At 37.9% G+C, this 130,248-nt stretch overlaps 1 protein-coding gene across 1 annotated transcript; it reads left to right on the top strand.

Moving 5' to 3' along the window:
• Window positions 1-9,733: 9,733 nt before the first annotated feature.
• On the top strand, window positions 9,734-121,726 carry cpne4a (copine IVa). Its single transcript, XM_022662075.2, has 16 exons — window positions 9,734-9,928; window positions 33,023-33,214; window positions 59,253-59,432; window positions 63,159-63,230; window positions 67,097-67,171; window positions 73,701-73,784; window positions 75,367-75,456; window positions 86,468-86,566; window positions 95,937-96,023; window positions 98,526-98,585; window positions 99,910-100,043; window positions 106,823-106,877; window positions 107,699-107,750; window positions 116,228-116,361; window positions 117,572-117,808; window positions 121,135-121,726. Exons 2-16 carry the CDS (start codon window positions 33,044-33,046, stop codon window positions 121,264-121,266), a joined length of 1,662 nt encoding a protein of 553 aa, XP_022517796.1. The 5' UTR covers window positions 9,734-9,928; window positions 33,023-33,043; the 3' UTR covers window positions 121,267-121,726.
• Window positions 121,727-130,248: the final 8,522 nt, after the last annotated feature.

The following is a 130,248-nucleotide window of genomic DNA, read 5'->3' as shown; positions in this document are numbered from 1 at the left end:
CTCGCATTTCTCGGCTTTAGCATAGAGATTGTTCTCCAATAGCCTTTGAAGAACCGAACGAACGTGCTGAACATGCGATTCAAGATCGGGGGAATAAATCAAAATGTCATCTATAAAAAGAGTGACGTGTTTCCCAATCATGTCCCTAAATATGTCATTCATAAATGACTGAAATACTGCGGGGATGTTAGCGAGACCATAGCTCATAACCAAATACTCGTAGTGGCCATTGGTGGTAGTGAACGCTGTTTTCCACTCGTCCCCCTCCCTAATGCGGATCAAATTATACGCACTACGCAGATCGAGCTTGGTAAAGTAAGAAGCCTTACGTAGTTGCTCGAGAGCACAAGGAATGAGGGGCAAAGGGTAAGCAAACTTCTTAGTTATGGCATTCAAACCTCTATAATCAATACAGGGTTTCAGTCCCCCGTCCTTTTTCTTTACAAAGAAAAACCCCGAACCGACAGGGGACTTTGACGGCCGAATGAAACCCTGAGCTAACGCTTCGGTAACATAATCGTTCATAGCCTTTTCCTCATCGAGAGTGAGGGGGTAGACTCTAGCTTTGGGTAGGGTGGCACCCTCCACTAGGTCAATAGCACAATCATAAGAGCGATGCGGAGGTAATTTAGTAGTGTTATCCTTGCTAAACACCTCTAAAAAATCTGAATATTCAGCGAGAATAACAACGGGATCAGAAACTTCAGGACTTTCTACAGAAGTGGACTGAATGATAAGACTATCCAAGGCTAAACAATGTTCATTACAGTGAGAAGACCAAACCGTGATATCCCCATCGCGCCAGGAGACAGTGGGATCGTGGGTTTTCAGCCATGGCATGCCCAGGATAACAGGATGCTCGGTGCAGGGAAGCACGAAAAGTGGAAGTTCCTCAAAATGAAGAGCGCTGGCTTGCAGGGTGATGGGTAGTGTCTGTAGAGTAACTGGTTTGGAGCGAACCGTCTTCCCATCCACAGCATGGATGGATAAGGGACGCAGAAGTTCTCGGGTGGGTACGTTATGCTCCTTAACCAGGTCCAGACTGATGAAGTTCCCTTCCGACCCGGAATCTACAAGCGCTGAGACAGAGAGCATACCATCAGGCAAGACAATATTTACTGGTAATGAGAAACATTTAGAACGAAGAATTGTGTTTTGCTTACGTACCACGTTAGCGCGTGGAGAGAACTCCACGCGCTGTCCCAGGGCTGGAGCTTTCACAGGTCGGGTCAGGAGACCACACTCAGCCTTGAAATGCCCGGCCTCCCCACAATAAAGGCATAAACGAAGCCGGATCCGGCGCTGTCGCTCCTCTGGAGTTAGCTGGGTTTTCTGGATGTCCATGGGCTCTGGGGCAGACAGCTCAGCTTTCTCTGGTGTGGGGGCGCGGGGCAGAGTCACAGGAGTGTGTTGAGCGCGAGGGCTGGTCTTGGGGCGGCGCGAGAGAAGTTGATCCAACCGGATAGATAGTGAGATGAGCTGGTCCAAAGTTAGCGAATCATCTCTGCAGGCTAACTCCCTCTGTATATCTGGGTTGAGTCCGCATCTGAATACGTTTATCAAAGCAGCGTTATTCCAACCACTACCAGCTGCGAGAGTGCGGAACTCCAAAGCGTAGGAAGCCACCGGCTTCTGACCTTGCTTCAGAGCTAGCAAAAGTTCTCCATTAGACTGTCCATAACGCGAATGATCAAAAACTGAGCGAAAAGTGGCCAAAAAGTCAGTGTAACTAGCCCCAGAAACTTCCTCCCAAATAGCTGTTGCCCACTCTAGTGCCTTACCAGAAAGCCGGGAGATAATAAAACCGATCTTAGCATTATCGGTTGTGGGCAGTGAATTACTGAAAAACACGGAGCATTGCAAAAGGAAACCGCTGCATTTTTCCGGATCCCCATCAAAAATCTCCGGTTTAGACACAGAAAAACCAGGCACAGAGGATTTAGAGTTGGGCATACTGGGGTTAGCTAAAGGGCTAGGGCTAGGCTCAGTTAAGCCTCTGAGGTGAGCTAGCAGCTCAGAAAGTTGTTGCTGCTGCGTGGTTTGCTGGCGGGCTAGCTCTGAAACAGCTTGGGTCACACCAGCGAGCGTTTGCTGGTGCTGACCGAGTAGCCTCCCCTGGTTGGCTAAACCAGATTTAATAGCCTCAGTATCCGCTATCTGATCTTGTACGGCCCCGTATTCTGTCATGATGAGCACAGAATTGCAGACATGTGCAGATACAGATAAAAATATATTAAGTTTATTATAAAAATAAACAGATGTAATCGTAGTCGATACAGAAAAATGGGTGATCACCAGTAAACAGAGCAATGAAGACAAAACCATACCATAAACGAGAGACAGTCCAGAGTTCATACACGAGAGATCCAATGTCAGAGGTAATCCAAGAGGCAGTAGTGAAAACACAGTTTAGGTAATACACAAGCAATCCAGTATCAGAGGCAAAGGCAATAATCGGCGTCGAGAAAACAAAAGCAAGGTCCTACACAAGATAAACTGAGACAAGAGATATAGAACGCTTTGTAATGAGGAGAACCTACAATACGTGGCGTGGGTGTTTGTGTGGAGTGCACCTTTATAGTGCCAGTAATCAGTATTCGGGACTTCCTGCAGGAAGCAGGTGAGGTGTCACGTGATCAGGTGAGTGCGTGATGTCAGCGGGTGGTGCATTCTGGGTTGTGTAGTTGTTGACCTGAGAACCTCCGTTAGAGCTTGGTGTGGAAGGGACAGAGGAGCTAACAGTACCAGATGTGACAACTAAAAAGGTCTCATATGAATGCAATTTTAAAATTTTAAATAAATGTTATTGCTTGTCATAATTGGAATGTCACCCTTACAAAAAAATTATGTTTTCTCTTTCATGCAGTTTTCAAAAGCTCTTACTCATCATTACCCCAAACTTTCCAAATTATCAGGAGGATGGCTTCTGCACAAGGCTCTTGGTAATGTAGACTTTAAACAGGTTAGAAGGTCAGGGGTTTCTTATTACTTTTTATTTCCAATCTTTTAATTATTCTTAATTGCTCCTCATAGGTGGATCTGGACAAAGAAAACTTACAGTCGTCCCCCCAGAAGCTGAGGGATATAATACTCAGTATTTAAGATCTGTGAGTGGAGGGGGTAAAACACTTTGTACATAGTTCCACTCCAGGAGGAACTAGACACATTGCCTCTTCCTGTTGATGCACATGAATTCCAGAAGATGCCAAAGGCAACTTGCCAAGCCTGCGGGTTGTCTATGCCTTTGCAAATTTTGGCTGTTCATGTTAAATCATGTTGCATTGGCAGGTCATCTACAGAGTACGACTCTCTCTACGATGATTGTTGTGTAAGAGCAATGCCTTTGTTCAATAAATAATATTTTTTTTGTTAATTATTTTAGACACAATGTTATTGTTTTGACAAATATTTACTTGTATTGTCTGTTCCTTTTAGTCTTCCCCTGATGTGTCTATTGTTGGGGAGTTCTCCTCTGTGAACTCTGTGGAAACCACTGGTACAAGTACATCCAGAAAGGTAAGAATAAATTCAGTAATGCTATTAATACTCTACTTACCACTGTGATCTATTTTTAATTATTTTTCTTTACTGTATGTTCATTTTAGCCTTCCTGTGATATGTCTGAATTATCTGGAGTGAACTCTTCTGTGGCAGCCAATAGTAACAGTACATCTGTGTCTAAGGTAATGGCATTTATGCAATTCCTACAATTGGTCTTACTTAATAGATATTACACTCATTCTATTTTAAGTAGTACATTTCTTGTTTTTCACTGGAGGTAATATTGATATCTTCTATTCAGGGCTCATGTCCAGTGTGCCTCATGATTTTCCCATTGGATTATTTGGAAGTCCATGCTAGCTTGTGTGGTGAAAGGTGACAAATTAAAAATGTTTGTTTAATGTATAAATCTTTAAAAAAGAAAATCCCTTTAAGTATTTTTTTATGTTTATATATTTGTAAAGAACTATCCAGTTCTTAATGTCTAAGTATAGCAATATTTGTTTGCCTCTGGTCCTGGAGGATCAGAATCATTACAGTTTGGTGGTTTACTAATTCTGGAAATTAAAAGCATGTGTTAAATCAGGTATGTTGCCAAACTGTGATTACACAGGCCTTTCAGGGTTCTAGTTGATGATTTAATAATTCTACAAATGTATAAAACAACAGGGTGGAGGACACAAATTTCAGTTCTTAAGATACAAATTTTTTATAATATATTTTCTACACAACACAGGGATGTGATAATTTAAATAAAGCTAAGCAGTGGTTATCTATTATGTACGTAACAGGGTGGAGGACACACATCTTATCACTGAAGGGGAATCACAGTGTAACAGTGAAAGTGAGAGGTATATTTGTAATTTCTTAATCTGTACTACATAACATGATTATTTTTTTATGATTGGTAGATTGGTATGGTATTTGTGTGTGTGTGTGTGTGTGTGTGTGTGTGTGTGTGTGTGTTAGTCTTGAAGGGGTTCTCCAGGCCATTACAGCTGCAGTGTCCACAACAGATGGCTACTCATTTGACATCACAGTGTCCCGGCATAATATGTTGGAGAGAGTCCTTTCTCAATGGCAAAGACAAAAAAAGTCAAATCCAGCGAAACAACTGAAAGTTGTCTTTTTAGGTGAGGCTGGGATAGACACAGGGGCGCTCCGCAAAGAGCTTCTGTCAGGTGAGCAAAGGTTACATAGATGATTTAATGAATGTGTAATCATGTGTAATTATTCTCTGTATTCTTTGGTTGAAGGAATGATGGAAGGCATTGAAAAGCGCTTTTTCGAGGGTGACAGACATGGCAAGAGGCCGAAGTATTCAATCTCCGATTTAGACCACTTTAAGTATGTGTTGTACACTCATGCATACTGTATTATCATTGCTGTAAAAATGTATGTCCATCTTTAAAATTAGCAGTTGCCTTTTACATTGGGTGTCATGGTAAATGGGCCAATAAAATGCTCCATAATTGTTTGAAACCCAATTAAATTAATTACATTAACATTAATTTTTTCTTTTTTCAATTATAGTTTTGGAGACACATTTTTTATTTTATATATTCTACACAGCACTAGGATGTCATTGTTTAAATGTTCCTGGTCTTCTTCTTCTTTTTTTATAGGACTATAGGAGAAATAATGGCTGTCAGCCTGGCGCAAAGTGGACCGGCTCCAAATGTTTTAGCGGTTTGGTGCTACAAGTTTCTGTGCAGTGGATCTTTGAAATTTGAAGACCTGGACAAAACTGCTCTGGGAGATGACCCACATATTGAGCTTATTTCCAAGGTAAGACCATCAGAGTGATTTTCTACAGACGATATGTATTTCGTTTTTAACCATTTTTGAATCATCTTTATTTTATTTTTAGTAGGGGAAAAAATAGATTTAAATCGAAAATCGGATAAAAAAAATGGAAGATTCAGTAGCAGTCTTGCAAAGCAATCCGTGTATTTTATTTATAATTGTCAATTTAAAGTCAGTATTTGAATTTAAAGTAACTGATTGACTATTTACCCCCCCCCCCCCCCCACACACACACAGACATTTTACACTACATCATTTTTTGTTGCATAGTTTCTGAATACTTGTTAAGGTTTTACATTTATTGCTTCTTTCAGGAAATATCTAGATTTCATTACTTTAGTGATTTTTGTGTTTTGCTTCAAAACAGTGCTGTTTTTCTCCATGAAGCAACCCTGAAGCTGTTCCCAATACTGCAGCAGGTAAGGAATGGTTTGCAGCTGTATGGGCTTTCTGATCTAATGGCCAAATACCCTGATATCTGCCAGCCACTTTTCACCCCTGGGGTAGAAATGATTGTAAGTCCATGTTTTTTTTTATTCTAAATTGACACATTTTACTCATTGAACCACTAAATGTTGGTACTGCCTGGTACCAACAGATGTGTTCAAATATTGTTTTTACTATTGGTTAACTCTTAACTTATATATTAATATAAGGTGTATATATAATTATATATATATATATATATATATATATATATTATATATATATATTATATATAATATAAGGTGTATATATAATTATATATATATATATTATATATATTATATATAATATAAGGTATATTCAGGAAATGTCATGTAGAAAAACAAGTCTCTACATTTTTTGTTTTACTAATTCATCTGATTTATTGTGTCAGGCTGATGCAGACTTTGTCATGTCAGTTTGCCGGGCAGAGTTCAGCGAGGAGGGGTCAAATAAGGAACACCTGGAGGTGACCTTAATGAACCACCTGCAAGATTTACTTCAGGAACTGGAGCAAAGTCATTATTCTTTTTTAACCTGTATTTTGTAGGGGGAAATTAACCCTATTGTGTTCAGTTCATTAATTGGTCAACTAAGACAATGAATTGTGTTAATTAATTATCAGAGGTGGTAAAAAACACAGTCTTGTTTGAATCCCATGGGTCATAGGGTTGCATGAGGTCAGGGATCTCCCGTGTTTGTCACAAATATTAAGAAACACAAAAATAACACACAATTATTGACAGGATATTCATAACAAGGTAAATAAGGCATTAAATAAGTATAATGAAGAAGTATGTGGATAATAGGAACATGGATTCACCTCAGAATAGCAATAAGGTTTACTAAGTGTGTGTTTGTGTAGTGTGTGTGTGGTGTGTAGAGTGTGTGTGTGTGTGTAGAGTGTGTGTGTAGTGTGTGTGGTGTGTAGTGTGTGTGTATTTAGGCTCAGTTGTGTTTAAATGCCCAGTGTAATTAAGGACTGCAAGTCTGCTGAGGCCTGTAACGATTATTACGATACTGATTTATCGTACGATTTAGAGATAAAACAACATCATTTCTGCTCATCTCGATTCTGACCGTTCGCTGTTTTCCTAAAAAAAAACATAAACTCAATTTTATCCAAATCACATTTAATTTCCAGTGTAAACATCAACTTTTTACAAAATAAAATATCCGCCAACAGAGCTTGTGATGGTTTATATTCTTTTATTATCTCAGAGGATCCCATTTGTAAAGTGTCTTTTATTTTCTATCCACAGTTTTAAATCTTATCTTGTCAGAATAAGTTGGAATAATGATTTATTCTTTGGATAATTTGACTTACTATGCCAAAAATAGTAAACATATAGTGAACTTCCTAGAAATAACCAGCTTTCTAGACATAACAAACTTTCTAGAAATAACAAAATTTCTAGACATGACAAACATTCAAGAAATAACGAACTTCCTAGAAATAACAAACTTTCTAGAAATAAACTTTATAAACATAATGAACTTTCTAGACATACAAACTTTCTAGGAATAACTCCCTTTATAGAGGTAACGAACTTCCTAGAAATAACAAACTTCCTAGAGAACTTCCTAGAAATTCTCATGTACCTTTTTTTAAATAATGTATTTTTGTGAAATTGAATTTGTGTATGTTCTCAAAAGATATTTTTAAAATAATACATTTAAATTTTTACTTAATTTATCCAAACAGTGAACATTTCGATTTTTGTTAAAATCACTTTTTTTTTACTTTTTTTTTTTACAAAAGTAGACAATTATTTTATAGACTTTTTATTTATTAAAATAATGACTATTTAAAAAAAAAAAAGATGGATTTCGAATGGATTTTATTTTATTTAAATAAAAATATAAGTAATTACTTATTTTCTTTGGATTATAACCTAAATTGTTAAAATTGTTTTTTAAGTGTTTTTTTGGTAAAACATTAAAGTTGTTTGACAATTTCACCCATGATATTTTGTAAAAATGTTCACCATTTTATTGAAATAATTTCTGTTTTGTTCCCTAAACAGTAGCAGCCACTCTGTTTGAGGGGCGAGACTCAGTAATAAGGATTGCTGGTTGAGGCGGTAGACCATGGACTATGATCCCCGTTAAAAGATCAAGGCGCTAGACAGAGAGATCCCTTCTTTCTTCTTTATTGAAGGTTGTTGGTCACTTTACAAAGTGTTTGTGTATGATGTATGATGTTGGTGTATGTATGGTGTATGAGTGTGTGGGTGTGATGTATGTATGGCGTGTGTGTGTGATGTGTGTTTATGTCTGAAACATAAAGGAAATGTAATACAATGTATTAGACTACTGATATTATAATATTGTTCAACAATAACACATTAATAAATAAACTGTAATGTAGCATAATACAGTGACAGAGGTGTAATGTTAGTCATTATACAATTGCCAATATAATATTAGCAGATACTTAACAGCATAATGTTATGAGAATAAACAACGAATATTTACAAATTCAAACAGGTCAAAGTAAGCTAGTCACACTCATAACAATAAACTGTGTAACAATATTAACACTACAAACAGTACATTCATCATTATTAAGCCATCAAGCATTCAAACTTAGCTGCAATGCTAACAAGAGACAGGGCTAAACTACTTAGCTGCAGGCTTCTTAGCTAACTCAACAACAACATATATTGTAATTAAAACTAACACAAACTGCAATATTAATCAAAATATCCATAACTAAGAAGGTGGAAATTACTCACATTTCTTCAAGAACGCACACACGATATGAGAAACACGCAAAGAAAGTCCCAGCAGCTTCAGTCAGTTCACTGGCTGCTCTATTGCTCATCAGTGTGACTGGGCATGCCCTGGACATGTCCTGACTGCATGTCTTGACTGCAGTACCGCTGTTTCACCAGTAGATGGCATTCCACAATTGGGCTTTCTCACACACTCCTTTTTCCCTTTGTTTGCATTGAAATATATACAATGTAGATGTATGAAATGCACTGAATCCTTAGTGAATATTTAATTTTAAACAAAAGTTATTGTTTCTAAACCGGATTTTATAATAGGTTTTATCCAAATTAATATTTAAATTAATTTAAAGAAGTTCTACAGATTCTACAGTTTCATTTACAGTAATGTTAGATCGAAGAATTCGAGTGTTGCAGAAATATTAAATAAATATACTGAGTTCAGCATCTCCCCATTCAATTATTTTCTAATGAAATTTCTAATTGAAATTTATTAATTACGTTTTATTGTCTTATTTTTAGCTTGTCTTTTATTATTTTAGTGTTTGTTTTATGTTTTATAATTATCTATGAACAGCACTTTGCTTTAGCTGTTGTTTTAAATCCGTTAAAGATTTAAATCTGTTAAAGTTTTAAATTTGTTAAAGTTTATGGTTAATAAACTGGAATATGTTTATGTTTTAAATACATTAAAGTTTTAAAACCGTTAAAGTAAAAAAAAAAAAACGTTAAAGTGTATGGTTAATAAACTGTTTTAATAAAATGTTTTAAGTCCATTAACGTTTAAAATCCATTAAAGTTTTAAATTCGTTAAAGTTAAAAAACGGTTAAAGTTTATGGTGAATAAACTTGAATATGTTAATGTTTTAAATCCGTTAAAGTTTAAAAACCGTTAAAGTTTATGGTTAATTAACTTTAATATGTTAATGTTTTAAATCCATTAACGTTTTAAATCCATTAACGTTTTAAATTCGTTAAAGTTAAAAAACGGTTAAAGTTTATGGTGGATTAACTTGAATATGTTAATGTTTTAAATCCGTTAGTTTATTTTTTATAAAGGTGATAAAATGTGATAAAAGTTTAAAGGTATAAATAAAGTGTTTTTCTGGAGTTTTGATTGGCTGCTAGAGGTCGCTGCTCCCTCAGTAAAGGCTCGCGCGCTCTCTCTCCCAGCGCGGCACTGGGAAAGTGAAGAGCGAACCAGTGGAACCAGCAGTAAAAGCCTCTCCAGCGCGCAGGGGGACGGGCACGCGGCGGGAGCGCGCGCAGATGATCGCACGCGCTGATTCCGTGCGCCACGGTCCGGCTGAGAGGAGGATGGAGAGGCGCTCCGCGGAGGCAGCGCGCGCCTGATACCTGCACACACCTTCAGCATCATCAGCATCAGCTGCCGGGATTAACTCTGCTTCTACTGGCGCGCGGTGAGTCTCACCTGTTCACCTGTTTCACCTGCTGAACCTCCACAGAAGATCCACAGGTTCCTTCAGTTCCTTTAATATCATCTTCATCAGTTTCTAAAATTCATACTGGATCATCTCCTGAAACAGAGACTTCACTTCTTAACTCAGCTACTCTTTAATAGTTCAGTCCACCTTAAATAAAACCTCTGCATCACCTGCTGTAAGAGTTTTACAGATACTGTATAAAAGAGATACAGCAGAGATACAATACTTTACTTAAGAGTATTAGCACTGATGCAATACAGTATTTAAGAGTATTAGTACTGATGCTGTAATTTAGAGACAGATACTATATTTATAAGAAAGTATTAGCACTGAAACCATGCTGTATTTAAGAGTACTAGTACTGATACTGTAATTTAGAGACAGATACTGTATTAAGAGTGAGTATTGGCACTGATACAATACTGTATTTCAAAGTATTGACACTTCTACTGTATTTGAAATTAGTTTTAGCTAAATTCTGTAATTTAGAGACAGATAATCTATTTAAGAGTGAGTATTGGCACTTAAACAATACTGTATTTAAAAATGAGTATCAGCACCAATACTGTAATGTAGAGACAGATACTGTATGTAATAGAGGGCGTTAGTACTGATACAGTATTGTATTTAAAAGTATTGGCACTTATACTGTATTTAAACATTAGTTTTAGCTGAATTCTGTAATTTTCTAAACTTAAGTTCTAAAATTTAATAAACTGTATTTATAAGAGAGTATTAGTACTGATACCATACTGTATTTAAGAGTATTAGCACCGATACTGTAATTTAGAGACAGATACTGTATTAAAGAGAGAGTATTAGCATTAATACAATCTTGTATTTAAGAGTAAATATTACTACAGATACTGTATCTACTGTATACAAGTTGTACAGAGTTGTACAGATACAGCAGAGATACGATACTTTACTTAGTTTCTCACTGATACAACACTGTATTTAAGAGTATTAGTACTAATACTGTATTTAAAAATGAGTATTAGTACTGATACTGTATTTAATAGTGAGTATTAGCACTGATACTGTAATTCAGACACAGATACTGATACTGTATTTAAAAATGAGTATCAGCACCAATACAATACTGTAGTTTCTAGAGTATTAGTACAGATACTTATTCTGCATTTAACAGTGAGTATTAGTACTGATACTGTATTCAAGAGCAAGTATTAATACTGGTACTGATACTGTATTTAGAAGTATAAATACTAATACTGTATTTGAGTGTGTATCAGCACTGATACAATACTGTATTTAAGAGTCAGTATCGTAGCGGATACTGTACTAAATTTAACACTGAGTATTGGTTGTTTTTATACAGTGTGTTTTTCTGATTGTGATTTCCGGGGCTGCAATTCTTTGTAGAAATCTGAACACTAATTAAGAACATTGCTGTGAGCAGAGTTTGATTGTATTCAGATTATTTTAGGCAGTTATTGTAGAGATGATGCTGAATGGGTCTAATAAGCAGGTCTATTAATGTCCTGATGGGGGAGATGTAGGATGTTAGGAGCATTTAGAGCAGTCATCACTCATCACTCACGATTCTTCACTCCTGATTGGGTGATTTCTCAGTTCATTTTCATGAATTTAAATAGCACTTTAATTATTACTTATTTCATTATTTGTTTAATTTTCTATGTTGTAATTGTTTAATTAGAATTGAATACTTGAACATTTGGCATCCCTGTAATCTGAAGACACTTCTCTACAAAGTAAGTTTTTTTTTTACTGGATTTAACCTAATTTATTCAAAAGTTTGGGCACCCCTGGGCACATTATTTTATACAGTAACAGTTAGAGATATATTGTAGTGTCAGTATCAGTATATAGGGCAGTGTTTCCCTGTGTTTTCACTAAAGTATCCAGATTTAGATCTGTGTGTGTCTCTAACCCCCACTTTACTCCAGAGAGGACTCGTTAATTATCTGATTATTGGGTGTTAAAGCTGAGAAAACACCAAAACACACAGAGCAGGGATTCTCCAACTACCAGGACCAGAGGTGCAGTTTCTGATGAGCTTCACTGTGCTGTGGGAGACAGGGCTGGCTGATAATAGCATAAAATTAATCTGGATATTCTTTAAGTTACAAATCCTATTTTTAGTTATTTTTATTTTAAAACAGACAGCACGATTTAAAGTGATCGAGTCAAGTCGAACAAGGTAGAGTAGATTTGAGTCGGGCAGAGTGCAGTTGGGCAGAGCAGAGTAAAGTCAGGTAGAGTAGAGTCGGGTAGAGTGGAGTAGAGTTGGGTAGAGAAGAGTACAGTTGGGTAGAGCAGATCAGAGTCAGGGTAGAGCAGAGTAGAGTCGGGCAGAGTACAGTCGAGTAGAGTTGGGCAGAGTACAGTAGATTCGAGTTGAGTCGGGCAGAGTACAGTCGAGTAGAGTTGGGCAGAGTACAGTAGATTCGAGTTGAGTCGGGCAGAGTACAGTTGAGTAGAGTTGGGAAGAGTACAGTAGATTCGAGTTGAGTCGGGCAGAGTACAGTTGAGTAGAGTTGGGGAGAGTACAGTAGATTCGAGTTGAGTCGGGCAGAGTACAGTTGAGTAGAGTTGGGAAGAGTACAGTAGATTCGAGTTGAGTCGGGCAGAGTACAGTTGAGTAGAGTTGGGGAGAGTACAGTAGATTCGAGTTGAGTCGGGCAGAGTACAGTTGAGTAGAGTTGGGAAGAGTATAGTAGATTCGAGTTGAGTCGGGCAGAGTACAGTTGAGTAGAGTTGGGGAGAGTACAGTAGATTCGAGTTGAGTCGGGCAGAGTACAGTTGAGTAGAGTTGGGGAGAGTACAGTAGATTCGAGTTGAGTCGGGCAGAGTACAGTTGAGTAGAGTTGGGAAGAGTACAGTAGATTCGAGTTGAGTCAGGCACAGTACAGTTGAGTAGAGTTGGGGAGAGTACAGTAGATTCGAGTTGAGTCAGGCACAGTACAGTTGAGTAGAGTTGGGGAGAGTACAGTAGATTCGAGTTGAGTCGGGCAGAGTACAGTTGAGTAGAGTTGGGAAGAGTACAGTAGATTCGAGTTGAGTCGGGCAGAGTACAGTTGAGTAGAGTTGGGGAGAGTACAGTAGATTCGAGTTGAGTCGGTAGAGTTGAGCAGAGTACAGTAGATTCGAGTTGAGTCGGGCAGAGTACAGTTGAGTAGAGTTGGGGAGAGTACAGTAGATTCGAGTTGAGTTGGGCGGAGTACAGTTGAGTAGAGTTGGGGAGAGTACAGTAGATTCGAGTTGAGTCGGGCAGAGTACAGTTGAGTAGAGTTGGGAAGAGTACAGTAGATTCGAGTTGAGTCAGGCACAGTACAGTTGAGTAGAGTCAGATAGAGCAGCATCGAGTAGAACAGAGAAGAGTCAAGTAGAGTTTGGCAGAGTCAAGTCGAGTTAGGTAGGGTAGAGTAGAGTCAAGTCAGGCAGAGCAAAGTAGATTCGAGTGGAGTTGAGTCGATACCATGGACCCAGATTTGCAGTAGTGAGGCAGTAGGTCAGGCTTCATTCAGCTTCAGGGTTTAACATAATTAACCCAATTCACGTTGAACGCACCCAAATTCTGTACAATCAAATTAACCTCATTTTTCTCTAAACTGAAGAGTTTAAAACATCCTGTTCTATATATGAATTTTAAAGGAAAACATCATGCAAAAAACTCACTTTTTCTGTGCTTTTGTGCATCGTTTGCTTCTATGAGCCGATCGTAAGCTCCTCCCTTATTGTGACATCACAACCTCTCCCTCACCCATCAACCCATCAAACCAGAGCTCCGCCCACTAGATCAATTGAAGAAGCATTTCTATTTCGGTCATTTGGGTCTGCTGTTTGAGAAGCTCAGACAGCACACAGCAGGATTAGCCAGGATTAGACTTTTTCTGAGGGAGGGATCTATAGCTACTGACCGTGGCGAATGCATAGATCAGGGAGATGTAAGAACTTTTGGTACCACTCTAAAACAAGACTACCTTTATAAAGGATTTATAACGGGTTTGTAAATAGGTTGTAAATACCTTTAAAAACATTGATAGGAAGTTAAAACACACCAATCAAAAAAGCAACAGTGGCAAGTTAGTCATATAATTTATGGTAAATAGTTAAACATACTTATAAATATATTAATATTGCAGGTTTTATATTAATTAACTGCTTATTAGTGGGTTTTTAAGTATTTGCAACCTAATTAATAACCATTAATAAACTCCTTTATAACCCATTCATAACCCCTTTATAAAGGTAGTCTTATTTTAAAGTGTTACCAAACTTTTTAATAATGAGTTTTGAGCTTCTGTCGCAGTTGAGCATGAATTAGCTTGTTCGTGTTTTGCCGTTTAGCACAAGCTAATTTGGAGAAGCATTGCTGTGAGGATTTGATTGCACTCCCAAACTCGTTCCATTCAAAGGTATTATATGGAGCGCCATTATTCCAGTTCCACTGCTCTACAACTCAGTACTTTTTTGGGGGGGGGGTTATACTATTATATCACTACTCTAGGGGTCCAAAAACATTTGTATCTTTAGTGTTCTTTGTTTTTTTTAATACCACAGAAGAAGAAATGCTATAATGCTAATGCTTGGAGCGCTAATACGAAGCTTTTGTTATTGTAATCCTCGGCTCCCCTGAGCTTTGATAGACTGCTGTAAAACAGAGTGGTTCTGCCATTTATACAATATACTTATTTAAATCTCTGCTAATTATCCAGTTGTGAAGGAGATAAGCTAGCTTCTTCAGAAGGTGCTCACGGCCCTCGTGCAAATGAGCCGATCACGCCGCGCAGAGTAAATTGCTCGCTTTCGGAGATAAATGGGAAAAAGGCTAATGAGATGGGCTGACTTTCAAGCTGCCATATAAAAAAAAGAAAAAAATCTGCGTAATCTCTTTTTTTTTTTCTCGACAGGCTCCTCCAGGATGCGTTCTGATCCGCATTGTGTTCTGAGATGCTCTGCTAGCGCTGCGTCTCTTTAGCGTGACGCTTTAAGCAAGATAAATTACCCCATTTCTCATTTTCAGAGCATAATAATAAAATATTGCACCACAGACTAATGGCAGAATTATTGCAACGCCAACATTTAATCACATTAGCAGGTAAATTGAGTTGATATAGAGTTAAATGCTCATATATATATATATGATTTATTGCATCATTTTAGCATGTTGTAGCATGATGGCGCTAGCCAGCACTATTCTGGATCACTTTACTCATCTCAAATACCTGCATAATTTAAACGATTCAAGGATGGGTTCTGCTAGCGCTGTTTATCTTTATAGCATAATGGTTTTAAGAAGATAAATCTCCTCAATTTTCAGTTTGATAGTGTAATAATAAAATATTACCCCATTGACAAATTGCAGAACTTTTGCAACAACAGCATGTCTTCATATTAATAGGTCAATTAAGGCAATATAGAGTAAAATCTTTGGTTTCTATGGCAAATAACACTAATTGAATTCATGCTAGCATGATAGCATGTTAGCAGAAAGGTCAGGAGGAATTCTGGATCATTCCTCTTCACTAAACTGTTTCAGTTCAGCTACAATATTATGGGATATCTGGTGTGAAGTATTTATTTATTTTCTTCTGTTGAAGTCGTTCGGTTGTTGATTTTCTTCTGTGTTTTGGGTCGTTGTTCTGTTGCATCATCCATCCTCTGTTGAGCTTCAGTTGGTGGACAGATGATCTTAAGTTTTTCTGCAAAATGTCTTGGTTAATTTGGGAATTCATTTTTCCATTGATGACGGCAAAATCCATCCAGATCCTGAGGCAGCAAAGCAAAGCAGCTCTGAGTCATAATGCCCCCTCCACCATGTTTCACAGTTGGGATGAGGTTTTGATGATGGTGTGCTGTGCCTTTTTTCCTTCCAAACAACTCAATTTTGGTTTCATCTGTCCACAGTATATTTAGCCAGTACTACTGCGGAACATCCAGGTGCTCTTCTTTTTTTTTGCAAACTTCAAACGTGCAGCAATGTTTTTGGTTTTTGGACTGCAGTGGCTTCCTCCGTGGTGTCCTCCCATGAACTCCATTCTTATTTAATGTTTTTCTTATTGAAGATTTGTCAACAAAAATGTTAACATGTGTCAGAGATTTCTGTATTCAGTCTGCAGCTGACACTCTTTGAGGATTCTTCCTCACCTCATTGATTCTTCATTCTGTGCTGTGCTCTTACAGTCACCTTTACAGGACTTTACCATGCCTAGAGAGAGTAGCTCCAGTAACAGTGCTGAACTTTCTCCATTTGTAGAGCGCCTGTCTTGTAGATCGCGGAAACATGAACATCAAGGCTTTTAGAGATACTTTTTCTGTAACCCTTTCCAGCTTCATGCAACAAGTCAGCAATTCTTGAACGTAGGTCTCCTGAGAGGCATTTGCTCGGGATTCACATCAAGCGATGCTTCTTATGAACATCCAATCACATCCTGCCTTCAATCAACTCTTAGAAAAGTCATTAGCCGAGGGGTTCACATACTTTTTACCCCCCTCACTGTGAATGTTAACATGTTGTGTTTAATAAAATCATGCAAACATATAATTGTTTGTGTGGTTTTAGTTTAAGCAGACTGTGTTTGTCTATTGTTGTGACTTAGATAAAGAGATCAAAACACATTTAATGACCAATTTATGCAGAAATCCAAGTATAATCCCCAAGAGTTCATGTATTTTTCCTGCAACTGTACATTGTAAATTTAATTGCTCATCTCTACTAATAGTTGTGATAAATTATAATTAATTACCTGGCTGATTTAAGTGCGTACCTGTTCGTAGGTAATTTAACCAGTTGTGCATCATGTTGTGAGAGGTTCTGCTGGAGCTGTGTCTCTTTAGCGTGATGTTTCAGGAAGATAAATGACCTCGTTGTAATAATAAAATACGACGCCGCGGGTTAATAAAGAGCGGCGTGTTCTGGTGCTGCTGCAGGTAATAATGTAGAATATTGGGAAAGTTCTCCTGGTTGTGTAGCGCCGTCCTGTAATGGCCCTCCATCGCCATCTCTAAAAATAATCACCGGCGAGAGCGCCGGCCTCGGACCCGCAGAAATGATTAAAGACGTGGAGGAGCGTCGGAGGAGCGGGGTCATCTCCAGCCCACTGACTCATTCATCATCCCTCACCGCTCTTTAGCATCCAGGCTATTAGCTAATACTCACCAAGGCCAGGAACCGAGAACGTCCAAGATAAACCCTTCATTAAACAGTAGATCAGACTATAAAATCATCCATCAGCCGCACTGGATTCAAGTAAACTCTTCAGCCTATTTCATTTCCAGCTCAAATTTACCTCAGTTTGTTTGCAATTGCAGAAATTTTCCATGGCTGAACAGTTCTGAGCTCCAAGAGTGACCCTTCCACCAAGTTTTCCCCCACATTACTCCAAAATGCTACAGTAATTTCACTTAAAACCAATACCATTAATAGTATGGAAGGGTTTAATTAAGGATTTAATGGTGTCATTTGATAACAGTTTGATTTGCCGGTTTTATTGGACTCCAAATTTTGGTTTATACTAAATCGAAGAGAACATTTTCTTAGGTTTGCCGTCCGATTACTCCAAATTGCTACAGTAAAATCACTTGAAACTAATACCTTTAATAGAATGGAAAGTGTTCTTCACGGATTAACAGTTTGATTTGCTGGTTTTATTGGACTCCAAATTCAGGTTTATGTACAGCCGAATAGACATTTTTCTTAGGTTTGGCATTCGATTACTCTAAATCGGCACAGTAATATCACTTGATACTTGTATTGTTAATAGGACTGCACGTTTTCTTCAAGAATTTAGTAGTTTCATTAGATAACAGCTTGATTTGCAGCTTTTATAGGTCTCCAAAATCAGGTTTATGCAAAACCAAATAGACATTTCTACTAAGTTTGACCTCCGATTACTCCAAACTACTTCAGTAAAATCACTTTATACTTTTATCATTAATAGTAGGTAAAGTGTTCTTCAAAAATGTAATGGTGTCATTTGATAAAATTTTGATTTGTTGATTTTATTGGACTCCAAAATCTGATTTATGCATAGCCAAATAGGCATTTTTCTTAGGTTTGGCGTCCCATTACTCCAAATATCTACAGTAAAATAACTTGATATTTATATCATTAATAATGTGGGAAGTGCTCTTTGTGGATTGAATGAAGCAGTTAGATAAAAGTGAGATTTGTTGGTTTTATAGGACTCTCTATAGGACAATATCTGGTGTATGCAAAACCGAATAGACATTTTTCCATGGTTTGATGTGATTTTTATGAATCTAGTTATGCGAATAGATCACCCTTTGAGTTTCATATTTTATAGAACTCCAAAATCTGATTTATGCAAAACAGAATAGACATTTTTCTTAGTTTTGGCATCCCATTACTTCTAATTGCTACAGTAAAATCACTTGATACTTGTATTTTAATAGGATTGAAAGTGTTCTGCAAGATTTTAAAAGTTTCATTTGATAACTGTTTGATTTGTTGGTTTTATAGGACTCCAAAATCTGGTTTATACAAAACTGAATGGATATTTTTCTTAGTTTTGACTTCCTATTACTCCAAATTTCTACAGTAAAATCACTTGATATTTATATCATTAATAGTATGGAAAGTGTTATTTGTGGATTTAATGATGCTGTTTGATAACAGTTTGATTTGGTGGTTTTATTGGATTTCAAAATCTGGTTTATGGAAAACCAAATAGACATTTTTTTCCTAAGTTTGACTTCTGAATACCCCAGATTGCTACAGTAAAATCACTTGATATTTAGGACATTCATAGTATGGGAAGCAATCTTTGTAGATTTGATGAAGCCATTAGATAAAAGTGAGATTTGTCTTTTTTGTGTTTTATAGGACTCCAAAATCTGGTTTATATTTAACCGAATAGACATTTTTCTTAGGTTTGGCGTCCCATTACTCCACATTGGTACAGTAATATCAGTTGAAACATAGGATTTGAATACATTCAAATTCTATTTTTATGAATCTAGTGATGCGAATAGATCACCCTTTGAGTTTCATGTTTTATAGGACACCAAAATCTGATTTATGTATAGCTGAATAGACATTTTTCTTAGGTTTGGCATCCATTTACTACAAATTGCTACAGTAAAATCACTTGATACTTGTATCGTTAATAGGATTGAAAGTTTTCTTCAAGAATTTAAAAGTTTAATTTGATAACAGTTTCATTTGCTGGTTTTATAGGACTCCAAAATCTGGTTTATGCTAAACCGAATAGACATTTTTCTTAGGTTTGGCATCCAGTTACTCCAAATTGGTACAGTAATATCACTTGATATTTATATCGTTCATAGTATGGGAAGCATTCTTTGTAGATTTGATGATGCCATTAGATAAAAGTGAGATTTGCCTGTTTTGTAGAACTCCAAAATCTGGTTTATGTAAAACTGAATAGGCATTTTTCCTATGTTTGCCTTTCGATTACTCCAAATTTTTACAGTAAGAAAATGTGATACTACTCTTGATAAAACTCTGTTTTTTGGATATTCCTTCCTTACCTGAATGTGTAAATTCTTTTGTTTCTATTTATATATAATTATTAATTTACAGTTACAGTAGATATAGAATTACAGTAACCTATTGTACCCTAACTGTGGTGTAACACTCCTGCACATCGCCATGGTCTGGGGTCAAATTTAGACACAACACCTTTTCTTTTTCTTCTTCTATTGTTTAATATTGTTGGGTAATGATAGCCTGACTTAACTTCCACTAATCAGTCGGAAAGTAAAACAAAAACACCTAAAAAAGTGTTTTACGCTTCAGAAAAACCATGTACCAGTACCATGGTTCAGTAGATCAAACAGAAATGGTCGATAGAAATGCCTCTGAACTGGAGTACAGATAAATTAGGGCCACCACTTGTTATCACCCATAAACCCCCCGGTTTCCTCTCGGCTGAGTGCTGTTCTCTGGGGGTGTTTTGTGTGTCAGTGTGAGTCTCGCTGAGAGGAACTCCACCATGGCCTTATCTGATCTCCTCACGGCGTCATTAGCGTCTCCCTCAGGATCTCCCGGCCTCCATTCACCCACTGTTACACCAAACACTCCTCCTGCTGCCTGAACATCACCGAGCTGTTAACTGATTTATTACAGCGATTCACAATATCAGAGTAAAATCAGTAGTTTAGAGTTTTATTTGGGAAACTGTTGGAGGCTCTGTGCTGGATATAAGATGAGATTGGATATAATGGTTGGGTTTGGAGGTTCTACAAGGTTCCATATGGTTCCTTTTTTACTTTAGAAATACATAGAAATTCAAAGCAAAATAAAAAAGAAAACAGATAGGGCCTAAGGGAAACCAAAAGGAAATAGTGTGATAGAGAAAGAAAGGAGGGGAAGAAGGAAATGAGGTTAGTAGTAGTTAGTGTGTTAGAGGTGTTAGGAGAGTAAGTGCTCTTTGAAGAGCTCTGTCTTCAGGAGTTTATTAAAGATAGTGAGAGATTCTCCTGATCTGGTAGTAGAAGGTAGTTAGTTAGAGGTGTTAGGAGAGTAAGTGCTCTTTGAAGAGCTCAGTCTTCAGAAGGTTCTTAAAGGTAGGTCCTGCTTTGGCTGACCGAAAAGGGCATGGACAACTCATCCAGGAGATCCCAAAAGAACCCATTTAAAGACCATTTTCACACAGTCTCTTTCTTTTTATTGAATCATTAACAATGATCAATCTGAACAATCTTAATTGAGGTGAGTGATCCTGCCGTTCTTTTAAACTCTTTAGTTGTTCTGGATTCTTTTTTATGGACCTCTTGGATGAGTTGTTCATGCCCTTTTGGAGTAATTTTGGTTCACCAGTGTTCCATGTTTTTTCTCCATTAGTGAATAATAATAGTGAATCACTGTGGATCTCTGGAGTCTCAAAGCTTTAGAAACTTTATAACCTTTTCCAGGCTGATAGATGACAAATAAATCCTTTTCTCATCTGTTTTTGAGTTTCTTCATATCAGGGGTTATTATGTGCTGCTTTTTGAGATCTTTTATCTGCTTCATGTTGTCAGACAGGTTCTATTATTTACATGATTTCTTGATTATACAGGTCTGACAGTAATCAGTTAATTTATGCTTTTTTCCCCCTTTAATAAAGGAAATCCTCATTTAAAAAGTGTTTTTTGTTGTATTTACTCATGTTCTATTTATCTGATACTTTCGCTTTTTGACAGCAGTGGAAGATCTGTCTGTATTTTATGTTCGTCTGTCAGTCCTGATACTGTCAGTCTGCCCATTCAGAGCAATTGTTTGCTTAAAGACTTAAAAATTTCCCACCATTCTCAGCCTGAATCCATGAACTACAAAGACTCGGCTGAACACGGGACTCTGCAGCGTTCAGCTTCGCCCACCTTCTGATTGCTCATTTCCCACACCTGTTTGTATCAGTATATATAGTCCTCTGTTTTCTCTGTTCTCTGCCGAGTATTATCTAGTTTACTAGCTCTGTCCTTGCTTTCTTGTCTTTTTGTTTTCGACCCTTTCCTGCTCTTAGTTTACTCTCTTGTCTAGCCCTCTAGTTCTGCTGTTGATCTTTAATTACCGACCTTGCTCTCCTCTCTGACTGCTCTCTTATTTTATAATCAGCACTTGTCTCACCTTGTCCTGACCCTGCTGACATCATCAGGTTTTTCTTTACTCAGTTGAGTTCAGACCTGTAATACGAGTCCTGCTGCCTGTGGAATGTTATCCAAAAGCAGTGTGTAAGACTGGTGGAGGAGAACATGATGCCTAAATGCATGAAAACCAGGTTTATTCCACCAAATATTGATTTCTGAACTCTGCATCTTTTTTGTTATTTCATTTTCTAACTTCAAAAAGGGTTAATTTGACCCAAAACATAACGGGAGGCTTAATCAGGTCAATTTGTCTGATATTAGAGTTAATCATTTGAAAATGTAAGTATATTTTTTACGGCACTGTAGATGATTTAGCTTTGTAACTGCAGTAGGAGATTATCTGAAGTTTATTTTTGGCAGGTTTTATTTCTTTACTCAGTTGAGTTCAGACCTGTAATACGAGTCCTGCTGCCTGTGGAAAGTTATCCAAAAGCAGTGAGTAAGACTGGTGGAGTGGTGGAGGAGAACATGATGCCACAATGCATTAAAACTGTGATTAAAAACCAGGATTATTCCACCAAATATTGATTTCTGAACTTTGCATCTTTTTTGTTAATTCAGCCATTTCTCATTTTCAAACTTTAAAACGGGTCAATTTGACCCGAAACATAACCGGAGGCTTAATCAGGTCAATTTGTCTGATATTAAAGTTAATAATTTGAAAATGTAAGCATATTTTTTTCGCTGATTTAGCTTTATTACCGCAGTAAAAGATTGTTTGTAGTTTATTTTCGTCAGGTTTTATTACTTTATTTAGTTGAGTTCAGACCTGTAATACGAGTCCTGCTGCCTGTGGAAAGTTATCCAAAAGCAGTGTGTAAGACTGGTGGAGGAGAACATGATGCCAAGATGCATGAAAAAAACTGCGATTAAAAACCAGGTTTATTCCACCAAATATTGATTTCTGAACTGATTTCAGCCAATTCTTATTTTTGAAGTTGTTTATTGGTTAATCTGAACAATGTAAGTATATATTTTTTCACGGCACTGTATCTGATTTAGCTTTGTACCCTCAGTGGGAGATTGTCTGAAGTTGATATTGGTCAGGTGTTATTTCTTTGCTCAGTTGAGTTCAGTCCTGTAATACGAGTCCTGCTCTCTGTGGAGACGGGATCGGCGGGTGCAGACGTCTCGCTGGGCTCGCCGGGTCGTCTCCGCAGGTGTTTTTTCGGGGGATCGGAGGAGAGTTCTGTTATTCTGGGCTCTGTATCTGCGAGTGACTGACACCCGTGACATTTCCCGGCTCCTCTCAGACAGGCTGTAATCAGGCCGGCTGAGCCGTAAATGACTCACACGGTGTAATTGACTGGTTTACCAGGAAAGTGGCGGCTGTTGAACGTTACCTGTGCGGGTTTAGGCTCTCCATCACTTCATCTCCATGGCTTCACCTGGTTGGTGGGATTGGGGGGATTTGTCTGCAGAGCGTCATGGTGATGGATTTGCTGATGGGCGTTCTCTCGCCGGGCTGAAGGTTGATGGCGTAGCTGCAGATTAGAGGGATCAGCAGTGAGTTAAACTCCGTCTGGAGAGCCTCCGGCGCTCGTGACTCTGAAACAGGGCAGATAACGCCGGCTCTATGGGTTCAAAACCAGAAATTGAAGTATTGACTCTTGTTAACGCTTCAGAAATCCTCTGATCTCCAATTTCTCCAAGAAAAGTCTGAAGAATCTCTTCCTCTACATCATCTTCATGACAGTGGAGTGTAAAATATCAACATTTCACTTAATAAATGTATTTATAAAACCTCTAAAACTCTAAAAGCTGGCATCACTAAATCACTAAATGACTAAATTTTAAAAGAAGAATTAAAAAAAACTATTCAGAATAAAAGGATATATGCAGGCAGGCTGAAATGTAACAAAACAAAGACATAAATAACTGGAGTAATAAAATATAAACACAATTAAAGAAATGAAGGACTAAAAATAACACCACAATAATGTAAAAAAAAAAAAGTACATGTAATTTTTGTAAGTAATTTTTTTACTTTATTTTTCAGACCCTTTTATTTTGTAAATGCTGGGCTTTATTGAAAATGAGGGTTACCCTCAATGTACCCTCAAGGTTACCCAGTGGAAATAAAGGTTGATTGATTGATTGATTGATTGATTGATTGATTGATTACACAGCTCTGGAAAAACAAAAACAAAAACAAAAAACAAGAAAACAATTAAAAATGATGAGTTTCTTTGATTTTAGCAAATTGAAAACCTCTAAAAAAAATAAAAGCTCAGCTCACTGGAGTCACTAAATCATTTTAAACTTTTAAAAACTAACCACCTTCAGACAACAGCCTGTACCTGTTTTTATTAATTTATTTAATTAATTTCATCATTTTATTTATTTTATTACTGGTTTTACTTTTGGCCTTTTACATTTTTATTTTATTCTTGATTTGGTAAATACTCAAGTGGAGATTAAGATTGCTTGATTTATTATACAGCTCTGAAAAATAAGATTCCACTTAAAAATGATGAGTTTCTTTGATTTTACCAAATTAAAAACCTCTGGAATATAATCAAGAGGAAGATGGATGATCACAAACCATCAAACCACCAAACTGAACTGCTTGAATTTTTGCACCAGGAGTAAAGCAGCATAAAGTTATCCAAAAGCAGTGTGTAAGACTGGTGGAGGAGAACATGATGCCACAGCGTCTCAGTTGGGTTCAGGAGGTCAGGACTCTCCAGAAGGAGTATTAATTTATTTTCTTCTGTTGAAGTCGTTCGGTTGTTGATTTACTTCTATTGTATGTTTTGGGTCGTTGTCCTGTTGCATCATCCATCCTCTGTTGAGCTTCAGTTGGAGGACAGATGGTTTTAAGCTTTCCTGCAAAATGTCTTGGTAAACTTGGGAATTCATGAATTCATTTTTCCATTGATGACGACAATCCGTCCAGACCCTGAGTCAGCAAATCAAAGCAGCCCCAAACCATGATGCCCCCTCCACCATGTTTCACAGTTGGGATGAGGTTTTGATGATGGTGTGCTGTGCCTTTTTTCTCTCTACGAATAGCGTTGTGTGTTTTTTTTCCAAACAACTCAATTTTAGTTTTATTTGTCCACAGTATATTTAGTCTGTACTGCTGTGGAACATCCAGGTGCACTTCCTCCGTGGTGTCCTCCCATGAATTCTATTCTTGTTTAATATTTCTCTTATTGTAGATTCTTTAACAAAAATGTTAAAAGCATGTGTCAGAGATTTCTGTATTCAGTGTTCAGCTGACACTCTTTGAGGATTCTTCCTCACCTCATTGATTCTTCATTCTGCGCTGTGCTCTTACAGTCACCTTTACAGGACTTTACCACGCCTAGGGAGAGCAGCTCCAGTAACAGTGCTGAACTTTCTCCATTTGTGTGTAATTTGTATATAATGGATAGTGGTTAATGCATGCAGTGCTGCTCTGTCTATCAGTTACGTTTTTTATCTCCATGCTGAGAGGTTTAGTCGTGCTGTTCTTCAGATGTGGTGAATCCAGAATCTCCAACACTTCAGCTTCTACTGCAGCTCCTCCACCAGGAACCTCCACCCGCCTGCTGGAGCTGGAGAAGCTTCTGTTCAGCATGTTGGTTCTGATAAAGCTCTGACAGCTAATTACTGCACAAAACACAGCGCCGGGCTGAACGTGAGTGTGTGTGTAGTGTGTGTGTAAAGTGTGTGTGTGTAATGTGTGTGTGTGCAAAGTGTGTGTGTGTGTAAAGTGTGTGTGTGTGTATAATGTGTGTGTGTGTGTGTCCTGGCGTGCGGTTGTTGTTCAGAGGCTTTAGCTGGTTTTCCTCCCCTCGCTCTGACAGGTGGGTGGCAGGGAGTGTGTGAAGTGTCAGTGCGACGAGAATTTAACACACACACACACACAGACACACACACACTACACACACACACACACTACACACACACACACAATCAATCCTGCCACGACTCCCCACCTCGCTGGGATTCCTCTCTCCGGAGGATTCCTCTCTGAGACGCTGTCAGTTCCGTTTTGCTCGTCTTCGCCTCGGGCAGCGCTCGGCTCTACCGCCACCATGTTTAATACAATTCAGTCGTGCAACAAAACCACCAATTAGAAGCTGCGTACATAAAGCCAGGCGGACACTGTGCGATTTTAGCCCGATTTTAAGCCCGATCTGGTCGGATGCGACTGAATTTCATGATCGGGCCGAATTTTAGCTTGATCGTGCGTCGTTTGTCGTGCAGTGTGAGAGGGGAAGCGATGTCCGATTAATTGCCCATAGGAGCTGCGAATGAGCAGTCGGACGCGACCAGGGATTTCTGACATGCCAGAAATTTTGGTCGCTTGTCTCACAGTGTGAGCTGTTTTGCGGGCCGATTTCTTAACGTCACGACCTGTTTTCCCAAAAATCTGCACAGTAACTATAAATAATTATTAGTCATATTTATTTCTGTCAGTTATAAGGATTTATATTTATGTTCGGTACACAGACTTATAGCTTAATATAGCAGACACAGGCATTCTGCTGTTTAAGAATTTCAACAGATGCTTATTCTCAGTCAATAGCTGGAGTTTTTGAAAAGAAAAATTAAAAGAGAAAATATCTTTGACAAACATAAATTTATTTTATTTCACTTTGCTATTATATCTGAAAAATAAAGCACATTGTCAGCCTCTGGTGCTGCCCGTCAATTATATAAAACTTAAAACATGCACAGAAATATAAAGCTATATTTTATAATTCGTTTCTTTTCGCCAGGGCAAATTTATTAAAATTATAAATATGTTAATTTATTAATTAAAATCTCGTCCAGTGCTCCAGAATATTAGCCACGCAAAGCCAGCTTAGCGCAGCGCGTGGCATTGCGCGCGGCATTGCCCGCATAATAACCTCTGTCTTCTAAAATAAACGTTTTAATAAATAAGGTCGGAGAAGTGTAGTAAAATTAGTGCTATTAAACTTACTAAAGCTAATAAATGTACTGATAATTAATCAAGATAAATCAGACAAAATGCGCTGCGCCTCTCTCTCGCTCTCTTTCGCAGCGCGGAGCTGAATTCAGCGCGAGGCTACAGGAACTCAGTTCAGTTGAATAAAAATAAGTAAGGGCCTGTAAGTACAAGCAAAGGACCTGTAAGTAAATATAGTCAAATATAAAGAATAGTTTGAGGTTTTGGTGAGCTGTTTTCATGATTTGAAACTGAAACTAACTGAAACTTTGATTATTCTGCAGAAAGCCTGGGTTATTTTAAACGAATTTTTAATGAGTTTATATTTTATATTTTTTATTTATTCATTTAAATTATTTTTCTTCTTTTATTAATCAAATCATTAAATATATATCTTCATAAGATATAATTTTTTTCCCTTTTATGTCAATTTTTATGATCTTTTTTTAAAAGGTCCTATTTATCCTTTTTTACGTATATATTTTATTCGTCTATAATAAATGTCAGTTTTTATTCCTATTTTTTATATATATTATTAATCCCTTTTAAACTGTTAATGCTCAGCGGCACTGTAAATGAGGGTCCCTATCCAGTGTGAATAACCGATTGCTTGTTTAATATTCAGTGTTGCAAAACCAGTTTTTACATAAACAATAAACAGAATAAAAAATAAAATTATTTTATTTTATTTAAGCTGCTGGTGTTTCTTTCGCAGCCTGACGGGCAGTCATTTTTCTATGCGCTCTCCTTCTGTAAAACGGACAACCCGTAGAGTCCACGTCGCCTCAGCCACCTGCGAGTCCATGTACGTCTCTTCCGTGGACTTTCAGCGCACAACAGGGCACAAATAAGCAAAGCTAAGCGCTTTCTTTTGCAAGGCGACATGTTGTGTTGAAGCGAGAGTTTGTACGCAAAGAAAGCTCCGCCTACGGGCTGCGTTTAGACGTGCAGTGTAAGCTCCCCCGTCGCAGCAGGTCAGTCGGACCGTACAGTGTGTGCAGATGAATCGCAGGCGTTGTTCATACACGACAAACGATTCAAACGTGCTGTTTGAGCTCTCCAGAACGCATCCGATTAAAAAAATCGCACAGTGTCCGCCTGGCTTAAGGGAACACATAAGGAATCGTTGAGTAACTTAGTTGTAGTAAAAAAAGTGTTAAAAGTGTTAAACAAACCAAAATACTCTTATTCTGTGCAACAAAAGGACTGTTGCTCTTGCTTCTCCTTTCCTGGGGAGGTGCTGATGAGTGCCAGTTTCAACATTTTACATTTTTTATGGGTTTTTTTTGCAGAAACTGCACTTTAGGATACTTTCAAAGTTCCTGAAATTCTTCTTTTTCGAATTACTCTTCAAGTAATTTTCTTCTTTTTGTTTTAAATTTTTATTTCGAATTCGGACAATTTAGACAATTTGGACAATTGTCCCACCAATTCAGCTGCTACTCAGTTGTATATCCCCCTATCACTAGTGATGCCCCCCCATGAGGGTCAAGAAGACCAGCAAACGCCTCCTCCGATACATGTGAAGTCAGACTCTGCCTCTTTTTAAACCTTTTTGGCCGAATAACATCACAGCGCTAACACCACATACACTACATATTCATACTGGATTATACACTACTGCACATACGATACATGATTGTATATAATTGTATTGTTTGTGCAGTAGTGTAAAATCCAGTATGAATTGTGAGTGTATGTAGTTGTATTATATGTGCAGTAGTGTATAATCCAGTATGAATCGTGAGTGTATGTAGTTGTATTATATGTGCAGTAGTGTATAATCCAGTATGAATCGTGAGTGTATGTAGTTGTATTATATGTGGAGTAGTGTATAATCCAGTATGAATCGTGAGTGTGTGTAGTTGTATAGTATGTGCAGTAGTGTATAATCCAGTATGAATCGTGAGTGTATGTAGTTGTATTATATGTGCAGTAGTGTATAATCCAGTATGAATTGTGAGTGTATGTAGTTGTATAGTATGTGCAGTAGTGTAAAATCCAGTATGAATCGTGAGTGTATGTAGTTGTATTATATGTGCAGTAGTGTATAATCCAGTATGAATCGTGAGTGTATATAGTTGTATCGTATGTGCAGTAGTGTATAATCCAGTATGAATCGTGAGTATGTGTCGTTGTATAGTATGTGCAGTAGTAGTGTATAATCCAGTATGAATCGTGAGTGTATGTAGTTGTATCGTATGTACAGTAGTGTATAATCCAGTATGAATCGTGAGTGTATGTAGTTGTATCGTATGTACAGTAGTGTATAATCCAGTATGAATCGTGAGTGTATATAGTTGTATCGTATGTGCAGTAGTGTATAATCCAGTATGAATCGTGAGTATGTGTCGTTGTATAGTATGTGCAGTAGTAGTGTATAATCCAGTATGAATCGTGAGTGTATGTAGTTGTATTATATGTGCAGTAGTGTATAATCCAGTATGAATCGTGAGTGTATGTAGTTGTATTATATGTGCAGTAGTGTAAAATCCAGTATGAATCGTGAGTGTATGTAGTTGTATTATATGTGCAGTAGTGTATAATCCAGTATGAATCGTGAGTGTATGTAGTTGTATCGTATGTACAGTAGTGTATAATCCAGTATGAATCGTGAGTGTATGTAGTTGTATTATATGTGCAGTAGTGTATAATCCAGTATGAATCGTGAGTGTATGTAGTTGTATTGTATGTGCAGTAGTGTATAATCCAGTATGAATCGTGAGTGTATGTAGTTGTATTGTATGTGCAGTAGTGTATAATCCAGTATGAATCGTGAGTGTATGTAGTTGTATTATATGTGCAGTAGTGTATAATCCAGTATGAATCGTGAGTGTATATAGTTGTATCGTATGTACAGTAGTGTATAATCCAGTATGAATCGTGAGTGTATGTAGCTGTATTATATGTGCAGTAGTAGTGTATAAACCAGTATGAATCGTGAGTGTGTGTAGTTGTATTATATGTGCAGTAGTGTATAATCCAGTATGAATCGTGAGTGTGTGTAGTTGTATAGTATGTGCAGTAGTGTATAATCCAGTATGAATCGTGAGTGTATGTAGTTGTATTATATGTGCAGTAGTGTATAATCCAGTATGAATCGTGAGTGTATATAGTTGTATCGTATGTTCAGTAGTGTATAATCCAGTATGAATCGTGAGTGTGTGTAGTTGTATAGTATGTGCAGTAGTAGTGTATAATCCAGTATGAATCGTTAGTGTATGTAGTTGTATCGTATGTGCAGTAGTAGTGTAAAATCCAGTATGAATCGTGAGTGTGTGTAGTTGTATAGTATGTGCAGTAGTAGTGTATAATCCAGTATGAATCGTGAGTGTGTGTAGTTGTATAGTATGTGCAGTAGTAGTGTATAATCCAGTATGAATCGTGAGTGTGTGTGGTTGTATAGTTTGTGCAGAAGTGTATAATCCAGTATGAATCGTGAGTGTGTGTAGTTGTATAGTATGTGCAGTAGTAGTGTATAATCCAGTATGAATCGTGAGTGTGTGTAGTTGTATAGTATGTGCAGTAGTAGTGTATAATCCAGTATGAATCGTGAGTGTGTGTGGTTGTATAGTTTGTGCAGAAGTGTATAATCCAGTATGAATCGTGAGTGTGTGTAGTTGTATCGTATGTGCAGTAGTAGTGTATAATCCAGTATGAATCGTGTTGCTGTAGGAACAGCTGGCGAGGGGAAGCGGACGTGTTATCAGTTCTCGGATCTCGGCGGGTGTTTTTATGTGTGAATAGAGAAATATTTTCCCTGCCAGCTTCCCTTCTATTCCTCACTTTACACACACACACACACACACACACACACACACACACACACACTACACACACACACTACACACACACACCTCTAAATATATCGGTGAGAGCGTACAGTATGCCTGAAAGAAAAATAAATAAACAAACAGACTAACAGACCCAACTCCCCGAGCGTCTGTCTACTGAAACATACTGTACCACACACACTACACACACATACACACACACACACACACACACACACACACACACACACTTTACACTACACACACACACTATATTACACTAGAAAGAGAGTGTGTGTGTGTGAATGACACTGGAGATAAAATAAACCTTGCGTCTCAATTTTTTCTGTTTTTTTTTTTGTTTTTTCCGTCAATAATGTGAATCTGGCAGTTGATCTACCAGGGCTGGACCAATAGAATTGCTCCAACAGTTAACTTACAATAAAATACACTGCTCAAAAAAAAAAAAAAAAAACACTAGAATAACACATCCTAGATCTCAATGAATAAAATATTCCAGTTGAAAATCTTTATTTATTACATAGTGGAACGCGTTGCGAACAAAATAACATTAAAAGGATCAGTGTGAATCAAAATTACTATCGCATGGAGGTCTGGATTTGGAATCATACTCAAAATCAAACTGGAAAATCAAATGAAAAAAAAAACAGACTGATCCAACTTCAGTGGAAATTCCTCAAGACAAGTTAAAATGAGGCTCAGTACGTACCTGTATGACCTCCCTACAACACCTGGGCATGCTCCTGATGAGGCGGCGGATGTTCTCCTGAGGAATATCTTTTTTTTGCTGGGTTCTTGCCCTCCTACGGCCTCCTCCATGTCTCCTGGTGTACTGGCCTCTCTCCTGGTATCTGCTTCAGCCGCTGGACACTGGGCTGACAGACATCCTGGACGAGCTGCACTACCTGTAGACTCCACCTTATTCTACCTCTATAGTGAGAACCACTCTATTTTTCAGGGGTTGTCTGGCTAATTGCCTCTAATTTCTACCTGTTGTCTTTGAGCAGTGCATTTTTTCATTGAGTTCTATTGAAATTTAGCTAAGTTTAAGAAGGTATTTCCTCCTTCCTGATGGTTTAGGAGCAATCCCATTTAACCCCTTGGCTCTACTACTTACCCCTACCCCTTTTTTTCGAGTGTAACTCTGTTACAAGTGACGTATATTTGAGCATTGCAAGGGTTATTCACCATTATCTTGTATATATATATATATATATATATATATATATATATATATATATATATATATATATATATATATATATATATATATACATATATATTCCACACAGAATGGCCTCTGGACCACAGGGCCATTCTTAAACACATCTGTTTTTCAATCATAGGCTCGAAGGTTTTAACATTGGTGGTCCAAATTGGTGGTCCAAAGTAATATGTTAATAAGGTACAATAGTAATATGGTACAGCTCTATTAAACATTCCCAGAATGAAGCACAAAAAGACTGGTGAAGCAGCTTTCTGTTTTTATGCCCCAAAAATATAGAATTTTTTACCAATTAATATTCGTCAGGCATCGAGTGTCACTAGCTTCAAAAGGCAGCTTTTTACTAGTTCTGATCCGCTTATACTTAATGATTATTAAGTATAAAATTATTTTATTTATTGATCTTTTTTTTATTTGTATTCAAATGCTTGTGCTTTTCTTATCCTTATTTTATACTTTTTGTTTAAATCTATTTTATTTTATATTTTATTTTAATGAAAATTCCTCATTTCCTACTATTTTATGAATTCTTTTGCTTTTTTTAATTGTTTTATTTGTTTTATATTACTTTTACATTTTGCTGATTTATTTAACTTTATTGTGAAGCATTTTGAGCTGCATTTTTATGCATGAAAGGTGTTATATAAAAAAGAATTATTATTATTATTATTATTATTATTATTATTATTATTATTATTATTATTACAAACTGTTGCTTGGCAATGCCGAAAAGCTCTATTTTTGTTTCATCTGACCACAGAACATTTTCATCAGAAGCATTGTGTTTTTACAAGATACTCTTTGGCAAAGATCAGCCGTTCCTTTTTGTCTTTTCTTCAGCAATGGTTTCTTCCTTGGCCTTCGCCCACTTTGACTTAATTGCATTTTTTATTTTCCTTTCTTTGTTTCTCTCATTTTCTTTTTTTCTTTTTACAATTACTTGACTTTTTTCTCTTTTTTTCCCCTTACTACACTTCTCTCACCTTTCCCACCCCTTTTTTTCAGTTTTTTCTTTTCTACACCTCTTTTTTTTCTTATTATGTCTTTCTTCTTTCTCTCTACATTACTTCCTCCCCCCCCCCCCCCCTTTCTTCTCATTGGCTAAAATGAGAAGCGTTTTTTGGATACTTCCAGGTAGCTGCACCGTTAAAATAGCAATCCAACAAAGTCAGAGCTCACCTGACACTTAAAGAGAATGATGAGCAAGAGACACACTGATTGGTTTATTTCACATCACGCCCAAAATGAACCACACCCATGATTAATTATGAGGATTAGTACATGACTTTTGCTCTTTTTGAGCCAAGCAAGGTGTACTTTTCCTGTCGTTATGATAGCAATCTATAGCAAGATATGGATCACTAAGAAAACACCTTACAAAATCCAAATATCTTGGGTTCAGACTGTCAGTAATTAAATATCTGAAGGTTATAGAGCATCATAAGCCACATATACATGTGGCTTAAATATGGTATGATCTATTAGCGCTAATTAAGTGCTAATTACAGATTTGCAGAGGCTAATCGATGCTTTCTCCATCTGTTTCTCAGCGTTTTTTAGGTGAGGAGAAGATGAGCGATATCTACGAGTCGGCCGCCACCTCGCTGGGGCTCTTCAGCAGCCCCTGCCTGACCAAGGTGGAACTGCGGGTCACCTGTAAGGGTATTTCAGACCGGGACGCCCTGTCCAAACCCGACCCCTGCGTGATTATCAAGATGCAGTCGCACGGGCAGTGGCTGGAGGTGAGTGCGTTTTTTCTTTTTCAATAGCTAGTGTGCTAATGCTAAGCTAACGCTAAGCTAACCTGTATCAGCTCATATCTGTGAAGATGCAGCAACTGATCCCAGGCCTGAGAAGAAGTTGTTATCTACATTACCGCCGTATGAGTTTCTCTCTGCTGTCGGATTCAGGGTCATTTGATTGGTCCGCAGACAGATCTGCTCTCTGCTCTGATTGGTCAGCCTGGTTTTAAAGCATTTTACACATAGGGGCATAGGGGAATCAGATCACACCTGTAACCCTTTACATACCTGCCAGGTTTTACAGCAATCAGAGTTACAGCAGTTTGTTACAGTAAATGCAGTAGCTTAGGTGTAAATTGGGACTTGTTTGGGAGTATTTCATAAGTAATTTGGCTGTAGTTTAGGAGTAGTTTGGGAATAATTTGACATTAGTTTGGGAGTTTCGAAGTAATTTAGAAGTAGTTTGAGAGTAATTTTAGAGCAGTTTGGAAGTAATTTAGGAGTAATTTACGAGTAGTCTGGGAATAACAATTTGACATTAGTTTGGGAGTATTTTAGCAGTGATTTGGGACTAATTTAAGAATAGTTTGAGAGTAATTTAGGAGTAGTTTGGAAGTAATGTGGGAGTAGTTTGAGAATAGTTTCAGAGTGATTTGGCGGAAATTTAGGGGTAGTTTTAAGGTAGTTTCGGGGAGTTTAGGAGTTTCTTGGCTGAGTATAAAGCAGTAGAACTGCAGCAGGACAGAGTTGAGATGTTGGAGGAGTAGTTTAGGAGTAGTTTCTCAGAGTTGAGGTGTTGGAGGAGTAGTTTAGGAATAGTTTCTTAGAGTTGAGATGTTGGAGGGGAAGTTTGGGAGTTTAAGAGTAATTTCTCAGAGTTGAGATGTTGGAGGGGAAGTTTAGGAGTAATTTCTTAGAGTTGAGCTGTTGGAGGAGTAGTTTGGGAGTAGTTTCTCAGAGTTGAGCTGTTGGAGGAGTAGTTTAGGAGTAATTTCTTAGAGTTAAGATGTTGGAGGGGAAGTTTGGGAGTTTAGGAGTAATTTCTCAGAGTTGAGTTGTTGGAGGAGTAATTTGGGAGTAATTTCTCAGAGTTGAGGTGTTGGAGGAGTAGTTTAGGAGTAGTTTCTCAGAGTTGAGGTGTTGGAGGAGTAGTTTAGGAGTAGTTTCTTAGAGTTGAGATGTTGGAGGGGAAGTTTGGGAGTTTAGGAGTAATTTCTCAGAGTTGAGATGTTGGAGGAGTAGTTTGGGAGTAATTTCTCAGAGTTGAGCTGTTGGATGAGTAGTTTAGGAGTAGTTTCTCAGAGTTGAGATGTTGGAGGGGAAGTTTAGGAGTTTAGGAGTAATTTCTCAGAGTTGAGTTGTTGGAGGAGTAATTTGGGAGTAATTTCTCAGAGTTGAGGTGTTGGAGGAGTAGTTTAGGAGTAGTTTCTCAGAGTTGAGGTGTTGGAGGAGTAGTTTAGGAGTAGTTTCTTAGAGTTGAGATGTTGGAGGGGAAGTTTGGGAGTTTAGGAGTAATTTCTCAGAGTTGAGCTGTTGGAGGAGTAATTTGGGAGTAATTTCTCAGAGTTGAGGTGTTGGAGGAGTAGTTTAGGAGTAGTTTCTCAGAGTTGAGGTGTTGGAGGAGTAATTTAGGAGTAGTTTCTTAGAGTTGAGATGTTGGAGGGGAAGTTTGGGAGTTTAGGAGTAATTTCTCAGAGTTGAGTTGTTGGAGGAGTAATTTGGGAGTAATTTCTCAGAGTTGAGGTGTTGGAGGAGTAGTTTAGGAGTAGTTTCTCAGAGTTGAGGTGTTGGAGGAGTAGTTTAGGAGTAGTTTCTTAGAGTTGAGATGTTGCAGGGGAAGTTTGGGAGTTTAGGAGTAATTTCTCAGAGTTGAGATGTTGGAGGAGTAGTTTGGGAGTAATTTCTCAGAGTTGAGCTGTTGGAGGAGTAGTTTAGGAGTAATTTCTCAGAGTTGAGATGTTGGAGGGGAAGTTTAGGAGTAATTTCTTAGAGTTGAGCTGTTGGAGGAGTAGTTTGGGAGTAATTTCTCAGAGTTGAGATGTTGGAGGAGTAATTTCTTAGAGTTGAGCTGTTGGAGGAGTAGTTTGGGAGTAATTTCTCAGAGTTGAGCTGTTGGAGGAGTAGTTTGGGAGTAATTTCTCAGAGTTGAGCTGTTGGAGGAGTAGTTTGGGAGTAATTTCTCAGAGTTGAGGTGTTGGAGGAGTAATTTGGGAGTAATTTCTCAGAGTTGAGCTGTTGGAGGAGTAGTTTGGGAGTAATTTCTCAGAGTTGAGATGTTGGAGGAGTAGTTTAGGAGTAGTTTCTCAGAGTTGAGCTGTTGGATGAGTAGTTTAGGAGTAATTTCTCAGAGTTGAGATGTTGGAGTCGAAGTTTAGGAGTTTAGGAGTAATTTCTCAGAGTTGAGATGTTGGAGGAGTAATTTGGGAGTAATTTCTCAGAGTTGAGGTGTTGGAGGAGTAGTTTAGGAGTAGTTTCTCAGAGTTGAGATGTTGGAGGAGTAGTTTAGGAGTAGTTTAGGAGTAATTTCTCAGAGTTGAGTTGTTGGAGGAGTAGTTTAGGAGTAATTTCTCAGAGTTGAGGTGTTGGAGGAGTAGTTTAGGAGTAGTTTCTCAGAGTTGAGATGTTGGAGGAGTAGTTTAGGAGTAGTTTAGGAGTAATTTCTCAGAGTTGAGCTGTTGAGCTGTTGGAGGACTGCTGTGTTTGAAATGTCATGTAATGGATCTATTTATGATCTAATGATGGAATCTAATCAGCTTTGATCATAATTATCCATGAAGCTCCTCCCTCCTGCTGAGAGCTGTAGAGACTCAGCTCAGAGGGAATAATTACAATCAGGATTAATAACTTTCCCCCAACTTTCTGTTTTCCTGCAGGGTGTTTACCTCCTGCTCCAGCTCCTCTCACTAATAATACATCTGCTGCCAGAAAATATATAAATATATCATTAATTAAAGCTCCCTTCAATAGAGATTAGAGTTACAGTATATTTCCAGATGCATTGTGTTTATTGTAGTGTTATATTTCTATGTTTCACATTAGGTAATTGTTCTTTATGTAGTCTACTGTTCCGTGTTGCTCCATGTTGGTTCCGGAGGAATGTAATTTGATTGCACTGTGTAAATTGAAAAAGAGTAAATAAATAATAATAAAAAGACTAAATAAGTAGTTACGCAGTAGTTACGGAGTAATTTAGGAGTGTTTTAGGAGTACTATAAAAGTAATTTAAGAGAAACTATTTGACAGTAGTTTATACTAGTAATTTATGAGTAGGTTGGAAATAGTTTATAAGTGATTTGGCAGACGTTTAGGAGTAATTTAGTAGTAGTTTAGGAGTAATTTAGTAGTAGTTCAGGTGTAGTTCAGTAATTTAAGAGTGATTTGGCAGTAGTTTAGGAGTAGTTTAGTAGTTATTTAGGAGTAATTTAAGAGTGATTTGGCACTCGTTTAGAAGTAGCTCAGTAGTTATTTAGAAGTAGTTTTGAGAGTAGTTTAAAGGTGATTGGGCAGTAGTTTGGGAGAAGTTTAGTAGTAATTTGGGAGTAGTTTGGGAGAAGTTTAAGAGTTATTTACTAGTAGTTTGGGAGTAATTTGGTAGTAGGTCAGGAGTAGCTTAGTAGTTATTTAGGAGTACTTTGAGAGCAGTTTAGGAGTAGCTTAGTAGTTATTTAGGAGTAGTTTGGGAGTAGTTTAATAGTAATTTAAAAGTAGTTTGGCAGTAGTTTAGAAGTAATTTTTAGCAGTTTAGGAGTAATTTGGCAGTGGTTTAGGAGTAGTTTTGCAGTAGTATAAGAGTAGTTTAGGAGTAATTTGATAGTAGTTTTTAAGTAGTTTAAGAGTAGTTTAGGACTAGTGTAAGAGTGATTTGCCAGTGGTTGTGGAAATAATTTGTTGGTAGTGAGTAGTCTGGCAGTAGTTTTGGAGTAATTTAGGTGTAGTTTAAGAGTGGTTCGGTAGTAATAATAGTAGATGAGCAGTGCTGCTTGTATAATTACAGCATTACGTTTCAGTAAAGCTCAAAAATCAAAGCGAATCTAATTGGGAACTTGTGTATCGGATATTAGAGCTGCTGCTGTATAATCATTATATAAGACACTATTCTAAAACAATAATATTTGAACAATATATAAATATATATATAGTACATATATCTATGATTTATGTGCCAAACAGTGTTTTTTAACCAGCAGACTGACTCTCAGCTCTGGAGCTGTCTGGTCCTGTAGTTTTAACACGTCCTGCTGGTATAAAATATATATTTTCGGTCAGATTCTGCAGTAACAAATAAATAATCTGGTGATTCAGCACTGTCCGAGGATGATGATCCACACAAACAGTGCAGAGCTCTGGATTCTCCGACTATTTCAGTAATAACAGGCTTTTTCTTGTAAAAACTTCAGTAATAACTCTTAATAAACTTAAAAATAGTAAAAAGAAACAAGAAATTTCTCATTCAGACAGGTTATCTATACTTTACACCCATACACTTTAACTTCACTTAAAAATACGCTTTGAGAGGGGGTGCTTTTCCTGGTGGGGGTGCTGAATTCGGCACAACACCAGAATGAAAACAAGCTGAAAAGTAAAAAGGAGGTTATTTTTACAATGTAAGGAGTAGAAAGTTCAGATAATTGTGTGGAAATGTAAAAATAATTACTCGCTGCCGAGAGAGGGTGCTTTTCATGGTGGGGGTGCTGAATTCGGCACAACACCGACTTCTCATCGTTCAATAAAACCCCTATCCAGATAAATCTCTCCAACCAGATAGACTGAATCTGATTGTGATTGGATGTAGAGAAGTATAAACATATACCATTCCGACTCCCTATTGGTTTATACTGTGATCCATCACACCTGCACACGCCCCGCCCCCACTCCAAACATAGCAGATGTATGTAGTTTAGTATAAAGATGATCCGTGCAGAGACTCAAGAGAACTCATATATATAAATATATATGTATATATTTACTTTATTCTACTAAAATACATTCATTTACAATGGGGCATATATGCAGCTGAAACACTAGGGAACAGCCTAGTGCACAATCCCAAATTATATTATCAACATTAACATTTTAATATTTTATCATTATAGTCATTATAGCTTTTAGTAAAATGTGTTTTGGGGGTGTGGTAGAGCACTATAGGACTCTGGGGGCGTGGCCTAAGCTTTTGTTCTTAATGGCTTCATTTTTTCTCCTTACATTACTTTTACTTTTATACTTTAAGTAGTTTTGAAACCAGTTCTTTTTTAATCACTTTTACTTAAAAGAGTAAAAAGCTTGAGTTGATTCTTCAACTTTTACATAAATATTTTATTAAACCCTAGTATCTATCCTTCTAATGAATAGAGATACTTTTAATATCATTGTTTTGCATTACTAAAATTAAAATTTCTAAAAGAATAAAGCCGGTCTTGAGAACAGGAGTAGTTTGGGAGTAGTTAAGGAGGAGTTTAGGAGTAGTTTGGGAGTAGTTTAGTCGTAATTTAGGCGTGTTTTGTTAGCCTAGTGTGAAGCTCTGCTAATGCTGGGCGTGTTTAGGGGAAATAAAGCCGGCCTTGAGAACAGGAGTAATTTAGTAGTAGTTTTGGAGTAGTTTAGTAGAAATATAGGAGTAATTTAGGAGTAGTTTAGTAGTAATTTAGGCTTGTTTTGTTAGCCTAGTGTGAAGCTCTGCTGATGCTGGGCATGTTTAGGGGGAATAAAGCCGGCCTTGAGTACAGGAGTAGTTTATCAGTAATTCAGTAGTAGTTTGGCAGTAGTTTAGGAGTAGTTTAGTAGTAATTTAGGAGTAGTTTAGTAGTAATTTAGTAGTAATTTAGAAGTAGTTTGACAGTAGTTTAGGCGTAGTTTAGGAGTAGTTTATTGGTAATTTAGTAGTAATTTAGGAGTAGTTTAGTAGTAATTTAGTAGTAATTTAGAAGTAGTTTGGCAGTAGTTTAGGAGTAGTTTAGGAGTAGTTTAGGAGTAGTTTAGTAGTAATTTAGATGTGTTTTGTTAGCCTAGCGTGAAGCTCTGCTGATGCTGGGCGTGTTTAGGGGGAATAAAGCCGGCCTTGAGTACAGGAGTAGTTTATCAGTAATTCAGTAGTAGTTTGGCAGTAGTTTAGTAGTAATTTAGTAGTAATTTAGGAGTAGTTTGACAGTAGTTTAGGCGTAGTTTAGGAGTAGTTTATTGGTAATTTAGTAGTAATTTAGGAGTAGTTTAGTAGTAATTTAGTAGTAATTTAGAAGTAGTTTGGCAGTAGTTTAGGAGTAGTTTAGTAGTAATTTAGTAGTAGTTTGGCAGTAGTTAAGGAGTAGTTTAGTAGTAATTTAGACGTGTTTTGTTAGCCTAGTGTGAAGCTCTGCTGATACTGGGTGTGTTCAGGGGGAATAACACCGGCCTTGAGTACAGGAGTAGTTTATCAGTAATTCAGTAGTAGTTTGGCAGTAGTTTAGGAGTAGTTTAGGAGTAGTTTAGTAGAAATTTAGGCTTGTTTTGTTAGCCTAGCATGAAGCTCTGCTGATGCTGGGCGTGTTTAGGGGGAATAACACCGGCCTTGAGAACAGCAGTAGTTTAGTAGTAATTTAGTAGTAATTTAGTAGTAATTTAGGAGTAGTTTAGAAGTAATTTAGGCTTGTTTTGTTAGCCTAGCATGAAGCTCTGCTGATGCTGGGCGTGTTTAGGGGGAATAAAGCCAGTCTTGAGAACAGGAGTAGTTTGGGAGTAGTTAAGGAGTAATTTAGTAGTAATTTAGTAGTAATTTAGGAGTAGTTAGTATTAGTTTAGGAGTAGTTAAGGAGTAGTTAAGGAGTAGTTTAGTAGTAATTTAGTAGTAATTTAGGAGTAGTTTAGAAGTAATTTAGGCGTGTTTTGTTAGCCTAGCGTGAAGCTCTGCTGATGCTGGGCGTGTTTAGGGGGAATAAAGCCGGTCTTGAGAACAGGAGTAGTTTGTGAGTAGTTAAGGAGGAGTTTAGGAGTAGTTTAGGAGTAGTTTAGTAGTAATTTAGGCGTGTTTTGTTAGCCTAGCGTGAAGCTCTGCTGATGCTGGGTGTGTTTAGAGGGAATAAAGCCGGTCTTGAGAACAGGAGTAGTTAAGGAGTAGTTAAGGAGTAATTTAGGAGTAATTTAGGAGTAGTTAGTATTAGTTTAGGAGTAGTGTAGGAGTAGTTAAGGAGTAGTTTAGTAGTAATTTAGTAGTAATTTAGGAGTAGTTTAGAAGTAATTTAGGCGTGTTTTGTTAGCCTAGCGTGAAGCTCTGCTGATGCTGGGCGTGTTTAGGGGGAATAAAGCCGGTCTTGAGAACAGGAGTAGTTTGTGAGTAGTTAAGGAGGAGTTTAGGAGTAGTTTAGGAGTAGTTTAGTAGTAATTTAGGCGTGTTTTGTTAGCCTAGCGTGAAGCTCTGCTGATGCTGGGCGTGTTTAGGGGGAATAAAGCCGGTCTTGAGAACAGGAGTAGTTAAGGAGTAGTTAAGGAGTAGTTAAGGAGTAATTTAGGAGTAATTTAGGAGTAGTTAGTATTAGTTTAGGAGTAGTGTAGGAGTAGTTAAGGAGTAGTTTAGTAGTAATTTAGTAGTAATTTAGGAGTAATTTAGGAGTAGTTTAGAAGTAATTTAGGCGTGTTTTGTTAGCCTAGCGTGAAGCTCTGCTGATGCTGGGTGTGTTTAGGGGGAATAAAGCCGGTTTTGAGAACAGGAGTAGTTTGTGAGTAGTTAAGGAGGAGTTTAGGAGTAGTTTAGGAGTAGTTTAGTAGTAATTTAGGCGTGTTTTGTTAGCCTAGCGTGAAGCTCTGCTGATGCTGGGCGTGTTTAGAGGGAATAAAGCCGGCCTTGAGAACGAGAACAGCAGTAGTTTGTGAGTAGTTAAGGAGGAGTTTAGGAGTAGTTTAGGAGTAGTTTAGTAGTAATTTAGGCGTGTTTTGTTAGCCTAGCGTGAAGCTCTGCTGATGCTGGGCGTGTTTAGAGGGAATAAAGCCGGCCTTGAGAACAGCAGTAGTTTGTGAGTAGTTAAGGAGGAGTTTAGGAGTAGTTTAGGAGTAGTTTAGTAGTAATTTAGGCGTGTTTTGTTAGCCTAGCGTGAAGCTCTGCTGATACTGGGCGTGTTTAGGGGGAATAAAGCCGGCCTTGAGAACAGGGTCCGTGTCTAATTCTCCGAATCTTTAATGGAACCCATTTCCATACGACGTCCTCGCGGAGGTCTGGAAGGAGTTGCTGTTTCTGCTAAAAGAAGCTGCTTAATGAGAACGTGTGAGTGTTCTGGTTCCCCTGAGATCCTGAGATTCTGTTGAGCTTACTCTTTACAGAGAGCTGTACTGCATCATCATCAGTCTTTTCTTCCTCCTGCTTCACTTTACTCATCATTTACAGCATTCATTTACAGAGGAAATGCTAACAATGCTAACGCAGCTGATTAGCATGGGCTAACCTTCATGCATTACCCATTACTGGTTCCCTATAGTTATGTCTGCCTATAAGTGTTGCCATTATGTTCACGAGGTTGCTGGTTTGAATCCCGGTCATGCAGCTTACCATCAGCTGCCGGAGCCCTGAGATAGCACAATTTCCTCCGAGCGTTAGCGCTGTGATTTTAGTGGACAGGCTAAAATGTAAAGCAAGAATATTAAGAGATAAATAAATAAAATGATAAAAGTAAAACAACCGAAAACAATAAATTATTAATAAATATTGCTTTCATAAGATAAGTTATCCTGAAATAAACTGCTGATTATTTTGTAGCACAATATTGTGTAGAAATGCATCAGTGCATATCTGTATTTATGTATATTTTGTATATTGTGAGTGTAGGTATGCATATATATATATATATATATATATATATATATATATATATATATATATATATATATATATATATATATACAAATGCTTGTATGTAAATATATATGTAGGTGTATGTATGTATATAATTATCCAAAATCAGAGTTGGTGTTTGGTTTAGTGTTGGACGTAGGGAGTGTTGGGTTGGTGTTTGGGTGTAGGAAGTGTAGGGTTGGTGTTTGGGTGTAGAGAGTGTTGGGTTGGTGTTTGGGTTTAGAGAGTGTTGGGTTGATGTTTGGGTTTAGAGAGTGTTGGGTTGGTGTTTAGTTTAGTGTTGGGCATAGGAAGTGTTGGGTTGGTGTTTGGGTTTAGAGAGTCTTGGGATGGTGTTTGGGTGTAGAGAGTGTTGGGTTGGTGTTTAGTTTAGTGTTGGGCATAGGAAGTGTTGGGTTGATGTTTGGGTTTAGAGAGTGTTGGGTTGGTGTTTGGGTGTAGAGAATGTTGAGTTGGTGTTTGGGTGTAGAGAATGTTGGGTTGGTGTTTGGGTGTAGAGAGTGTTGGGTTGGTGTTTGGGTGTAGGCAGTGTTGGGTTGGTGTTTGGGTGTAGAGAGTGTTGGGTTGGTGTTTGGGTTTAGAGAGTGTTGGGTTGATGTTTGGGTTTAGAGAGTGTTTGGTTGGTGTTTAGTTTAGTGTTGGGCATAGGAAGTGTTGGGTTGGTGTTTGGGTTTAGAGAGTCTTGGGATGGTGTTTGGGTGTAGAGAGTGTTGGGTTGGTGTTTAGTTTAGTGTTGGGCATAGGAAGTGTTGGGTTGATGTTTGGGTTTAGAGAGTGTTGGGTTGGTGTTTGGGTGTAGAGAATGTTGAGTTGGTGTTTGGGTGTAGAGAATGTTGGGTTGGTGTTTGGGTGTAGAGAGTGTTGGGTTGGTGTTTGGGTGTAGGCATTGTTGGGTTGGTGTTTGGGTGTAGAGAGTGTTGGGTTGGTGTTTGGGTTTAGAGAGTGTTGGGTTGGTGTTTGGGTGTAGAGAGTGTTGTGTTGGTGTTTGGGTGTAGAGAATGTTGAGTTGGTGTTTGGGTGTAGGCAGTGTTGGGTTGGTTTTTGGGTGTAGAGAGTGTTGGGTTGGTGTTTGGGTGTAGAGAGTGTTGGGTTGGTGTTTGGGTGTAGAGAATGTTGGGTTGGTGTTTGGGATTAGAGAGTGTTGGGTTGATGTTCTGGTGTAGAGAATGTTGGGTTGGTGTTTGGGTGTAGAGAGTGTTGGGTTGGTGTTTGGGTGTAGAGAGTGTTGTGTTGGTGTTTGGGTGTAGAGAATGTTGAGTTGGTGTTTGGGTGTAGGCAGTGTTGGGTTGGTGTTTGGGTGTAGAGAGTGTTGGGTTGGTGTTTGGGTTTAGAGAGTGTTGGGTTGGTGTTTGGGTGTAGAGAGTGTTGGGTTGGTGTTTGGGTGTAGAGAATGTTGGGTTGGTGTTTGGGATTAGAGAGTGTTGGGTTGGTGTTTGGGTGTAGAGAGTGTTGGGTTGGTGTTTGGGTGTAGAGAATGTTGGGTTGGTGTTTGGGATTAGAGAGTGTTGGGTTGGTGTTTGGGTGTAGAGAGTGTTGGGTTGGTGTTTGGGTTTAGAGAGTGTTGGGTTGGTGTTTGGGTGTAGAGAGTGTTGGGTTGGTGTTTTGGTGTAGAGAATGTTGGGTTGGTGTTTGGGATTAGAGAGTGTTGGGTTGGTGTTTGGGTGTAGAGAATGTTGGGTTGGTGTTTGGGTGTAGAGAGTGTTGGGTTGGTGTTTGGGTGTAGAGAATGTTGGGTTGGTGTTTGGGATTAGAGAGTGTTGGGTTGGTGTTTGGGTGTAGAGAATGTTGGGTTGGTGTTTGGGTGTATAGAGTGTTGGGTTGGTGTTTGGGTGTAGGAAGTGTTGGGTTGGTGTTTGGGTGTAGAGAGTGTTGGGTTGGTGTTTGGGTGTAGAGAATGTTGAGTTGGTGTTTGGGTGTAGGCAGTGTTGGGTTGGTTTTTGGGTGTAGAGAATGTTGAGTTGGTGTTTGGGTGTAGAGAGTGTTGTGTTGGTGTTTGGGTGTAGAGAATGTTGAGTTGGTGTTTGGGTGTAGGCAGTGTTGGGTTGGTGTTTGGGTGTAGAGAGTGTTGAGTTGGTGTTTGGGTGTAGAGAATGTTGGGTTGGTGTTTGGGTGTAGAGAGTGTTGGGTTGGTGTTTGGGTGTAGAGAGTGTTGGGTTGGTGTTTGGGTGTAGGAAGTGTTGGGTTGGTGTTTGGGTGTAGGAAGTGTTGGGCTGTATAACAGGATCAGTGATGTTGTTGGAGCAGTTGAATCGGTGACGGGAGCTCAGCTGTCACTCAGACAGCACATCGCCGCGGCGACCAGCCTCTCTTTGATCTGTTGCCGGGGAGCCGGGTCGTCTGGCTGAGCAGAGCTGCAGGTGATGTTCTGGTTCTGATTTCATGCTGAGATTTTTATGTAAATCAGAAGTAAAGTTCTGCAGACGTTCTCCGGGTCCACAGCTTTATAAACCTGGACCTGCAGAACCGACGTCCTGCATAATTCATCTTCTGCTCAGGGTCTTACAGGGTTTTCACACCTGAACTTTTTAGTCTGGTTTAACTGGAATCTGATTCATTACATTAAAGGTGTAAAGACAGTAATTACACTGAGCCAGACCAGACTAGACCAAAAAAAAAACAGACCAAATTAGACCAGACCAAATTAGACCAGACCATATCAGACTAGGTCATACCAAATTAGACCAGACCAGACCAAATTAGACCAAACCCAACCAAACAAGACCAATCCAGACCCAGTCAGACCAGATCAAACTAGACCACACCAAATGAGATCAGACCAGATTAGACCAGACCAGACCAAATCAAACTAGACCAGACCAAATCAGACTAGATCACACCAAATGAGACCAGACCAAATTAGACCAGACCAAACCATATCAGACTAGATCACACCAAATGAGACCAGACCAGACCAAATGAGACCAGACCAGACCAAATTAGACCAGACCAAATTAGACCAGACCAAACCATATCAGACTAGATCACACACAGACAAGATCACACTAGACCAGTCCAGACCAAATCAAACTATATCAGACTAGATCACACCAAATGAGACAAGACCAGATTAGACCAGACCAGACCATATCAGACTAGATCCACCAAATGAGACAAGACCAGATTAGACCAGACCAGATTAGACCAGACCAGACCATATCAGACTAGATCACACCAAATGAGACAAAACGAGATTAGACCAGACCAGATTAGACCAGACCAGGCCATATCAGACTAGATCACACCATTCAACTCAATTCATCTCCCAACCCAACCCAACTCAATCCAATCCATATTCCAACTCAATCCATCTCCCAACCCAACTCAACTCAACCCAACCCAACTCAATCCAATCCATCTTCCAACTCAATCCATCTCCCAACTCAACTCAACCAAACCCAACTCAATCCAATCCATCTTCCAACCCAATCCATCTCCCAACCCAACTCAACTCAACCCAACCCAACTCAATCCAATCCATCTTCCAACTCAATCCATCTCCCAACCCAACTCAACTCAACCCAACCCAACTCAATCCAATCCATCTTCCAAACCAATCCATCTCCCAACCCAACTCAACTCAACCCAACCCAACTCAATCCAATCCATCTTCCAACCCAACCCAACTCAACCCAACTCAATCCAATCCATCTCCCAACCCAACTCAACTCAACCCAACCCAACTCAATCCAATCCATCTTCCAACTCAATCCATCTCCCAAACCAACTCAACCAAACCCAACTCAATCCAATCCATCTCCCAACCCAACTCAACTCAACCCAACCCAACTCAATCCAATCCATCTTCCAACTCAATCCATCTCCCAACTCAACTCAACCAAACCCAACTCAATCCAATCCATCTTCCAACCCAATCCATCTCCCAACCCAACTCAACTCAACCCAACCCAACTCAATCCAATCCATCTTCCAACCCAACCCAACTCAACCCAACCCAACTCAACTCAACCCAACCCAACTCAATCCAATCCATCTTCCAACTCAATCCATCTCCCAACCCAACTCAACTCAACCCAACCCAACTCAATATAATCCATCTTCCAAACCAATCCATCTCCCAACCCAACTCAACTCAACCCAACCCAACTCAATCCAATCCATCTTCCAAACCAACCCAACCCAACTCAATCCAATCCATCTTCCAACTCAATCCATCTCCCAACCCAACTCAACTCAACCCAACCCAACCCAACCCAACCCAACTCAATCCAATCCATCTCCCAAACCAATCCATCTCCCAACCCAACTCAACTCAACCCAACCCAACTCAATCCAATCCATCTTCCAACTCAATCCATCTCCCAAACCAACTCAACCAAACCCAACTCAATCCAATCCATCTCCCAACCCAACTCAACTCAACCCAACCCAACTCAATCCAATCCATCTTCCAACTCAATCCATCTCCCAAACCAACTCAACCAAACCCAACTCAATCCAATCCATCTTCCAACTCAATCCATCTCCCAAACCAACACCACCCAACCCAACTCCCAACCGAATCCATCTCCCAACCCAACTCAACTCAACCCAACCTAACTCAATCCAATCCATCTCCCAACCCAACCCATCTCTCAACCCAACCCAACCAAATTTAAAAACTGAAGTAAACTTTTTAACTTTAAAATGTAAGCCTAGTTTTAAATATGAAGTGAACCTTGAGTCAAATTTGAAATTGAAACTTTTGGCAAATATTAAGACTGAAGTTTGGGGAAACTTAAAAAATGATTTACAGTTTTAACATGTACAATTTTAAATGTAGTTAAACTTTATTCAAATTTTAAAATGAGAGGAATACGTTAATTCTGTACTGTGGTTGAGCTGTTAGAACATTCAGATAGAGATCTCTCTGACTCTATCTCCGGTTGGGTTCAGTCCAAACCAGTTGAGTTCAGTTCAGGCTTGAAAATCGTTAGTTTAATAAATAGAGACAGAATTAAATCTGAATTAAATCAGAATTAAATCTGAGATAGTGTAAACAGAGTGATGACGTCTGCAGTCTGACATCACTGATCTGAGGAAACCGGGATTAAAACATTTACAGTCTAGAGAGATTTTACTGAGAGTGAGGGATGATTAAAAAATTATCACTCTCTCTCTCTCTCTCTCTCTCTCTCTCTCTCTCTCAGTTGGTAACTCATCAGTATGGACTCTGCACCGGCGGATGCTTTATTCATGCATTCTAACGCATTTCTTCTGCAGTTCTGACATTTCCTCTCAGCTTTTAGTGTTTAAACTAAAGCTGTGACATTTTGAAAATGATATTGATTATTTGACGTGATTAGAAGTGATGTTAGTTGTTGGGTGGGATGTTTGACGTGAAGATGTTGTTTCTTCCTCGCTTGTTCGGCGCTTCGTCCAGCGGTTTTGCCTGTAGTAATCCGTCCCGTCACTTTTGTCCTTGGTCTGATTTTTTGAAAGCTTTCTCTGATCATTATTTATTTACTGGTCTCAGAGCAGCAGGAGGTTCAGCAGGAGTTTAGCTTCTTCTCCACCCACAGATACTGAAACTGACTCCAGACCAGCAGGATTCACCTCCAATCAGAGCTGTAGCTCCTTTATTACATCACTGGAGCTGAAACACACACACACACACATATATATATATATATATATATATATATATATATATATATATATGATTTTTTTTTGTTATTATGAAAACTATATATATATATATATTTTAAAGCACAGATGGGATTTGGAGTCACTCAACAATGCATAAAAATTACTTCAAGCATTTTAATAATTATATTTCATGTTAAAGTTTATAGTTAGAGAGTGGGGTAACAGGTCATAAATGCTATGTTTTCAGTGTTCTAAGTAGTTTTTATTAATGGTTTTTAATGACATATCTTACTTTTGCAGTTAGGTCAATGTACAAGAGACTAATAATAATAATAAAATGTATTTTAAAGTTATTTTGTGTGCACAATTATAAATGTAATTTCCAGAGTTTTGCAGAAATATGGGGTTCGTTATAATATTGTTGTGTAAAAATCTAATGTACAACAGTTCTGGAGGTTGTTAAGCATTTGCTGTGTGTGTGTGTGTGTGTGTGTGTAGGTGTGTGTGTGTTTGTTTGTTTTCCTGTGGTTTTGTTAAAAAAAAGGTGTGATGATAGAGGATAAGATCAGAAGCTGGGCGTCTGAGCTGAGTGATGAAACGTTATGTAACACAGAGACGCTCATTATCTGCTGCTTTGTTCTGGAGCTGAATCTCCATCAGTGAAGCTTCAGCCCACCTGCCCGTCAAAACAGCGCCGCTCCAGCCAATCAGATCCAGCCCCAGACTCCGCCCCTTTCCCTCCGCAGCCGTCTTTATCCCATCATTCATCCCTGATCAGTTTATCATCAGTTAATCATCAGTTAATCATCAGTTAATCATCAGTTTATCATCAGTTTATCATCAGTTAATCATCAGTTTATCATCAGTTTATCATCAGTTTATCATCAGTTTATCATCAGTTAATCATCAGTTAATCATCAGTTTATCATCGGTTTATCATCGGTTAATCATCGGTTAATCATCGGTTAATCATCAGTTTATCATCAGTTAATCATCAGTTTATCATCAGTTAATCAATCATCAGTTAATCATCAGTTTATCATCAGTTTATCATCAGTTAATCATCAGTTTATCATCAGTTAATCATCAGTTAATCATCAGTTTATCATCAGTTTATCATCAGTTTATCATCAGTTAATCATCAGTTTATCATCAGTTTATCATCAGTTTATCATCAGTTAATCATCAGTTTATCATCAGTTTATCATCAGTTTATCATCAGTTAATCATCAGTTTATCATCAGTTTATCATCAGTTTATCATCAGTTAATCATCAGTTTATCATCAGTTTATCATCAGTTAATCATCAGTTTATCATCAGTTTATCATCAGTTAATCATCAGTTTATCATCAGTTAATCATCAGTTTATCATCAGTTAATCATCAGTTTATCATCAGTTAATCATCAGTTAATCATCAGTTTATCATCAGTTTATCATCAGTTTATCATCAGTTAATCATCAGTTTATCATCAGTTAATCATCAGTTTATCATCAGTTAATCATCAGTTAATCATCAGTTTATCATCAGTTAATCATCAGTTTATCATCAGTTTATCATCAGTTTATCATCAGTTAATCATCAGTTTATCATCAGTTAATCATCAGTTAATCATCAGTTAATCATCAGTTTATCATCAGTTTATCATCAGTTAATCATCAGTTAATCATCAGTTAATCATCCTCATCCAGCAGGAGCGTGAGCTGCAGGCCGGCGGCGCTCTGCAGATGGAGCTGCTCTTTGTGTCTCCGGCTCCTGTTAGACGGGACAGACATTTCTATCTGACAGATGCTGGAGAAGATCTCTGACCCCCATTCCAGCAACTCAAACAGAAATAAAAACAGAAACTGACCAAAAACTAACTAAAAAATAGAAGAAACATGCAAAAATAATAAAGTGGCAAATTAGTAAAAACAATATCTAGGTGTTTTTAAGAAAAAGTTAAGTAGGTGTTTCTAATAAAGTGGCCAGTGTTAAAGGTTGCACATTGGTGTGTAAACCTTGATCTACAGTGAGAGAAACAGAAAGGACGGGCGAGAGACACAGAGAGAGAAACAGAGAGACACAGAGAGAGAGAGAGATACAGTGAGAATCAAAGGGAGATAGAGATACACAGTGAGAAACAGAAAGAAACAGGGGAAGAGTGAGAGACACTGAGCGAAACAGAGAGAGGGAGAGAGAGAGACACTTAGAAAGACAGAGAAACAGAGGGAGAGAGACACAGAGACACAGAGGAAGAGAGAAAGAGACACAGAGAGAAACAGAGGGAGAGAGACAGTGAGAGACAGAGAGAAACAGAGGGAGAGAAAGAGACACAGAGAGAAACAGAGGGAGAGAGAGACAATGAGAGAAACAGAGGAAGAGGGAGAGAGGCCCTGAGAGAAACAGAGGGAGAGAAAGAGACACATAGAGAGAAACAGAGGGAGAGAGACAGTGAGAGAAACAGAGGAAGAGGGAGAGAGGCCCTGAGAGAAACAGAGGGAGAGAAAGAGACACAGAGAGAAACAGAGGGAGAGAGACAGTGAGAGAAACAGAGGAAGAGGGAGAGAGGCCCTGAGAGAAACAGAGGGAGAGAAAGAGACACAGAGAGAAACAGAGGAAGAGGGAGAGAGGCCCTGAGAGAAACAGATGGAGAGAAAGAGACACATAGAGAGAAACAGAGGGAGAGAGACAGTGAGAGAAACAGAGGAAGAGGGAGAGAGGCCCTGAGAGAAACAGAGGGAGAGAAAGAGACACAGAGAGAAACAGAGGGAGAGAGACAGTGAGAGAAACAGAGGAAGAGGGAGAGAGGCCCTGAGAGAAACAGAGGGAGAGAAAGAGACACAGAGAGAAACAGAGGGAGAGAAAGAGACACAGAGAGAAACAGAGGGAGAGAGACACTGAGAGACATAGAGAAACAGAGGGAGAGAGACACAGAGACAGAGAGAAACAGAGGGAGAGAAAGAGACACATAGAGAGAAACAGAGGGAGATAAACAGTGAGAAACAGGGAGAGAGAGAGAGAGAGAGAGAGAGAGAGAGAGAGAGAGAGACAGAGAAACAGAGGGAGAGAGAGACAGAGAGACACCAAGAGAAACAGAGGGAGAAAGAGGGAGAGAGAGACACTGAGAGAAACAGAGGGAGAGAGAGATACAGTGGGAGAGGAAGAGAGAGAAAAAGAGAGACATAGAGGGAGAGAGTCACAGAGAGAAACAGAGGGAGAGAGAGACACAGAGAAACAGATGGAGAGAGAGACACAGAGGGAGATGAAGAGAGAGAAACAGAGAGACATAGAGGGAGAGAGAGACACAGAGGGAGAGAGAGTCACAGATAGAAACAGAGAGAGAGAGAGAGAGATACAGTAGGAGAGGAAGAGAGAGAGAAACAGAGACAGAGGGAGAGAGAGTCACAGAGAGAAACAGATGGAGGGAATGAGAAAGAAAGAGAGACAGAGAGAGTCACTGAGAGAAATAGAGAGAAAGACAGAGTGTCTCTCTGTCCCTCTGTCTCTCTCTCTTTCTCTTTGTTTCTATATGTGACTCTCTATCCCTCTGTCTCTCTGTTTCTCTCTCTTCTTCTCTCTCTCTCTCTGTTTCTCAATGTGTCTCTTAGTGTCTGTCTGTCTCTCTGTTTCTCTCTCTTCCTCTCCCACTGTATCTCTCTCTCTCTCTCTCTGTTTCTCTCTGTGTCTCTTAGTGTCTGTCTGTCTCTCTGTTTCTCTCTCTTCCTCTCCCACTGTATCTCTCTCTCTCTCTCTCTCTCTCTCTCTCTCTCTCGCTGTTTCTCTCTGTGTCTCTTAGTGTCTCTCTGTCTCTTTCACAGAGGGAGAGAGGCTTTGATGTTGTTTTCTCTGGTAGCTTCAGGTCATTGTTCTGGAAGTCAGAGGTCAGAGGTCACACTCGAGACCTGCAGGATTCTCTCAGATCTGTTCTCAGATCAGCGCTAGTTGTTAGTTCTGACTGAATCAGACTCAGATCAGCAGTGAAGCAGCAGAGTGGATATCTGGACCTCTGATATCTGGACTCCAGGCTGCGTCTCCGGAGGCTCCTGCTCCACATTTCTGCAGAGTCTAAAAATACCGGCGGGTTTCTCAGCCGGAGCTCGCGCTGCACCCGACCGACACACCAGTGTAGCGTCTAACACTTTAACTAGAAAAAAAACACAGACGCTTCGTTTACAGTGAGATTTACTGTCAGCCGGCAGCGCTGGAATACAGGAGGTGTTAAAACCAGAGGATGCTCAAAATAAAACTAATTTTTACCCCGACTCTCCGTTTAAAAATAGCCTCGGAGAAACATGCGGCGTGTTTGTTTATGTTGGAGCTGAAATGAGAAAATGATGCTTAAAGTTCTAGAAAGTTCAAAACCTAAGGAAAAGTTTTTCTCGACTAATTAGATCTGATGTCAAATCCTACATAAATATAGAACTCGTATAGCAGGTATGTAAATGATTACAGGTGTGGTCTGGCCCTATAAAAATAACCCCAGAGACTATTCCTACTTTGGGGTAGTTTACCTCCTGGTGAGAGATCACTGACTTTTTGCACAGTTGACAGACTCTTTTATCTCTTTTACGTTTTTTTTTTTATCCTCTCTGATTTTATTCCTGTCCAGAACGATCATGTGTGTGTTTTTCTCAGACGTCCTCTGAAAAAATTACAGGCTGAATTATCTACTGTTTTTCTCTGAACTGCGTGCTCCTCCAGTAATTTTAGTCCCGTCCAGATCCACATTTCTGAGTTTCGTCTCCTTCCATTTAATAAAATAGATATTTGTCCACTGCCGCACACCGTAATTACACTTTGGGCTCGCGTTTCCATGGAGATCCATGTAAAAAACACCCAAGTGACATTGCGAGTATGTTACCAGTATGTTTCAAAACGTTAAATAATAACATCCAAAGAACATTCAGAAAACTTGACTAATCTGTGTAGATTAACATTCAGCGCTCGTTTAACTTTACATTTTTTTTTTAAGAATTACAGTTTCGTTTACTTAGCTTAGCTCAACTTTACAGGTCTCACAACCCAGCAGTGAGACCTGCTGAATTAGAAATGAAACATGGCGACACCCCTGTTCCTTACTAGTGTGCTTTATAATCTGGTGCACCTTATAGTGCGAAAAAAATATGATAATTGTGATCAACAGTATCAGATAGTGAGTGTGGATAATGAGTGTGATCATGAGTTATTGATGAGTCCGAGGTTCTGAGGCTCGGTGGATTGGCTGTGTTTGAGGAACAGATGGGTTCTGAGGTGATCTGATGATCTGGAATCGTGAGCTGAATGCTAAGTGGATTAAAAAACTCCGGATTTAAATAAAGAAACTCGACCGAGCGCAGAGACGCCCTGCTAATTAACATACCAGAAACATCTGGAACACCTGGACCAACCTGTTACACCTGTACTACACCCTTAACATCAACCTTTCCTCAACTGGGATTTCATTACAGCAGTAGACTTAAAACTAGTGTGAATTCATTTGATCTAATTATGCATTTATAACAATTACATTGTAAACTAAATAAAATTCAGAGCAGTATACCGTATAGCACACACTATCGTCCAATCCCGTTTCACCTCTCGCGCCCTACGCCCTATGGTTAGCTGACTGGTGTACTATATGAGACCATGAGTATTTAACATCTAGGTAACATTAGAGTAGTTAACATTTAACTAACATCACTGAGTGTAGTTAACGTGCCACAATATCTTCTGACCTGTGTATCAAATAAAAATGTAAATACCTGGATGTAAACCACAGTTAGTTCCGACCCTGCAGTGTGATTGGCTGAGAGGTGAGAAGTTTTATGAGTGCCGTTATCAGCCGCGAATGCACTGTAACCGAAGCTCTCCATGTATTACTCCGCCACATACTACAGGTAACCTAACAACGATGCAGCGCTTACAAACCAAATACAAACCAAATGCGACGTCATTAAACACCACTGGGAACTGCTAGCTGGATCTCATAGAGGCACAGTGCAGAAACCCTAAGCCATGTCTCCAATAGGCAGCGCAGACAAAATACAGACTTGGTCCCACAAATTAATAAATAAATAAGCCAAGTGATTAAAAAATACAGATTATTACACACATTATCAGCCACAAATATCAGGTTAAGAGCTGTTATTAAGAAAATAAAAGCTTTAGTGTGTATATTTTCCAGTTAATACAGGGTATTTTAAGCTGAATATAAGGTGGACTAACATTTTCTTTCAGTCAAATGAGCGCCGGACTTTAATCTACACAGATTTTTCTCCTTAAAAACGTTTATTTTGGTGAGTAAGCGAGTAAGCTTAGATTTCCACAATTTTAATATAGTTCAAACAACCTCACGGGCCAGAACGTTTCATGCTTGAGGGCCACATCTGGCCCCCTATTGCCAACCACTGGTCTACATCATAGCATTTTACATATTTAGATTAAAGCTGTGTTGAAAAGCTGCATAATAGTTTGAGTCTGTGTCCTCTATGCTGTGGTTCAACATGTTTTAAAAAGCACTAAAAACAAGTGAAATAACAGATTTTAGAACTGATAAATGATCAGTAAAAGCTTTGCAATTTAAGCCCGAAAAAATGTAATAATATATATCCTCTTGAGACCCAGCGTCCTCATACGAGGACAATACATTTCAGCTTCTCTACACCATTATACTAATTTTTTTTTAAAGTTTGACCCTTTAGCTTCATATGGAGACACCGGCTGTACTATCTAGTGATCACATGGAAACATTATAGTCAAGTGATTGGAAACAAGATGGCGGGAATCCCAGTCAAAAGTTTCTACAGCCAGTCCAGACAGAAACTTAAAGGGACAGGTAAAATAATCTCATACAATTTTATATTTGAAATTATGTTATTTTTACTTTCTGTACAAAGCTAAAATGTAGTTGTAGTTGGGTCTGGCTGATCCCAAATGACAAAGATATATTATTACTATTATTAATATTATTATTTTTTTATTATTTTTTATTTTTTGTTGTAAAAACGACTTCCTATAAGAAGACAAAGTTAAGATTTTAAAGTTGTTAGGTCCTTCTAAATAGATGGAAGAAATTAAAAGTGCACACCGAGCTAAAGTCCGGGTCTCAGGAGGATATATAAAAGTAATATTAGCCAAAGGTATGCCCACACTGAATAAGACTTAAACAGGGTCAAATGCTTTTAAGACATATAGTTGTGTTGCATGATACAAATACATGTTCTAGCTGTTTAACGGAGGAAGCACCTTTAACCTGAAGAATTAGAAGTGAGCTGTTATATCAGAGGAATTCAGAAAATACATATTAGACATGAATTCAATAAAAACGATTAAAAAAAACAATTGAACTACACAGAGCAGACACAAATGGTGGAGTTAATAATAGACAATAAACTTCTTATATTTAATAAGTTGATTATATATTATGCTTCTCCGTAACCCCACAAACATAAATTACAAGTTGGTTGTACTCCGCTAATTATAAGGGGGCCGGTCTAAACCAATACATATGTGTGTGTATATATATATATATATATATATATATGTGTGTATATATATATATACATATATATGTATACATATATATGTATATATTAATATACACACACATATATATATATATATATACACACACATACGTATATATATGTATATATGTAGGTAAGGAAATGATCGCGTAAGGGTAGAATCCTAAACCCCACTGGACATGGCCGGGGCTGAGGCCCACTGGAACAACATTACACGGTCCACTGAACTACAGCAGAGTGTTCAGCATGTACAGGTGTGTGTGTGTGTGTGTAGTGTGTGTGTGTGTGTGTGTGTGTGTGTGTGTAAAATCAGAGCAGGTCTGACCAGAGTCACAAACTTTCCTAACTTTCAATTTAGTTTGATTGCAGCCGTGCTGTTCCATCCTCCAATCAAGAGCTTCCATTTATAACCTTACTGACCTACGAGTGATGTAATACTGCGCACACACACACACACACACACACACACACACACACATACACACACACACACACACACACAGTTAAAGCAGTAGTACCTAAGTGGTATCAGTGTTTTCCATTCATTTTAAAATGTCTAGTTGTGTCTCTAGTATGAATGAATACCATGTGAGCTGTTTGTTTTTTGTGAAAAAAAAAAGGGTTCTGGTGATTCAGTATAACGCTGCTTTAGTCCGGTGGAGTAGTGGGGGGAAACAATAGGATTTCGGCTCTTGCACTGCAACGCAGTAAGACGTATTTAAATAAAGACATTCTTACACTAATAAAAATCTTTGCAATGTCATTTATTACATTACAACATGTGTAATAAAGCTCTGCTAAGTGCAGTTCAGCCACTGACCTAGAGTCTTAGAGTCTCTGTAAAACACCAAATCCACCGGAGATCCTATTTAAACCTATAGTTACTTAAACACAGAGGTGGGTAGTCCAGGTCCAGAAAGTAAAAATGCACCCAGGCAGTTGGAACAAACAAAACCCTGGGGTGGATTTTTACTTTTATCTAGTGTAAACAGAACTGTTCTAAACTGATTTTACACCTATCTATCTCAATTGTACTTGGCTGGTGGTGTTTTTCCTCCATAGACTAATTCTAACCATTTGTTTCTTAGCTCTGAATTACTGGGTAAAGTATATAAACACTGATGTGTTATTCACACAAATAACACAGGAATGAACTGCATGCTGTTCCTAGCGCTGTTAGCTCCTCCTATCTGACGAGACGGCGTCGCTGCCTGGCTTCAGCTCTGTCTGTGGGCGGTCCTGAGCCGAGGTGGGCAGGGCAATGAATATTAATTCATGGGTTGATGTAGACACTGTGCTTTTCCTGATCCTGACGAATGGCTCTGTGCTCTGTTCAGATTGGCCTAGGCCCTGTGTGGGTGTGGTTTGACAGTGTTTAATGGTGTTTGAGATGTTTTAGGGGTTTTGGAATGACTCTGTGCTCTTTTCTGATTGGCCGAAACCCTTTGTGGGTGTGGTTTGATGTTTGATTGTGTCTGAAGTGTTGTAGTTGCTAAAAATGAGCTCTGTGCTCTATTCTGATTGGCCGAGACCCTGTGTGGGTGTGGTTTGACAGTGTTTAATGGTGTTTGAGGTGTTTAAGGTTGTGACGAATGGCTCTGTGCTCTGTTCTGATTGGCTGAGGCTCTGTGTGGGTGTGGTTTGACTATGTTTAATAGGGTTTGGAGTGTTTTAGTTGGTGATGAAGGGCTCTTTTCTTAATTCTGATTGGCCGAAACCCTTTGTGGGTGTGGTTTGATGTTTTATTGTGTCTGAAGTTTTGTAGTTGCTAAAAATGAGCTCTGTGCTCTATTCTGATTGGCTGAGACCCTGTGTGGGTGTGGGTTGACAATGTTTAATGGTGTTTGAGGTGTTTTAGTTGGTGAGGAAAGGCTCTTTTCTTAATTCTGATTGGTCGAAACCCTGTGTGGGTGTAATTTGATTGTTTTTACAGTGTTTTAGGGGTTGAGGAAGGGCTCAGGGCTCTGGGCGGTGGGCTCTAGGCCACGAGTCGAGGCGAGGCGGTAATGAAAAGGGAAGGGAGGTGACGGTAGCCGGTAATCTGCCGGGGAAAGAGCTGAGCTGAGTCTAAGTCTAGACCGCTGAGGGATTACAGATAACACTCCTCGTTCTGCTCCTTCTGTGGGAAAAATAAATCGGCCTCCAGGAGACAGACTTTTTTACAGGAATTTATTCCCATGCTGCTCGGCTGCCTCTAGTGCCTGCTAGGTTTCAATTACAGACTCCAGTGCTTACAGCACACAGACCCCAGGCTCCAGTACAGTCTCTAGCTCTTATGATGTATTTATTCATGCAGTTCTATGTGAAATTCCTGATTTTTCACAGTGTAACAGCAGCACCATAGAGCCCAGTTAGTATTGATTCATATGGACAGAGCTAATGGACCGTAGAAGACATTGATAATAGCTTTATTTTATTGTACAAAAGGGGTTTATAGTGAAATAATAGTATAAAAGTGTCAAAACTGCTCTATAATATTTATATGATCTATACAAACCATAGAGGCTGCTTTATAATGCTCTATAATGTTCATAAAATCCACACGCTCATTCTGACAGACTGTAATACACTACAGGAAGTGCAGGGGGCGCTCTATAATGCTCTATAATGTTCATATGATCCACAGCACGCTCATTCTAACAGACTGTAATACACTACAGGAAGAGTAGGAGGCGCTCTATAATGCTCTATAATGTTCATATGATCCACAACATGCTCATTCTAACAGACTGTAATACACTACAGGAAGTGCAGGGGGCGCTCTATAATGCTCTATAATGTTCATATGATCCACAGCACGCTCATTCTGACAGACTGTAATACACCACAGGAAGCATAGGGGGCGCTCTATAATGCTCTATAATGTTCATATATGATCTACAACACGCTCATTCTGACAGACTGTAATACACTACAGGAAATGTAGAGGGCACTCTATAATGCTCTATAATGTTCATTTGATCCAAAACACACTCATTCTGACAGACTGTAATACACTACAGGAAGAGTGTGGGTTGCTCTATAACGCTCTATAATGTTCATATGATCCAAAACACGCTCATTCTGACAGACTGTAATACACTACAGGAAGTGTAGGGGACGCTCTATAATGCTCTATAATGTTCATATGATCCAAAACACGCTCATTCTGACAGACTGTAATACACTACAGGAAGTGTAGGGGGCACTCTATAATGCTCTATAATGTTCATTTGATCCAAAACACACTCATTCTGACAGACTGTAATACACTACAGGAAGAGTGTGGGTTGCTCTATAACGCTCTATAATATTCATATGATCCAAAACACGCTCATTCTGACAGACTGTAATACACTACAGGAAGCGTAGGGGGCGACTATAATGCTCTATAATGTTCATATGATCCACAGCACGCTCATTCTGACAGACTGTAATACACCACAGGAAGCATAGGGGGCGCTCTATAATGCTCTATAATGTTCATATATGATCTACAACACGCTCATTCTGACAGACTGTAATACACTACAGGAAGTGTAGGGGGCACTCTATAATGCTCTATAATGTTCATATGATCCACAACACGCTCATTCTGACAGACTGTTATACACTACAGGAAGCGCAAAGGGAGCTCTATAATGCTTTATAATGCTCTATAATGTTCATATGATCTGCTGGATGCCTAAATTTTCTTCGGGATAAATTAAGTATCTATCCATCCATCTAAAACTAACTTTTACACAATACAATGGAAAAAACAAAAAACAAACAAATAAATAAATGAACTAAATATAATAGTAATAATAATATAAGAAAGTCAAAATAAAGAAAAAACAATAGTACAAATCTAGTAAAAACATAATAATGAATAAAACAAGGAAGCAAATAAAAAATAAATAAAGAACTAAGAGAAGAACTTAAATAAAAATATAAAATAATCAAATTTAGGAATAAATAGGATTAAGTAAAACAGTTTCAGGCTGTCTGAAGGAGGATATAAGATATTAAAAGTTTAAAATGATTTAGTATAAGACAGTTAGCACTTAGCATCATGCTAATTAGTGGATATAAGCTGCTTTGTTCCTCCTGTTAGTAACTAAAGAAGCCACCATGTCTTATAGAGTTTATATTTAGAGATTTAATCGATTTGTTTGTGTGTGTTTGATTTGAGGTGGACCGGACGGAGGTGATCCGGAGCTGCTGTAATCCCACCTTCTCTAAAGTCTTCACTCTGGATTATTATTTTGAGGAAGTTCAGCGGCTTCGCTACGAGCTCTACGACATGAACAGCAGCCACAACGGCATGAGGGAGGCCGACTGCCTGGGAGCCGTGGAGTGCACACTCGGCCAGGTAAATTCACTCTTACACTCTATTCTAGTTCTAGTTCACTAAATAGTGGTGAAAACACAAGTGAATTCGGACACTAACTCAACATTAGCATTAACCTTTAGAAATTAAACTCATCAGTGTTGTAGTTAGATATCTAACCATGCAGATAAAGAGCGTTTAGTGCTGCTGATGGAAAGGGTACTCATCAGTGTTGTAGTTAGATATCTAACCATGCAGATAAATAGCTTTTAGTGCTGCTGATGGAAAGGGTACTCATCAGTGTTGTAGTTAGATATCTAACCATGCAGATAAAGAGCGTTTAGTGCTGCTGATGGAAAGGGTACTCATCAGTGTTGTAGTTAGATATCTAACCTTGCAGATAAAGAGCTTTTAGTGCTGCTGATGGAAAGGGTACTCGTCAGTGTTGTAGTTAGATATCTAACCTTGCAGATACAGAGCTTTTAGTGCTGCTGATGGAAAGGGTACTCATCAGTGTTGTAGTTAGATATCTAACCATGCAGATACAGAGCTTTTAGTACTGCTGATGGAAAGGGTACTCATCAGTGTTGTAGTTAGATATCTAATCTTGTAGAGACAGAGCTTTTAGTGCTGCTGATGGAAATTCGAATAAGATGTGTTTATATGAGTTTTTATTACTTTCGTAAATTTTATTCTTCCTTATGATTCGGACACTCAGAGAAAAATGGCCGCCGTATTTAATAGTGCCCTAAAAAGTAAATAGGGAGCCGTTTCGATCATATCCTTTATTTATTTTATTGTTGATGGTTATGAAGCTTACAGCCAATAAAAACCCAAATATTAGTGTCTCAGAAAATTTGAATATTATATTATTGGCCAATTAGTACTTTTGTACAGCAGTGTGGGCAGTGTGCCAAGTCCTGCTGGAAAATGAAATCCACATTTCCATAAAAGTTGTCAGTAGCAGAGGGAGGCATGAAGTGCTGTAAGATTTTGACTTTAGACTTGATAATAAAACACAGTGGATCAACACCAGCAGATGACATGTCTCTCCAAACCATCACTGATTGGTGGAAACTTCTCACTAGACCTCGAGCAGTTTGGACTGTGTGTCTCTCCATTCTTTTATGTAGATGCAGATTTTATTTTCCAGCAGGATTTGGCACACTGCCCACACTGTTTAGCAAAAGGACCAATTGGTCTTATATAATATATATATATATAATATTCAAATTTTCTGCAGTGTGGTTCTATGAGCTGTTGATGAATGTGGTCTCACCCTTTACTTTACACTGAAATTCTTTCTAATTTATTGAATGGTTTAATGATATTATGGGCTGTAGAGAGGGCAAGGTCTCTAGATTCAGAGATGAGAACCACTCCATCATCATGGGGTTTAAGTATCGCAAGATTTTGACCAACAACCTCCTTCCCTTAGTAAGAGAATTGAAAATAGGTCATGCATGGGTCTTCCAGCATGACAATGACCCGAAAGATACAGCCACACATAAGATGCATTTAAAAATAGACCTGAACCCAATAGAAAATCTTTGGAGGTTTTAAAACACTGAAACATCAGCCCTGCAACCTGAAAGATCTGGAGAAGAAATTTTATTTTCTCATACGTTTGTTAAAAACTGGATATTTTCTGCTCATCAGAAGATTTCGTTTAACTCTTTTTTTTGTGAGCTTTAGATGCGACTGATCGTGGGTCGTGTAAAGTAACGGTGAAATAATGAGCTGCAGTGATGTGATTGACAGGATCTCAGATCTTTAAAGCAGACGTCTGGAGAGAAGTGTGAATATTAAGCAGATAGGAAGCTGGCGTTCATCACTGGTACGAGTCGAGCGCCAAATCATCCATCTGGCACGACTCTCGCTGAATCTGGTGTTTCTGGAGCGAGCAGATTTCACACCGCTGAGGTGGACGCCCGGGTTTCAGCTCCGAAACTCAACACCACATCGATAAAAAACACTTTATAACACTTTATAACACTTTATTGTTTCATTAAACACGGCAAAACACTGTTCCTAAATCAGCGTGTGAGTTCTGACACTAACTGACTGTCTACATAAAACTAATAATCACAATGCTCTTCAGTACACACTGAAACATTCTACTGTAAAACAGCAATTATAATAATAATACATTTAATTCACATAAACCTTCTTTAGCATAGTGTTTCCCTCAGGCAACAAAACACATTTTTGGCTATATATCGCAAAAATATTGGCTGACAACCTCCTTCCTTCAGTGAAAGAATTGAAGATAGGTCCCAACTGGGCCTTCCAGCATGACAATGACCCAAACAAAGAGCCAGAGTAACTAAAGCCAGGTTCACACTACACCACATTGTGAGTCTTCAGTCGTTGTGAGTCTTCAATCTGGTGTTTCTGGAGCGAGCAGATTTCACACCACAAAACATTTTATAACACTTTATAACACTTTACAGTTTCATTAAACACGGCAAAACACTGTTCCTAAATCAGCGTGCGAGTTCTGACACTTACTGACTGTCTACATAAAACCAGACAAACCCTCATCTTCACACTAATGATCACAATGCTTTTCACTACATACTGCGACTTTATACTGTAAAAAACAGAAATTATAATAATAATACAGTCAATTTACCTTAACCTTCTATGGCATAGTTTCCATAGTATCCATAACCCTAGGAAACAAACTTAAATGTATTTTATTTAGATTTTAATTCTGCCTGTCTGTCTGTCTGTCTGTCTGTTTGACTGTCTATCTATTATTCTGGCTAGCTAGCTATCAACATGTGTAATAATGCCCTGCTAAGTGCAGTCACTGACACTGACCTAGACTAGTCAGACACTGACCTAGACTTTAGAGACGCACTATAGAGGTGGATAGTCCAGATCCAGAAAGGTGGATTTTTACTTTTAAACTAGTGTAAACAGAACTGTTCTAAACTGATTTTACACCTACCTATCTCTATTGTACTTGGCTGGTGGTGTTTTTCCTCCATAGACTAATTCTAACGTCACTGATTGGCTTCAGCTCTGCTTGTGGCGGTCCCGAGCCGAGGTGGGCGGGGCCATGAATACTATTCACGGGTTGATGTAGACACGGTGCTTTTCCTGATCGACTCGTTTTTCTAAATATTTTCTTTTACTAGCTGCTGCAGAACAATGAGGAAGAGGAAGAGTTTCATCATGTGCAGCATCATACTGTTGCTGTCCAATGACTTATCTCCAAAACAGCGACTTTACAGGAGAGAGAAAAAAACATGTAAACTTTCAATGGAAGTCAATGTAAAAAATAAAAAAATTCAGGTAATTTTGAAAAGATTTTTATTGGTCCGTTCATTAAGAAATTTTGGCACAGTGTTCAAATTATGTAGTAAACTAAAGATTGACAAAAATGGAGATAAGTGTTTTTCACTGGACAGCAATTAAATGCAACTAAGAGAGACCTTCTGTATTTCACAAAGAACACGAACCTTTAAGACCTTTAAGATGAAACCCTCCATCACTTGGTATCTTCTGTTTCAGGCCTGAAAAGCAGGAATGGAAGTTTATTAATACAGAGCGGCAGAAGCTCCCGGAGGTTTTGAGAGCGTGTAACTGGAAGTGTTTACTGGTGAAGGAAGACGTTTCTGAGGAGTAATTAGGAGCTGGATTGTATCCAGTAGACTGGTGATTAGACGTGTTCTGGTGCTGCTTCTCCTCTCAGGAGTCGTAGGGTTTTATTTGCAGCTCCGCCGCCGCTGACGCTTCCTCTTATCTGTCTCCTCACAGATCGTCTCCCAGAGAAAACTCTGCAGAGCTCTCCTCAAACAGAGCAACACCGTGGGGAAGTCCACCATCACGGTACTGTACACTGCCTTTACTCTCTCTCTACACGCTCACTACACGCTCAATATAGATCACTACAGTCTCACTATACTCTCACTACACTCTGACTACAGGATTTACTCTATACCCTCCCTTTACTCTCACTCTACATGCTTACTACACACTCACTACAGCTCAATATAGATCACTACACTCTCACTACAGGATTTACTCTATACCCTCCCTTTACTCTCTCTCTACACGCTCACTACACACTCACTACAGATCACTATACTCTCACTACACTCTCACTACAGGATTTACTCTATACCCTCCCTTTACTCTCACTCTACATGCTCACTACACACTCACTACACGCTCAATATAGATCACTATACTCTCACTACAGCTCACTACAGCTCACTAAAGGATTAACTCTATACCCTCCCTTTACTCTCTCTCTACACGCTCACTACACACTCACTACAGATCACTATACTCTCACTATACTCTCACTACACGCTCACTACAGATCACTACACTCACTATACTCTCACTACATACTCACTACAGATCACTACACTCTCACTACACTCTCACTACAGCTCACTACAGCTCACTATACTCTCACTACACTCTCCCTACAGATCACTACAGCTCACTACAGCTCACTATACTCTCACTACAGCTCACTACACTCTCACTACACTCTCACTACAGGATTTACTCTATACCCTCCCTTTACTCTCACTCTACATGCTCACTACACGCTCACTACAGCTCACTACAGCTCACTATACTCTCACTACAGCTCACTACAGCTCACTAAAGGATTAACTCTATACCCTCACTTTACTCTCGCTCTACACGCTCAATACACGCTCACTACACGCTCACTACAGCTCACTATACTCTCACTACAGCTCACTATACTCTCACTAGAGCTCACTACAGGATTAACTCTATACCCTCCCTTTACTCTCGCTCTACACGCTCACTAAACGCTCACTACACTCTCACTACACTCTCACTACAGCTCACTATACTCTCACTACAGCTCACTATACTCTCACTATACTCTCACTATACTCTCACTACAGCTCACTACACTCTCACTACACTCTCACTACACTCTCACTGTACTCTCACTATACGCTCACTATACTCTCACTATACTCTCACTACACTCTCACTACAGCTCACTATACTCTCACTACAGCTCACTATACTCTCACTACACTCTCACTACACTCACTACACGCTCACTACACTCTCACTACAGCTCACTACACTCTCACTACAGATCACAACAGCTCACTACACTCTCATTACAGCTCACTACAGCTCACTACACTCAATACAGATCACAACAGCTCACTACACTCTCCCTACAGCTCACTACAGCTCACTACACTCTCACTACAGAGCACAACAGCTCACTACACTCTCACTACACTCTCACTACAGCTAACTACAACTCACTACACTCTCCCTACAGCTCACTACACTCTCACTACACTCTCCCTACAGCTCACTACACTCTCACTACAGCTCACTACAGCTCACTACACTCTCACTACAGCTCACTACAGGTAACTACAGCTCACTACAGCTCACTACAGCTCACTACAGCTCGCTACACTCTCACTACACGCTCACTACAGCTCACTACAGCTCACTACACTCTCACTACAGCTCACTACAGCTCACTACACTCTCACTACAGATCACAACAGCTCACTATACTCTCACTACAGCTCACTACAGCTAACTACAGCTCACTACACTCTCCCTACAGCTCACTACAGCTCACTACACTCTTACTACACTCTCACTACAGCTCACTACAGCTAACTACAGCTCACTACACTCTCCCTACAGCTCACTACAGCTCACTACAGCTCACTACACTCTCCCTACAGCTCACTACAGCTCACTACACTCTCCCTACAGCTCACTACAGCTCACTACACTCTCACTACAGATCACAACAGCTCACTACACTCTCACTACACTCTCACTACAGCTAACTACAGCTCACTACACTCTCCCTACAGCTCACTACACTCTCACTACACTCTCCCTACAGCTCACTACACTCTCACTACACTCTCACTACAGCTCACTACAGCTCACTACACTCTCACTACAGCTCACTACACTCTCACTACAGCTAACTACAGCTCACTACACTCTCCCTACAGCTCACTACACTCTCACTACACTCTCCCTACAGCTCACTACACTCTCACTACACTCTCACTACAGCTCACTACAGCTCACTACACTCTCACTACAGCTCACTACAGCTCACTACACTCTCACTACACTCTCACTACAGCTCACTACAGCTCACTACACTCTCACTACAGATCACAACAGCTCACTACACTCTCACTACAGCTCACTACAGGTAACTACAGCTCACTACAGCTCACTACAGCTCGCTACACTCTCACTACACTCTCACTACAGCTCACTACAGCTAACTACAGCTCACTACACTCTCCCTACAGCTCACTACAGCTCACTACAGCTCACTACACTCTCCCTACAGCTCACTACAGCTCACTACACTCTCCCTACAGCTCACTACAGCTCACTACACTCTCACTACAGATCACAACAGCTCACTACACTCTCACTACACTCTCACTACAGCTAACTACAGCTCACTACACTCTCCCTACAGCTCACTACACTCTCACTACACTCTCCCTACAGCTCACTACACTCTCACTACACTCTCACTACAGCTCACTACAGCTCACTACACTCTCACTACAGCTCACTACACTCTCACTACAGCTAACTACAGCTCACTACACTCTCCCTACAGCTCACTACACTCTCACTACACTCTCCCTACAGCTCACTACACTCTCACTACACTCTCACTACAGCTCACTACAGCTCACTACACTCTCACTACAGCTCACTACAGCTCACTACACTCTCACTACACTCTCACTACAGCTCACTACAGCTCACTACACTCTCACTACAGATCACAACAGCTCACTACACTCTCACTACAGCTCACTACAGGTAACTACAGCTCACTACAGCTCACTACAGCTCGCTACACTCTCACTACACTCTCACTACAGCTCACTACAGCTCACTACACTCTCACTACAGCTCACTACACTCTCACTACAGATCACAACAGCTCACTATACTCTCACTACAGCTCACTACAGCTAACTACAGCTCACTACACTCTCCCTACAGCTCACTACAGCTCACTACACTCTCACTACACTCTCACTACAGCTAACTACAGCTCACTACACTCTCCCTACAGCTCACTACAGCTCACTACACTCTCCCTACAGCTCACTACACTCTCCCTACACTCTCCCTACACTCTCCCTACAGCTCACTACAGCTCACTACACTCTCACTACACTCTCACTACAGCTCACTACAGCTAACTACAGCTCACTACACTCTCCCTACAGCTCACTACAGCTCACTACACTCTCACTACAGCTCACTACACTCTCCCTACAGCTCACTACAGCTCACTACACTCTGCTTGTAGTGAGCTGCAATAGCAGCTAATGAGGTTCCAAATAAAACAATAAAACAACAATAAATAAAACAATAAATAGATAGAATGCGTTGCAAAATATATATTTTTTGAGAAAAATCGACAAGTGGGACACAATCATGAAGCAGAACAAAATTTGTTGGATGTTTTATACTTTTTTTTAGAAATAAAAAAGTGAAAAGTGGGGTGTGCAATATTCTTCGGCCCCCTTGCGTTAATACTCTCGACACCCCTGTTCCTTACTAGTTTTACATAATGCACCATATAATCTGTTGCACCATATAGTGTGAAAATACGGTATATGATGTAGAACCGTATGATTGATTGATTGGTGGTGTCTCTGCAGATCACGGCTGAGGAACTGACGGGGAACGATGACTACGTGGAGCTCTCCTTCAGTGCCAGGAAACTGGACGATAAGGTGAGTAAAAAAAGAAATGAAAGTGGCACCAGGCAAAAGTTTGGGTACCCCAGGAGATTTGAGCTCTCAGACTTTAATTAACCTGCTGGTCTGTGTTCGGTTCACAGTCGGAGTTAGGAAAGGTCAGGTGATGCTAATTTTAAAGTTTTATTATATAAAACTCTGAACAAAGTACCCAAACCTTCTGTTAGAGTTAAATAAGAGATTGTGAAAGTAAAATATTACTGCAGTAAAAGTCTAAAGTCCTTCCTTTAAACCTTTACTTGAGTAAAAGTACAGAAGTATTTGCCTTAAAATGCACTTAAGTATAGAAAGTAAAAGTACTGTGATTTATTACGGCTAAACAAGCCCTGATTTATTCTGTAAATCAGATTAAAGTACGTAAGTGCTGTTATTCATGAGCCTTTAATTGTAAAATGTTACCAAACAGCTCTCCAACTGTTAAACATGGGGGTGGATGGATCATGTAGTTTAGAGAATGAATGAAAGAGAGAGATAGAAAGAATGAATTATGGAGGTAGAGAATGGAATGGAAAATGGGAGCAGTAAAACATAGAGACGAATAAACAGAAAATGAGAGAGGAAGACTGAGAAAGAGAAAACTAGAAGAGAAAACGAGTGAATGAACGAGGAAAATAGAGAAAGAGAAAGAGAAATAAATTATGAATAAAGAGACAGAAAGAGAAAAAAGGAAGTGAGTAAAAGAGAAAGACAGTAAGTGAGAGAGAGAGACACTATTAGAGAGAGATAAAGAGAGAAAGACAGTAATGAAGAGAGAATAGAGAGACATTAATAGAGAGATAGAGACAGAGGAAGGGGGAAAGTGGAAGTGAGAACAAGAGCGAATAAAAGAGTTAATAAAAGAAGAAACGAAAGAGGGAGAGAGAGAGAGAGAGAAATAATAAAAGATGAATAAAAAGAGAAAGAAAAAGATGGATAGAAAGTAAAAAACTATAATAGAGAGAGAGAGACTAAAATATGAATATAGAAAGAGAAGAAAAGAATAGTGAAAACAGGAATAAACTATGGATGAAGAGACAGAAAGAGAAATAAAAGAGTAAGTGATAGAGAAAGGCAGTGAGAGAGAGAAATAGAGAGACACTTGTAGAGAGAGAGAGAGAAAGACAAAGACCGTAATAGACAGAGAAAGAGTAATAAAGAGAGAAAGGAGAGAGCGAAATAATAAAAAAGATTTTAAAAAAAGAGAAGGGAAAAGAGAAAGAAAGAGAAGAAAAGAATAGTGAATACAAGAGTGAATAAAAGAGGAATAAAGAGAGACAAAGAACTAAAGATGGGTAAGGAAAGAGATGAATAGAGAGAGAAAAACAAAGATTAAAGAAGGTAAAGAATGAAAGTGAGAACGAAAGTGAAAAAAAGAGAAAAAGAAAGAGAGAGAGGAAAAGAATATAAGATGGATAAAGGAAAAGAAGGATAGAAAGTGATTTAGAGAGAAAGACTGTAATAGACAGTAATAGAAATAGAGTAATAGAGAGAGAGAGAGAAGTAGGAACAAGAGTGAATAAAAGAGCAATATAGAGAGAAAGAATAAAAGATTGATAAAGAAACAAAATGAGAGTGAGAAAGAAAGAGTAATAGAGAGAGAGAGAGAGAGAGAGAGAGAGCGCTGTTCCTGAGGGAAACTGCATCAGCTGTATCAGATGGATAATTATGAGAGGATGAAATTAATAAGGAGGATTAATACCAGCATAACAAACACCCCCGAGCAGAGCGAGAGAGAGAGAGAGGGAGAGAGAGAGAGAGAGAGAGAGAGAGAGAGAGAGAGGGTGAGAGAGAGAGAGAGGGAGAGAGAGAGGGAGAGAGAGAGAGAGAGAGAGAGAGAGAGAGGGTGAGAGGGAGAGAGAGTGTGAGAGAGAGAGAGAGAGAGAGAGAGAGAGAGAGAGAGAGAGAGACAGGCTGCTTGACATTTCCTCACTTTCTCTCTTTACTTTTCTTCTCTCGCTCGTCTTAAGCCTCTCGCGTCGTCGTCTCGCTGTCTGAGTAATTAAATCCCTGATTCAATTAAACTGCCTAAACCTGCCTCACCATCCTTCCTCTCTCTCTCTCTCTCTCTATCCTTTTCTCTCTCTATCCTTCTCTTTAAAGCCTTGGCGTACATCCTACGAAACTTTTGCGAGAGTTGCTCAATGCTGAACGCCCTTTCACAAGCGTACAACCTCACTTACTTCTACTTCTACTGAGCGGCGTCTCATTCATGATCCATAGGATTTAATTTGGAGGCTTTCCACAAGGTTTAGTAGTGTGTTTATGAGAATTTCTGTGCATTCTATTGGCTGAGGTCGGGACTCAGCCAATCAAGTTCTTCCACACCAAACTGTGTGTAAATTTGCTTTGTGCAATAGTGTTCAGTCATGTTGGAACAGGAAGGAAAATGCATCCCCAAACTGTTTCCAAAAAAACGAACAGCATGAAATTCGATGAAATTGTCCAAAATCTCTTGATATGCATATGTATAGGCATGTTTATAATGCCTTATGAATGCATTATAATGCCTTATGAGTATGTTTATAGAGTATTATAGAGATGACATTCATAGAAAGTGTTACCATTCCGGTAACACTTTCTATGAATGTCATCTTTATTAGACTCTATAACTACATTCATAATATATTATAATGCATTCCTAAGGCATTATAAACATGGCTATAAATATTTATAAAAATGCATAACCCACTATAGCCATGTTTATTAAGCATTATGACTTGTGATCATAACACATTATAAGCTATGCTTATGATATACATGTTAAAATAGTTTATATCTATCGTTAATAATCCAGTTCTGCAATGAAAAGGTATGTCACTTTACTTAGAGCGCACAAACACCTGTTATAATACATTATAATTGACTATAACTAATATTATATTCAAGACAAGTGTAATTTATGAGTGGTTAAAATATATTTATAGGATTATTGAGGGTGTGTTTATAAGTTGGAAGCTGTTTTAGTCATGATAAAGTCTGCAAGCAGGGACTGAGTTTCTTGGTATTGATGTATAACATGTTATAAACGCAGCTATTAATGCATTATAATCTCAGTTCATGATGCATAGTAAACATGGCTATGATGAATTATAGGGTTTTATAAATATGTATAGCCATGTTCATAATGCCTTATGAATGCATTATAATGCGTTATGAGTATGTTTATAGAGTATTCTAGAGATGACATTCATAGAAAGTGTTACCAAAGTTCCTTTCATTGGAACTAAGGGTCCGAGCCCAACAACCTTGTACCATTATCCCCCCTCAGCCAAACTTTACACTCGCCACAATGCAGACAAGTACCGTTGTCCTGGCAACCGTCAAAACCAGAATCATCCAGTGAATAATTATGCTGAGATCTTTACTTTACTCACTTACTTTCTAGAGGTACGAACATAGAAGAGACGCATATTAAACTAGCGAGTGCTAAGGTGTTGCTAGGTGGTTGCTATGGTGTTGTTGCTGTAGGCAGATGCTAATGGAGCCCTGGAGCCCTCTTCGCTGTCCAATGAAAAACTAGCCATCTAGCTATCTCCATTTTTGTTGTTTTTTAGATTACTACATAATTAAAAAAAAAACAACTGTCTCTTTCATTGTCGCAAAATTTCTTGATGAACGGACCAATAGAAATTCTCGGAAATTACCTGAAATAAAGCGATTTTACATTGACTTCCACTGAAAAACGTTTTTTTCTCTCTCTTGTAAAGTTAGATACTTGTTTTTCATTGGACAGCAGCAATATTTTAGTTGCTAATGTAGTCCTAGGTAGTTTATAAGGTGTTTGTATAATTTAGCTGGTGGTTGCTAAGTTGGTTGCTAAGGTGTTGCTAGGTAGTTGCTATGGTAATGGGTTTTTGCTAAGGTGTTGCTAGGTATTTTACAAAGGTGAGGTTAGGCTATAGTTTAAGGTTGCTTCAGCTTAACTGTTGCTAACAGGTTGGTTGCTAAGGTTTTGCAAGGAAGTTGCATGGGTATCATTAGGTGTTTCGAGGTGACTGCAAAAGTGTTGCACTGGTGTAAGTGTTTGTTGCTATGGTGTTACTTGATTGTAGCCCAACCTCTTTACCCAACTCATCTGTTAAACATGGTGGTGGGAGTGTTCTTAGTTTTTTTTTGTATCATATGTAAAAGCTGGTAAAATTAGCCAGTCCTCATGATTCTTCCACTCTCAGCTTGTCCAGAAATGCATGTGTAAAGCTTGTACTTACTGTCAAATGAAATGACATTTCCTGACTGGACGGTAGTCAGTGTTGGGACGTAACGGATTACATGTAACGGCGTTACGTAATCAGATTACAAATTATGAGTAACTGTAATCCGTTACAGTTACTGCTTCAGTAAGTGGTAATCAGATTACAGTTACTCTGCTAAAATAAATGGATTACATTGCGGTACTTTTCTATTTTTGGTCTTCCAATCCAACACTGACAAAACGCGATCACATTCACATAAATCACGACATCAGAATATTCTATGATTCACAACCTTCGATCAGAATGTTTTCACTGCAGAAGTGCCCTCTAGCGGCCCGTCGGCGGGCCCGTTCTGACTATGTAAAGTAGAATGCTTAAAGGCGTAAAATATTCTAAACACACCGACCAAATAACCGACTCATATTCTTTAGTACTAATTTAACTACCTGCACGCAAATTTACAGCCATCTACATGAAACCAGTCGCCAGAAATCTCCAACTGAAAACAGCCTGTATTTTTACATTGTTTACATGTGAAACACGCCTCCCCAACAAAATAGCCTTATAAAATATTATTAGTATATAAAATAACATCAGATTATATTATAGAAAATTCACTTACTATCACAGCATCCACAGTACAGCACTGACCCACAGATAAAATATCCATAAAGTCCTTTATTCGCCTGCTCACTTCTCCTCACAAACATGCGTTTATTTTCAGCGCAGCTGAAACGTAATATTCTCAGGCTCCTAGCGACCACACAATGTAATATTTTCACGTAAAGTTGTACGTGAATACAAAGCTAAGGATGTCCTCTTCTAGATTCTGTGGTTTTTATTGGTCCACAAACCACTATTCTTCTTGAGTGATCGTCTTTTGAACCAATAATAACGTGAGCGCTGGATCAATCCAATCCAATCAAATGAGGTCATAGCCTTTCTCCAGCGTCACAAAAGTGATTGACACCTATTTCAACCAATAGTCCACCCTTAGACGAAAACATTGGTACGAAATTTGCCCTGATTGGTCTCCTAATGGCTGGGGGTGGGGCATGCCTAACAGCTGTCACCAAAATGCCTCTGGTAAACAAAGGTGCGCCTACAGCGCGCATAGGTGTGATTTTGTTTGTCATTTCATCAAAAAAAAATATTAATATTACTCTGAAATAGACTTACAATTCATTTATTTTATCACAAACAAACAAAAATATTACAAACTGTTGTTGTATAGTGACAGATTTACTTGTGTATCTTGAGAGGTTTTGAACACTTTGGAGACGCCTGGTGGACACCTAATATAATGCAGTGGAAATCTTTAATGCATTGTGATATAAATTACCAATTTTGTCATTTGTTTGTCAAGACCCTACTGAATCAGGAAATGTAGAGAATGATTGACTATTCATCACCAACATCCATACACACATTGTAAACTCTAAATATAACAGGCGCTTTTTTTTTTTTTTTTTTTTACATTTTCTTCTGCATTTGATGTTCTAAATAATGGAAATTAAAGTGTTGAAGTGAATGATTGTTTACTGTTTATGATTACACTGCAATTGACATTTAATAATAAAACATTCAAATTATATTTTGTTTGCATTTGGGAGTTCTTAGAAAAGGAACAGATTGTAAAAATCGTATTGAACCGAATCGTATCGTGACATAATTTGAGGTATCGTACATTATCGTATCGCTGAATAAAATAATCATATCATATCCTAATGAATCTTGTGATTTTCACCCCTAGATAATTCTGGCCTAGAATTATCCCCTACACCCCTAGATAATCCACCTGCAGAAAGTGGCAAACCTGCAAATAGATATCTTACAGTTGTTGTTGCATTGTTTGGTTTTTAATGGTTTTTAATGATTTTATCATCAATTTATAGAAGTGTTTCATAAAATAGTTTGATGAAATGGTTTCATAAGTATTTTTATAGGGTGATTGAAAAGGCTGTTTTATTTGTTTATCTATTTTTTTAACTGGAAAGAAAAATAAAACAATAATATGCAATATGTGGTTGCTACATTCATTCAGGCTTAAAAAAACGACAATATTTAAAGTAATCCAAAGTAATCAGATTACGTTACTCACTTGAAGTAATGTAACTGATTACGTTACAAATTACATTTTGAGTGATGTAATCAGTAATCTGTAAGGGATTACATTTTAAAAGTAACCTTCCCAACACTGACTGTAGTCCACAGTAAACAGATCCAGATAACTCTGATATATTGGAGAGAGAATTGTTGTAGACAGTGCGGATAGTGTGTGATGCTAATGCTAATTCTAATGCTAATGCAGCATGCTGTTTTGTTTCCTGCAGGACTTCTTCAGCAAGTCAGATCCTTTTTTAGAAATCTACAGAGTGAACGACGACGGAACCCAACAACTCGTCTACAGAACCGAGGTGAGAAAAAGAAAAAGTATGTGAACCCTTTAGGATTATACTTGGATTTCTGCATAAATTAGTCATTAAATGTGTTCTGATCTTTAGCTACATCACAACAATAGACAAACACAGTCTGCTTAAACTAAAACCACACAAAAAAATTATATATTTTTTATGGTTTTATTGAACACAACATGTTAACATTCACAGTGAGGGGAGAAAAGTATGTGAACATTTAGACTAATGACTTTTCTAAAAGCTAATTGTAGGCAGGATGTGATGTGATTGGATGTGTTGGTTAAAAAAGCTGTCCTGCCCTATAAAAAGACATAAACACACCAGTTTTGAGTTTTGAGCTGTTCTTAAGAAGCTTGATTGCTTGATATGAATCATGCCTCACACAAAAGATCAAGCTCTCAGAAGACCTACATTCAAGAATTGTTGACTTGAAGCATGGAGCTGGAACGTATGAACGTATCAAAAAGTATCTCTAAAAGTCTTGATGTTCATGTGTCCTCGGTAAGACAGAGCAAAGTTCAGCACTGTTACTGGAGCTACTCTCTCTAGGCCCGGTAAAGTCCTGTAAAGATGACTGCAAGAGCACAGCGCAGAATGATGAATCAATGAGGTGAGGAAGAATCCTAGAGTGTCAGCTGAAGACTGAATACAGAAATCTCTGGCACATGTTAACATTTTTGTTGATAAATCTACAATAAGAGAAACATTAAACAAGAATAGAGTTAATGATGAGAACACCATGGAGTAAACCACTGTGGTCCAAAAAAAAAAAGAGCACCTGGATGTTCCACTACAGCACTACTGGCTAAATATAATGTGGACAGATGAAACCAAAATTAAGTTGTTTGGAAGGAAAAAAGGCACAGCACACCATCATCAAAACCTCATCCCAACTGTGAAACATGGTGGAGGGGGCATCATAGTTTGGGGCTGCTTTGATTTGCTGACTCAGGGTCTGGACGGATTGCTGTCATCAATGGAAAAATGAATTCATGAATTCCCAAGTTTACCAAGACATTTTGCAGGAAAGCTTAAGACCATCTGTCCCCCAACTGAAGCTCAACAGAGGATGGATGATGCAACAGAACAACGACCCAAAACATAGAAGTAAATCAACAACCGAACGACTTCAACAGAAGAAAATAAATAAATCCTCCTTCTGGAGAGTCCTGACCTCCTGAACCCAACTGAGATGCTGCAGCATCATGACCTCAAGAGAGCGATTCACACCAGATATCCCATAATATTATAGCTGAACTGAAACAGTTTAGTGAAGAGGAATGATCCAGAATTCCTCCTGACCGTTCTGCAGGTCTGATCTGCAGCTACAGGAAACGATTGGTCGAGGTTTTTGCTGCTAAAGGAGGATCAACCAGTTATTAAATCCAAACGTTCACATACCTATCCCTCCCCTCACTGTGAATATTAACATGTTGTGTTCAATAAAAACATGCAAATATATATGCAGAAATTCAAGTATAATCCCAACGGGTTCACATACTTTTTCTTGCTATTGTATATATATATATATATATATATTTATATTTCAGGTTCTCACCCAGTCTTTTGCTTCCTCCCTCAGACTGTGATGAATAATCTGAACCCTGTGTGGAAAACCTTCAAAACCTCCCTGAACTGCCTCTGCAGTGGAGACCACGAGAGAATACTGAAGGTGAGGAGATGATGAGAGAGAGAGAGAGAGAGAGAGAGAGAGAGAGAGAGTGCTGGAAAGTGGCGTTTAAGATGAACTCATTCAGAACAGTGGGGGTTTGAGATGATGATGAGATGATTGTGTGCATTTGCACATTAGTGTCCCATCTGTCTTAATAACATTCATATACATATCAATCAATCAATCAATCAATGCAACCTTTAGTTTGGTTGGTTGCTAAGGAGTTGCTGAGTGCTAACTGCTAAGTAAGGTGTTATCGTTAATCGTTGGTTTCTATGGCAGTTGCTTTGGTAATGGGTTTGTTACTATGCAGTTGCAAGAAGTTGCAAGGGTATCGGTGTTTGTTGTTTGGGTGTTTATATGTGACAGCTGCAGAGGTGTTGCACTGGTATAAGTGTTGGTTGCTAAGGTGTTAGTTAGTGGTAGCCTGTTAAACATGGTGGTGGGAGTGTTCTCCATGTTTTTTTTTTCTATCATATTCATGTTAACGCTGGTAAAATTAGTCAGTTCACATGATTGCCTCACTTGCAGCTTGTCCAGAAATGCATGTGTGACAGTGTAGAATAAGCCCATCTGTCTTATTATAATAACATTCATATACATATTAATCAATCAATCTATCAATCAATCAATCAATCAATCAACTTAACCTTTAGTTTCACTCAGGAATACGTTAAGGGAAACACACATTTACAACTCAGGTAAAATAAAATGTATGGCACCAAGTGGTCCAGCCACTATAATCTATAGATCACTGGTTTGAATCCGGATCATGCAGCTTGCCATCAGACACCAGAGCCCTGAGAGGGCACAGTTGGCTCTCTCTTGCTCTCTCTGGGTGGGTACAGTACAGTAGATGGCACTCTCTCTTTCCCCTCATCACTCCTAGGGTGATGTGGATCAGCACAAGGCTGCGTCTGTGAGCTGATGTATCAGAACCGAGTCGCTGCGCTTTCCTCCGAGCGTTAGCGCTGTGATGCTACTCGGCATATTCCATATGCAATTAAATTTTGATCTTTTAATCTAGTAACACATGAATTTAGCTATGTACTGGTTAACCTCAGGCAGCTTTACTTACTTTTTTTCTAATCTGAAGATGATTACAAAACTTATGTGACATTTAAAAAGCATGTTTTAAAAGAAAGTTCACTAATTCCTTTGATTTTCTCTGAAGAAAGTTTTTTTTCCAAGAAATGTTTGACATAATTGATATTTATGGATTTAAAAATAAAAAAATCACTACTTTTACAAGCAGTGGCTGAATTCACATGTAGGAGGCATGTGCTAGTATTCACCCTCCTGGTGTTGGAGGGGCATCACTGGTAATGAGGGGGGATATACAGCTGAGTAGCAGCTGAATGGGACAATCGGACGGATAAATTAGAGAGAAAAAATGGAAAAAATAAATAAAATAAAATAAATAAATTTTAAAATAAAAAAGAAGGATCTTCATAAACAATCCAATTAAAATTAAACAGTAAAAGCATTGGAAAAACAAACAGAATTAAAGGATAAGTGGACAGATTAAAATTTAAAGAAGTCAAATAAAGTGATAAATAGTAAAAATAATAATATAATCAGATAAAAAAATATGATAAGTACTTTTTATCATGTTTTACTACAACAAAAGTACATTTTTTAGGATGTGTTTAAAAGAAGAATGAGACCTGAAGCTCTTCATCACTTGATATCCTCTGTTTGTAGACGTCTTTTAAACGTTAAACTTTAAACGTTGTGAGAAAGAAAGGCAATGTTACACAATTGTAAATGCGCTACTGACTCAACTTTATTCGGAATACGTGTAGCTGCTTCCCGGATTTGTCGCTGTTTGTCAGGGCACGCTGGGTTGCCATATCCCAGGCTTATTAAACCTAAATCCCTCCACCCACCCGCCTCCTCTCCTCCTGAGCCGCTGTCGAATGCGGTTGCCATGGTGACCGGCTCGCTGGAGCCAAGCGGCGGAGTCCCGGAAGGTCCTGAAGGAGCTCAGGACGGAGACGCGAGGTCTTTGCCATGAGACGGCGGCGGTGATTGACGAGAGCCTGGCGGATCTGTAACGGCCTAACTGTTCACTTCCAACAGATCCGGGGGGAGTAGAGGGTCTTTACCTGCTGAAAAAACACGTTTCTCCTTTTTTATATTCAGAGGAGGTACATAAGAGATCATTTTCAACATTGCTGAGCCATTTCAGTAAACAGGGATTGCACTTTGCTATCGTAACGAAGGGAACAGTACATCTTTTGCAACTCGAAACATGCAAAAGGCATGTACTAGTTCTCTTAATTAATTAATCATGGGTGTGGTTAATTTTGGGCGTAATGTGAAATAAACCAAACAGAGTGTCTCTTGCTCATCATTCTCTTTAAGAGTAGATCAGGTGAGCTCTGACTTTGGTGGATTGCTATTGTAACGGTGCAGCTACCTGGATGTGTCCAACAAACTCTTCTCAGCAGAGGAAACTGAGCTGCTGGTTGACGCTGTGAAGGAGCTCCAGCAGCTTATTTACGGGAACAGCAAGATAGCGATGAACGTCTGACTGTTGGCATCTGTCTAGGTTGTATTCAGTCAGTGGAGCTCTTGCATTTTCTGCTACCAAGATAAAGATGCCAGATGCCAGTAACAGGAGTGAGTTCCAGTAACAGGAGTGAGATTAGTAACAGAAATGAGTTCCAGTAACAGAAGTGAGATTAGTAACAGAAATGAGTGTTAGTAACAGGGGTGAATTCCAGTAACAGGAGTGAGATTAGTAACAGAAATAAGTGTTAGTAACAGGAGTGAGTTCCAGTAACAGGAGTGAGATTAGTAACAGAAGTGAGATTAGTAACAGAAATGAGTGTTAGTAACAGGAGTGAGTTCCAGTAACAGGAGTGAGATTAGTAACAGAAATAAGTGTTAGTAACAGGAGTGAGTTCCAGTAACAGGAGTGAGATTAGTAACAGAAGTGAGATTAGTAACAGAAATGAGTGCCAGTAACAGGGGTGAGTTCCAGTAACAGGAGTGAGATTAGTAACAGAAATAAGTGTTAGTAACAGGAGTGAGTTCCAGTAACAGGAGTGAGATTAGTAACAGAAGTGAGATTAGTAACAGAAATAAGTGTTAGTAACAGGAATGAGTTCCAGTAACAGGAGTGAGTTCCAGTAACAGGAGTGAGATTAGTAACAGAAGTGAGATTAGTAACAGAAATGAGTGCCAGTAACAGGAGTGAGATTAGTAACAGGAGTGAGATTAGTAACAGAAGTGAGATTAGTAACAGAAATAAGTGTTAGTAACAGGAATGAGTTCCAGTAACAGGAGTGAGTTCCAGTAACAGGAGTGAGATTAGTAACAGAAGTGAGATTAGTAACAGAAATGAGTGCCAGTAACAGGAGTGAGATTAGTAACAGAAGTGAGATTAGTAACAGAAATGAGTGCCAGTAACAGGAGTGAGATTAGTAACAGAAATAAGTGTTAGTAACAGGAGTGAGTTCCAGTAACAGGAGTGAGATTCGTAACAGAAATTAGAAGTACATTGCAAGATATGAAGAATTATTTGGTTTAAAATCTGTTTCAGGTATGTTGCTCCCTAGATTTTCCCTCCAAAAATGCTCTATAAATATTTCTGAATATGTTCTGAATTAATTTGTCTAATCCTGTTGTGCGATAAGAGTATAAAATGCTTTCCTCTGTAAATTTTGGATATATTTTTATGAGAAAACGAGCTGTACGATCACAAACAAAAGTACTGTTTTTTAAAGAACACTCAGTGAGGGACTCATTCGATGGCCAAACGCTTTTCTCAGATATATAAATGAGATATATTTATATAATATTACAGGCTTCATTCCAGCGCTGGTCACTCAGCACCTCCTCCTCCTCTGTTAGAGCGGCTCTGTGGGAAGGTGGGAGGAAACAGGAAGTGGTTAGAGAGGAGAAGCGGCGCTCCCGCTGAGCGCTGATGACCGAGCCGAGCGGACGCTGAGCGGTTTTCTGGGTCTGATTGCGGCGGGAGTTTTTCTCGCCGTGTTTTTAGCAGGTTTTTATTACGCCTCCCGCTCAGCGCGGCGCTCCACGCCGGCCCGGTGAATTATAGAGCACTTTAAAAAGACCAGAACACGTTTAGAATCTGTTTCACAGTTAAATAGTTATTCACTGTGGGAATCTTGGCAGAGTGTCCGCGGTCTGGGTGACGTTAGCGTTAGCGTCGTGCTAATGAGGAAGCCGGGAGAGGTGTTTGTATTAGAGTTGTTTTGTTCTCGTCGGCTGAGAGTCAATATGAGGAAACACATTTTATACACGACTCAAAAACACAAAACCCAGAGAAACACAGACGATTAATTGCCTCCGTCTCCAGAGGATTATAAAACTGACCCCAGAACAGGAGCTGTGCACTACAGAACCTTTTTATATATATTAACGTGCCACAATGAACGAAAGAGAAAGAGAAAGTGCACTGTAAAAATTAAAAAGTTGGGAAAACTCAAAATTTCCTAAAGTTTTAAGGCCCAATAAAAACTTCAAATATAAGTCTCACTAACTTTACGTAAAAAAAAAAAAACAACAACTTTGAATTGAATAACTTTAAAAAACAAAACTAATTTAACCCGCCTATTATCTTTAAATGTGCAAACATCTTTTACAGTTGCAAGAAAAAATATGTGAATTCTTTGGGATTATACTTGAATTTCTGCATCAATTGGTCATTAGATGTGTTCTGATCTTTTCATCTAAGTCACAACAATAGACAAACACAGTCTGCTTAAACTAAAACCACACAATTTTTTAAAATTTATTTTGTGTTTATTGAATGTTAACATTCATGTATTCATGTATATTTGGATTTAATAACTGGTTGATCCTCCTTTAGCAGCAAAAACCTCAACCAATCGTTTCCTGTAGCTGCAGATCAGACCTGCAGAACGGTCAGGAGGAATTCTGGATCATTCCTCTTCACTAAACTGTTTCAGTTCAGCTATAATATTATGGGATATCTGGTGTGAATCTCTCTCTTGAGGTCATGATGCTGCAGCGTCTCAGTTGGGTTCAGGAGGTCAGGACTCTCCAGAAGGAGTATTAATTTATTTTCTTCTGTTGAAGTCGTTCGGTTGTTGATTTACTTCTATTGTATGTTTTGGGTCGTTGTTCTGTTGCATCATCCATCCTCTGTTGAGCTTCAGTTGGTGGACAGATGATCTTAGGTTTTTCTGCAAAATGTTTTGGTAAATTTGGAAATTCATTTTTCTGTTGATGACGACAATCCGTCCAGACCCTGAGGCAACAAAGCAGCTTCAAACCATGATGCCCCCTCCACCATGTTTCACAGTTGGGATGAGGTTTTGATGATGGTGTGCTGTGCCTTTTTTCTCCACACATAGCATTGTGTGTTTTCCTTCCAAACAACTCAATTTTGTTTCATCTGTCCACATTATATTTAGCCAGTGTTATTGGACAGCAATAGCTTCCTCCGTGGTGTCCTTCCATGAACTCCATTCTTGTTTTATATTTTCCTTATTGTAGATTTATCACCAAAAATGTTAGCATGTGTCAGAGATTTCTGTATTCAGTCTTCAGCTGACACTCTAGGATTCTTCCTCACCTCATTGATTCATCATTCTGCGCTGTGCTCTTACAGTCACCTTTACAGGACTTTACCACGCCTAGAGAGAGTAGCTCCAGTAACAGTGCTGAACTTTCTCCATTTGTAGAGCATGTTGTGTTCAATAAAACCATGCAAACATATAATTTGTTTGTGTGGTTTTAGTTTAAGCAGACTGTGTTTGTCTATTGTTGTGACTTAGATGAAGATCAGAACACATTTAATGATTAATTTTAAACTACAGAAAATGATTATATGATAATGCAAGTTTATATCACATGCTATATTTGTTTGTTGACCACTAATAAAGACATTTAAAAACATAAAAAGATAATAACCTGCTGCTGTACAAACCTTTAATATGATGTCTGCATTACCACTATGTTGTGTGAACTATCAGTATGTTTGTATGAACCATATATTCCTCCACATTTATAATGAGAAATATACTACAGTGTTTCTTGCAGTAATACAGTAATAATTATGTGATTTTACACTGTGAGATACATTATCTAATAAAAAATACGGAAAAAACAATATAGACATTTAGAGCATTTATTTGCAGAAAATGAGAAATGGCTGAAATAACAAAAAAAAAAAAAGATGCAGAGCTTTCAGACCTCAAATAGTTTTAAGAGCTCAGAAATAATCAATATTTGGTGGAATAACCCTGGGTGGTTTTTAATCACAGTTTTCATGCATCTTGGCATCATGTTCTCCTCCACCAGTCTTACACACTGCTTTTGGATAACTTTATGCTGCTTTACTCCTGGTGCAAAAATTCAAGCAGTTCAGTTTGGTGGTTTGATGGTTTGTGATCATCCATCTTCCTCTTGATTATATTCCAGAGATTTTCAATTTGGTAAAATCAAAGAAACTCATCATTTTTAAGTGGTATCTTATTTTTTTTTACATAGCTGTATGTATATCAATCAATCAATCAATCAACCTTTATTTTCACTCAGGAAGAAACATTGAGGGTGACCCTCAATTACAATGTTGCCGAGCCTTTATAACATCAAAGGGATTGAACACATTTAATAATAATTTAGAAATAATAAGAAATAAAATAGTAAAAAATAAATAAGTAAATAAAAAAAAATAAATAAATAAAAGTACACATTTTAAATCAACATTTAATAAAAATATATATGTAAAACAGAAAATTCTAAAATACCATAAAAAAATGTGTAAAATATAAAAGAAGTAAATAGATAATAGTAGAAGTAAAGTAAAACCCACCCAAACCTAAAAACCCTGAGCGAATGTGAATTGGCAAAAATATTTCTTGGTGAAGGAAAAACAGCACCTCTCGCTGCCAAATATGTGGCAACTTGTCACCGCCTGAAGGACAGTGAGTAACTCCCCTTAATAAACAACTATTAATATTATTATACTTGATCATTATAATCACTATAATTTTTTTATTATTACTATTGTTATTATTATTGTTGTTTTTACTATTATCATCATTGTTATTATTATTATTGTGATTTATTATTATTATTATTATTATTATTATTATTATTATTATTTCTTTAATTAATTGATGTTTATGTTTCATCATTGTTTCACTATAGGTTCGGTTTTGATATTTGTGTGCTTTGGCAACATTGTTTTTTTTTAAAGCAGTCATGCTAATAAAGCCAATTGGAATAGAATAGAAAAATAGAGAGAGAGAGAGAGAGAGAGAGGGAGAGGGGGAGAGAGAGAGAGAGAGAGAGAGAGAGAGAGAGAGAGAGAGAGAGTGTTTTAAAAGCACTCAGTGGTAGTTGTGGTGAGGCGGTGTGCCGGGGGGCTGCCGTGGTATAAGTGGTCCTGTGGTTGTTTTATTCATGCGCTGTTTAAAGTAGGAATTTGGGTCAAACTCAGAGGGAGAACCAGGTCATACTGAAGAAATAAAAACACTAAACTCTTTAAAAATACAGAGTAAAGCTGCTACTCACACTGGAGTAGAACCAGAAATATAAAAATGCTAAAAATACTGATGCTATTTAGAGGCATAACCGTCATTAAACGCCTTTAAATCTGAAACGTCCCCTTTTATATCTATTCTTTTTATTGAGTCGTGCAAGAATACGTTCTATTTAATGGATAGAAGAATAAACATACCACTGATATTCCACTCCAGGTTTTCTACAGCTGGTTGATTAAAACTTCTACATGTGTTTGTGGGAAACTGGAGGAGGTCCCATCAGCCCCGTCGCCATCATCATCACAATGTCCACATTAAGCTAAAAAACATATATATTTTTAGTTATATGGCCTCAAATTGAACCCTAAGAACATAAGTGTATTTACTAAATAAAAAACAAAACGAAATACATCCACTTATAAACCTCAGGCTGTCACATAGCTCTCTGTGTCTCTCCCACCTGTGTTCATTTGTAGCTCCGCCCCCTCGTTATCTGTTCCCAGGTGTTTCCTGTTTCCTGTTCCCTCCATGTGTATTTAAGTCCTGTGTTAATAATGTTAAATAAAACTCAAAACAAGATACATGAACAGACAGGATTACTAGAATAAAAAATATATATATATGCTTAGTTGTACTTAAAACATATTGAGAGATGTTTAAGAATGCTGTAAATATATAAAAAGTATATTAATATTACGCTTTCATCAAATGTTTGAAAGTAAACTTTAATCATACTTTTAAAAAAAAGTACAATATAGTGCATTTAAAATAAATCGACTATTATGAAGCACACTTTTAGTTGAATGTAATTTAATATACTTCTAAAATACGTATTTCAAAATATACTTTTGTACCTTTTTTTTTAGCAAAGTGTGTTAAAAAAACAACTGTTACAGTATTTCACTTAAAGCGCAATGTATCATGTAACTTTTTAGAAAGTGAATCAAATTACTATATCTAATTTTAAAAAATAGTAATGTAATAAATCACATATATTAACATTTAAGTCTTAAAACCGAGTTAAAGTTACTTAAATTTATCTGAAATTAAATTTACTTAAAAAAAAAAAAAGCAAATTCAGAAAGTTGTGAAACTTTTTTTAAATAAATTTTCCTCATTGTTTTTTTCAGTGTGTGTAACGGTCTTTAGATGTTTAGTAGATGTTGAGCTGAGTCTGGATGTGTGAAGATCAGAGCGAGGAGGAATTCTCGGGGGCTCAATAAGCCAGTAATTATCTAATGATGATGTTGATTATGTTGATGATTTTGATGAGGATGGTAAATTGGATAATGAACAATGATGGCTGTCTAAACACAGCATAATCTGGATGAATTGATTCACTAATGATATCATTAATTTTCTCTCTGGGATTAATTTTATATGCGATTGATTTTGCTTGTGGGATCTGGTGGTGGTTCAGCGTGAACATCGAGCTTCATAGAGACGTTTCTGCACTGAGTAGATCCTCCTGCAGAAACGTCTAACTTCTATCTAACGAGTATTAATTCATAAATAAATACAGAATAAAATAATTGTATTTTGATTTTACCAAATTAAAAACCTCTGGAATATAATCAAGAGGAAGATGGATGATCACAAGCCATCAAACCACCAAACTGAACTGCTTGAATTTTTGCACCAGGAGTAAAGCAGCATAAAGTTATCCAAAAGCAGTGTGTAAGACTGGTGGAGGAGAACATGATGCCAAGATGCATGAACAAAAAGCTGTGTCTTATTTCAGCCATTTCTCATCAAATTTTCTGCAAATAAATGCTCTAAATGACAATATTTCAATATTTTTATTTGTTATTTGGGAGAAATGTTGTCTGTAGTTTATAGAATAAAACAACAATGTTCATTTTACTCAAACATAAACTGCTTCAGAAACTGAATTTTCCATATTTCCATGCATGAACCTTTATTTGGGGCTGTTTCTGCATTTTTCAAATATCATCACGTTGAGTTTTTAACAAGAGGAAATTTGGCTGCCGTTTATATTAAACCCCTGACATTTTCTTCTTCTGTATTTTCATTTTATCACTCGTTATTTTTCATCACTAAAATTTGGCTTCACTCTTCTCTCTCGCAATCAAAGCCTTTAAAAAACACACACAATGCACTCATCCTCAATGCACTTCCTTTCTCTATCAGTCTTGCTTTCAAACTTTTTTCTTTTCCTTTTTCCCCTGTTATCTCATCTTCCCCCAATTATCCCCTTTTCTCCATCCCCCAGCACCCTCCGCCAAATCCCTGTAACTGTAATCCCCCTTAACTATACTCACAAAAGACAAAAAACAAGAAAAAAACTAGTAACTGTTGTAATGTGTAAATAATCAAATAAATAAACAATAAAGTACTAATAGTCCTCCGAAGAGGGGGGGTGGTGGCGGGCCAAAAAAAAAAAAAGGAATCACACTGTTTAGCCCATTTGGCTTCCTCTTCTCCCCCTCCTCTAAACCCATACATCACCCAGTGCCTTGCTACTAATGTGGCAAAAAGATTAAAGATTACATTTATTGTTATTTAAATTAATATTTTTTGTTACCACTCCACCTAAAGCAACAGGTGCCGATAAATCAAATTGTTGGTCAATAATGTTGGAAAACATATCAAATATTGATTATTTTAGCAACCACCATAGATACCATAGCAATACCATAGCAACCACCACAGACACCATAACAAAACACTTAAGAAACAATTTTGAAACTACATAGCAACCAACACGGATACAATAGCAACACCGTAGCCACCACCTAGCAACCACTAAGCAACACCTGCAAAAGTGTTGGAATTCCACAATTTTAGCCAAAACTTTTTGGACTTGAATTTTAGTATTTAGCCGAAAGTCAGCAGCATAGCAACCACTTTTCATTTTAACTTTTCAGCGTTATTAACGCATCTTTCCAAGACAACTTAAAGTTTGTTCACGAATTTTCCCTTTCTAGTGTGGCTGAGTTTAGTATTAATCTACAATGCTGAACATTTTAAAACATTTTAAAAAGTTTAAGGTGTGTCTACAGTTTTTACTGGTACTGTCCATGTCCACAAACACTAGAAGGAACTCTGGTAGAACACAGTGGTAAAAACTAATGTTTGCACCGGGAGTAAAGCAGCATAAAGTTATCCAAAAGCAGTGTGTAAGACTGGTGGAGGAGGAGAACATGATGCCAAGATGCATAAAAAAAACTGTGATTAAAAACCAACCAGGGTTATTCCTCCAAATATTGATTATTTCTGAACTCTTAAAACTTTATGAATATGAACTTCTTGTTTTCTTTGCATTATTTGAGGTCTGAAAGCTCTGCATCTTTTTTTGTTATTTCATTTCAGCCATTTCTCATTTTCTGTAAATAAATGCTCTAAATGAGAATATTTTTATTTGGAATTTGGGAGAAATGTTGTCTGTAGTTTATAGAATAAAACAACAATGTTAATTTTACTCAAACATAAACCTATAAATAGCAAAATCAGAGAAACTGATTCAGAAACTGAAGTGATCTCTGGTTCTGTTCTGTTCTCAGTGCACTGTGTGGGATTGGGACTCGAATGGGAAGCATGATTTTATAGGCGAGTTTGAAGCTACCTTCAAAGAGATGCGAGGAGCGATCGACGGAAAACAGGTAAGAGACTCACCTGCACCTATAAACTCATTAAAACTGACAGCCAATCAGGTGTATTAAAGCATTTTGTAGCAGTTTTGACAAAAGAACGAAGGTATGGTTCCATTATCGGAACATCAGAGGATCAATTCTTAGTGATGCCACAGCCAACCGTCAGTGACCGGAGTTTCAGAGATCATCTCCAGCCCAGTGTGGGAGATGTACGCCTGGCATGGGGATCTGATGTAACAGAATTAGCATTCAAAATTAGCAATTAGTAATTAGTCGTGTTGGAAGACCTTGTTAGCATCCATCCTGCTAGCACTCGTAGCATTGTGTGATGGGGAATTTTAGATAGTTACGATGATTATATTTTCCCTCAGAAGTACCTCAGAGTTCCTTTTACTGAAAAACCACCCCACACTATAATCATAATGATCCCCCCTCAACCAAACTTTACACTTGGCGCAATGTAATCAGACAAGTACCGTTCATCTGACAACCGTCCAATCTAGACTCATCTATCAGATTGCTAGCCAATGCTAGTGTCTTTTAGCTGACGTGACAATAAAAGTAGCAATTAGCATTTTCTTCCATGTTTGTAGGGTTCCAGTGTTGTTTTGTTCGTTGCAATATTAAAAGAATTAGTTAGCTGGCTAATGCTGAATTCAAGTCTCAGTTCCTTTTATTGAAAAACATTCCCACACAATAATCATAATCCCCCCTTAACCAAACCAAACTATCAAATGATTTCAGAGAAGTACTGTTGACCTGGCAACCGCCAAACCCAGGCTCGTCCATCAGATTGCTAGCCAGTGCTAGCGCTTGCTAGCTAACATAACAACAAAATGAGAAATTACCGTTTTCTTTGGTGCTTTGTTAGTTGCAGTTTTAAAAAAAGCAGTTAGCTGGCTAAAGCTAAATTTCATTTACCTCAGAAGTCAGAGTTCCTTTCACTGAAAAACAACCCCACACAATAATCATTATCCCCCCTCAACCAAACTTTAGTCTTGGCACACTGCATTTAAACACATTCCGTTCTCCTGGCAACCGCCAAACCCAGACTCATCCATCAGATTTCTAGCCAGTGCTAGCGCTTGTTAGCTGACATAACAACAAAATTAGCAATTAGTGTTGTCTTTGAAATGTGCAGCATTCCAGTGTAGCTTTGTTAGTTGTGGTTTTTAAATGAGTAGTTAGCTCGCTAATGTTGTATTTCATTTACCTCAGTAAATGAGTCTCAGTTCCTTTTATTGAAAAACAACCCCACACAATAATCATAATCCCCCCTCAACCAAACCAAACAGTCAAATCCTTTCAGAGAAATACTGTTCACTTGGCAACCGCCAAACCCAGAGTCATCCATTCGATTGCTAATTTGCTGACATGATAAAAATAGCAAATAGCATTTTCTTTCAAGTGTGTAGAGTTCCAGGGATGTCTTGTTAGTTGCAGTTTTAAAAGAAGCACTTTGTTGGCTAATGCTAAATTCCATTTACCTTAAAAGTCACAGTTCCTTTTATTGAAAAACAACTCAAACCATAAACATTATCCCCCCTCAACCAAACTTTACACTCGGCGCAATGCAGTCAGACAAGTACCATTCTCCTAGCAACCGTCAAACCCAGAGTCATCCATTAGATTGCAAGCCAGTGCTAGCGCTTGTTAGCTAACGTAACAACAAAATTAGCAATTAGCGTTATATTCCAAGTGTGTAGAGTTCCAGTGGTGTTTTGTTAGTTGCACTTTTAGAAGAAGCAGTTAGCTTACATTTACCTCAGAAGTACTGTTTTGTACTATTTTTGTGATTTTATCACATTCTACAGTATTTTTGTGCATCCAATCAGCATGGAAACATGTAGAAACTATTAAAACTTTTATAGTACTACTGATTTTATCACTGCCACCGTGGATTCTGAACTCTGGGTTGGTGAGTTCTTCCCAATTTTAGAAAAGGGAAACTGACTTGTTTAACTTAAAATTCCAGTACAAATTTACTATTGTATTTTTCATACATAAGGTGCACCAAATTATAAGGCGCTTTTTATGTGACACTAGTAAGGAACAGGGGTGTTGCTATGTTTTCCTTCTAATTCAGCAGGTCTGTAAACCGGTAAAGTTAAGCTAGGTAAAAAACACTGTGATTCTTAAAAAAAAAAAAAAAAAAAAAAAAAAAAGTTTTTTTTTTTAAAGTAAAACGATTTCTGGATGTTAATTTACACAGATTTCTCTTCTGAAAACTGTTTATTTGGGTGAGTAAAGTTCTTACATTTATTTACAGTAAGCTTAGATTTATAGATTCCCACTAAGCTAATCCTAATGCTGCTCCAGCAGTGTTAGCCGGGGTTAACAGCAAGCTATAGACGGATAATTATCACCTCTGAATGATGAAAAAGCAAGCACTTAGCGCAGTTAGCAGGTGCTAGCTCGGGATAGCAGCAGGCTATAGACCGAAATTAATCACCTCTGAATGACTAAACAGCTAGCGCTTAGCATGGTTAGCGGCTAATGCTAATACTGTTGGAGAACTAAACTGAAACTCCTGTATAACTCTGTACTTCAGCAGAGTGACTTTACTGCTCCTTAATACCTGACTGATAGAATTCATACATAAGGAGCACCGGATTATAAACAGCTCTGATGATTTTTGTGAAAATTAAAGGATTTTAAGTGCAGCTTACAGTGCGAAAAAAAAAACAGTAATTAGAACTTATAACTTCTGAAATCTGAGTTTGATTAAAACGCAGCACGGCAGTAAGGCTAGCATCTTTAAAAATGACTAATTAGAGATCAAAACTCTTAAATTATCTGTGAATAGTGTAAAACGTGTGAGTTCCACAGGTCAGCGGAGAGGGATTTTATCTGAGAAGATCTGGAGGCAGGTTTGAGTTATAAAACAGGAAAAGATGACTTAGCGTTGGACTGAAATGAGCAGATGGAGGAGATGAAGGGTTATATAAGTGGAGCTGGATCTGAGCCACATCAGAACTTGTGTTATTAATCACAGATTCACGTGGTTTTAGTGAGAAGATCATGCCAGTGAAGGACTGCTTTTATCTTGGAAACGAGTAGAAACGAATGTTCCATTTCAACATATTCCAAGACCGAATAACATCTCATTATTTTTTATGATGATAATTATGAATTTGTGTATCACATCTGAAGAAGCTGAAGCATTGCTCCTAGACTTTAATTTATTTTGTCTTATCAAATATATGGACGTTTTAGACGTCCTATGAAACTAGCGCTGGGCGATTTTCTCGATTCATGCGGTTCATTTGAATTACAGTTTTAATGTGATTTTTAAAACGAGGTAATCACGATTTTGCATCTTTACATAGATATTTTATCTGTTTAATCTAAAATATCCAAAAATGCTCCTCAAAATGTCATCTCTATAAGACTCTATAAACATATTTATAACACTTGCATTCATAAGGCATTATAAACATGGCTATACATATTTATAAAACTCTATAATTCGTCACAGCCATGTTTATTATTCATCACGAACTGTGATTATAATGCATTAATAGCTGTAGTGTTTATAACATGTTATACGTCAACACCAAGAAACTTGGTAGACTTTATCATGACTAAAACAGCTTCCAACTATTCCAAATATATTTTTAACCACTCATGAATTATAATTGTCTTAAATATAATATTAGTTATAGTCAATTATAATGTATTATAACAGGTCTTTGTGCACTCTAAGTAGTAAGTAGGTTATGCATTTTTATAAATATTTAAAGCCATGTTTATAATGCCTTATGAATGCATTATAATATATTATGAATGTAGTTATAGAGTCTAATAAAGATGACATTCATAGAAAGTGTTACCCTGAAGTGTTTATCCATCTTACCTTGTTTACCGGCTCCTCCCCCAAACTAACCTGCGCATATTTTCTAAACATTCCGCTCGCTCATTATAATGCGTATAAGCTATAATTGAGGATAAGATGTTATAATATTTAACGTAAGTAGAATTAATAAGCGTTTAAAATTAATTATAGAATGCTTTTAATTTAAGGCAGCTTTTTGTATAAGATCTTGGTTTTGACATAAAACATCTTAGAAACAGCTGATGATGTATTATGATTACAGCAAGTCATAAAGCACTGTGTAAAAGCAGTGTGTAAGATGCATGAAAACTGTGATTAAAACCCATTTTTTCCCACCAAATATTGATTTCAGAACTCTTAAAACTTTATGAATATGAACTTGTTTTCTTTGCATTATTTGAGGTCTGAAAGTTCTGCATCTTTTTTGTTATTTCAGCCATTTCTCATTTTCTGTAAATAAATGCTCTAAATGACAATATTTTTATTTGTAATTTGGGAGAAATGTTGTCTGTAATTTTACTCAAACATAAACCTATAAATAGCAAAATCAGAGAAACTGATTCAGAAACTGTAAAAAGTGCTCTCTTCATTTTGTTGTACAGAGCTGTATGTATAGTTATGTTTATAATGCTTTATGAATGCATTATAAAGTGTTAATAGGTTTAAAGAGTCTAATAGACGTGTAATGATTAGGAAGTGTTATTGGTGTCAGTGTTACAGTACTGGAGATGAGCTCAGTCTGACTGATGAAAAGGTAAAGTGTGTAGAGTCTTCCAGCTTCAGGACACCAGCGCTACATGCTAATTATACAGAATTCAATCCAGAGACAGCGGGAACATCTTCATCTCTCTCTGTCTCTCTCTCTCTCTCTCTCTCTCTCTCTCCCCCCCCCCCCTCTCTCTCTCTCTCTCTCTCTCTCTCTCTCTGTCTCTCTCTCTCTCTCTCTCTCTCTCTCTCCTCTCCCTCTCCCTCTCTCTCTCTCTGTCTCTCTCTGTCTCTCTCTGTCTCTCTCTGTCTCTCTCTCTCTCTCTCTCCCTCTCCCTCTCCCTCTCTCTCTCTCTGTCTCTCTCTGTCTCTCTCTGTCTCTCTCTCTCTCTCTCTCTCTCTGTCTCTCTCCCTCTCTCTCTCTCTCTCTCTCTCTCTCTCTGTCTCTCTCTCTCTCTCTCTCTCTCTCTCTCTCTCTGTCTCTCTCTGTCTCTCTCTCTCTCTCTGTCTCTCTCCCTCTCTCTCTCTCTGTCTCTCTCTGTCTCTGTCTCTCTCTCTGTCTCTGTCTCTCTCTCCCTCTCTCTCTCCCTCTCTCTCTCTGTCTCTCTCTCTCTGTCTCTCTCTGTCTCTCTCTGTCTCTCTCTCTCTCTCTGTCTCTCTCCCTCTCTCTCTCTCTGTCTCTCTCTCTCTCTCGTGACTCGGGGGGCAGGAATATCAGGTGTAATTGCAGTACAGTAGAGATGGTCCTGCTGTTTTCACTGCTATAATTGTGTCTCGTGCATTTCAGCACCCTGGAGCTGCAGGACCCACCCGGCAGATTCCCTCACTCTTCAAAACATTTACACAGAAAAAAAGAAAAAGAGAGAAATTAATTTAACCCTCCTGCTTTTCTCCAATTTAATAACACCCTTTATTCTCTGGGTCAATATATGATCCCATCAATTTATCTCCAAAAAAATTATTATAATTCCAGATTATTAAACATGTTAGCAAGGTTTACTTACCCGTTTTTGGTACCACTTTAAAATAAGGCTACCTTTATAAATGGGTTTATAAATGGTTTACAATTAGTTTATTAATGGTTAATAATGATTTTGTAAATGCCTTAAAAATCTTTCAGTAATAATCAGTTATAACACATACATAGAAAAGGCAACACAGAAAGAACCCACAGTCATCTTTATTGTTGCCCTTTCTACGTACAGTATGTGTTATAACTGATTATTACTGATTTTTAAGGCATTTACAACCTAATTAGTAACCATTAATAAACTAGTTGTAAACCATTTATAAACCCTTTATAAAGCTAGTCTTATTTCAAAGTGGTCCCTTTTTTGTGTTTATTTGACAAATTATTAACAGTTCTGGTAATATTATTATAAGTGGTTTATTACTGTTATGTAAGTCTTATAAGTATTGTGTTGTTAAGCCAGGCCTTAAAACTGAAGGTAGTTTTAGAGGACGATACTAAAATTTAATGTAATAGTGAACTCGACATTATTACCACACAAATATGTGTAAAATATTGAGATTTCTTATTTTTTACTCCAATAAAAGAGCCTAATAAAACAGACATTGAAGTTGATATACATTTGAAACATCTTATATTTTACTAATTTTACTTATTGTCTTTATCAGATCAGGAGAAGACGATAAATATGAATCACAAAACTAAAGATAACAGGAGGGTTAAAGTAGAAGTCTGTAGAATCTGAAGTGTAATGGCCTGAAATAGATTACAATGGACATCATGTATTTACTTTTTTTCTTCTTTTTAATGATTTGTTGCACAAAAAAATGAATGAGTCTTGTTGACCATCAGAATAGACCATGAACCACCCAATGAGAAAGTTTACCAGCCAATGAAACAATGGCTTAACCCCGCCCACCGCACTATAAAAAAAGAAAAAACACTGCAACGTAATACAGTAGAGCATGGCAGCGTTAGAACCAACGAGGCAAGATAAAGACCTAAACTTACTCTAAAACTACTCCTAAAACTACAAAATAGCTCATCTAGTTCAAAAAAGTGGATTTTAGACTGGCCTAGTCAATCATCAGACCTAATCCCTAATATATATATATATATATATATATATAATAGGGGTGTCACGATTCTCTAAATCCTCGATTCGATTTTATTGCCGATTTTAGGATCACGATTCGATTCGATTCTCGATTTTCTTTTTTCTTTTTTTTACAGCAGACAGGTCTATGCCAGTTTTAGATTAGTCTATGGTCAGTCATTGGTTTGATTCATCAAATTTACAATATCTTATTTCAAAAGGTGAGCTTGATATAAGTGATGCAAAGTGATACAAGTGATCTGTAATACACCACATCAGGCACTAATGATCAAATTTAAATAATTTAATTAAGATATATATATGTAATGCCATCTAGTGGCTTTTTTTGGTAGCAGCAGTGTGCACTATTAAAACAGCAATGTGCAACATAACAAAATAAATAATAAAATAATACAGGAACAGTCATGTACAAAATAATAGAACAATTAGAGCCTCAACAAACTGAACTCTATCCTACTATAACAGTTAAACATGAAAAATAAGACTTTAAGACTTTTTCTTAAACAAAGATATATTATTAACTTAGTTATATAATTAGCCATTTGCGTAGATCGTGTTTGCGTAGCTTAGAGGGAGGGATCGTCCATCATCTTTTTTACTTCGAGGCTCAAGACCGTGACATCATTTCGATCGATTTCGATAAAATATCAAAATCGTGACTCCCCTAATATATATATAAATACATATATATATATCCTCCTGAGAGCCGTTTGATTGCTGTGCATTTTTAATTTATGTGGGATCAGTCTATGTGGGATCTATGTGGGATCAGTAGGACCGAACAAGTTTAAAAACTACATTTTGTCTTTGTACGGAAAGTAATTTTTTGCAAATAACATTGTTTTATAAGGAAACTATAGTTTATTTTAACTTTTAAAAAATGATCTTTGCAATTTGGGATCCGAAGAACCTAATTAGTTCAAAAAATAAAAGTCCAAAATTTGAGTTTTCTACAGTAAGTAAATAAACTAGTTTCAAATATAAAAAAATGGATGAGAGTTTTTTACCTGGCCCATGTTTCTTATTGGACTGGCTGTAGAAACCTGTGGCTTGGATACTGGGATTCTCGCCATCCTATTTTTAATCAATCAAGAGTAATTGAATCGTGCAACCACTAGGCAGTGTCTCTATATGAGGACAAATGGTTTACGTTTTTGAAAAATGTAGAATAACGATGCAGAAATGCAGAAATGTAACGTCCTCATAAGTGGACAACGGGTCTATATATATATATATATATATATATAGAGAGAGAGAGAGAGAGACCCGTTGTCCACTTATAAGAACATTACATTTCTGCATTTCTGCATCATGATTTATTAGAAATGTAACGTCCTCATAAGTGGACAACGGGTCTCTCTCTCTCTCTCTTCATTTCTGCATATATAAGAGGAGACTGAAGGGAGTAAACCCTACCGAAACAAACACCAACTGAAAGATGCTGTGATGTAAATTTGAGACATTGATTTTTTGGGCGGTTTTATTAGCTGTAAGCATCACATTTGGATTTTTTTTTATCTTCATCCTACGATGTAATTCAGGTGAAGTCATGACTATACTAAATTTAGTTAAGTAAACAAAGTTAGAAACCTTTTGATCTCAATCCGTCTTTAATTCTGAACTTGTTCTAATCGTGGTTTAAACTCTTTTGCCTGGTTAAGTTTTGAGGTATAGACCGAGGCGTTATCTCTGCAGCTGTCAGTAAACCCCTGCTTCCCGCTCTTATTGTGCTCTGTAACAGAAGGCTTGGCAGTGGTATCTCAGTTTGGCAGGCGTCAGCGCCGCGATGCACTAATTGTTTTTAAAGCGCGCCTCGCGGCCGCCTCATCACGCCGCATTGTCAGAGCTCGCATTGTGTTTTTCTCAGCCCATTGTGTGAGAATGGCGCGAGTGGAGCGAGAGTCGCGGCCTCCTGGCGCGACGGCGATGAGCGTCGTCCTGAAGGTTTAAGCCAGGCTGGATCGGCCTGAAGAGAACGCGATTACACACTCTCTGACTAAAGCTAATGCTAATGCTAACGCTGAACTGTGCTACCCTTTTGTATATAAAGTTAAAAAACAAACAAAAAAATTTATATTCTTGCTGTAAAAGTATCGATATGATATCTGTATATCCTAAATCGCTGTATCAGGGGAAAATTAAGGCAATATAGGTGATAAGAAGTTATTTTTTGTTGTTTTTATTTTTTTATTGTATGTTTTAGATAGATAGATTACACACTCTGACTGAAACTAATGCTAACGCTAATGCTAACACTAATGCTAATGCTAACACTAATTACGTTAGATAGATAGATAGATAGATAGATAGATAGATAGATAGATAGATAGATAGATAGATAGATAGATAGATTACACACTCTGACTGAAGCTAATGCTAGCGCTAATGCTACTGCTAGCTCACTGCATTACGATAGATAGATAGATAGATAGATAGATAGATAGATAGATAGATAGATAGATTACACACTCTGACTGAAACTAATGCTAATGCTAACGCTAGCTCACTGCATTACGTTAGATAGATAGATAGATAGATAGATAGATAGATAGATAGATAGATTACACACTGACTGAAGCTATTGCTAATGCTAACGCTAATGCTAACTCTAAAGCTAGCTCACTGCATGATGATAGATAGATAGATAGATTACACCCTCTGACTGAAGCTAATACTAATGCTAACGCTAATGCTAACGCTAGCGCTAGCTTACTGCATTACACTCTCGTCTCTCTCTCTTCTTCTCCTGCAGGTCCAGTGGGAGTGCATCAACCCCAAGTACAAAACCAAGAAGAAGAACTACAGGAACTCTGGGATCGTGATTCTGAACCAGTGTAAGGTAATTCCCTCCTCCACTCCTCCTCCTCTTTATTCTTCTTCTTCTTCTTCTCCAGCTGTTCACTCGTCTGTAATCACTCGCTTCTCCTCCAGGCTTTCATCATTTACATGAGAATCAGTCCAGAGATCAGCTGTAAGAGATCCAGCAGCAGCTCTCTCACTTTCATCAGCTTCCCCTCTCGCATTCAGAACTCCCATAGAGCTGCATTCACTTTTATTAATCCATAAAATTAAAGTTAAAATGTTCTACAACAGGAAGTCACATCTACAACAGGAAATGACATCAGCTCTTTCTTCTGAAGATCATGCTTAGAACTATTAGTTAATTCGTTTTTTTCTGTATATTTGATCTTATTGTAACTGTAATGACTGAGGAGCTCAATCTCAGCACTCAGTCCTGTTACCTTCATTAATTCTTCAACTCCTCCCAGTGGAGCCGGAAGAGAGAGGACAGATGAGGAACGAGTCTCAATATGTGCTTTCTTAATCAGCCTTTTTTATCTGTACTGGAAAGCACCCTACACATCTACACCCTGGGACTCTTTTGCCTTTTTACTGTATATACTGTTCATTTGCATCCCTGGACACTTGGCACTTTACTGTACATCCTGTACTTTTGCACTCCTGGACACTTTACTGTACATCTTGTACTTTTGCACTCCTGGACACTACACTACGCACCTTACTTAAATTCAATACTTGCACAGGTTTACGTTTAATATTGTCATATCTGCTGATACCTCCTATACTTAAATTATTATTTTACTGCACTACCTCATATCTATGACTGATTACTTTCACACTTTGTATAGTTTTTTTGTATTTATATATTTATGTATATATTTTTAAGTCTCAGTTTATAATTTTATAGTTTAGAGTCTTATATTCCTCACTGTGCTCCTTTATTTTATTTTATAATACTTATTGTTTGTTTCTACTGTGTTGTGTAACTGCTACTGGCTGCTAAATTTCCTTCGGGATCAATAAAGTATCTATCTATCTATCTATCTATCTATCTATCTATCTATCTATCTATCTATCTATCTATCTATCTATCTATCTATCTATCTATCTATCTATCTATCTATCTATCTATCTATCTATCTATCTATCTATCTATCTATCTAATTCTTACATCTTATTGGTTTATTTAAAAAAAACACACATTTTGGTAAAAATCTATGGAATGTGCTCAGTGTCCTTTTAGCTATTTTTTTTTTATGTTTTTGCTTATTATATGCTAAAACCTAATTTCTGATACTTTTAGTCCTGTTACTCAAAACATTAAAAGTAACAGGAATGACTTCCAGTTACAGGAGTGAGTATTCCCCCCTGGTTTATTGATTTATTAATGTGAATATTAGTTAATGAAAAGCAATTTTCTTTCAATTCTGTTTGGTTCATCATTTATCCATTTGTTTAATAAATTGCATGATAATAAATTGGATAAATGTTACGTTTTGTTCTTCTTGATAAGATAAATATAGCTTTTCATATTTAAAAAAATACAATGTGCATGCGTATATAGTGATTATAGTGATTTTTGTCATACACATCAATTATTTAAACATGCAGTCAAACATTTCTTTAAAATAGAGACTTTCCTGAGAGACAATCAAAGGAATTAGTGGACTTGCTTTTAAAAATGCTTTTTAAATGTCACATGAGAAAAATGTAACCATATTCAGATTCGAAACCTGGTAAAAAATGTATTAAAGCTGCCTGAGTTTGACCAGTACATTAATTAGATTTAAAGTTTAGAAAAAAATAAAAATAATAAGTTTAATTTGGAAAAGTGACGACAAGCAAATGGAATCCATTCAGTGTGAATGGCCCGTTTATATTTGTAACAATATATCCCAGATTAATTTGTGAAAGTCTAAACGGCATTGAGTCTGATTTTTATAATATTTAGAATAAATCCAGATTTATTTATAATGGTCTGAACAGTCAGAAACCACATGAAATCTGATTTGTGCAATATCTAGACTGAATTAAGATTGATTCATGATAGTCTAAAAACAGTCAGAAACTACATTAAATCAATTTTTTTGCAATATCTAGATTGAGACTGATTTATGTTAGCCTAAACAATGTCAATCCGGAGGCCAAAACACCCAATCTGATATCTATTTTAAAACCAGATTATATAATAATAGTCTGAACAGCCAAACACCACATACAATCTGATATTTGTCATATCTAGATTTAATCCAGATTTAATTCTGATTGTGTGAACATTTAGACAACACATGAAATGAGTTTTTTTCAATATCGAGATTGAATCCAGATTGATGGTTGATAGTCTGAACAAGCAGAAACCACATGAAATCAGCAAAATCTCTGCAATATTTATTGCAATATCTACACTGAATCCAGATTAATTCATGATGATATATTTTTTAGCATATTTCTTCTATTTTTTTCTGCAATAGTCTGTCAGTTTTGTCTCTTTAAAGTTTGTTTACAGCTTGTTTATCGTCTCTTTTTCGTTTCTTCACAGATAATTAAGATGCACTCCTTCCTGGACTACATTATGGGGGGTTGCCAGATCCAGTTCACTGTGAGTAATTTCCCCCCTCGGCTCTGTAACGCTGTTTACCTGCCCCTCGTTACGCTCTCTTAAGGCTAAACGTAATCATGCAATAGAAATCTAATAACCAGGTTTGTTTTTCTGCCCTCTACAAACAAACGCTGTTAGCGCTCAGTAATTAGCGTTAGCGCGACGCACTGAGCGCGCTCTGCAGACCATAATAATAAAACTGCTGTAATAATTGTGTACTTGTTTAAATGTGGCGTTAATGGGAGCGCTGGAGGACGCGTCAGTCAGAGCGCCGGTTCTGCATAATGAGTTCTGTCTGATTAAATCACCTGAGGAATATTAAAAATCCATTATTTTAATTCGGCTGCTTTTATTACTACATTTCTGTTTCAAAACCAGAACCTCCTGCATTCATTCAGAACCCGCTCAGCACTTCCTCTTCCTTAATTAGCCCCTGTTTATCCATTTAGCGCTTTATCTTAATTTAATTAACGCTTAATTGCAGCACGAATAATAATGAACAGTTTACTAACAACGCCGATATTAAAAATACGTCCATCCTCAAGCTATGTTCAGAACACCCTATCTGATATCTATATTAATTTCTGGTAGTCTGAACAGTCAGAAATCACATTAAATCAGAATTGTGCAATATCTAGTTTAAATTCAGATTGATTTTTGATAGTATGAACAGTCAGAAACCACATAAAATCTGATTTGTGCGATATCTAGTTTGAATTCAGGTTGATTTTTGATAGTCTGAGCAGTCAGAAACAACATTTTGCCATATGTAGATTAAATCCAGATTTATAAAAAAAAACAGATAAAATCCTATTTTTGCAATGTCTAGATTGAAGCCAGATTTATTTATGATAGTGTGAACTGTCAGAAACCACATGAAATATGATTTTTGCAATATCTAGATTGAATTCAGATTGATTTATGATAGTCTGAACAGTCAGAAACAATGTGAAATCTGATTTTTAAAATATCTAGATTGAATTCAGATTGATTTATGATATTGATTTTGACACATCTACATTAAATCCAGATTGATTTCCTTGACAGATAAAGTGGTTCTGATAGTCTGAACAGCCAGAAATCACAGGAGATCTGATTATTGCAACATTAAGATTGAAGCCAGATTAATTTCTGATAGTCTGAACGGTCGAAAAAACACATGAAATCCAATTGTAGTTCTATCTAGATAGAACCCAGATTGATTTATGATGGTGTGAACACCCAGAAACCACATGAAATCAGATGTTTTGCTATATCTAGATTGAATCCAGATTGTTTTTCGATAGTCTGAACAGCTGTGTGTGTGTGTGTGTGTGTGTTGCAGGTAGCGATAGATTTCACAGCGTCTAACGGGGACCCTCGTAACAGCTGCTCTCTGCACTACATCCACCCGTATCAACCTAACGAGTACCTGAAAGCTCTAGTCGCCGTCGGAGAGATCTGCCAGGATTACGACAGGTAAACCCCGCCCCCTCGTACAGCCCTCATCATACAGCTTTTATAACTAGTACTAAACACTACCAATTAATACTAAACCCTACTAATCATTACTACACAGTACTACAGAATACTACACAGTACCAATCAGTACTTATCAGTACTACACAGTACTAAATATTACCAATTGGTACTAAACAGTACTAAACCATACTAATCAGTACTACTCAGTACTGCTCAGTACTGCCCAGTGCTAAAGAGTACTAAACCATACTAACCAGGACCAATCAGTATTTAACAGTACTAATTAGTACAAAGCAGCACTAAACAGTATTAATGAGTACTGAACAATACTTCTCAGTACTACTCAGTACTACTCAGTACTAAATAGTACTACTCAGTACTACACATTAATAAACAGTACTACTCAGTGCTAATCAGTACCAAACAGTACTAACCAGTACTAGTCAGTACTAAACAATAGTACACGATACCAATCAGTACCACGCAGTACTATTCAGTACTAAACAGTACTAATCCGTATTGAACAGTGCTAATCAGTACCAGTCAGTACTGAACAGTACTATACAGTACTACACAGAACTACACAGTGCTAAACAGTATTAGTTAGTACCAGTCAGTGCTAAACAGTACTACATAGTACTACACAGTACTTAACAGGACTAAACAGTACTAATCAGTACTAAACAATACTAACTGGGACTTACCAGTAGTGTAAAGTGCTAAACAATCTTAAATAGTACTAAACAGTACCAGTCAGTACTAATCAGTACTAATCAGTACTAATCAGTGCTAAACAGTACTAAACAGTACTAATCAGTACTCAACAGTACTAAACAGTACTAATCAGTACTAAACAGTACTATACAGTACTACACAGAACTAAACAGTACTAATCAGTACCAGTCAGTGCTAAACAGTACTAAACAGTACTATAGAGTTCTACACAGTACTAAAGAGTGCTAAACAGTACTAATCAGTAATAATCGATACTAATTAGTACTAAACAATACTAATTAGGAGTGTTACCAGTAGTATAACAGGCTAAACAATCTTAAATAGTACTAAACATTATGGCTCAGTACTAAACCGCACTAAACCGCACTGAACTGTACTAATCACTACTGAACAGCACTAAACAGTACTAAACCATTCTAATCAGTACTAATCAGTACTAAGAAAAACAGAATTTCAGAATTTTAATTTTAACATGCCGGACTGTTTTAATTCACACTGCGTACAGCTTGATTTAGGGCAGCGTGTCAGTGTGTCTTTGCTATCATAACAGCAGGAAAAGTACACCTTGCGTGGCTCAACCAATCAGTGTATCTCTTGTATCTTTCCCTGGCATGCAGGAAGAAGGTGTGAAAATAGACTTTTAAACCAATTATTTTCACAACCAATTTAATTTGCTCCTGAAGTTTTGGGGTCTTTGGTCAGGTTTAATTTGGATTCATCCCCAATTTCTATTTCTATTGGTCTGTTTATGGAATGTTGGAACAGTTTTGTTTAGTTTGGTCCAAAATTCTCTATAACCCTCTAGTTTTAGAAGTTTTAAGTGAGTTTCTGGTTTTGAAACCTTTGTGTCTGAAATGTTTTGACCTGTTCTCTCTAATTGAATCTTGGCTGATGTTTGGCTGATGTTTGGCTGATGTTTGGACGGGTGATGGATGCGTGTGGTCATTGTTCTTGTGTTTGAGGAGATAATCGGTGAACGCTGAACAGTAAGCACCGTCTCCTCGAACCCGTCAGCTGTCAGGAGTTAAATTAGGCTGTAGTTAATGTAATTAAACTGCTCTGACAGGTTTTACTGTGGGCTGTTTTCTCAGGCCTTTGAGTTTTTTATTTGTAAATTTAACAGGAAACATTAGAGCAGATGTTCTTCTAAAGATCAGCTTCTAAAGTTCAACCACGTCAATCTGCTCCTGCGTTCACTTCACTGATCATCAGAAACTGACGTTCAACAATTAACCAATCAAACAAAAGTTTCTCTACCTAAAAGCAACGATCAAAAGATGATCTGCACTCTTCAAAAGCTGATTTTACTGTAAATGGCAACCCATCTCCATGGATATTCCATCTAAAACAACATCTACAAAGTTTCTACATTGGCTACTTATTTCAATTCCAGTTCCACCTTAAATGATTCAGCAGTATGAGGCACAAACGTAACTGGTGCTTCATTTAAGGTGGAACATAAAATAGAAGATGAAATTGAAGTAAAAAAAAAACTGCCTAAAAACTTTACTTTCATGCTCAATTCTCATTGGCTGTTGACGAGACCAGTTCAGATTGAGTTGCTTACCAGTATTCTCTACCTTAAGCCAGATTTGGCAAAATTTCATTTTGGTACATCCCCATTTTTTATTGGTCTGTTTATGGATTATTAAACAACCGTATACAAATATACAAGCGTTTGTCCGGACAGGAAAAAAAATGTAAAAAAAAACATATTTCATAAAATATACAAGTGTTTTTCCTTCAAATAAAAAGTTTTGGTTTTAAAAGTTTAAAAGTGAACATAAAACGTTAAAATGTTTGATAATGTGTTTGATAAATATTTCCTATTAGTAGTTTTGCAATTGCTGCTTTTTCTTAAAAAAAATATCCAAAAATATATTGAGGCTATTAAATAGATTTAATGGTGAAAAACATGTACAAAAAATGGTTAAAAACCTGACCTTTGCCCAAAGATTTTATTTTAACTGATTTTCTTTTAAAGTGAGAAATATTTTACAAAAAATGTTTACAAAAAATACAAGCCTTTGTTCCTCACAGAGGAAAAGATTAAAAAATGTCCTAGTTTTAAAAGTTTAAAAGTCAGTTTGGGATGTTAAAATGTTTTGATAATCTGTTTGATAAATATTTCCAATTGATAGTTTTGTAATTTCTTTTACTTTGAAAAAAAAGGCAAAAAAATACATTTAGGACTATAAAATCTATTTAATGGTAAAAAAAAAAAAAAAAACAGTAAAAAAAAAAATACCGTAAGCCAGATTTGGCAAGATTTCACTTTGGTGAATCCCCAATTTTTATTGGTCTGTTTATGGAATATCATACAATCGTATACAAATATACAAGTGTTTGTTCTGACAAAAAAGGTGAAAAATCTCCTAGTTTTAAAAGTTTAAAAGTGAAGAGTTTGGGATGTTAAAATGTTTTGATAATGTGTTTGATAAATATTTACAGTCAAGAGTTTTGTAATAGCTTTTACTTTGAAAAACACAGTAAAATACATTTAAAAGTGAGAAACTAACTAAAAACTGCACTTTTCATTCTCAGTTCTCATTGGCTGTTGACAGGACAAGTTGAGGACAAGATTGAGTTTGCTAGGATTTGGGTTCTTTGGTCAGATTTAATTTTGATTCATACACAATATCTGTTGGTCTGTTAACAGAAGATTAGCACAATTCAACCTTTAATGATGTAAAAATATTTTTCTGTAAAAAAAAATATATATATATATTTTACAAAATATATGTGTTTGTCCTGATAGATGAAAAGAATAAAATATGTATTTATTTATTTAATGAAAAACATGTATTTTTAAAAGTAAAAGTGAGAAACTGATTAAAAACTGCATTTTTATGCTTAATTCTCATTGGCTGTTAACAAGATGAGTTCAGATTGAGTTGCAGACTAGCAGCTCTCCAGCCCAGAGGATTGTTGAACCCAATTGCAGAACAGTTGATCTCAAAGCAGGTAAACCCATGAAGAAAATAAATAAATAAATAAATAAACCGACGCTCCTCATGCGGGATCGAACCCGTGCCATCAGGGTCACGCTCTAATACACTACCGCTGCCCCAGCTAGTGAATTGGGACACGGCCAGGAAAAAAAAACGCCCTTATGAGGAGATAGGGAGCCCAAGAACGGGCGGAAAAAAGAGAACGACTGAAAACTAAAGTCACGCCGAAACTAAAGAGCACGACAGAGAGAGAGACAGGGGAGGAATATAAACAAAAGCTCACCAGAGAAGCATTTTATTTTATTTATTTATTTTTCATTATCATTCATTATAGTTCAAACAACCTCACGGGCCAGATGTTTCACGCTTCGTCCTCTGGTAATTTTAGTCTCGTTGAGACGCACATCTCTGAGTTTCGTCTCCTCGAGTTTAATAAAATAGCTATTTGTTCACTGTCGTTTCCACGGAGATCCATGTTAAACACACTACAGTGAGTGGAAATGGAGGAGCTACAGAACGTAATGTCATGTGAACAAGAAAAAAGCCCAAAAACTCACTGGTTCCCTCAACCAGGAAACAAAAATCTGAGGCTCCAGAGCATCAATTCCTAGAGTTCAATTCCTAGAGTTCAATTCCTAGAAAGCCTGTGTGAAGACTTTCTAATACTGAGCGGATCAGCTCTGCTTCCAGCTGAACTGAAGTGAGGTATTGATTCCTCCTCCTGATCCACTCTGAAGATCTTCCGGGTCACGGGAAGCTCGCGGCGAGGTCACGGCTGATTGGAGATTAGATTGCAGTGAGTGGATGAAGAACAGATCATAAGCTGGAGATGAGAGAAAGCTGGACGCTGATCTTTTGACGAGGGAGTGCATCTTCCTGACCCTGAACATCTTCAGGTCACGTATCTCCTCTGAAGAAGTTTGTTGGGAATCTGTTGGACCAACTCTGATAATGAAACAAAGCTCTCAGATCTGATTAGAGGTTTTAAAATCAAGGTTTACGTTTTTTATTTCATTTTATGGAGAATATTATGATGAACATACCAATAGAAATGCTCCAAATTTACTAGGAATAAAGTGTTCTTACAGTTTTCCTTTGAAAGTTAAGACGTTAAGTTAAAAAGTTCCTTCCATTTTCTGTAAAGTCACTGTTTTAGATATAAGAGTACCAATTAAGGCTCCTTTATAAAGGGCTTATAAATAGTTTATAAAGGAGTTCATTAATGTGGAGGTTATAAATGAAGTTATAAATACTTTAAAGACACATACATTATATTTATGTTATAAAATTATATTTAAAATTGCCAGATATTACTGTATTCAGTCTTCAGCTGACACTCTAGGATTCTTCCTCACCTCATTGATTCTTCATTCTGCGCTGTGCTCTTACAGTCACCTTTACAGGACTTTACCACTCCTAGAGAGAGTAGCTCCAGTAACAGTGCTGAACTTTCTCCATTTGTAGAGCGTCTGTCTTGTAGACCGTGGACACGTGAACATCAAGACTTTTAGAGACACTTTTGTAACCCTTTCCAGCTTCATGCAAATCAAAAATTCTTGAATGTAGCTCTTCTGAGAGCTTGATCTTTTGTGTGAGGCATGATTCACATCAAGAAATGCTTCTTAAGAACAGCTCAAAACTCAAAACTGGTGTGTGTTTTTCAATCTCCAAGCTGGTATAGTTAAAATATTAAAATGTTCAGAATTAAATACATATTTTTAAATGGTAGTAAACAACATTATCTTAAAAGAAAGACTATATATATATATATATATATATATATATATATATATATATATATATATATATATATATATATATATATATATATATATATATATATATTTATATAGCCTATTTCTTTTATGATAAAAAGTGGCAAAACCACCTAAATTAATTAGCATTTCCCCCAAAAATAGAAATAATTCCATGGTATATTACAAAATTCTGTATTAAATACATATTTTTAAAATGGTAGTAAACAACATTATCTTGAAAACAAGACTAAAATACATATTTCTCACAATTTATGATGAAAAAAGTATCAAAACCAACAAAAGTACGTGAAATCTTTGGGATTATACTTGGATTTCTCTATAAATTGGTCATTAAATGTGTTCTGATCTCTTTATCTACGTCACAACAATAGACAAACACAGTCTGATTAAACTAAAACCACACAAAACAAAATATGTTTGCATGGTTTTATTAAACACAACATGTGACTTAGATTAATCTACAATACAGAACATTTTAAAATAATGAAAAAAAAACACTGAATTTAAGGTGTGTTTTATATGTTTTTTACTCTCTTTCTAAAGTTTTTGAAGGCTTTTTGCACTCTCAGAAGTTCTTTTCTCAGAGTGCTGACATCATCGCAAATGTTGAAAAAGTGTTGAGATGATCACGACCATGACCATGGTATGGATCTTTAGTCCATGCTGACGTTAATTCAGGAGATAAGCCTCTTCATATTAAAGATCAGAACGAGTCAAAACTGACTTTAATTCCAGCTCCAATCCTCACTTTATCATCCTACAGTAGATCCTCCAGCACTCTGAGCATCTTCAGATCATTAACCATCATCTTTACTCATCATTTCCACACTGCTATACCCTTAAATACAGACTTTAATCACACTACTGACCTCCTTTCTATCCAAAACTAATGTTATATACAGTTAATTACAGTTAGATACTCTCATTGACCACTTACTTTAGGTTTATTTGGGGGTTTAGTATTCTAACCTTATATAAATATATATACAGCTGTGGAAAAAAATTAAGATACCACTTAAAAAGAGGAAGATGGATGATCACAATCCATCAAACCAAACTGAACTGCTTGAATTTCTGCACCAGGAGTAAAGCAGCATAAAGTTATCCAAAAGCAGTGTGTAAGACTGGTGGAGGAGAACATGATGCCAAGATGCATAAAAACTGTGATTAAAAACAAACAGGTTTATTCCACCAAATATTGATTTCTGAACTGTTAAATTTATTCTTTATGAATATGAACTTGTTTTCTTTGCATTATTTGAGGTCCTCCTCTCAGTGGTGTAATGTGTGTTGTGTTGGTGTTTTCCCGCAGTGATAAGATGTTTCCGGCGCTGGGGTTCGGGGCTCGGATACCTCCAGATTTTAAGGTAATTACCTGGCGGAGTGTCGGGGATCTGAGGAGCAGGTGAGGCTGCGTGAGATTAATAAAGATGCTGATGCTCAGAGCCTCGATTCAACACATATTACAACCTTCAGCCGTCGCTCTCCAACAGATAATACACTTTAATCCCAAACCCAGAGACTCCAAAAACCTCTGCTGAAATCAACCAATCAAACACAGAGCTCTACTATTCCCTTTACATATTACTGAAAGTCAGTGATACTCTATCTGATGTTATCTAGATGTTAAATACACTAACTGATGTAATCTCAATGGTAAATACTGTTGTTATCTAGAAGTTAAATACTTTAGCTAATGTTATCTAGATGATAAATCCTCTAACTGACATTATCTAGATGTTAAATACTCTATCTGATGGAATAAATATGTTAAATACTCTGATGTGATCTTAATCTTAAGTACTCTAGCTGATGTTATCTAGATGTTAAATACTCTATCTGTATTAAATACTCTAGCTGATGTTCTCTAGATGTTAAATACTCTATCTGTATTAAATACTCTTGCTAATGTTGTCTAGATGTTAAATACTTTATCTCATGTAATCAAAATGTTATATATTTTAGCTAAAGTTAGCTAGATATTCTCTACATATATAAATATATATATATATATATATATAAACTACAGTAGATTATTTGTTAATCGTTTGGTTTTATTTTGTAGTTTCTATTTCAGACTCTATAAATCTGATGTTAATTATTGCAGTAATGTAGTAATAAGAGTGAAGATCTGAACCGTTGGTTTAAATACGTTTTTTTAAAGCGTTTTTGTGTTTTATTTTTTCAGGTTTCTCATGATTTTGCTGTGAACTTCAACGATGATAATCCTGAGTGTGCAGGTAAGACCCGCCCACACACTTTAAACTAATTTAAACCAACAGTAGAGCTCTAATATGGTTCAGATAATCAGTTGAAGATGCAACGCTTAAAAAATGAAGAGATCACTTCAGTTTCTGAATCAGTTTCTCTGATTTTGCTATTTATAGGTTTATGTTTGAGTAAAATGAACGTTGTTGTTTTATTCTATAAACTACAGACAGCATTTCTCCCAAATTCCAAATTAAAATATTCTCATTTAGAGCTTTTATTTACAGAAAATGAGAAAACAAATGCATAGCTTTCAGACGTTTTAATAGTTTAGAAAAAAAAATCAATATTTGGTGGAATAATCCTGGTTTTTAATCACAGTTTTTTTTTCATGCATCTTGGCATCATGTTCTCCTCCACCAGTCTTACACACTGCTTTTGGATAACTTTATGCTGCTTTACTCCTGGTGTAAAAATTCAAGCAGTTCAGTTTGGTTTGATGGTTTGTGATCATCCATCTTCCTCTTGATTATATTCCAGAGGTTTTGAATTTGGTAAAATCAAAGAAACTCATCATTTTTAAGTGCTCTCTTTCATGTTTTATATACAGAGGTTTGGACAATGAAACTGAAACACCTGTCTCCTTTTAGTGTGGGAGGTTTCATCATGGCTAAATTGGAGCAGCCTGGTGTTCAATCTTCATTAATTGCACATTATTGCACCAGTAAGAGCAGAGTGTGAAGGTTCAGTTAGCAGGGTAAGAGCACAGTTCTGCTCTAAATATTGCAATGCACACAACATTATGGGAGACATACCAGAGTTCAAAAGAGGACAAATTGTTGGTGCACGTCTTGCTGGAGCATCTGTGACCAAGACAGCAAGTCTTTGTGATGCATCAAGAGCCACGGTATCCAGGGTAACATCAGCATACCACCAAGAAGGACCAACCACATCCAACAGGATTAACTGTGGACGCTGTAAGAGGAAGCTGTCTGAAAGGGATGTTCGGGTGCTAACCCGGATTGTATCCAAAAAACATAAAACCACGGCTGATCAAATCACGGCAGTTTTAGCTTTGGTAGGATCCTGTTACCAGTTCGGGAAGTCCAAGGAAGACTTTGATTGGTCCAAATGTGACATTTCTGTATTTATAAGATGTATGTTTGGTGTAGGTTTGATTTTCTGCAGTCATTTAAAACGATACTGCCAATTTAACTCAAGATATAGTAGAACTAATTAAGCTCCATATGCTGGAGACAGATTTTGGAGACACCAGTTGAACCGACAGTTTATGCCACCTGTTCTCAGCCAGTTCTGCTCCTACAGTTTCTGTATTTTTTACTCGGTGTGATTGACGCTTTGGTTCTTGTGTGTTTAATTTGATGAAAAGCACTTCGCTCCAAACGGGAGGATTATCTTCAGTTTTTAGAAGCTAAACTGAAGGTGTGCAGGTTGTATTTTATGGTCGTGGGTTTATCCGGCGGCAGGTTAAAGATATGAGCTCAGGGCCCGAGGAGAATGGCTGGCACCGGGGCCGGTTTGGGCCCAAAGCCATAAGTCGTTCCTGGAAGGAAGGGAACCGGCAAGGCTGTCGGCGCCGCTCCGGTTCTTCCACCACGACAGGAGGAGCCAGGAGACCAGAAATAGCCGAGGAAAATCGAGTGACACCAATACAGCCGAGGGCAGCCAGGCGTGCAATCAATTCTAAGCAATCATGGAGAGATCAAACACCGAGCACTGAAACGCAAAGAGCTGCACACTGAATTTTCACCCTATAATCACTGTAGCTCCGCCCCCTTACTGTATATACTTAGTTTCTGCTTTTTAACCCTTCGAACTCTAGGCTGTTTTGGTGTTTTTTTTCCCTGTTTTTGTTTTCAGCTGCTCTTTCAGGTCTTATAACACAGTAATTATATCAGACAGACACATGCCCTGATCTCTTTTACTCCAGAAGACATACGGCTGCTCAAAAATATCATCATTTAAAATGTAAACAGAAGCAGAATTGTTATATTTTTCTGGAACTGATCATGTTTTGATCCAAAACTTGTTTTACTTATTTTTGAATGTATAAACTTTGGGTAGACTTTGGTTGGGTTGCGGTAGGGTTGGGGTTGGGGTTGGGTTGGGTTGGGTTGTGGTTGGGGTTGGGTTGGGGTTGGGGTTAGGTTGGGTTGGGGTTGGGGTTGGGGTTGGGGTTAGGTTGGGTTGGGGTTGGAGTTGGGGTTGGGGTACGGTTGTGGTTGAGTAGGGTAGGGTTGGGGTTGGGTTGGGTTGGGATGGGTTGGGTTGGGTAGGTGTTGGTAGGGTAGTGTTGGGTTGGGTTTGGTAGGGTTGGGTTGGGTAGGTGTTGGGTTGGCCCAGCCCCTGACCATCATAACACTACCACCACCATGTTTTACTATTTTGTTCGGTCGGTAAGCCGGTCACTCCTGGGAAGGTTCTCCAGTGTTCCATGTTTTTTTCTCCATTGGTGAATAATAGTGAATCACTGTGGTTCTCTAGTTTCAAGGCTTTAGAAATGACTATATATATTTTTTTTCAGACTGATAGATGAATAATAATAACGAATAATAATAATGAATAATAATAACTCTGAATGATCTTTTATCTGCTTCATGTTGTCAGACAGATTCTTTAATTAAATTTAAGTGATTTCTTGATTCTACAGATTAATTTGGACACTCTTTTTCTGTAACAAATAAAATCATTATTTAAAAACTGCTTTTTATATTTACTCAGGTTAAATTAATCTATAATTAAAGTTTGTTTTATAATCTGAAAAATTCAAATATGACAGAAAAGCAAAAACGAGAAAGTTATCTGCAAGTTGGCAAATACTTTTTTATAACAATACCTACTTTTAGAGTGTTATTAATCTTTTAGTCTGCTGTCAGATGGAGTTGAAAACTTTAAAACACAAAGGTTCTTTTGCTACAGGAAACAATGCAGAGTTTTATCTTTGATCTTCTGTATTGTGATGCAGATTCTGCCTGGAGGAACTGCAGTTAAAAGTGACAGAACTGTAGAGTTTCTGCTTTGTTCAGATCAAGTCTTTCATTTATTCAGCCTCAGGATTTAAACTCTGTACAGAAACAGAATCTCTACTCCCAATTTCCTCCAGATCTCCGAGAACCAGGATCACTATCTACCATTAATTATTCATTATCTACTATCAAATATTCTTTAATTTCTATAGGAACAATTTAGTAGCTTATTTATCTTTTTTTTTAGTATATGCTATATAATTCAGATCTCATTAAATACCTACATATACAGCTAAAATACACAAACAAGATTATCCACAAGCAGCTCCTGTCCACTGGAGGTGCTGTTTTAGTTTAGGTTCAGGTTTATGTTATAGATAAAGATTGGGTTGGGTTGGCTAGAGTTGGGTAGGGTTGGAGTATGGTTGGGTTGGGTAGGGTTGGAGTATGGTTGGGTTGGGTAGGGTTGGGTTAGGTAGGGTTGGGGTTTGGTAGGGTTGGAGTATGGTTGGGTTGGGTTAGGTAGGGTTGGGGTTTGGTAGGGTTGGAGTATGGTTGGGTTAGGTAGGGTTGGGGTTTGGTAGGGTTGGAGTATGGTTGGGTTGGGTTAGGTAGGGTTGGGGTTTGGTAGGGTTGGAGTATGGTTGGGTTGGGTTAGGTAGGGTTGGGGTTTGATAGGGTTGGAGTATGGTTGGGGTTTGTGTTTGTGTAAGCTTGGGGTTGGGGTATGGTTGGGTTGGGTTTGGGTAGGGTTGGGGTAGGTTTGGGTAGGGTTGGGGTTGAGTAGGGTTGGGTTAGTGTTTGGGTTGGGTAGGGTTGGGGTTAGTTGTGTAGGGTTGGGTAGGGTAACGTAGGGTTGGTTTGGGTAGGGTTGGTTTGGGTAGGGTTGGGTTAGGATTGGGGTTGGGTAGGGTTGGGGTTGGGTAGGGTTGGGGTTGGGGTTGGGTAGGGTTGGGGTTGGGTAGGGTTGGGGTTGGGTAGGGTTGGGTAGGGTTGGGGTTAGGTAGGGTTGGGTAGGCTTGGGTTAGGGTTAGGGTTGGGTACATCCTGTAAGTTTTTTTTAAAACAGTCAATTTAGTTGAGTATATACAAATGTCTATTGAGATCAAAATATCTACTATACAGGTGTTGGAGAATGAAACTGAAACACCTGGTTTTAGAGCACAGTAATTGATTGTGGTGAGGGACAGTTCTGGTGGAAACAGGAGAGTTGAGGTGCACATTGAATTCTGCGTGATTTGATCAGCCGTGGTTTTATGTTTTTTGGATACAATCCGGGTTAGCACCCGAACATCCCTTTCAGACAGCTTCCTCTTACAGCATCCACAGTTAATCCTGTTGGATGTGGTTGGTCCTTCTTGGTGGTATGCTGACGTTACCTTGGAAACCATGGCTCTTGATGCATCACAAAGACTTGCTGTCTTGGTCACAGATGCTCCAGCAAGACGTGCACCAACAATTTGTCCTCTTTTGAACTCTGGTATGTCACCCATAATGTTGTGTGCATTGTAATATTTAGAGCAGAACTGTGCTCTTACCCTGCTAACTGAACCTTCACACTCTGCTCTTACTGGTGCAATGTGCAATTAATGAAGATTGAACACCAGGCTGCTCCAATTTAGCCATGAAACCTAAAATCCCACACTAAAATGATGACAGGTGTTTCAGTTTTAGTTTTACTGTCCAACACCTGTATGTTATATACAGCTCTGTAAAAAAATAAAAGAGCACCTAAAACAATGAGTTTATTTGATTTTATCAAATTGAAAACCTCTGGAATATAATCAAGAGGAAGATGGATGATCACAAACCATCAAACCACCAAACTGAACTGCTTGATTTTTTGCACCAGGAGTAAAGCAGCATAAAGTTATCCAAAAGCAGTGTGTAAGACTGGTGGAGGAGAACATGATGCCAAGATGCATGAAAAAAACTGTGATTAAAAACCAGGGTTATTCCACCAAATATTGATTTCTGAACTCTTAAAACTTTATGAATATGAACTTGTTTTCTTTGCATTATTTATGTTCTGAAAGCTCTGCATCTTTTTTTTTGTTATTTCAGACATTTCTCATTTTCTGTAAATACTGTGATAGTGAATAGTGAGTGGTGAGTGGTGAGGACTGCTAACTGCTCTCGTGTTGTAATTACTGACGGGCTCTCGCGGACGTTCTCCGGAGATCCTCTGGAGATCCTGTATATTTACGCTGGCAAAAAGAAGCCAATTAGCAGCTCCTCCATCTGCAGCTTTGAAATGCATCGACGCTGTCGCGCTGCTCGAGCCGCGGCTTCACTTAAAACTTCAGTAAACGGCTTTCGCTCAGAGCGGCTCTCGCGCTGGAGCTTCTCGCTAAGCTATAATTAGCGGCTAATTTGGCTGATTCCTGTTGCTGTTTATGAGGGGCTGAGTGAGTGAGTGTGTGTGTGTGTGTGTGTGTATGGGTGTGTGTGTGTGTGTGCGCTCAGTGACCTACACTATGCCTTTTTTTCCCATTGGAGGAGGAGGAGGAGGAGGAGGAGGAGTTGGCACAGTGCCAGCCTGGAGGTCCTGATGTAATATTGTCGCACGATTGTCTGTAGCGTCTATTTATGGAGAGTGATAGAGTTCCAGCAGATTTTTCACCAGCACACACACACACACACACTATACACACACACACACACACACACACACACACTCTTACACACACACTGTACAAGGTGAAAGTACTGCTAATTCACACACTATATGGACCATATGGTCGTGGAACAGCTGCTCATTCATTATTTCTTCTGAAATTAAGGCTGTTAAAAAGAGTTTATCCTGTCTTACAACCTAGCAACATCTTAGCAACCACCAAGCAATCACTTAGCAATACCATGGCAACCAACACATATATCATAGCAACACCCTAGCAGCAACCTAGAAACCAGATAGCTACATCATAGCAGCCACCTTGGACACGTTAGCTACCACTTAGCAACGCCAAAGCAACAACCAGGCATACCGTAGCAACACCATTAGAACCACTTCTAAACAGCTCAGCTCAAAGAGTCACCAACTGGGATACCTTAGTGATTGGTTTGAGGCATGTTAGCTGTGCAACCACCCTGCACTTTTCTAGTTATTATTACAGCTGCATTATTTTGGAGATTTTCCGATATTGTGGTATTATAAAATTGTGATATTTCGATTTTTTATGTTGTGATATTGCGATATTGAGATTTTATTTAATTGTGATATTATGATATTGTTATTTTTTAATGTTATTATATTGTGTTATTGTGATTTTGTAATATTGCGATATTGTGATGCGATATTGCGATATTGTGATATTGTGATATTACGATATTACGACATTAAAATTTTGTGTGATTGCGATGTGATATTGCGATAATGTGCTATTGCTATTAAGTTCTGATATTACAGTGTTGTGATGTAATAGTATGATAGTATGATATTATGAACAGTCCCCACCTTCTATATTAGGATTCATTTATTCCATCCAGAATCAGTTTTTCTGAGATGTTTGAAGTGATGCTCCACTGCGCCCCCTGGTGTTTGTTGGTGCTTGATGTCTGTGATTGGTTTAGTGATGCAGTGATGTAATTACAGTCTCTGATCCCCTCTCATCTTTAATTCCTACACAGCATCAAAACACAGCACACACACCTGGGTTACGCCTGCATTGTGTTATGATGTGGTAATTAACTGAAACACTGGGAGGTGTGTGTGAGTTTGGGGGGGGGGGTGGGTGGGTAGATTGACCTGTCTGAGAGAGAAAAGCTCACTGATGCAGTAAACAGCATTACACACACACACACACACACACACACACACTATACTGACTCCGCCCCTTTACAGCCTAACACACACACTTTTAACGGTACAGATCTGTTTGCAGCGTAATGACGTGTCTAAAGAAGGGTTAAAAATGTGATTGTAATTATTAATTTATTAATTTCTTAGTTTCGACACACGTCCTCAAGATCTGCTGTCGTGGTGTGTGGTATTAAGTTTTAGGATAAAAGTTAGTTTTAGGTTTTAGGCTAAGAGTTAAGTTTAGGGCTAGTTTTAAGTTTTAGGCTAAGAGTTTAGGTTAAGGGTTAGTTGGAAGATGAAGTGTAAGAGTTACATTGGGGGTTACATTTAAGTTTTAGACTAGGAGTTAGATTTAAGGTTAAGGCTAAGAGCTAGGTTTAAATATTAGGCTAAGAAACAGGTTGAGGGTTAGTTTTAAGTTTTAAGATAAGAGTTAGGTCAAGGGTTAGGTGTAGGTTTTAGGGTAATAGTTAGGTTAATAATTTAGGTGTTAGGCTAAGAGTTAGGTTAAGGGTTAGTTTTAAGTTGTAGGCTAAGGGTTAGTTATACGTTTTGGGCTAAGAGATGGGTTAAAGGTTAGTTTAAAGTTTTATGTTAAGGGCTAGTTTTAAGTTTTAGGCTAAGAGTTAGGCTAAGGGGTATTTTTAAGTTTTTGGCTAAGAGTTAGGTTAAAGTGTAGTTTTAAGTTTTAGGCTTAAAGCTAGGTTAAGGTCTAGGTTTAAATTTAAGGCTAAGAGTTAGTTTAAGGGCTAGGTTTGGGTTTTAGGCTAAGAGTTAGGTTAAGGGTTAGTTGTAAGTTTTAGGTTTGAGTTTTTGGCTAAGCGTTAGGGTTAGTTTTAGGTTATAGGCTAAGAGTTGGGATTACCTTTTAGGCTAAGATGTAGGTTAAGGGTTAGGATTAAGTTCTAGGCTAAGAGGTAGGTTAAGGGTTAGTTTTAAGTATTAGGATAAGGGTTATGTTGAAGGTAAGGTTTAAGTTTAAGGCTAAGAGTTAGATTTAAGTTTTAGGCTAAGGGGTAAGTTAAGAGTTAGGTTTAAGTTTTAGGTTTAGGGTTAAGGTAAGAGTTAGGTTAAGGGTTAGTTTTAAGTTGTAGGCTAAGAGCTGGTTAATGTTTAGTTGTAAGATTTAGGCTAAGTTTTAGCTTTTAATAGATATTAGGTTAAATGTTAGTCGAATGTTAGTCGAGATTCTATGAGATGTCTATAATCGACCATCCAACTAAACTGATACCTGAATGTTGGTTAATTTTAACTGTGTAAGTTGTAACTGTGCTGTAACTGTGCTGTAACTGTGCTTTGTTGTAACTGTGCTGTAACTGTGTTGTAACTGTGCTTTGTTGTAACTGTGCTGTGTTGTAACTGTGTTGTAACTGTGTTGTAACTGTGTTGTAACTGTGTTGTAACTGTGCTTTGTTGTAACTGTGCTGTAACTGTGCTGTGTTGAAACTGTGTTGTAACTGTGTTGTAACTGTGCTGTAACTGTGCTGTAACTGTGCTTTGTTGTAACTGTGCTGTAACTGTGCTGTGCTGTAACTGTGTTGTAACTGTGTTGTAACTGTGCTGTAACTGTGTTGTAACTGTGCTTTGTTGTAACTGTGCTGTGCTGTAACTGTGTTGAAACTGTGCTGTAACTGTGTTGTAACTGTGTTGTGTTGAAACTGTGTTTAAACTGTGTTGTAACTGTGTTGTAACTGTGCTGTAACTGTGTTGTTGTGTTCAGGTATCCAGGGCGTGGTGGAAGCCTACCAGAACTGCCTTCCTAAAATCCAGCTGTACGGCCCCACCAACATCGCCCCCATCATCCAGAAAGTAGCTAACTCCGCCTCCGAGGAGGAGCACACCCGAGAGGCCATGGTGAGCATCTTCACTTCCTTCTAAACATATAGAACATATATAACACAACACCATTTAACCCTTTTTTATCTAGTATCTAATTTCTAATATGTTCGAACTATATTCTTTTTGGTATATTCCACCAAATCTGTGCCATTTCTGTCCCCAGGAAATTACATGTATAAATGTGCACACAAAATAACTTTAAAATACTAAAATACTAAGAAAATAAATGTTATTATCAGGCATAGTGTCTTATACATTGACCTGATTGCCAAAGTAAGATATGTAATTAAAAACATTAATAAAAAATCCTTACAACACTGAAAAACTATAAACTTTACCATGAAATCTAATTATTAAAATCCTTCAGAGATAGTATTTTTTGCTTTAAAAATATATATTTTTAGATTAGTTTTAAGTTGTAGGCTAAGAATTAGGTTTACATTTTAGGCTAAGAGTTAGGTTAAGGCTAAGTTTTAAGTTTTAGGTTTAAGTTTTAGGCCAAACCTTGGGTTAAGGGTTTTTTTTAAGTTGTAGGCTAAGAGTTAGGTTTACATTTTAGGCTAAGGGTTAGGTTAAGGGTTAGTTTGCAGTTTTAGGCTAAGAGTTATGTTAAGTTGTTTTTAAGTTGTTTTTAAGTTGTAGGCTAAGAATTAGGTTTACATTTTAGGCTAAGGGTTAGGTTAAGGGTTAGTTTGCAGTTTTAGGCTAAGAGTTATGTTAAGGGTTAATTTTAAGTTGTAGGCTAAGAGTTAGGTTTAGAGTTAGTTTGCAGCTTTAGGCTAAGGGTTATATTAAGGGATACTTTAAATTGTAGGCTAAGACTTAGGTTTATGTTTAGGCTAAGAGTTAGGTTAAGGGTTAGTTTGCAGTTTTAGGCTAAGGGTTACATTAAGGGTTACTTTACGTTTTAGGCTAAGAGTTAGTTTAAGGGCTAGTTTTAAGTTGGAATAATGGTTCAACTGAGAGAGTGGTCCTTAAATGTTCCAGTAAGTTCATGTTTTTTGTACTTGTATCTGCCTCAGAGAGTCATTTTTTATTGGCAATGACTAGACTAGCTGTGTGTGTGCGTTTGCACATCTCTGTCAGCAATGGGTGCAACTTTTAAAGCAGCTGACTCCATTAATTAGGAGTGTTGTCTGTAAATATTTGGAGATACAGTGTAATATAGATGTAAATGTTAAAATTGTCTTGTTTATTGATTTTATTGATTTGATTGACTCTGCAGCAGTACTTCATCCTCCTGATCCTGACGGACGGCGTGATTACGGACATGGCCGACACGCGAGAGGCCATCGTCCACGCCTCCCACCTGCCCATGTCCATCATCATCGTCGGCGTGGGAAACGCGGACTTCACCGACATGCAGATTCTAGACGGCGATGACGGAATCCTGCGCTCGCCGAAAGGAGAACCGGTTCTGAGGGACATCGTACAGTTCGTACCCTTCCGCAACTTCAAACACGTGAGTTCCAGTTTAGCTGTATTGTTAGGATTGCATTGTGTCTTTGCTATCGTAACAACGGGAAAAGGACACCTTGCGCGTCTTAAAACGTTAAAAAGACATACTGATTTTATTAATTATTAAAATCATGAGTGTGATTAATTATGGACGTAACGTGAAATAAACCAATCAGAGTGTCTCTTGCTCATCATTCTCTTTAAGAGTAGATCAGGTGAGCTCTGACTTTGGTGGATTGCTATTGTAACGGTGCAGCTACCTGGACGTGTTCAAATAAACTCTTCTCAGCAGAGGAAACTGAGCTGCTGGTTGACGCTTGTTCATGCTGTTTATTGTTGGTGTAAAAAAAAGTTTGCATAGCTGCCAACAAACATGTATGGCGCACCAGTGTTGCCAAGATAGCAATGAATGCCTCACTGTTGACCTGTGTTTTCCATTGCCAAGATAGCAATTCTCCAGAAATGTACCTGAACACACCTCAGTTGTAATTTAAATGAGAAAAACGGAAGGCATTGAAATAGAGAAAAAACAAATACTACAAACAATAAGACAAATTAAAGTATAAGTATCAATACAAATAGACAAGCAAAGTAAAAGTAAAACAGTAAAATAAACAAATAAAACAAACAGAAATGAAATAAGTAAAAAAAAAGAAAGAAAAAAGTCTCAAATTGGATTAAAAGCCAAGGAAATAAAAAAAATATGCATAAAATTGACAAAATTGTTAAAAAAATACAAGTCAGATTTTAAAGGATAAAAGAACTAAAACATAAAAAAATAGATCAAAAATGAAATATATATATATATTATATTGTTAAAAGTAATAAAAGAAACAGAAAGAAAATCATGAAATTATTTTTTCAACTATTCTAGACATTAATTTTATTTTCACTATATATACTCATATAAATACAGAGCATAAGTTATTATTAGACATTTATTATATAGTTATAGTTATTATATTTGAGCTATTTGAACAGTAGTGTAAGTGCGGAGTGCATGATCTAAACTTCTCAGAACTTCCTCTCTGGAACAGAAACTTGTAGAAGTGTATTAGAGTGTGCTAATAGTGAACGGCGGCTAATAGGATCATGCTAATATAGAGAGCGGTTGGTGTGAACTGCAGCAGCTTCTTATTTTATTCTTTAATCATTTGTTTAATTGATGCTGTGAGTCGAGAGATCACGCTCCAGCTCTCCTCCTTTAATCAGAGCATCTCCATGCAGAGAGTCCCGCCCAGCGTCTGGATAACGGCTGAAGTACCACTAAAAGATTCTCCTTAATTACCGCCAGAGACCCTCCAACCTTTAGCTCCACTGTTCCTTTAATCAGCACCGCCCACCCGGCCGGAGATACGGTGCTGATCCGGCCATTAAATCCCCTCAGTGCAGGTTCTGTAGAGAAACGTCCAGGTAAACCAGCTGACTGAGGGTAAATCACCTTAAAAACAACTTCCAATGCACTGCACTTCACACACAGTAGCAATTTGGGACGAAGCCCATAGCCAACATGGTAACTCCACAGTAGTGATGTTGGACGAGGTCCATAGCCAGCATGGTAACAGTATGATAGCGATGTTGGATGAGAACAATTTGGCCCAAAGCCCGTATGCTAATGTCAAGGTACAATGTTTGATGAGAAGGTCGGTAGCAATTTGGGACAAGGCCTGAAGACAGCATGGTAACAGTGTGATAGCGATGTTGGACAAAGCAAGGAGTAATTTGGGACAAGGCCCAAAACTGGCATGATAAGACAGAAGTAGCGATGTTTGATGACTTCGGATGCATTTTAGGACAATGGCAATAGCCGGCATGATAACAGTATGATAGGAATGTTGGGTGAGTTCAGTAGCAATTTGGGATGAGACCCATAGCTGGAATGGTCAGACTATGGTAGTGATGTTGAATGAGGCTAGTAACAATTTGGGATGAGGCCCATAACCTGCATGAGGAGACTATGGTAGGGATGTTGGATGAGGCTAGTAATAATTTGGGACAAGGACCATAGCCAGCATGGTAACAGTATGGTAGTGATGTTGGGCGAGTTCAGTAGCAATTTGGGACAAGGCCCATAGTCGGAAAGATACGACAGGAGTAGCGATGTTGGGGAGTCCTATAACAATTTGGGATAAGGCCCATAACGTGCATGAGGAGACTATGGTAGGGATGTTGGATGAGACTTGTAACAATTTGGGACAAGGCCTAAAGCTAGCATGGTAACAGATGGATAGTGATGTTGGATAAGGCCTAGAACGATTTGGGACAATGCCCATAGCCGGCATGATAAGAAAAAAGTAGCGATGTTGGGTGAATCTAGTAGCAATTTGGGACGAGGCCTAAAGCAGGCATGATAACCCAGAAGTAGTTAAGTTGGATGAGTCCAGTAGAAATTTGGGACAAGGCCCATAGCCAGCATGGTAACAGTATGATTGCAATGTTGGTGAGGCCGATAGCAATTTGGGATGAGACACATAGCCAGCATGGTAACAGTATGATAGAGATGTTTGAAGAAGCCAATAGCCACGCGATTTGGGATGAGGCCCGTAGCTGGCATGGGGAGGCTATTGTAGGGATGTTGGATGAGGCCAATAACAATTTAGGACAAGGCCTATAGCTAGCATGGTAACAGATCGATAGTGATGTTGGACAAGGCCTATAACGATTTTGGGACGATGCCGGCATGGTAACAGTATGATAGGAATGATGGATGAGGCTAGTAGCCAATTGGGGTGAGGCCCATACCCGACATGGTGAGACTATATGGTGGTAGCGATGTTGGATGAGGCCAGTAGCAATTCGGGACAAGTTTTTTCGCCCGTATGCTAATGCCAAGGTACGATGCTGAAGAGGGCCAGTAGCAATTAGGGACAGGGCCTATAGCTGGCATGATAACCCAGAAGTAGAGATGTTGGGGAATTCCAGTAGCAATTTGGGAAGGGGCCCATAGCTGGAGATGTGGGATGAAGCTGAATGTGCAGTCTGGTGCAAACATTCTTAATTATACCACAGTTAGTTCCGACCCTGCAATGTGATTGGCTGAGAGGCGTTCTATGAGTGCTGTTATCAGCCGGTATTGCACTGTAACCGAAGCTCTCTCTATGTATTACTCCGACACATACAGGCAACCTAGCAATGATGCAGCGCTTACAAGCCAAACAGCAACAGTGCAGCTACAAACAGAGCAGCAATGGAACTATTTTAAACTGCCAGACTTTTTACAACCAAACAGATCCTATTTTCTCCTCTTTAACTCTTTAAAATCTTTCAATAAACAGTGATAATGGAACTGTGGTGTAATCACAAGCTTTCTTTCTCTCTCTTTCTCCACAGGCTTCTCCCGCCGCTCTGGCCAAAAGTGTCTTAGCCGAAGTCCCGAGTCAGGTGGTGGATTACTACAACAGCAAGGGCATCAAACCCAAGGTTCCCACAGAGTTCGAGGCCCCGAGGACGCTGGGCCACTGAGGCGCTACGCTCGGGCTAACGAGCGCACTGCCCGCCTCCGACAGCACGCTACCGTCCTTCCTGCCGCCTCACTTCCTGTTTCCTTCCTTCGTTTGCATGTGTGGGTGTGTGACGCTCGTATAGTGACAGCAGTACTGTGCCAATCAGCCAATCAAGCGTCCACAAGCATGTTCTGACTGGGAGTTATGGAAAAGTATATATGTAGAGAGAGCATCTAATGGATTTTAGTTCCCTTCGGTTCTGTTTTTTATATATAAATAAATCAATCTAAAAGTTTATTGAGATTTTGCTAAATTTCTTAATATTCTTACATTGTAAAGCATTTTGGATCCCGGGAATGATTAGCTACCTGTGTTAGATACTGAATGTCTGCACCCTGACTGGTCCTGATGCAGATGAGACTTATGCATGAGTGTATTTTGCATGTTGTTATAATGAATAAACCGAACCCTGCTTTTTTCTCGCCGTGTTCTGCAGTTTTCTGAGTCAGGGAATCAGGAGTAGACTGTGTAACGAGGGACGTCCTCCCTGTTAATGTGGTAAAAGCACAACGGAGTAACACTTTAGAAAAATGCCGTATTTTTGGTAGTTTCTGGTCATTGTTTGACAATAAAAGCAGTTTGTGTTACAACTGATTTTGCTGTCTTATTGTGTGGATTGGGACGGAGCACTTGTAATAATCAATCGACCAATTAGTGGTTTAGTCAATCAAGCAATCAGTTAATCAATCAATCAATAAATCAGCCAACTCCAAATGCAGTCGTTGACGTACAAATATTTTTTTTTTTTCTTATTTTTCGTCCTCTTTTTCTTTTTTTACGTTCTCTTTTTTTACTTTTTCGACTCCTTTTTTGTCTTCTTTATTTTTCTTCTTCTTTTTCTTCTTCTTTTTCTCATTCCTTTACTTTTTCTTCTGCTTCTTCAATTAAGCAATCAATCAATCAATCAATCAATCAATCAGTCAGTGAATAAATTAGCTAACTCCAAATGCAGTCAGTGATGTAAAAATCTATGTAATGCTGCTGTATGTAAGAGATAGGAATAGGTTAATTTGGGAAAACTGTACAATGAAAAGAAACATTAGAAAAACGGGTACCACTTTAAAATAAGACTACCTTTATAAAGGGTTTATAAATGGTTTAGTTTATTAATGGTTACTAATTAGGTTGTAAATGCCTTAAAAATCGTTAATAATCAGTTATAACACATACGTAGAAATGTACTTAGACCTGTTGTTTGCCAAATAGTGAACCCACAGCCACATAACTGATTATTAATGATTTTTAAGGCATTTACAACCCAATTAGTAACCCTTAATAAACTAACCGTAAACCATTTATAAACCCTTTATAAAGGTAGTCTTATTTTAAAGTGGTACCGAAAAACGTTTAGCAAAATTTCTAAATGGTTCCAGGAAGGTTAGTCTGTAACATTACAGAAATAATGATGTTCCAGGAACGCCCTAAAAACATTTCTCTCATGATGTTCAAAGCTAGACGAATTTTAACATTCTGGAAATGTTTAAAACACAATGATGATTGTAATTTTAGGATCTTGAGAACATCTCCCTTTCTTCTTCTTCTTCGTCTTCTTCATATTTTTTTCTACTTTTTCTTTTTCTTTTTTGTTTACTTCATATTTTTTTTATTTTTCTCCACATCCTTTACGATTTCTTTTACGTCTTATTTTTCTTTTACTTTTTCTTTTACTTCTTTTTCTAATTATTTTTTCCTTCCTTATCTTTTTTCTTCCTTAATTTCTTCTTTCTTTTCTTATTTTATGTCCTCTTCTTCTTCTTCCTCAGCTTTTCATCTTTTTCTTCTACTTTTTTATCTTTTTCTTCATCTTCTTTTTTATCTTCTTTTTCGTCTCCTTTGTATCTTCTTCTTCTTCTTGTTCTTCTTCAATTAATCAATCAATCAGTCAATTAATCAGAATGTTTAGAAGTTTAATAGATTGATTAATTACTTGTTTTGTCTGGTATTTTTCCTGCAGTCCAAACACAGAATGGTAAGAGCTGACCTGCTTGAATTTTTGCACCAGGAGTGACAAAGTTATCCAAAAGCAGTGTGTAAGACTGGTGGAGGATGTTGCCAGGATGCATGAAAACTGTGATTAAAAAACAGGGTTATTCCACCAAATATTGATTATTTCTGAACTCTTAAAACTTTATGAATATGAACTTGTTTTCTTTGCATTATTTGAGGTCTGAAAGCTCTGCGTCTTTTTTGTTATTTCAGCCATTTCTCATTTTCTGTAAATAAATGCTCTAAATGAGAATATTTCTATTTGGAATTTGGGAGAAATGTTGTCTGTAGTTTATAGAATAAAAAAAACAATGTTAATTTTACTTTTATTTTAGTTTATTAGTCCCACAGTGGGGAATTTCACAGCATTATAGTAGCAAAGGGATAGCAAGGTACTCACTACAAGAAATATATAAAATAAACAGCACAATATATACTATATAAATAATTATAAATAATAAAAAGTCAAGAATTCTTAAGATTGTATTTAATTTTGTTATGTTACACTGAAATAAATCTATTTTAGTGTTTTAAGTGTTTAGCCTGCCCTGGTCCTTATCTTCATGCACATTATGGACGACAATCAGCGTTTTCGTTCAGAAATTGAACTCTAAACTGTGTTTTTTCAGTAATAGATGAATCTGTATGTGGGGAAGAGTTTCCCCCTCAGCTGTGTAAATCTGTATCTGACTCATCACCCGGCAGCAGAACATTTCCCAGCATGCTGTTTGTGTAGAATTAGCATTCACGCTGGGAGATGCTGTGTGTTGTGATTCAGCGCCGTGATTTTTGGGAGATCACTGGAAGACAGTGGTCTGAGGAGCAGAACATCTTTTACATCATCCTTTAGTCTTTGATCTGCTGTAGCGAGAATGTAGACCGACTGGAGATCTTCTTCTCCATAGCAACGTTCCCGTCGTCTCTCCACCAGTCGAACCCGGGGGAATTAAAGTCTTAATCATTTCTGATTGACAGATTGATGCTGGACCCGATAGCTGATAAAACAGAGCCGAGAGAAGAACCAGATGCTCTGACTGATCAAGAATTTAAATGATAGAAACTGTAGAACGTCTTAAAAGCATAGACAAAAAACATTTAGGTATATTTAGTCATTTTTTTATACAGCACAGAATGAAATCTGCACAATTTTGGGAGCTACAGGTGTTGGACAATGAAACTGAAACACCTGTCGTCATTTTAGTGTGGGATTTTAGGTTTCATGGCTAAATTGGAGCAGCCTGGTGTTCAATCTTCATTAATTGCACATTGTACCAGTAAGAGCAGAGTGTGAAGGTTCAATTAGCAGGGTAAGAGCACAGTTCTGCTCTAAATATTACAATGCTCACAACATTATGGGAGACATACCAGAGTTCAAAAGAGGACAAATTGTTGGTGCACGTCTTGCTGGAGCATCTGTGACCAAGACAGCAAGTCTTTGTGATGTATCAAGAGCCACGGTATCCAGGGTAACGTCAGCATACCACCAAGAAGGACCAACTACATCCAACAGGATTAACTGTGGACGCTGTAAGAGGAAGCTGTCTGAAAGGGATGTTCGGGTGCTAACCCGGATTGTATCCAAAAAACATAAAACCACGGCTGATCAAATCACGCAGAATTCAATGTGCACCTCAACTCTCCTGTTTCCACCAGAACTGTCCGTCACCACAATCAATTTTTGTGCTCTAAGTCAAGATTGCTTTAAGTAGTCAAGATTGAGACTTTTAATAAGTGAGTCAGAGTAAAAACCAAGACTTTTAATGGTCAAGAAAGAGAATTTTAGTAGTCGAATCTGAGTCAAGACTGAGGCATTTAGTAGTTAAGACCAAGACTTTTAGTAGTCAAGTCTAAGTCAAAACCAAGACTTTTAGTAGTCAAGACTTACACTTTTAGTAGTCAAGTATGAGTCAAGACTAAGACTTTTAGGAGTCAAGATCAAGACTTTTAGTAGTTAATACTAAGACTTTTAGTAGTCAAGCCAAAACTGCAACTTTTAGTAGTCGAGACTAAGACCTTTAGTATTCAAGATCAAGACTTTTAGTAGTCAAGACTAAGACTTTTAGTAGTCGAGACTAAGACTTTTAGTAGTCAAGACTTACACTTTTAGTAGTCAAGTATGAGTCAAGACTAAGACTTTTAGGAGTCAAGATCAAGACTTTTAGTAGTTAATACTAAGACTTTTAGTAGTCAAGCCAAAACTGCAACTTTTAGTAGTCGAGACTAAGACCTTTAGTATTCAAGATCAAGACCTTTAGTAGTCAAGACTAAGACTTTTAGTAGCCGAGACTAAGACTTTTAGTAGTCAAGATCAAGACTTTTAGTAGTCGAGACTAAGACCTTTAGTAGTCAAGATCAAGACTTTTAGTAGTCAAGATCAAGACTTTTAGTAGTCAAGATCAAGACTTTTAGTAGTTAATACTAAGACTTAGTAGTCAAGCCAAAACTGCAACTTTAGTAGTCAAGTCAAAACTGCAAATTTTAGTAGTCGAGACTAAGACCTTTAGTAGTCAAGATCAAGACTTTTAGTAGTCAAGATCAAGACTTTTAGTAGTCGAGACTAAGACTTTTAGTAGTCAAGTCACTGCAACTTTTAGTAGTTAAATAACAGTCAAAACTATGACTTTCAGTAGCCAAGTCCGACTCAAGATTGAGACCAAAACTTTTAGTTATCAAGTCTGAGTCACCAATAATGATTTGACATCAGTATCAGTAACAAAACTGATAGTCTGATTGATCAGTGCGTCCCTACATGATGTCTAAAATCTCTGTCTTGACTCGGGATTAACTACTAAAAATTGTGTGAATTAATAATTAATAAACTTAAGGCATCAAGGTTGACTTTTTTTGTGAAACAAAATATTACAAAGGTTTTTACCTCGATTGCACGATGTTGGAAGTATATTAAATTATATTTTCTTCTGCTACTGATATCAATATATATGTTTTTTCACATGGCTGTAAGTGCATGCAAACAGGTTTGTGTATAATGTGATCATACGGACTGGTGATAAATCTAAATACACAGATTTCCCGAGTCTATGAAGAACGTGAGTGACCATCTCCAGCAGGTTTCCCAACTGTGGAGAGCATTTAGCATAAGCTTGTGTGTGTTTATATTCATATATTCACATCATCAGTATTCATATATTTCAGCGGCCCGGGCTGATGTATTCCCCTGTGAAGGGCTGAGCCGCTAAAAGATGAATGTGTTCGTCTGTACAATTAATGAACAGACATGAAAACTCATGAGCAGTAAAAGGTGAAGTTCAGAGACCGAAGCCCCTCTGGAGGAGTCTGGAGGCATCGTTCCCCAGAGAACACTTTACATCCCGACATCCTGGAGAATTCTAAACTAAAACTGTCATAGAATTGTTAAATATATCAGTTTTTAAAACCTGTTTGAGATGTTATGAATATGACCCGTTTAAAAACACTGTCCATAAGATGTGCTCCGAATGTGGTGCTTGGACCCAGTGATTGCCACTTATGGTAAAGTTTGAGAACTGATGTTCAAATCAGAACTTAAGACAGAGACTTTTAGTTTTTAAGACAGAGACTTTTAGTTTTTAAGACCAAGACCTTTAGATAAAAATACATTAAATGTGCTTATCAGTCAATCCCCATTACTAATTTAACATCAGTATCAGTATCAGTACCAAAACTAAAAAAAGTCTTTTGACTAAGACTTGATTACTAAACATATTGATCTTAACTTAGACTAGACTACATTTAGTAGTAGAATCTGAGTCAAAACCAAGACTTTTAGTAGTCAAGACATAGTCAAGACCAAGACTTTTAGTATCCAAGTCCAAGACCTTTGGTAGTCAAGTCCGAGTCAAAACTGTGACTTTTAGTAGTTGAGTCCCAGTCAAGACCATTATTTTTAGCAGTCAAGTCAGAGTCAAGACTGTGACTTTTAGTAGTTGAAGCCCAGTCAAGTCCAAGACTTTTAGTAGTCAAGTCTGAGTCAAGACCAAGACTTTTAGTAGTCAAGTTTGAATCGAAACAAAGACTTTTAGAATCCAAAACCAAGACTTTTAGTAGTCGAGTCTGAGTCAAGACAGAATTTTAGTATCCAAAACCAAAACTTTTTTTAAAAGTCAAGTCTGAGTCAAGACCAAAACATTTAGTAGTTAAGTGCAAGTCAAAACCAAGACTTTAGTAGTCAAGTATGAGTCAAGACCAAAACATTCAGTAGTCAAGTATGAGTCAAAATCAAGACTTTTAGTAGTTGAGTCTAAGTCAAGACCATGACGTTTAGTAGTCAAATCTAAGTCAAGACTGAGACTTTTAGTATCCAAAACCAAGACTTTTAGTAGTCAACTCCGAGTCAAGACCAAGATTTTTAGTAGTCAACTCCGAGTCAAGACCAAGACCATTAACAGTCAAGAAAAAGACTGTTAAAATGGCTCTCGACTTATTTCACGTTACGCCCAAAATTAACCACACCCATGATTAATTAAGAGAATTAGTACTTGCCTTTGCATGTTTCGAGCCATGAAAGGTGTACTTTTACCTATCATAACCTGTGGTTATGACAGCAAAGACACACTGACACGCCCTAAATCATTCTGCACGCTGCACGATCTATGCGATAAATCACTAAAATAGGACCCTCTTCTTTTAATGTCGTCTCTAAATAAAGTATTTATTTGATCAGGCAGAAGGCTGGCTCTGGCTGGAACAGGCGTGCACTGTTGGCGCTGGTAGACGGTTAGTGAGGTGGATGGTGTTTTGGTCTCGTGTTCACACTAGTGAAAGGTGTGAAGGAGCTGTGAAGCCAATGTTCAGCTAACAGAACCACGAGGGCTGATTCACACCTGTACACGCTGTCCTGACCTGAACACGTCCAGATCACTAACCTTCACTATTAAAAGTGCTGGAAAGACTGGAAAACTAGATTCACCTCGTGAAAAAAAAACTCTATTCACGATGGATTAGTGTCCAGTTTCACAACAACCAAAGAGCCTCAACATCTCATTTTACTTTCAAAAAGGTTTAGTTTAATGTTTCAAAAAGTGTTTAAAATAAGCAGCGAACTTTATAAGAACATTTAGAAAAGGTTTCAGAAAGGTTAACCTGTAACATTACAGAAACAATGCTCCAGAAACGTCCTGAAAATGTGTGAAATAGTTATAATTTGCATCAAAATGTTATTAGAAAGTTTTACATGTAACAGTCCTATCTAGATTAATAGTAACGTAGATTACAGCTATACAAAGAAAAAAAACATTTAGTCTACAGCAGCAGTTTAGCTCCACCCATTCATTTAACTTACAGCAGTTTAGCCCCTCCCATTCATTTAACTTACAGCAGTTTAGCTCCACCCATTCATTTAACTTACAGCAGTTTAGCTCCACCCATTCATTTAACTTACAGCAGTTTAGCTCCACCCATTCATTTAACTTACAGCAGTTTAGCCCCTCCCATTCATTTAACTTACAGCAGTTTAGCCCCTCCCATTCATTTAACTTACAGCAGTTTAGCTCCACCCATTCATTTAACTTACAGCAGTTTAGCTCCACCCATTCATTTAACTTACAGCAGTTTAGCCCCTCCCATTCATTTAACTTACAGCAGTTTAGCCCCTCCCATTCATTTAACTTACAGCAGTTTAGCTCCACCCATTCATTTAACTTACAGCAGTTTAGCTCCTCCCATTCATTTAACTTACAGCAGTTTAGCTCCTCCCATGCAGAAATCTACAGAAGTTTAGCTCCACCCATTTAGTAATCTACAGCAGTTTGTCTCCACCCCCTCTAACAACTTACAGTAGTTTAGCTCCTCCCATTCATTTAACTTACAGCAGTTTAGCTCCTCCCATGCAGAAATCTACAGAAGTTTAGCTCCACCCATTTAGTAATCTACAGCAGTTTGTCTCCACCCCTCTAACAACTTACAGTAGTTTAGCTCCTCCCATTCATTTAACTTACAGCAGTTTAGCTCCTCCCATGCAGAAATCTACAGAAGTTTAGCCCCACCCATTTAGCAATCTACAGCATTTTAGCTCCACCCATTTAGCAATCTACAGCACTTTAGCTCCACCCATTCAACAATCGACAGCAGTTTAGCTCCACCCATTCAACAATCTACAGCAGTTTAGCCCCACCCATTCAACAATCTAAAGAAGTTTAGTCCCACCCATACAACAATCAACAGCAGTTTAGCTCCACCCATTCAACAATCTACAGCAGTTTAGCTCCACCCATTCACTCTACAGCAGTTTAGCTCCACCCATTCAACAATCAATAGCAGTTTAGCCCCACCCATTCAACAATCTAAAGAAGTTTAGTCCCACCCATTCAGCAATCTACAGCGGTTTAGCTCCACCCATTCAACAATCTACAGCATCTTAGCTCCACCCATTCAGCAATCTACAGCAGTTTAGCCCCACCCATTCAGCAATCTACAGCGGTTTAGCTCCACCCATTCAACAATCTACAGCATCTTAGCTCCACCCATTCAGCAATCTACAGCAGTTTAGCCCCACCCATTCACTCTACAGCAGTTTAATTAGCTCCACCTATTCACTGTTTAGCAGTTTAGCCCCTCCCATTTTACCATCTACAGCAGTTTAGCTCCACCCACTCCTCTCAGTGATGTGTAATTTGGGTTTTTAAAGGGAACACTTGATTATGAAAGTTGTGTTCTGTTTCTGATGGTCAGGAAATGAGAACTAGGCTGCCAATCAGAAATCAGCTAATTTACATATATGATACATTTGAATTATATTTAAATATATTTAATTTATAACGATGAGTGTAAAAAATAAATTCCATTATACTATTAAACTCTATGGGCTTTATAATATCTGGGAGCTCTGTCGGGGTGTGTGTGTGGGGGGGGTGGTTTCTCGGTATCGCTCCACGGCTGACTGTAAAGGGTCTCGGACAGTTCCCATGGCAACATCACCACCAGAAAAATAAACCCTTCTATAGTCCCCAGATTACCTACG

This window comes from Astyanax mexicanus, chromosome 1 (genome assembly GCF_023375975.1).
Source record: "Astyanax mexicanus isolate ESR-SI-001 chromosome 1, AstMex3_surface, whole genome shotgun sequence".
In the NCBI taxonomy this organism is placed as follows: Eukaryota; Metazoa; Chordata; class Actinopteri; order Characiformes; family Acestrorhamphidae; genus Astyanax; species Astyanax mexicanus.
The sequence above is the reverse complement of the archived record's forward strand: the minus strand, read 5'-3'. Positions and strand labels throughout refer to the sequence as shown.

What these genes read in the sequence shown, in the direction of transcription:
- cpne4a (XM_022662075.2), top strand. Translation starts at nt 33,044, where the DNA reads ATGAGCGATATCTACGAGTCGGCCGCCACCTCGCTGGGGCTCTTCAGC. An exon ending in ACCACGAGAGAATACTGAAG is followed by an intron (nt 75,457 to 86,467) that starts GTGAGGAGATGA and finishes TTCTGTTCTCAG; the next exon opens with TGCACTGTGTGGGATTGGGA. An exon ending in CCTTCCGCAACTTCAAACAC is followed by an intron (nt 117,809 to 121,134) that starts GTGAGTTCCAGT and finishes CTTTCTCCACAG; the next exon opens with GCTTCTCCCGCCGCTCTGGC.